We start from the raw sequence: 144,179 nt of genomic DNA on the forward strand, positions 1-144,179 counted from the left end.
TGAGACACTTTTCCAGATTTAATTGCTCTCCGGCACAGCAGTGAGGCTGCACATCCTCCTCGGGGCAGCTGGCGGCACCGTATATGGCTTGGTGTAAGGTGACATTGCCACCAAACTCCATGATTATGGTGCCTAGGCTGTTAAAGCCCGCAGGCGTGCGCGCGCTGGCAGCCACCACCCGCACGATGTTATCGTGGCGAAGCCTGGCGATGTTGAGCTCAGCCCAGAAACTGCGCTGGGACGCCAGTCGGTTCTTGGTGCACTTGTTCACTAGCTTTATGGCCACCGGAACACCGTGGTAAGTGGCCTTGTACACCGAGCCAAACCCGCCAGCTCCCAGCCTCTGCAGGAAGCACACCTGTTCCCAGTCGATGGAGCACCAGGCCAGCCGGCGTGGTAGCCGTGGTGCCCTGGGAGGAGTGCCACCCAGGGAGAGCTTCCCTGCCTTGCTTGGGAGCTCGGAAGGGCTGCTGCAGGGCCGCGAGTCCGCCGAGGGAGAAAACTCGCTGGGGAGGTAACTGCGCCGGGGAAGAGGCGAGGGCATCGCGCCTTCAAAGTGGACTCCAGAGTGGCTCAGGTAAGTGAAAAGAAAAAGGGCCGGCGAAAAGGGGAAGCATCGCTCATTACTCCTTTGCTCCACCCAGCGTTTTTCTCCTCTTCCTTCATTTCCCCCAAATGAGCCACATCTGTGCTGTTACTCAGCAAGGGTTTTTATCAGATGGGGGGAAACGATCTGAATGAAGCACAACCCTCCTGTTTAGATGAAAATATTTCCCTTTAACACTTAAAGTGACTTCTTATAAAAACAAGCTCTCCGCTGAGAAGAGTTCGCCAGATAAACAGTACTGAGCTGCCCATGGACTCACACCCCCCCTTTTCCATGATTTCCTTCATTATAATAAAACCGGCTTTTTTTCCCAAGTGTCATCCGCTGAACATGATCAGTCCTCAGACTAAAGAGACACAATAGTGCAATGAAATTATTTCACACTTTGCAGGCTATAATGATTGTCAGTGTTATTCTCCAGCTGCATTAAATCACTTCCAGCAGTTATTGGCAGAAAGAGTTGAAATACGAACAGCTGACATTTGTTTAACTGATTACGGGGATAATTAGGTGTAACTTTCATATATGGATAAAAAACTGTAACTTTAAAGTAATCGATCCAAACACAATCACTGATACAGGCCAAAACATGCACCTCCTAAGTTCATCAGGGGAAAGGAAAATTCTCTGACACTCTATTCAGCTTATATAGTAAATTACCAAGACTTCTTAGCAACATATCGACTTCCTAACAATCCTGTTCCATGGCAGTTTGGTTCACCCAGTAAGCCCACTCACAGGAGAGATTCTAGACTTCACAGCAAAGGAATTACAGAAGTTTTGAAACAGAGTTGGGGGAGAAAAAAAGAACAGATTCGGATTCAGAGCTAGATCAGAGTTTCAAATAATAACAAAGATGAGAGAATCCTAGGAGAGGAAATATCTGCATAAAAATGGCACAGAATCACCACTGCCTATATATAATGTGGAAAACCAGATGTTGAAATTAAATCAGGGTCTTGCTTTCCAGCCCTGAGTTCCTCCTTTCTAATTTTTATAACAACAAACTCCCCAACCTCCCACTAATTTTCATCCCATATCTTTGGGGAAAAGACCAATACTATTAACCTGTTGATTAAAAAGAACATAGGAAAGTGTTAGGATCTACATCTTTAAAAAATTGAATGGTAAAGTTCTGTTCTGACTTAATTGTACTTAGAGCACCTAAGTGATGTTTAACAACATTTTTATGATGATAGGTCTATGCTTCTGAGATATATTGGTTCTAAGAAGATATGTGAATAAATACAAGCCATGTACATAAACCATTTGAAGTCTGTTGAGCCCTAGGATAGGATTTCTGGTCTATACTACCCATCTGCCTTAGTATGTGATATTGTGTGTAATATTTAACCTGTTTGAGCCTCAGTTTTTTCACTTAAGAAATTAGGATGATAATTATTAAGCTTTTTAAATTTTGGAATAAAAGTTGGGGAGCCCTGTACAAATTAATAACAAGAAAAGCCTAAAAAATATACATTATAAAGCATTTTAGTAGAAAGGCAGTTGAATCAAACTCAAAATATAAAAGGATGGCAGTGAAGAGAGTAAAATAAGAAAGTAATAAAATTATATTCTACCATAAGTCTATGCTGCAAAATTTAATAGTCGTCACATAGTTAGCATTATAATTTAGATCTCTGAAACTGTTTTATGATATTAGGAATGCTGTGAATGAGTATTAGTCAAATAATAGAGTGCCATAAACTTCTTGGCAAAATGATGTGACTTGTTATCATATCATCTTTATTTTTAAGATAAGAGCATAGACAATTCATTTCCCAAAGGTTGATTTTATTACTTATATAAGATATAAGGTATTAATGAAAATGTGGTACTTTACATTCACAGGCCCCAAGTTCATTATATCCATCATCTCCAGTCTGCTCTAGAATATTTCATTGAATAACTATTTTAAAACAACCTCTGTGGCCAGATGGCCTGGGTTTCTTACTGTCCCTCCAGTTTCCTCATCTGCAAGATGAGGAAAATCTGTCTACCTCAGGACTGCTGTCAGGATTGACAGAATTCCAAATACTTAGATCAGGACCTGATAAATAATACCTAATTGCTAATTATTATTTATGAAACTCATTTTAAAAAGTGCATATGGATTCACACCAGTAAACAGATTTGTTGGTATTGGTTTAAAATGTACCCTGCCAGGGCTGAGGTAATTCATTATAAGCTAAACCAATCTAAAGTTTGACTGTTTTTTCCAACTTAAATTTTATTTGAGGTTAAAGATGTAAGAGCATATTGCCTTATTGTTATATACTAAAAATGCCAAGGATTAACACTAATCTGATCAAATGCAATAACCTTGTCATCCCAAATAAAGGCAAAGAATAACATTTGTTGATAACACGGTGCAAATGAAACAAAGGAAAGAAAGAGACTGGGTGCACCCGCTAAGGAGCAAAAGGCTCTCAAATTCTTAAAGGCTTTACATTTTCTGCTCTGATTGGCAGCATTTCTGTTAAGAGCTACTTCGGTGTCAAACAACAGAATATTTATCACAAGCTGTGACAGCGGACAGCGGAATGGAAAGCACACTGAATTCGATTTCAATCGGAGAGACTGAGGAGCACCGATTGCGATCGAGAACCTCGCCGCTCGCGCAAGGTTTCCCTTCCTAAAGAGCGTCAGCGCCGGTGGCCAGGCCGAGCGCTCCAGCTCCGGGGCAGCGCCTCCCCTCGCCGGCCCAGGACTCGGGAGGGCGCTCTACCCGCGCGGCTCGCGTGCAGGCAGCGGGAACGACGACGTCGGCGCCTCCCCTGCACGACGTACGGTCCCGAGGCCTCCCTGGCCCTGAACTCAGTGCGCAGCCCCTCAGGCACCGCAGCGCGGCTGCGTCGGCCGCGGGCCCGGCGCTTCCTGGGGTGCCGAGAAGCACGTGGACCAGGCCGTCACGCCCGAGGCGGCTCGCTGCCCAGGATCAAGTGTGCGCCCCGCTGCGGCTTTCCCTGCCCTTCTGCGTACACAGAATTTCATTTTCATTTCAATTCAGAATCAGCACGTAATCTTCTGGGAGACATTTTTAAAAGGCCGTTAAACTCAAGGTCGTACTGACAACGCACACAACCCCGCGGATGACGACCACGTCGGAACGGCCACGTCCATATCTGCGCATGCGCGCCGGGTGACCACGGCTTCCCAGCGATCTCAGGTTACAACCCAATTTCAGAACGCTAAAATGTGAAGGAATAGGCGTATTGGAGTCGTTGCAGTGTTGTATTGCTGTTTACAAGCATGAATTAAGGTCGAAAATTCACTTTTGCTTTTTTTTTTTCCAACTAAAAAACTAGTAAGTGAAGACGTGCTTTGCTAAAAATATAGTCAAACTTGAAAAACTTTTTTTTTTTACTTAAGTGGGATAATCTATTGATATTATTCTCAAGTTTGAATGTTATGCTTAGCAATATATCATGGACTTGTTTCCGTGTCAGTACAGAAGCATCGAGAGCTATTTTGGTTTTTCTAAAATAATATGGTCAGGGGCGGGTCCAGGTTTTGTGGGGCTTACAGCTTATACAAATGGACCCCTTTTAAGAAAAAGATTTAAAAATTAGATATGGAAGTGAATATTTTTAGATGAGAAATCGCAACAAATTACACATTTTGGAAAGCTGACAACACAAATCATCGCAAAATTCAGAGAAATAACATAATATTATTAATGAATAATACCAATACCCAGCACACATATATATTGCTTTCCCTTGCATTGGGGGGGGGGAGGGATATACTTTTTTTTATTACTTCTTCATAAGACAAGGATTCTGTCAAAATTTGATCTGAGGTAGAACTTCGATTAATATCAGCACAAGCAATTTTTTTACTATTACGGATTTATTTTATGGAAAATTAAATCGATCCAAAATTTGTAAGGATGTAGAGCACTTGGGAGAGGTTGCTTATATTTAATTCTATTCAATGTCAGTCAAACAGCACACCCCATAGAATAAGATGAGGTATTTAGTTCTGGTGATGAAGGCAAGTCAAAACAAACTGCCACTTCTCTAAAATATTTGGTTGGATATTTTATTTTTGCTGAAATAATGTGGGTCTGTACCTCATTTCTCTATGAAAATTTGGTGTGACCTCCAGATTTTTACTATTAGTATTTGGCTTTTCGTTAACACAAAGATTAAAGGATCTTCATTTGCACTGGGCATCATTCATTGCTTGGTTAGTACCATCCTGTGTGTTGGCCAAACTCAGATGTTGGAGAGAATTAGTTAATTTTATATTTATGTATATTTCCATTAATATACACAACTTGGGCCAGTAGTAGTATTTATCACCTCATATATTTTTTGTTTGTAAAATTGCTTTCTTAAAACAGTATAAGAATACAAATGAAAATAAAGGAACACGTAGGGGTTATTTGACTATGATACAGCCTCTCATAACTTGGGCCAGTGGTAAAAGTTCATGGGCTTTAGTTAGTATGTGCTAAGCTGTCACTAAGTTCTCCCTAATCTATCCTTAGTATTAAATACTTACATATTTAGTGAATTAAACAGTGAATGTGATGAATCTCAAGGGTTTTAAAAAAATATTATTTATTTATTTATTAGAGAGCACGAGTGGGGTGAGGGGCAGAGAGAGAAGCAGACTCCCTGCTGAGCAGGGAGCCCAATGAGGGGCTTGATCCCAGGACTCCAGGATCATGACCTGAGCCAGAGGCAGACGCTTAACCGTCTGAGCCACCCAGGTGCCCCTCAAAGTTTTTTTTTAATAGTAGTTTGAATACTGTACATGGTTATATCTTAATTTAAAATGACCAACCTAAACAAATTATTGAATTATACATTTTAAATTAGAGACACAGGCCATCACTCTAATAGGCCAAATTCTCTTATATGTTACAAGTGTATAAAATCTGAAATACACACAGGTTCCTGCTTGCCAGACAGTAATGCTGTGGATCACATGGATCATGTCCTTGGGTGGAAATCTGCACACACTACCTGCTGCTTCTGTCCATTCGCAGAGGTTGGTGGCACTTATCTGGGCCGATTACTTGGATTTTGTATTTTGACTCTATAAGATGCATAATTATATTTTTACTTCTGTAATGTTTAACTTCTAACTTCTCTACCTTTTAACTTAACAGGATTTTAAGACCTTTGCAAATGCCTTTCAAACTGGTTTTAAAAATCATTGAGTTTAATGGTATCTTGCAATTTTTCTATATTCTTAAGACCATAAAATGCTTATGGATATTTGAAATGGTATCTGATTGAAATTTGGTGATCTTGAATGTCTTTGTCCAATTTGCAGTCACAGCTTATGGGATCATTTTACTGGCACCCTCCCTTAAGCCAGATAACACTTTTTAATTATGTATTTAATATTTGCTAAATTCTATATTTTTCACTGTTAAAGTAAATGAATCAAAATAACATCATATTTGAATAAAGGATTCAAAAGTAATACAGGCTATTCAGTTCACCACCTTATTCAGCTTTATGCTAATTTTTCTCTTGTATATCATTATGGACTCATGGCTTTTCAGAGATTCAGTGTAATCTAACCACCTGCAACATTCATTGTCTTTTATTGCTCAAATTGATGCACCCCTGGGAGTTACAACACTTGTGTTCTTTTGACACAATCCCATTAATCTGCATTATTTCTTGTCTACTGGTACAACAAATTGCCCCAGGCTTATAACCTACACTACCCCAGACATGGAATCAGCCATTTCTCCAGGGTATCCTGGAAAGATGGGAATAGAAATCATAATAGTGAATTTTACACATTAGGTTCATTCTCTTAGGCCCTTCTTCCCAGCTCATTTTAGCTGACAGAATTGGGAAACGTCTACTTTTTTTTTTTAAAGCATGGGTTCATATTGATGTTTCTAATTCAGTTCTAACATTATAGTTTCTAATTAAAACATTTTGTTTTTATAATTTCCTTCCCCTTTCTCTTATACTTAAAATCTTGATTACAAACAAAATTAATATAATTATTGTCTTCTGATAAAATTATTAAATAAAGTTTAAGATTTTTTTGCAGTTATTGATATTTCTAATTAAGTTCTAACATTATAGTTCCTAATTAAAACATTTTGATTTTAGGGGCACCTAGGTGGCTCAGTTGGTTAAGTGTCTGCCTTCGGCTCAGGTCGTGATCCCAGGGTCCTGGGATCAAGCCCCACATCAGGCTCCCTGCTCAGCGGGGAGCCTGCTTCTCCCCCTCCCCCCTGCTTGTGCACTCTCTCTCTCTCTCTCCAATAAATAAATAAATAAATAAATAAATAAATAATCTTTAAAAAAATAAAACATGTTGATAATTTCCTTACCCTTTCTCTTATGCTTAAAATCCTGATTCCAAACAAAATTAATACAATTACTAATGTTGTCTTACAAAATTATCAAATAAAGTTTAAGATTTTTTTTGCAGTTATTTTTATCCTTATACTTAATGCCACTAAGGATGTGTAGCCCAATTATTTTCTGGTAGAGTCATTCATAATAATTCATTCTGAGTCTTTGTAATTACATGTATCACATACATATATCATATGTGATTAGTATGATTTAGTTTGTTTTCAGTTCTGGGAGGTTATCAGCAATTTTCTTAGAAGGTGGTGGCTTTCAGCCAAGACATTTTCTTCTTATGTGATATTCAAATCCTGGAGGATGGTAGAAACCAATTATCAGCCTACCTTAAGAGATGAGAAGTAGAGGGCGAATCAAGCAAATGAATTTCCCAAATTCTGTATGAAAGTTTCATTTAGCTACTGGCTGGTCTTTATGAAATGACCAAATGTAATAGATGCATCTGATTCATATGCACAAGTTCTGGTTGGGCAGCCTAATTCTGTCTTCTGTTTAATTTTGGCAATATTAGAACCTACATATTTTCATACATCCCATTAATATTTAATTTAGTAAATATGAGATGATATTAAAACCTTTAAAATTTATTATTCTTTTTCAGCTTCCTTATCTAATAGGTAACATTTTTCTACCAATTTAATAATACCACATTATACCCAAATTTACAATGTATCAAATCCAGGTGATTCTCTAAGTTAGTTTTATCCCAGTCCAGTACCAAAATCTTTAATTTTCCTCCAGGAAGATTTTAACAAGGTACATAGTATCTTAGAATTCTGTGTTAAGAAAGGATGCTGTGTTAGTCCTGCTCTTCTGAGGAACAGATAGCAAGACAGGATTAGCCACACAAGAGACTTCCTAAGGGAACATCTCTGAGGAAAAATGAGGAGGGAGCTGTGGGCAGCTGGAGAGCTGTCCGCCTGTGATGTGAAGGACAGAGGGAGAAAAGGAAGGTGGGGTGCAAGTTTTAGCCCATAGTGTAGTCCCTGTAGCATAGTCCTAAGAAGGTTCAATATGACAGATGAGGAGACCTCAAGTCAAAGTTGTCCATTAGAGGAAGCCCATGTCTCCTGGTAAGGGGCTGGCTTTTGTGTCCCTGGGGCACAGAGCCACTGGCTGGGCGCAGTGCTGGGAAGCCTGGCTTCATTCAGTACAGACATCATGGTGGATTTCGGAATAAGTACAGCTTACTCTGGGGCCATTGGCCAGTAATACTTTCTGCATTTAGGGATCTGAGAGACACATGTTCATGGCCACCACAGATAAAATATAAGCTTTAAAGATTTTGTCTGAGAGCCTCTCTACTTGGGTCAAAATTCTGATGTCACATTAAACATAATAATTACTATCCTAATTTTTGATTACAGTGTAGAATTCCAGTTTTAAGAAGCCTTTGCATAAGTCATATTTCTTTTTTGAGGTTAAGACCATGCTTTTAAAAAAATAGATGTATTTGCTTAAAACCCATTCTTATTTTAGCTTTATACGAATACATACATACTTATACACATTCAACCAAAGGAGTAAACACAAAGTTGTATATATAATCGAAGCAACAGAACCCTTAGAAGTTTCCAAGCAGACCGTTTGATGATTACAGCACCCCAAGTGCTTTTTGGAAGTAAGGATTTTTTAAAATTGGTACAAAGAGAATTGTTTTATGTGTGTGTCTGGATAGATAGGTTGTATATAAGACTGTAAGTAGTTCTCTTTTTTTAATTAAAAAATTGCCTTACTCGATGCCTCTTATTAGACTAAGACTTGTAAAATATAAGACTTAAATCTATGTCTATATAAAATATGTAATGTATCTTCTTAATGACTCTTGTTAGACTAAGACTTTTTTCATTTGAAATACAAACAATTCATTTCTAACCTGGCCTTCTGCAGTCTGGACTTACCTGAGGAGAGATTTATGTCATTTTCATCTGGTCTCAAGTACTCAAATGTTCTACCTTTAATGGACAAAAAAATGTTCTAATTATTTCTAAAGTATGCCTCCTTGCCAGCTTGAGGATTTCAGTGCTAATGCTTTAAGGCTTGATCTTGCATGAAATTAAAAAGCACTTTATAGTGAAGTTCCTGGCATCCCTGGCTCACATCTTTGGAAACGGAACATCAGGAAACTTGTTGGAACTCCACACAAGATGATTTTGAAAGATTCTGGAGGAGGAAGAACCCATTATTAGAAGGTTTTCAGCTGTCATTGAGATGGGAGGGTTTAAATTGACTCTGTCACTTACAACTAATCTGTACACAGAAGGAAGAAATAGAAAAGCATACACATATCAATAGTTTAACCCCCTGGTTGTCTTTGAATCTTTAAGTTTTGTTTGCTCTTTTAATCATTTTTTATGGAACTCATTTAGCAACATCAGCAACCCATTTACCTAGGCAACTTGAGAATATCTCTGAGAATTGTGTGTGTGTGTGCACGGGCACGCAAGGGTCTCCTGTGAAACAGTGAGGTGTGTGGAAAAGGGTACCCATGTCATATGGGAGCTTCAGGTGCTCCTGGGAGGGATGAATAGAATCTTTGATCCCCTGGAGCATGAACTCAGGATACCAGTGAACACTTGGTAAATATATAGCCCCTTATGCACAGAAACATTTGATTTAGGCTTTTGTACTTAATAAATTACTACTATATAATTTTTAACTATGTCCATAGACCTATTAACCGGTTGATTTGGGGCTCATAGATCCCAATTATTATTGACACACTTGAAAGATGTTTAATTTACTAATTACCAAAAAAGAACAGCTTAACAGCTTAGTCCCTTCCACAATTGAATGTAATGCCATATGACCCTCTCTCCTACAATGTTTAATCATGTAACCAGATGTTATTAATAACTTGAGTCCATATTGGTCCCTGCATGCAGCCCAACCCAAGGAGGGGGGTTGGCTACACAATAATTTGTCCCAGATGACCCCATGGAAGACATCCTGTAGCTTGTGTCATTTTTCCACCAAAAGGAATAGTGTTGAGTTAGCACATTAGCAAGAGCATTGGTCCAGGTGAAGCAGAATCATGGCTCTAACTTCGAACAACAGCACCTACAGTCAGAAAGCAGGGTCAGGAAAGCATACTAGAAGATATGAGATAACTATAAATTTTCATTTTGAATGGTTTTGGGTCAACTTATATTTCTTTACTGTTTGGTTTGTGTTTTGCATAATTAATCTATGGGCTGTCTTCCATGTTTGTATCTTCCCCCCACCCCAATCAATATATTATCAATGCAATGAGTGATTATAAATTCTTGAATCTAGTTTAGACCATAAGTCTAAATTCCATTGCACTGCATTATAGAACAAACTGGGGAGTGTATAAATCAAATTATTATCGCTTATAGGTGTTACAAGGAGACAGAAGACTACACTAGCTTGATTCATAAAAGCTTATAAAAATTAGGGGCCTTAAGATGATCTTTCAGTATAGAAACAAAATCAGGCATAGCATTGACATGGCAGGAGCAACCTCTTTCAGTTTACTTAGTTAACTATTATGTTAGTGTTCTTAGTTTCCAAAAAAAAAAAAAAATGGTGGAAACCAACTAAAGCAACTTTAAGCAAAGAGAAATTTATTGGAAAGATTTTTCAGGCTCACAGACTCAGTGGAAGCCTAAAGAACCATGCTCAGAAGTGAGCAAGAACTAAGACATTTGTTCAGAACTAGGAAGCACGGACCGCTGTAACAGGCTGGACAGAGAAGTATGACCAGGATACGACCACTGGATTGAATGTCCCCCAGCCACTTCTTTAGCCTTACGATGGAGCAGCCCACAGGTCAATCTTGTTCACTTTTCTGTCCTCCTGGTTGTACCAGCATGGGGAAAGAGAGAATATGACCCCTCTGGCTTCACTTGTGGGAAACAAGCAGACGTCTGGATATACTATTTCAAAAGACCATGAAACGTTGTGGGAGAAGCAGTTTTTCAAAAGGAAGCCAAAGTGTGTTGAGAAGGACTGGATATTTTGTAGCCCAAAGGTGACAAATACACTCTACACTCACCAGGGGACCTATCTCTGGCAAAAACTAGGGTATTAAGGGGGTTGTGGAGGTGTGACCTAGTGCCTCTAATTCCTGTATTCAGCTGTGATGATTTCTCATCCTCAAGAAACCTCATGCTATTTCAGGTTTATAGTTTGGGTTGTGGTAGAAGATTCCAAAGACTCCTGCTTCGCATGTCCTCATAACAGTCCCTTTCAAATGTGCTCTCCACACATTCAAACTTTTCAAGGATAGTTTCCTTTTTTTAGGACCATAATAAATCAATTCTTATGCTACTCTCGAGAAGGGAAAAACTAGCAGAGTATCACCAGGCCTGTCTGGCCCACTTGAAATTTTTGCACAACTAAGTCATTTTGGACTCTCACTTCTCCATAAGTTCCAGTGGTGAAAGGGGTCTTTTCGTTTATTAGGGCCTTTAGGCCTAGCTAGTCATCATATCCTCTTTCTTGTGGTCAAAATGATTGGTTCAATGAGTCTCAGTTTCAGGAATTTTCTAGAGCAATGAAGAACTAGTACCTTTAGCATAAGTGCCTACCTGAGAGAGAAGTGAATGCAGAATAAAGCAGAGCAAAGATGTGGTTAAACAGAGATGCAGATGGAGAGTAACAGTGTTTGAGCTCTTAGAACTAATTCTGCGTGAAGCAGGATACTATGGACACATCAATTACGTGATGCAGTAAATAAATTACCTTTGGGGAAATGGTGGCTACGAGGAAGTCCCCATGGTGACTGAGATAGAATTTCCCTACAGGTTGCTGAGAGGGGAGCCATGCTCACCAGTCCCCCTTTCTCACCTGTTACCCAGACACGACCCCTTCCAAATTTGCAAGCTGTGTATCTGGGTATTTACCTATTCTTTCACACACTTCTGCCGCTTTCCTATTTCAAAGTGGGCGGTTGTTCTAGTCTATTACATAGCTACCCATCCTGGGTTGGCCCTTTTTTTTTACTCTTGGAATTCTCTTTGTCTCTCTCTTGGTTTGGATCCACTTTTCCTTGCATTCCGCACCTTCCTCTTGTCTGGTTTATTTTCTTGTTTTGGTGGAACACATCTCACTTCCTGAGAAAGGGTACGTGAGAGATCCTTTTTTTTTTTTTTTTTTGGTCCCTACATATCCGATAATGTATTTTATCCTGACATTTGATTAATGATTTGGCTGGCCCAAATTGTATATTGAAGTAGATTTTCCCAGTTTTGAAAGCAGCTGATGAGATGTCCTGTGCTTTTTTTGGGGTATTTGCATGTAACTAACTTTTCATTTGTTGAAGTTTTTAGGATAGTCTCTGAATTAGATATCTCTTGTTGTGTAACACATTGCCCCAGGACTTAGAGGGGTTTATATCTCACAGTTTTTGTGTGGTCAGGATTCTAAGGCCAGTTTAGCTGGGCTCTCTAGCTTGGAGGCTCCCAGAACATTGCAATCAAGGTTTCAGCTGGGGCCGCCCTTAAGGTTTGTTACTATGTCTCCTGCTTCTACAGACTTCTTATCAGAAACTATGCAATCTAGAAGCTAATGGAACAGTTTTTAAACTGCTGAGAGAAAAAAACTAGGCATTTATTAATCTTTAGCAAAACTATCACTCAAAAATGAAGACGTAATAGACTTCTTTGGGCAAACAAAAACGGAGGGAATTTGTTGCCTATAGACCTGCACTATCACAAGTGTTAGAGGAAGTACATTAAGCAAAAGGAAGATGATGGTAGATAGAAACCTGGACATATACAAAGGAATAAAGGCCATTGGAAATGGTAAATGTGTAGCTAAATGTTCTTCTCATTTAAAAAAGTGTCTCTAAAATGATATCGAGTACTTAAAATAATATTAATAATGCATTGTTGGGTTTAAAGCATATGTCAAGTAGAAAGCATGACAACTATAGCACAAAGGGAGGAAGGGAGATGGAAACCCATTGTTGTAAGGTTTACATTATGACTGAAATGATACATTATATGAAGGTAGACCATAATGAGGATGTATATTGAAACCTTGGAGAATCCACTGAAACAATAAGACAAAGAGGCATAGCTAATAAGCCAATAGAGGAGATTTTTAAAAAGTCTTAAAACTTAACCCAAAAGAAGGCAGGAAAAATGGAACAAATTATAGATATGAAATAGAGAGCAAATAGTAAAATGGCAAAATTAAACTTAATTCTATCAATGGTTACATTAACAGCAAATGGTCCAATTAAAAGGCACAGATTGTCAGACTGGATAAAGTAGCAAGACCAAACTATATGTTATTTATAAGAAACCTATTTTAACTATCAAGATACATATAATATAAAAGTAAAAAGATGAAAAATGAAATACTGTGTAAGGACTAATGAAAAGCATACCGAATGGCTATATTAATAATAGGAAAAAGTGGATTTTAGATTAAGGAATTTTTTTAAAGATTTCATTTATTTATTTATTTATTTGAGAGAGAGAGAGAGAGAGAGAGAGGCAACGGGAGAAGCAGACTCCCCACTGAGCAGGGAACCCAACATGGGGCTTGCTCCCAGGACCCTAAGATCATGACCTGAGCCAAGGCAGCCGCTTCACCGACTGAGCCACCCAGGTGCTCCAGATTAAGGAATTATTAACAGGAATCACAAAGTACACTTCAAAATGGTAAAGGAATCAAGAGAACATAATAATCCTAAATGCGTATAATAGAGCTTCAAAATTAATAAAACAAAAAAGACAAGACTGAAAGTAGTAGACTATCCATAATTGTAGTTGAAGAGATCAACACTCTTTTCTCAATGATTGATAAAACAAATAGATAAAAAAAATTATCAGGAATACAGAAGAACTGAGCAGTGGTTTTCCAGAGAAACAACAAATAGGATGTCTGTCTGTCTGTCTATCTATCTATCTATCTATCTATCTATCTATCTATCTATCTATCATCTATCTATCTATCTATCTGTCTATCAATTTATTTTAAGGAACCCAGTCATGCAATTATAGAGGCTTTGGCACGTCCAAAATCTTCAGAGTAGGTTGGCTGGCTGAAGACGCAGGTAAGATTTGCAGTTCTAATCGAAAGGGAATGCTTGGAAGAATCCTTCCTGTGTGCAGGTCAGTCTTTGTTCTGTTAAGTACTTCAGCTGATTGGATGAAGCCCACCCACATTATGGAGAGTAATCTGCTTTATTCAAAGTCCATCAACTTAAATGTTAACTTCATTCAGAAAACACCTCACAAAAACATCTGGGCATGGTGGCCCAGCCAAGTTGACACATAAAATTAACCATCAAAATTCTCAACTAAGTTGACCCCAAAACTGCCAAAATACACATGATTTTCAAGTATGCATGGAAGAACATTCACCAAGACCAGCCATGAAATGTGTCTCAGTAAATCTAAAAGGATTAATATCAAATAGAATACATTCTCACATCACAGTGAAGTTAAATTAAAAATCAATAAAAGAAAGATTTGGAAAATCCCTAAATATTTGGAAAATAAACAGCATACTTCTAAATATCTGTGGGCCCCAAAATTAATTCCACGGAAATTATAAATTAATTTTAATTGAATGAAAATGAAAACTCAATACATCACCTTTTTTGATATGCTGCTAAGGCAGTGTTTAGAGGAAATGTTACTGTTTTAAAGTGTTTATATTAGAAAAAAGGAAGGTCTCAAATTACTGATTTACCCTTCCATCTTAAACTGGAAATAGCAAGAAATAATAAAGAGAAGATTATAAATCAGTAGAACAGAAAGCAACAGAAAAAAAATCACAATCTTAGGCTAGGCAAAGATTTTTTAGATGGGACGTGGAAATTATGAATCAATTCAAACAATACCACTAAGAAAATAAAAAGGCAAGCCATAGCGTGGAAAAAAGATTTTTTTTTCAAATAAATATATTTGATATCCTTCTGCCTCTAGGAGATGAGTGTCTTTTTTATGCCACCAAGGAAGCCCTCTGCCCTCCACACTTAATTCATGTGCCGATTCATCACTCCCAAACTTTCTTCAGCTTTTGTCACAGAGTCCACTGCATTTAGCAATTGCCACCTGATCCTACTATTTCTACAGCTACTGTTCACCCTATATTTTTGACAGGATGACTAGCAGGTACACAGGACCATCCCATCCCAGTTCATCACAGCTCAAGTTGTAACACTTGCTCTGCTACTTTGTACCAGAACCCATCTGTCTCTATCTCATACCAGGAGCCCTAACTATCAGCAAGTAGGGGTGGTTCTGTGCCAGTAGACCACTACTGACTCAACTGTCACAGGTTGTATTCTCTGGGGAAGAAAACAGTGTGACATGGAGATTATTGTGCAAGGTGTTCATTATGGAGTGTTCTGGGGACTAATGGAAGCAGGGCTGTGCAGAGATACACAGTATGGGCTCTGAGGTGGTCGCGTGGTTGCTACAGAACTGGGATGGTCATTCAGATGTGTCCCAAATGAGGGAGAAGAGGGTGGGGAATTCATACACCTACCCTGACCAGTTATTGAATGCAGACTGCCCCTGTGGAAGGGTCTGACCGTAGCCAAGGTGGTGCTCTTCCACTGAGGCCATTCTGAAAGAAGGGTGACAATGGAGGACTCTGTTGGTAGTGCTCCAATCCCTGGAAAAAGTCCTGAGTCCTGAAGAAGGTTACGGGCACTCCCTCACAGTGTCCCCCTCAACACCTTGCATAACAGATTTTCTCCTCGGAAGACACATGCTCTTTCACCCTGGTTGTCACGTCATTCCACCAAGTCTTCTGGAAGTGGAGGGATTCTTCAGCGCTTTTTGGCTTCCATGTTATCTGAATTCTGTTCATTCCCTCAAAGCATCAGGGGGTCTAGGCAATGTCTTGAAGACCATTTCAACAATGATTTCTTAGATCTCTTAGGCCTATAGATATATATATATTTCCATCCTAATTTTGACATCCTAGTTGTCCAACTTTGGAATATGAATTCCTGATTAGGATACTCCAAATTCTAGCAATCCCTATGGAGAAAATTGGTGTTCCTCCATCTCTGTCTCTACCCTGTATCTCTCTCTAGATATGGAGCAGAGCGTATGCTTTAGTAGTGAATTCCACCGCAGTAATGTGACAGCAGATCTACAGGCCTTTGGGAAATAGAGTAGGAGAGACTCCTCCATGGTGCCCTTGCCCCAGCAAGAGCTGATTACACAGAGTTCTCATGGGGCTCCATTTCTTCCTGTAAGGTTGGGGCCACAAGGAACAGGTGGGAGAATGGCACAGGTGTCCAGGGGTCAAGTTTTCTCATGGAGCTGATATAGTAGGCTTAGCTGGGTTGCTTAGGCTGGTGTCCATTCACGGTGGCTGCTGGGGCTCTTGTTGGAGGTGGCTGGGAAAACAGGAAGTTTGAAACTTCGTGGTTATAGAGGGTGTTCTTAAGAGACCGTTCATTTTATAAGAAGCATTTCAGCACCTCTCATAAAGATTGGAAGTGTTGGGTCTCAGTGGCTTAACTGCTGGATTATGTGATTAGATTGGAATTTCCCAAAGGGATAATAGGTATCAGCGTGGAGATAATGCCACAATTGCTCATCCAGCTGGGGAGGCATTTGAACAGTGCTGGCACCAACTGGAACAATTCTTAACCTTTTCATAGTGGTAGTTCAATAATGTGGCCAGCAGGCAGGTGCCAAATATCTGGCAATCCAGACTCTTCCTGTTCCGAAAGCAAATGCCTATGGGATGCTAGGGGCCGAGCAGAAGCCCAAATCCAAGAGCTTTGGTTTTAGAAAATTTCTGGTTCTGAGGAATAGCTGGAGACTGTAAATGAAACTCTTAAGCCAGGAGCATTGTCTTCTCCCTTGTGAATAGAATACACGTTTTCTCCATGTTGCTCAACAGTTGTTTTAACTGAATTTCTGTAGGTTTTATGAAAGGTCTAGGAAAGAAAGCATGTTCAGTCTAGGATTCATGAAATCTTATTAAAGGTTGATCCCATTAAAGATACGACATGTAAAATTTAGAAACCTTTATCCATCTCCTTCACCCTGTACTGTAGTGATGGGGAAGAAATCAGGAAAATGATAAATGTGTGTAGACCCTTGCACTCAGAACGGAAACCTAAAATCTATTAATCCATTGTTCCTATCTGTTAGTCCTCAGGACTGGACTTGATAAGTAGATATTAACATATACTCAGGACTAAGGAGGGCAGAGCTGGAGCTGCCTTCATGTGTCCTCTGTGGTTTTAAATTTTGAGTGAACATCTCAAGATATTTCTGGGGCACCTGCCAAATTCCCGCAGTTAATGCAAAAGGAATTGGGGCTATTCATCATTTAGAATTGTTGGTTTGGCTTGATCCCTGCAGGTGGGTGGAGTAGGTATACAGTTGTCCCTAGGTTACAGTTGTCCCTAGGTATAAAGTTGTCCCTAGACAAACACCTATTCTGTGGGACATCTATAGAATGCATGGGTATTAGTGCTACTCCACGGACTGACTTGAAAAGTGCTGCCACCACCAACTGGTTCTTTCATTCTATTCATTACAGGAAATTTATGATTCGATAACAATTATAAGAGGTTTAAGAAGGATCACTCCCCAATTTTTAACCTGCTCAGAAATTCACTCAGTCATCGCATGAAAGGTGTGCAGCAACAGACCCTCCTGGGGGCCACCTCTTCTCCATGCTATGGCCTCAGGGACATGATCAGATTTGCATTTTTACCAAGTTTCTCTTGGTAGTTATTGGAAAATGGATTGGATGCACACAAGCCTGGAGGAAGGGAGCCAACTGGGAGGATGTTCTAGGAACCCCAAACTTTGAGTTAGAGGGCCCCCCCAGCCCCTCGCCCAGGGCTACTGGGCCCATGAAGCACTCCCAGAGATTTAGGATCATTTTAGAATTTCGTTGTTTTAGGTCCAGCTGGAAAAGAGTGGGGTTGAAGGAAATATGTGGACCTTGATCACAGAGGCAGGCTTCCCAACCACTAAGGCCCATCAGTAGATGGGACACACCGAAGGCCGAGAACAAAGTGTGAACGGTGCCCTGGGAATGCCTGGGAGGCCGATCTGACTTGGGTAAGGAGGTCGGGGAGGCTCCACCAGCTAGAAGGCCAGAAGGCGGTTCACAGTTTTGGACACAATTGGACTTCCCTACCCCAGCTGACCCAGCGCTTTCCTGTCCTGTTCACATTGCAGTTACGGCCAGAGGTTTCTTTCTTTCTTTTTTTTTAAGATTTATTTATTTATTTATTTATTTATTTATTTATTTATTTATTTAAGAAAGAGAGAGCAAAGGGGAGGGGCAGAGGGAGAGGGTGAGAGAGAAGCCCAAGCAGACTCCCCACTCAGCACCGAGCCCAGCAGGGCTGGATCCCAGGACCCTGAGATCATGACCTGAGCCAAAATCAAGAGTCCAAGGCTTAACTGACTGAGCCACCCAGGATCCCCAGGGCCAGGGATTTCTTGACTAGTTTGTGCCAGATGGGGCAAGAAAAGGAAAAGTTCCTGGGAGGATAGGAGGAGAAGGGAGGATGCGGATTCAAAAGGAAGAGCGGAAACATTATGTTTATTGCAGGGTTTAGGGGTTGCAAAGGTTGTTATAAAGGGTCCCTCATAACCCTTGCTATTTTGTTGTTGGTATTGATGCAGTTGTGTACCTAGTCCACTGTGCTTTCTTTAAGGACATCACCCTGAGGGGTAAGAGTTTCCTCATCCTAATGGGAATAGAATTCTTTCACTTTTGTTATGTGAGATTTTGGCAGACTCTGGTTTGGAACCATCTCCAGGTTCACAGGGGATTTGTGTAATTGAGATCAGAAGTTCTCAAACTCTTTGGGCTCAGAATCTATCTTCTATATTCTGCCCCCACCAATAATATAAGAGGTTTTATCTATTTAATTTCCCCATAGGTAATATATCTGTAAGTATCAAATGATACACAGGGAGAAGTTGGCCTCCCTTCCTGCTTGTGTCTCCATCCATTTCTTCTTCCTCACCATTGAAACCATCGTTACTAGAGTCTATGTATCTTTTCAGAGTTGATGTATATCCAAGTCGACACTGATACAGAGCCTTATTAGTGTTATTTTTCTTCTTATTTTCTCTATTTTTACACAAAAGGCACACTATACACCTTGTTCTGAATGTTATTTTTTACTTACGTTATATCTTGGAGGAATTTCCATGTCAGTGCACAGATAGCTACTGATTGGTTTTTTATTGACATATTACCCATTATATTGATGTGTTATAATTTATTTAAACTTCTTTCTTTTTCCAGTATGTACTCCCCCGCCATTTTATTGAGATACAATTGGCATACAGCACTATATAAGTGTAAGATGTACAACTTACATATATTGTGAGGTGATTACCAAAATGTTTAGTTAACATCCGTCATCTCATATCAATACCAAAAAAAAGAAAAAGAAAAAACATTTTTTCCTTGTGATGAGAACTCTTAGGATTTATTCAAACGACTCACATACCATACAGCAGTGGTAACTATAGTCATCATGGTGTACATTACACCCCTCAGACTTATTTTTTATCTTATAACTGGAAGTTTGTAGCTTTGACCACCTTCCTCCAATTCTCCCTTCCCCATCCTCTACCTCTTGCCACTGGTAACCACAGATCTGGTCTCGTTTTCTATGAGTTTTTTTTTTTTTTCCTTTGGATTCCACAAATAAGTGAGATCATACAGTATGTGTCTTTGTCTCTCTGACCTATTTCACTTAGCATAATGCCCTCAGGGTCCATCCAATGCTGTCTAAAATGGCAGGCAGGATTACTGCCTTTTATTTATTTATTTATTTGGATTACTTCCTTTTAATGGCTTACTTATCTATACCTGTATCTATATATATGTATCACATCTTTACTCATTCATTCATTGATGGACGTTTAAGTTATTTCCAGGTCTTGGCTATTATAAATAATACTGCATTGTCTGTTCTTTCCAGTAAAATGGGGTTCCATGAAAAAAGAGGCTGGTTCAGCTTACAACTTTAACAACTGTACAAGTGCTTTTCTCCAGGACAGTTATATGTTGGTGTACAGCCTTAAGCATGCATCCTATTTAACCACACAGAGTAGTAACATAATATGTATTAAAGGATTGAGATTGCGGGGCACCCGGGTGGTTCAGTCGGTTTGAGCATTGGACTCTTGGTTTCGGCTCAGGTCATGATCTTAGGGTCGTGGGATCGAGCCCCACATTGGGCTCCCAGCTCAGTGCAGAGTCTGCCCCAGATTTTCTCTCCCTCTCCCTCTGCCCATCCCCCCTGCTCATGCTCTCTCTCTCTCTCTAAATAAGTAAATAAAATCTTAAAAAAAAAAGAATTGAGATTTTATAAACATGAAACTTTTTAGTACTGTATTGGAGATATTCATAAGTGAAACTGCCTCTTTTTTTTGTTGTTGATGTGAGTGTGAGGTAATGAAGAAACAATACCTACTAGCAGGTTTGGTGCTATTGCTTTGACTCATGCTAAGGTACCAGCACTTTTGCCCACCTTTACTTTTGCATCATAAACACAAATACCAAAGGAGGGAGACACGCAAATTCAATTCTCCTTTCATGGAATTCCTGAGGGGGACTTTCAGAGGCCACAGGGGTCCCTGCCAGCACACCTCATGAGCTGCTGGTGAAGACAGAAATGAGAAGAGCATTAAGCCTTGGGGTTATTTCAATCTTCAGAGGTTGGGCCAATGAGGAGGATCCACCAGAGGAAACTGAGGAGTGGCCAATGAGGTGAAAAGACATCCAGGAGGATTAAGGTGTCATTACCAGAATGAAGAAGCCTATAGTAGTAGGAAGAAAGCCTGGGTGAGTGTGTTTTCTATATGTTGACGCTTTGACATCTGGGGCCTTACTGATCCTTGTTGGTCTGCCCCTCCCAGGGTTACCAGTTCCTAGAGATACTACATAACCCACTCCTGAGCACACTTTTCAAATACAGACCAACCGGTCCAGAGCCCATACCCCAGCTCTCACTTTCTGGGCCACTGTCCTCTGCTCTGATCACCCAGGGCCAAGTACCAGACAACAAGGGACACCCTGTGCCCCAGAGCCCACTGGAATGATTCAAAGTAGTCAATCCTAAGCCTGCTTGCCCTGCCTTGCCTGTTCCTTCCTGTGGAAGCCACCAGAAGGCTCTTGTCCATAGTGGCTCCCTCTCCCTCTGCTGTTGGTGTGGCATTCCTCTGCCTTTAGGAACTGTGAGTGACAAACTATCTTTTCAATGGTAGTCATTTCCTGATCTGTTGGCCCTATCATACCTCAAATTTTCTATGAGTACACTATATTTTAAAACAATAGTGATGGTGAATATAGATAACTCCTGTAGGACATTTTGGTGTAAAGAATAGAAAAATGGGGGGGGGTAAGCTGAAGGGCAATATGGGATGATCAAGATATTGCACCATGTTTGCATGCCACACTGCTGATGGTAATGATCTTATACAAAGAGGAAAAGTCATGGTTTTACTTTAATGGGGGGTGGAGGGGGATGGGATCCAGTGCAGAAATGGAGTAGCTGGTCTTAGGTGTGTGGACAGGTAATTTATTTTAACAGGAGGGAAGGCAAAGGGCAGCTGGTTAGATTCAGTGGTCAAAACATGTGGAAATTCTCTTCTGTTTGTTTCTTTGTCAAATACAAAGCAAGACCACCAGGGGTGGACTGGGCTGGGGAGCAGTGTGGAAGAGATGTGAGGAGTGAGGAAATGTGACTTGGAGAAAGGCAGAGAAATTTGTTCAGGACGAGATAGTAAGACTGCCAGACAACGCCAAGCACCCACTTGAGGTTCGGGGTCACAAATTTTAGGTGAGATGAGTTAGCCTGAATGTGTGGCTTTTATAAGGAAAGGATCTGGAGTAAACAGAGTTTAAAATTTTATTTAATTTTAGACTTGTAACTTTAGAACAGTTTTACATTTACAGAAAAATTGTAAGATAGTACAGAGTTCCCATATAACCCACATTCGGTTTCCACTATTACTAACAGCTTACATTGGGATGGCACATTTAATGGCCAGTATGGATACATTATTAACAATGGTCCATACTTTATTCAGATGACATTATTATTATTATTATTATTATTTTACCTGATGTCTGTTTTCTGCTCTAGGATCCCATCTAGATTACATCACATTTAGTTGTCATGTCTACCTAGGCTCCTCTTGCCTATGGCAGTTTCTTAGACTTTCCTCGTCTTTGATGACCTTGACAGTTTTAAGGAGTATTGATCAAGTATTTTGTAGAATTTCCCCCATTTGGCATTTGTCTGATGTTTTCCCCATGATTAGACTGGGGTTATGGGTTTTTGGAAGGAAGACTACAGAAGTAAAATGCCATTTTCATCATATATCAAGGGTGTAAAATATCAACATGACTTATCTTTGTTGATGTTGACCTTGATCACATGGCTGAGGTCGGGTTTGTCATGTTTCTCTACTGTGAAGTCACTGTTTTTAACCTCCCCCCTTTCCATACTCATTGGAAAGAAGTCACTATGTGCAGCCCTTACTTAAGAGGCAGGGAGTTATGTGGTTGCATATATACATAAGTTATTTGGATTCTTCTGCACAACAGATGTGTCTGTTCTCCTCCATATTCAATCATTTATTTATATCAGTATGCAGTCATGGATATTTACTTTATACTTTGGGTTATAAGCCAATACTACTTTATCTTGTTGCTCAAATCATTCCAGCTTTGACCATCGGGAACCCTTTCAATTAATTACTGTGTCCCTTTGACATACCCCTGTCATTATGGGTTCTTTATTTCTATTTTGAGCACTTCCTTACGTTCTAACACTAAAAGATGTTCAAGGCTCATTTTACATATTTCCTGTTCCATCCTAGAAACAGCCATTTATCCAGTGCTATTGTTTCACATTTATTTTTTAATCTATTTAGCTTTAAAATATTTAAAAAAATAAATGTACAGCTCACTGAGTTATTACAAGGAACACAGCCTCCCAGTGCTGTGCTGGAGCTGGCTCACATAGTCCCCTCAGAGCTGTTTGTGCAATTTCTTCCCAGCTCCACATACAATGACATCATGTTGGTAGCTTGAAAATTGGCCATGGTGGTAGTGTTTACATGATGGAAATCAGGAAATGCTACAAGTCCAGGCTTTCTTTTCCCCCTGAAGAGCCAGTTGTTAAATACCAGTACACCACTGCTTTTAACTACCACCCAAGTCAAGAAATAAAACCACAAGCTAATAAATAAAATGTTGCCAGCCACCCCAGTAACCCTTCTGTGTATCCCATCATAACCCTCTCTATCCAAAAGTAACTACTATCCTGACTTTTATAGTAATCACTTCCTTGTGTGTGTGTTTGTGTGTTTAATGGTTTTTATCATCCATGTGTCCATTCCTAGACACTATGGTTAATATCACACATTATTTTTACCCTGCTGTGTATTTTAAGGTCTTTAATCTGCAGATTTCCTCTCTATCCCATTTTTTTCTCTTTACAAATTATCTGCTGAACCATGTGGGCCATTTTATCTGTAGACTTTCTATAGTCTGGATTTACTGATTACATACTCATGGTATAGTTCAACATATTTCTTTGTACTCCATTATTTCAAATTGACATTGATAGATTATTTCACCTTACAACAACAGCATACACATTCTCTTCAAGTGTCTGTGGAATATATCAAGAAGACCAAATCCAGAAAACAAACCCCAACAAATGTAAAAAAAAAAATTGAAACCAAACAGAATATGTTCTCTGAATCATAATATAATTAAACTAGAAAAGAATAACTAAAAGATAACAGGAAAATCTCCAAGCACTTGGCAACTAAATTACACACTTGAAAATAATCCATGTTTCAAAGGGAAAAGTCTCAAAGGAAATAAAACAACAACAACACTGAACTGATATGCATACAGCATATTCAAAATTTGTGGGACACAGCTAAAGTGTGCTAAGAAGGAAACTTGTAACACTAAATGCTCACATTATAAAATAATAAAAACCTCAGATCAATGGTCTACATCCTCCCCTGAAGAAGTTAGAAAAAGAAGAGCAAAATAAGCCCAAAATAAGCTTAAGAAGGAAATAAAAGAGATCAGAAAACAATGAAATTATAAGCAGAAAAGCAATATAGAAAATCAATAGAACAAAATCAAGCTCTCTGAGATAAAAAAAAATTGACAAACTCCAAGCAAGACTGACATATAAAAAAGAAGACACAAATTACCAATATCAAGATTGAAACGGGGAATGTTACAAACATTAAAAAGACAAAAAGAGATACTACAAACAATTCTATATATATAAATTTGGCAAAGTAAATGAATAGACCAATTCCTCAAAAAACGAATTACCATAATTCACCCAATATGAAATGCATAATTTGAATTGCTCTGTAAGTATTAAGGAAATTGAATTATTAATTTAAAAACTTTCCCAAAAGAAATCCTGAGTCACAGATGGCTTCTTTGGAGAATTCTCCCAAAGGTTTAAAGAAAAATTAGCACCAAACTCTGCATAATCCATACCAGAAAATGCAAGAGGAGGGAACACTTTCTAATTCCTTTATGAAGTCAGTATTACATTGATACCAAAACCAAAGACAGTCCAAAAAAAGCAAACTATAGATCAATATTCCTCATGGACATTGATGCAAAAATCCTTAACAAAATATTAACAAATAGAATTCAGCAACATTTAAAATAATTGTACACCATGACCAAATGATGTTTATTCAAGGAATGCAAGGCTAGTTCAATATTTGAAAATCAAACAATGTCATCCACCATATCAACAAGATGAATAAGAAGTCACATCAGCACATTAATTGATGTATAAAAAAATTTGAAATATTCAAGATTTATTCATAATAAAACTCCTTACAAATTAGGAATAGAGGGGAACTTCCTCAACTTAATAAAGTGCATTTATAAAAATCTACACTTAACAGTATACCTAATGGTGAAAGGCTGAATGTATTTCTCTTAAGATTGGGAACAAGGCAAGGATGTCTGTTCTTCCACTCTTATTCAACAAAATGCTGAAAGTTCTAGTCAGTATAATAAGGCAAGAAAAGAAAAGGTAAAGTCATAGAGATTGGAAAGGTAGAAATAAAATTGTTCTTATTTGCTGATAACATGCTTATTATCTACGCAGAAAAACCTCAAAAACTATAAAAACCTCCTAGAATTAGTAAGTGAGTTCAGCAAGTTCATAGGATACAAGATAAACATACAAAAATCGATTGTATTTCTACATACTAGCAATGAACACATGCACACCAAAATTAAAAATACAATCCCATTTACAATCACTCAAAAAAAAAAAAAAAAGGAAATATTTACATGTAAATCTAACAAAACATGTACAGGATTTGTTTGTTGGAAACTATAAAACATTGATGAAAGAAATCAAAGAAGACCTAAATAAATGGAGAGGCATACTATGTTCATGGATTGGAAGACAACATTGTAAAGATGTCAGTTCTCCCCAAACTGATATTCAGGTTTAACACAATTCTTATCAAATATCCAGCAAGATATTTTGTACATATAAAGAATGTTCTAAGATTTATGTAGAAATGCAAAGAAGCCAAAAGAACTAAAACAATTTTGATAGGGAAGAATGAAATGGTAAGAATTAGTCTACTCCATTTCAAGACTGATTATATAGCTATAGTAATTAAGACTGTGTGGTATTTGTGGAGGGATAAACACATAGATCAATTGAACAGAATAGAGAACACAAAAATAGATCCACACAAATATGCCCAATCAATTTTTGACAAAGATGCAAGATAAATTCAAAAGTGCAAAGATAACCTTTTCAGTAAATGATTGCTGGAGCAATTGGACATCCATGAGCAAAAAAAAAAAAAAACCAAAAAAACAAAACCAAACAAATGGAAAAAAAAAAACTTTTTGTAAGTCTCACAGTTTATACAAAAATTAACTCAAAATGGATCAAGGAATTAAATATAAAACATAAAACTAAAAGACTTTTAGGGAAAAGACCTATGAAAAATCTTCAAGATCTAATACCAACAATTTTTAGATTGGACACTAAAAGCATGAACTATAAAATGGGAAAACTGATGAATTAGACTTCATAAAAATTTAAAACTTGCTAAGGGGATAAAAATACAAACTACAGAGTGGGAGAAAGCATTTGCAAACCACATATCCAACAAAGGCCTAGTATCTGGAAAATATCAAGAACTCTCAAAACTCAGCAGTTAAAAAATCAAACAATCCAATTTAAAAATGGGCAAAAGACAAGAAGACTCATTTCACCTAAGAGGATATGCAGATGACAAATAACCACATGCAAAAATGTGCCATTAGGGAAACTCCCTATCTTTAGAGGCATTCATTATCTTTGCTTTGCTTTTCTCCACAGCATTTGTTATCACAATATGCATCATGTATTTATTTGGGTGTTTATTTATTGTCTGTCTTCCTCCGGTAAAATATAATCTCCATGTGGGTTGGGACTATGTTTTGTTCACTGCTTTTTCACCCTGGCCAGAGTTGTGCCTGGAAGGTGGTAAGCACTCAGTAAATATTTATAGAATGAATGAATACATACTCTTGCAAGTTTAGATAGAACTCAGCTATGAGTTTAATTCTTGGAGTGCTGGTCTTTCCAAATAATAGAGTTTTAATCACTTTTCCATTCTTGTCTATTTGATTTGATTAGCATTCGAGTTAGTCCAATTTTCTACTCCTTCTTGAGTCTTTACAATTACTATTTTGTTAGGAAACCATCCATTTCCTCTAAATTTTCAAAATAATTTCAATAGGTTTCGATGTAGTAGTCTCTTGTAATTGTTTTCTCTCTTCTTCATCTCCTTTTTTCTTTAGCCAGGAAGACCAAGGGTTTCTAGCTTATCGAATTTTATTGTTTCAAAGCACTAACTTTGCATTTATTTGTCCTAATTTTTACCTCACTGAGTTCAACTTTAATTTATTTCATCTATTTTTTCTTCTAATTTACTTTATTGTTCTTTTTTTTTTTTTTTTTAATTTATTAAGTTGACATGTTAGTTAGGATGAAGGCTCAATTGCTGGAGAGGGGATGGATCCCAAGACCTGTGTTATTTTCTTTCATGGAACAATCCCAGGCAGGTAAGTGGCCTGTTCTATAAAGTCATTCAGGAACACAAGCAAGTGGGAAAACTCTGCCATTCTCTAGGGCAGGGGTCAGCATACCACAGGAGGGACATGACTGACTGTTACCTGTTTTTGTAAGTAAAGTTTTATTGCAATGCAACCACACTGATTTGTTTACCGTTTGCCTACCTTTTACTTTTGAGCTTCAAGGGCAGAACTGACTAGTCCATAAGAGACCAGATGGCCCACAAAACCAAAAGTATTTTCTCTTTGGCCTTTTTCAGAAAAAGTTTGTTGATACTGCTCTCAGGCAATGTCCTGTGTACATAATCCACAGTTTGTCACCACCGTGTCTTCTTCCAGCTGGTGGGGAGGGGAAAGAAAATGGGGAAAAGGCATGCCCCCTGTTCCTAGAAGAGGCACATAACATTTCCACTCATATTTGAGAACTTAGTCACATGGCCAGGGAGTCATGGGAAGGTAATGTACTTGGGCTAGACATGCCATGTGCCCAGCTACTCTTTGCTGTGGGAAGAGGAGAGAATTGATTTTGAAGGACTGCTACCAGTTTCCCCCATAGTTAAACACAAAATTCCTTTATTTTCTGTCTTTCTCTTTTAATAATGAAGGAATTCCAAGTGACAAGTATTTTTCCAGTACAACTTAAACTTTGACTCAGAGGTTTTGATATGACACATTTTCCTTTTCTTGACCTTTTTTAGGTAGGTTGCAATTTCAGTTTGGATTTCTTCATTAGTCCAAGAAGCATTTGGGATAATGTTTCTTAGTTTTCAAGTAGTTATATATTTTCTAAAGTCATACTTCTATTATTTATTTCTAATTTTATTAAGAGACTGTGGTCCCAACATTTATACTTTAAAAAATGTGTTTATGTTTTCTTTTTGGCCAAATGCATAAAAGATTTTGTGATACCTGGACATACATACATGTGTGTATGTATTCCTTTTTCAAATGATAAAGTTTTATTTAATATACACGTCATTTGATTATGTTATTTGATTTTATGACTTTTCTTATTTTTGTCTTTTATAGCTAATTCTGAAAGAATTATTACTCTCATTTTAATATAATTTTTAGAATGAAGTTCTTGCATTTCTAATTGCCATTTATATATTTAGCTGCCATGTTTTTTGATGCAACAAATTTATAACGATGATATCTTGTTCTTAAAAATTATGCATTATTACTTTATGTCCTTGTTTTTCCTTTTTGAAGATTTTAGTATTAAATCTATGTGTTCTGATAACAATAATGCCACTTGTGATGACTTTTTTGCTTGTACTTAGTATCTATTTCTCATCCCATTTTTTTTTTCACCTAAGTGTTACATCTCTAATCTATAAAATGAAGATGATAAAACATGCCCTACTTTTGTGAGGATGAAGGAAGGTAATGGCTGTGGGAGTGTTTATAAACCATAAAGAACAGCACATATAAGTGGTATCATTCCTCCTGCTGTTGGACCTACTAATCCACCTAATTTTTTTGTTGCCTGACTTTGAATGTACATTACTGGGAGGATCAGATCACTTTATCATTTATCATCTATTTCTGTACCTACCTACCTATCTTTTTATCTGTCCATCCTGATTATCTTTCTAACCAATTTAATCATTAACCAGTGGGCTGTCTCTACTATTCCAGCATATATAGATAACTATACCACGCACCTGCCAATTTTCACTCCCGACACCAGAAAGAATATTTATACCATTATTATTATGGAACCCATAAATAATTAAAAATATGTTGACTTAATTTTTATTTTCCTACTATTATTATCTAAAAACAGGTACAAAGTTAAAAAAAAAAACAGCTACTGTGAAACATCAAATAAAGAATACTCAGGTAGGGGGTTGAATGTGGGAAATTACAATAAAGTTATAAGCAGTCACATGATGAAACATTTTTTGAGCACAACATCCATTGGCACCCCCCTGCAGTTGAAAATGGGTAAAATTATAGACTCAGAAAATTTGTCCTTTCTTTCTTGCTGTGTTTCTATCTTGTCAAGAGCCACTTCTTGCTACATCATCAATCTAGGTCCTTCTTAGTTTCCTTACATCCTCCTGGATATTAAACAAGGAAAATCCTGGGGTGCCTGGGTGGCACAGTCAGTTAAGCATCCGACTCTTGATTTCAGCTCAGGTCATGATCCCAGGATCGTGGGATTGAGCCCCGTGTCAAGCTCCACACTCAGCGGGGAATCTGCTTGAGTTTTTCTCTCCTCTCCCTCTGCCTCTCCCCCCGCCCTCTAAAATAAATAAGTCTTAAAAAAAAAAGGAAAATCCATTTATTTCTAATCCTACTTTATCCCTTGGTTTTAAGTGTTTTTCTTGTAAACAACATATATAAGTTTTAAAATTCCCTTGTGCTGGTGTGTGTGTCTTTTTATAGGAGAAAGTAACCCACTTACTACATTTGCATTCACAACTGATGTTCTAAATTTATGTTTATGCTTAGTATACATTTTACTATGTAAAATAAAATGGGTTTGTTCTTATCTAATTTCCTCATTTTTTACAGGTGTTATGAACTTATGATTAATTCTCTTCTTTTTCACTTATTAATTTGTTTCATTTCCATTAACTAGTTCCATTCAGCCATTCCTTTCCTAACACCCATAAGCCAACTCACATTTCACCACTGTTCCATGCAAGAAGCGTTAGCAGTTTCTCTTAGGTCTTAATAGAAAATATATTTTTTAAAAAGTCTTAAAATGTTAAACTTAAAAACTTAAAAAGTTTTAAAATGTCATAACTGGATAAAATTTAATTTTTCTAACTTATTTTAATATTTGCTATTTATGTTTCTTCTTTTTCTTTTTTCCCTTCCTTACTCTTATTGACTTGGTCAACTTTCTCCCTCATTAGTTTCAAAGTTCTACTGTCCTTTCCAGTGCTCTTAGCAGTTACCATCCTGATCTTGAAATCACAATTAAAATATTTTCCCATTATGACAAAAGAGCAAAATAACAAGAGTCAGCCTAGGACACTTTCCTAAACTCCACCCACCAGCAAAACCTGTAGATGCCTTTCCAGTGCCTTCTCTCCCTGCCTACCTTCTGGCCATGCTGAAACAGTTTAAAATACCTAGGCACAGGCTAAAATTATTCTTCCTGGGGTGCCTGGGTGGCTCAGATGGTTAAGCATCTGCCTTCGGCTCAGTTCATGATCTCAGGGTCCTGGGATCGAGCCCCACATTGGGCTCCCTGCTTGGTGGGGAGCCTGCTTCTCCTTCTCCCTCTACTGTTCCCCCTGCTTGTGCTCTCTCGCTCTCTCTGTCAAATAAATAAATAAAATCTCTAAAAATAAATAAATAAATAAATAAATAAATAAATAAATAAATAAATACAAGTATTCTTCCTTTTCAAGAATACTCACCTAACTTACATTATGAGCTCCAAATGACATTCCTGTCATCTATAATAGGATCTACTGCTCACCATGTTTTGCTCTGTTTCTCATCGCATGCTCTGGTTTGAATTTAGGGTTAGAGGACTTTCCCAAGTGTTTTCCTCAGATAGGTTACATAGGTCTTGTATTTTCTGAATCCTTGCACATTGGAACAGGGCTGGAGAATGTGTCAAGCTAGTGAGGGAAGTGCCAGAATCTTCAAAAAGTGCCTTCCTGGCTGTTCTCTCTAAGCCAGAAATTCTAGTACAAGATATTGCAGTTGAAATGGGCTCCCCAATGTCAATAGTGATAAGTGATCAAGGTCACAGGTTGTATTTCCAATAACTGATGCAGGGCAGAGATAGTAATCAGAAATATTTGTCCCACAGATACATTGGGCTGTGTTAATTATTTATGCAGTTCTTAAGTATTAACTAGATGAGCTAAGTAAGGCCTTTGTTTCATTTCTATAACAACTAGTGTCTTCACGTGATGAACAGGTGCCTGTCTTGAACCACCCCAATAGCAAACGATCCAATTCCCAGACTCAGCTCTCCCTGAAGGAACAGGAGTTCCTTCCAACCAAACACTTCACTATGGGTGTCGTGCTTTGATGCACTCCATCTGCCGCAAACATATAACGATGATAGATAATACCATAGGAAAAAAGACACGGTCTGGCTTAAAGACAAAACAAAGGTCTCTAGAAACCATACACAGTACAGAAATGCAAAGCGGTGAGTGGCGCCGAAAACACATGTTGTCTGGGTCTTGGATCCAGAGGTTGGCAGTGGCTGTGAGCCATCTGGATCCTAGGTAAATTGGGGACAAATCTGAAAATTTTATACTTATATGGGGGGATAAAAGCCAGGATCCTGCTTGAAGTCAGGAGCTAGAGGGGAGATAGCTCCCCCTCCATAAAGGCTGCTACCATGTAGGGCTATGGGTTTATGGAAGTGAGGAGCCTAGAGGGATGGGAGAACACAACCATCTTTGAGACCAGGACTGAATCATGTTCAAGGGATGAACCTGTGATGTTGCCAATTAAGCATCATGTGACAGCAGCCCAACAAGACATTATAAGAACTATTGTGAACCAGGGGTCAGTGGGAAGGGAACTTAGATGGAGACAACTGTACACTGGCAGACAGTGAGGGGTTAAAAACAGGGGAAAGTAGAGAAAAACAAACAAACCTCAAATATCTCACTCAAGGGGCGCCTGGGTGGCTCAGTCGTTAAGCGTCTGCCTTCGGCTCAGGTCATGATTTCAGGGCCCTGGGATCGAGCCCCACATCAGGCTACCTGCTTGGCAGGAAGCCTGCTTCTCCTTCTCCCACTCCCCCTGCTTGTGTTTCCTCTCTCGCTGTGTCACTCTCTGTCAAATAAATAAATAAAATCTTTAAAAAATATATCTCACTCAAAATGAGACTGTTAGTCAAATCACAAAACCTATGAAGAAATCTAATATGGAGAAAGAAAGAAAATTCTTTTTATGGAACAATCTAGCAAAAACTTTAAATGTATTGGAAGGTCAGTAGTCAAGAGTTCTGGTTATTACTTGCATCCCTAAATGTAGTGGCTGAGAACAACAGCAGCAACGATGTGTCTGTTTTCTTCATGAGTCTGCAACTGGGCAGGGCTCAGAGGAGCCAGCTTGTGGTTGGAAAACTGAGAATGGCACCACCTGGAGGTCCACTCACTTTCATGTCAGGTATCTGGGCTGGGAGCAAGCAGCTGGGACTGAAACACCTGGTGCTCCTTGTGCTCCTCTATCTCCATGCGGTTTTTCTGCACGGCAGCTTCTAGGCAGCTGGACTTCTAAAAGCCAGCTCAAGTGTGTGTCCTAAGGTGTGTGTGTCCTAAGAGGGGGACTGAGCCAAAGGAAGGCTGTATCATTTTTATAACCTAACCTTATAGATTTCACAGCAGCATTTATGCTGCGTACTTTTTCTTAGAAGAGAATCACTAAGGTCATTAGGGGTTCAAGCAAAGGGGAATTAGATCTCATCTTTTGATAGAAGGAATGTCAAAGATTTTGTGGGCATGTTTTAAATCTGCCACAGTCGACTCTCTGGCCTCAAATTATGTACTTTTTTCCACATGCAAATTATATATCATCTTCCCAATATCCCTAAAAGTTTCATCTGTTATAGAACAGACTCAGGTTTGAGGTCCAGAGTCTTGTTTTCTAAATCTGGCTCGGATGTGGTGGAGGCTCCTTGGGGATGGTAGCTCCAATGCAGCTCCTGACACAGCACCTCAAGTACAGCTTCTCTCAATCTGAGACCTGGGAACCAAACACTCCACATACAATGGTGGGACAGGTATAGAATAACTGTCGTATGAGAGACTAATTCTCATTCATAAAAAGGAACAGTAAGAAGCACACAGGAATCACTGGTCTGTATAGTTCTGAAGCCCAGCTAGGTACATGTTGCCTTGACTGGGCTCAGCCCACCATGTGGGATGACTCACCACAGCTCCGGGTCCTGGTTCTGTCTTCTGAGTTAGCCCTCCTTTTCCATAAAAGGCAGCCATGTTGGCAGCCAAGGAATTTTGGCATCCTGCTTCTTGCCCAAAGAGTCTTGAGAGTAAAAAGCCTTCTTCATTTTGTACTGCCTCTGTTCCTTTCAGTCCATGTTGATACAGTTCCTTTAAAAACTTTGTGGGGTTTTTTATGAATCAACTTATAGAAATCCACACCCAGAAATCTCGTTGACTGGGCTTCAAATGAAGCTGCTGAGAGACAACAGACTCAGGATTCTTAGAAGTCCTACCATTTAATGGAGAGGATCTGTGAGACACACACTTAAGATTCTTCTTCTTTTTGCACTGCCCTCTACCCTTTCATTCCATGCTGATACAATTCCTCTAAAAACATTATGGGTTTCCTGTGAATCAATTTACAAAATCCAGTCCATTAAAAAAATTACATCCATAAGTGTCATTGAGTGGGCTTCCACTTGGGCTGCTGAGGGACAACACACTGAAGATTCTTAGAAACCGTACTGTTTAATGCAGAGGTTCTTTGGGGCACACCCTCAAGATCCTTAGAAGGCATTTTGTCTGGTTAAGTGGTTTTTGGAGGCACTGCTGTAGATCTTTCTGAGATATTAAAAAGGGACTTAGAGTCCTACTTTGGATTTGTTCTTTCTCTGCAGCCTTTTCTCAAATTGAATATCCTAGGAATCATGGAAATAAGAACAGTTTTCTTTTGAAGCCAGCAAGTCCTGGATCTGTGTAGGTCTTTCTTGAACTTATCTCTCCCCTCTCTCATTTTGTGGTAATTTGTTACAGCAGCAATAGAAAACTTATCCAGCTATCAGGTCTCTTTAGTTTTTCTTAATCTGAAAAAGTTTCTCAGTCTTTCTTGGCTTTGACACTTTTGGAGAATATTTTGTCGAACATCCCTCAATTTAGGTTTGTCTGATATTTCCCCATGACTAAATTCAGGTTATAAAATTGTGGCAGGAATATCAGTGAAGGAAAATGCTATTGTGTTCTTCTCAGTGTAGTCTATTGATTTGTCCCATTACTGATGAGCTTAACTTTGATCAATTACAGACTATTACTGATGAGGTTAATTCTGATCAGTTGTTGAAATTGGTGTCCACTTGGTTTCTCTATTGCAAAGTTATTCTTTTTTGTAATTAATAAATATTTTGTGGGAAGATATTTTAATCCTATATAAATATGCTGCTTCTCATCAATACTTAGCTCACTAGTTTATATCCATTGATGTTTCTCTTGTGAAATACTTATCACTATGGTAGTTTCCAGTTCCTAGTTTTTGAATTTCATCATTCTTTTTCTCCAGTTATTAGCTGGACTCCCACTTCTCTACTTATTTATATTTATTCATTTAATTTTTATCATCGTGACCTTTTATGTTCTCTTATTCCATGGGTTCCAATCTGTTACTGTATTTGTTTGTTTATTTTTGCTCCAATTTTCCCAAATTAAGCCAGTGGGTGCCACTTCAAGGTGGCTCCTGTGTCATTTTTCACACTTTCCATATCATCCTTTATATCTTTCCTTACTTTCTGGTACAAGATGTTCCAGGACTGTCTTGTACTTTCCTTGCTTCAAGTCCTAGAAGCAGGTCAAAGAGCTCTGACCTGGTTAGTGGAGAATGGTACTTACAAACCAAGATCTGGTTCTTAGTGTGCTCACCGCTGCTAGGTATTACTGCTTCTAAGACCTCTCAGAGGCAGAGTTAGGAAAGCATGAGTGTGTGTGTGTGTGTGTGTGTGTGTATTTACATATACATACATCTGTCTTTATATTACTCGTGTATACACACACTGCTTTTTTATGTCTTTTGTGAACAAGATATACCCCTGAGAATATTAATTAAGGGATTAAAAATTATTTTATGTTCCTCATTGCCTTTGTTTCACCTGAGTTTCTTTTCTTTCTTTCTTTTTCTTTTTTTTTGGGGGGGGGTCTCTGTGTCTTCCATGTGGAGAGTTGCCTGAAATGTCCAATGGTCACTGACAGTCATGCCATATTTAAGAGTGATGCACAAGGGATTTCTTGTTTTCTATAATGATTAAATACTTCATTCACACCAACCTTTCCATGAAAACAACTATACATATTGGAGAAAAGTATAAAAATATCTTCTTAGAAACAACATAAATGGGAATACACTTTGAAACAACTGTTTTGAAGAAGAATTTGCAAAATCAACAAAACTACATATGCATCTACATTTGACCCATCAATCCAACTTCTAGAATTTACCCTGACATACCTCGACAATATGAAAATGTATATGAACAAAGTCATTAATTGCATGATTATTTGTAATTGTAAAATATGGGAAACAATCTAAGTGCCCACATATAGGAGAGAGGTTAAATAAGCTATGCTACGTCCACACAAAGTAATACTATGTAGTAAAATAAATAATAAGGGTGATTTTTATCAACTGACATGGAGTGATATCCTGGATATATTGTTCATTGAAAAAGCAAAATGTAGATCAGTACATATCTATAATATACCTTTTATGTGACGAAAGGGAGATAAGAAAATATACATGTGTCTGCTTATTCATGAAAAAAAAAGAAAGAAAATAATCTTAGGAAGAATAGACCAGAAACTAATGAGACTGTTTTCCAAGGCTAATGGGTGGAAATTGGGTGGAAAGCATGAGGGCACTGGAATAGAAGTGATGACAAAGGGGCATTTCTTTGATTTGCTTTTTAATATGTTCTGAATTTTAGAACTATGTTAATGTTTCACATACTTAAAGAAAATATTAAAAAGGGTGGGAAATAACAAAAAAACAGAACACAGAAACAAATGAACTTAAATATATTCTAAATGGATAACATGACCACACTGAAAGAGCATGAGGGATAACTTTGAACACAGATTTTGAATATATGCCCACAGGCTAAAGACCACAAGAACTGTAAACAAATACTGTGCTCTAGTTAGTAAGTGTGGGTGAGCAATTATGAAACTACTTTATATGTATTCCATAACTGGATAAGTAAATATATTGTGGATAATGAGAGCCAGGTTTCTCACTGTTGGAGAAAGCAGTTAATATATGAAAAATGCTAGACTGAATTCTGAGTTGTTGGATTGAAATTTTTGGATGCATAACTATAAACTGATGGAAAATATCTATCATCTATCTTCTATCTATCTCTACACACACACAGACACACACACACACTTTTTCTCACATATCCAGAGGAAAGAAAACTTCAGGCCAACATCTCTCATGAACACAGACACAGAAATCCCTAACAAAATATTAGCAAATCAAATCCAGCAATATATAAAAAAGGATACTACCTCACAATCAAGTATGGTTCATCCTAGGAATGCAAGGCTGGTTTAACATTCAAAATCAATCACTGTAACTCCCCATATCACTATACTAAATAAGTAAAAACATCATCCTATCAGTAAATGCAAAACAGGCATTCAACACAGTATCTATTTGTGATTTTTTAAAAAAGCATACAAATTAGGAATAGATGAAGCTTCCTTAACCTAATAAAAAGTTTTCAACTTTTATATTACTACTAACCAACATTATATTTAATGGTGAGAGGCTGAATGCTTTCTCCCTAAGATCTAGAACAAGGCAAAGATGTTCTCAATTACTGCTTCTATTCAATATCACACTGGAAGTCCTAGTTTGTACAAGAAAAAGAAAAGACATAGAGACTGGAAAGCAAGAAATAAAACTGTCTTTATTCACAGATGATTGTCTGTATAGAAAATCCCCCCAAATCTACACACACACACACACACACACACACACACACACACACACACACACAAAATCCCCTAGAAGTAATAAATGAGTTTAGCAAGGTCACAGGAAACAAAACTAATATTTTGTTTTATACACCACCAAAGAACAACTGGATTTTGACATTTTAAAAAATACCATTTATAATAATAGAAAAGAAAGTAGTGACAAAAAATGTGCAGGATTTGGATGCAGAAAACTACAAAGCAGCAATAAAGAAAACCAAAGATGATCCGGATGATTAGATCTATACCCTGGCTCCTACATTATAAGACTCAATATTTGAAAGATGTCCATTCTTCCTAATTTGATCTATATATTCAATATAATCTTAATCAAAATCCAAGCAAGGTCTTTAGTAGATATTAACAAACTGATTCTAAAATCTATTCAATCTACACAATGTATGCAAAAACAAAAGGAATAGCCAAGACAGTTCTGAAAAAGAAAAATATACTTGGAAGACTCACATTTCCTGATTTTGAGACTTTTACAGGAATTATAACAGTGTGATGCTGGTGAAAAGAGAGGGGCACAGGTCAACAGAACAGAACGGAGAAGCCAGAAATAAACAAGTGGTGCTGGAATAATTGGATGTCTATATGCCAAAGAAAAGAAAAGAAAAGGATCTCAATACATACCTCACATCTTGTACAAAAACTAAATAGAAATGGACCATAGACCTACATGTAAAACATAACACTATACAACTTTTAAAAGAAATCTAGGAGAAAATCTGCATGACCTGAGGTTTGGTGGTGAGTTTTGAGATACTACAACCCACAAAGGAACAAATACATAAATTGGATTTTACAAAAGTTGAAAACTTTCCCTCTTTCAAAGACACACTTGAAGCGATTAAAAGAGAATGAGAGGAAATCTATGCAAAATACCTAACTGATAAAGGATTTCTATCCCAAATATATAAAGAACTCTTAAGATTCAACAATAAGAAAATAATCACTCTAATAAAAAACAAAAAGTCCGATTTAAAAAATGGGCAAAGGATCTGAGCAGATATTTTACTGAAAATGATACATAGTTGCCAATAACCATATGGAAAGGTTCTCAACATCATTATCATTGGGAAATGCAAATCAAAACAACAATGAGATTCCAGTTAAAATCCAAACATCCTATAATACCAAAACACTGGGATGATGTGGGGCAACAGGACCTCTCATTCATGGAAATGAAAAATATGGTACAGACATTTTGGAAGATGGTATAAAACTTTTTATTATGTTAATCATATACTTATCATATGATCTAGTAATCATACAGAATATTTGCTATCCAGGCAGATTACATTGAAAAAAAGAATAACCCTTCATGTTGTAGGCAAAGCCCATACACCGTAAACCAAGGAAACACACATAAAATTGAGGAACCTAGTCTAAGGTTTAACAGAGTTCATAGCTTTTTCACATGCAGGTATTATAAACCAAGGCAAGTAAAATTCATTTTCCAAGTTTATTACATTCCCAAGGGCAACTCAAACTCTGCAGTCTTACTGACTTGAAAAATCAGACACAGAGTTTGAAGGGAAAACAGCAGCTGAAAAAGTGAAGGGGGCGAATCCCAGAAAGAGTGTCATCAAGCAAGAGCCAAATTCTGTCTATAAACTGGCCCAAATTTCTAATCCCTGAAATAGCCATCTATTTACTGGGCAGACTCCAAGCAACCCCACTTAAGCTAAAAGACCCTCTATATCAGTTGCAGCCCACCCTAAAGGAGACAAATCTCAAAGAAACAAACCCAATACTCTTTAGGGAAACATACCAAAATCACGAGATTACTAGAAATACAAAGAAAAAGAAACACGTGAGCCATACACAAGAAAAAAAGTGATTGCTCGAGGCTCACCCTAAGAAGGAGCTGTGGCTAGAATTAGCAGGAAAGGAATTGAAATCTGTGCTCAAAGGAATAAGAGTAAATATATTCCCTAAACAAACAAATAAATCTCCACAGAGAAAGAGAAACTAGAGAAAAGAACCAAATGAAAATTATAGAACTTAAAAATACACTATTGGAATGAGCCATTTCATCAGATGGTCATATAGAGTTATAGAAAATAATAAATGCTAAACTTTGTTGCAAAATACCAGGGCAATATGCTGGGGGTTGTGCAGGTAGGGAGGTAAAAGGATCCTTCCTTGAGGAATAGGGTACAGGAGGTGAGTAGGGAAGAATTAGGGAAGAATTGTGGGTGTGTCTCAGGGAAGGAAAATAGTTGGTATTTTTGTCTACAGATAAAAGGAGAGTTGTGTGTGACTAATAAAGCAGGGAAAACAGGACACTAATGATTAATGGGATGAAAACATACCAAGGAAGATCAAAATTAACAAGAGGAAGAAGTGAAATTCATTCAAAATCTATCAAACTCACAAAAATAAGGTAAAAGAAAGACACATAGTCCCTAAATATAAATAATGATAATAACATATAATATTATAATATTGTCGTACATAACAATGCACAACAATGTATACAATAATATTATATAATATTAAATATACTAAGTATAGAATAAGATAGAAGGAATAAAATAAAACAGTCTAAAATATGAATGAACTGGATTAACCCATTAAAGGACAAAGACTGTTAGATTAGGTAAAAAATTAAGAGCCAACTGTAAGCTGTCGCACACACACACAAAATTAAAGCAAGCAAAAAAAGGTTGACATCACAAATGAACTGTGATTGTTTTTGATGTGTCAACTTGGCGGGGTAGAGGATGGAAGGGAGGATGGAAGACTTAAGGGACTTTCAATGGAGATAAAAAGCATCATAAGAGAACCACAGCATGCAAGCCCAAACCTGAAGGAAATGAATGATTTCCTGGCAATTCCAACTACCAGAACTCATCCAAGAATGACTGGAGCATTTGAAGCAAGCAGTTGCCCCAATGAAAGTGAGAAGGTCAGTAGAAACTGATCAAGCAATGCCTAGAGTTCCCCAAAACTATCAGCAAATATCTTAAATTCCGAACACTAAAGCCTTGCAGTGAACAGTAGGAGAAAGCAATGCCTGTTATTATTATTATTGAATATTTTCTCGGAGATTTTAGTAAATACGATAAAACAAGAACATGAAATGACTGGCATGGACATAGAAAGTACATAAAAGTATCTTTTCTGCTGATGGTATGAATGTACACTTTAGTAAGTCCAAGAGAACAGTGGAGAAAAAAAAAAAAAACCCAGCCAATTAGAATACTTGTGCAAATTTGGTTAAGTAGAGACAAAATAAATATTAAAATAAACCAACCACTTTCTAATATTCTAGTTGTTAAAATCTAGATGCGAAAGGGGAAGACAAATTTTAAATTACACAGGAAAAATTTTTACAAGAAGGACTGAAGGCCAATATTAAAAGACATTAAACAAAATCCTAAAAAAATGGAGAGGTCCCCCATGTTCTTGGATGTCTAATCTCCAATTAGAATCAACAGGTTTTTTTTCATAATTGAATAAAATATTCTTAGACTTCTTATACTGAACAGATGCCTATAAGGATAGCTAAGAGAACCAGGAGGGGCGCCTGGGTGGCTCAGTCAGTTAAGCATCTGTCTTCAGCTCAGTTCATGATCCTGGGGTCCTGGGATGGAGTCCCACATTGGGCTCCCTGCTCAGTGGGGAGTCTGCTTCTCCCTCTCCATCTGCCCCTCCCCCCAGCTTGTTCTCTTTCTCTCTCTGTTAAATAAACAAAATCTTAAAAAAAAGAAAAAGAACAGTAGTGGGGAGATTTGCCATAGTAGTTATCAGAACCTCTGCGCAAGTCACCTTAAGCAAATAGTCTTGGTGTACTAATGGACAGACAGGTCAGTGGAACGGAGAATCTAGATTTAGGCCTCAATTTATACAAGAAGTCAATATATGACAAGTGTGGAAGTTCAGATGAGGACAGGCCAGTCAATAATGATACCAGCACAGCCATCTACTCTTCTGGAAGATATTAAAACTTTACCAGCATCTTACACATGATATAAAAACAAACAGATTGAAATGTAAATATAAAAATCAAAACAATAAAAAATATTATAAGAAAATCTGGGAAGTAAGGGTGATACAGATACTCTTCAACCCAGTTATTCTATTCCCGAGAATCTATCCTGTATACTAAAGCTTGAAAATCTAGAGCCACAGAAGAAAATGTAATCATGTCTGACTATATAAAAATTTAAAACTTTAAAAATGGTATCTATGATATCTTTTGGTACCAAAGGCATGAAAAAACAATATTGTTGGAAAAAGCTTATAATGCAGATGGCAAATGATAATTTCTCTATTATACCAAGCAAACTTACTGGTTGGCCAACAACAAACATCTTGTGAAAATAAGCAAAGGATATATAGATAGCAAGCATAGAGGAGAAAATCCAAATGGCCACCAAATGAATGAAAAGACATTCAAATTTACTAGTAAGTCAGGGAAATGCAAATTAAAGAAACAACTGAAATATCTCTTTACTCCCATCAGACAGGCGAAACTAAAAGGAAACCTAATGCCTATTACTTACTGGTTGGGGAGGTGGGAGATAGTGTTTTTGCATATTGCTGTAGGAACGTGAAGTGTTACAGCAACTGAACAATATAACGTTTTTGGAAAGCAATCTGGCAACGTCCCTTAAAATTAAGATTTCAAATACTCTTCAACCCCTTCTGAGAGTTTGTCCCATAGATCAATTAATAAGGACTTACGATCATGGATGCTTACTAAAGCATGGTTCATAGTGGTCAAGACCGGGAAACAAAAAGATTGCCCATCATTCACATTTTTATAAAATGCCTAAGCAAATTTATTTAAATATATTTGTAAGCAATGCTTAATGTTAAAGTATCAGATACAATTAATAAGTTGTGATGAGTTGCATTAGTAATGTTTGTTTGGAAAATTTTGCTAATTATACTTACAAATTTTATAGCTAGCTGACAACTTGCACCAATAGTAATATGCATTCCTTTTATGCCCCCAAAATCCTTGGGATATTTCAAGATCCTAATAATGAAGAAAGTGACATTATGGTAGTAACATCCATCTGGAAAAATAAGCACATATAAATAGCAACTTAGAGAAGAATAAATACATATAAAAATGCTCACCTTCATCCAACAGTTAGAAAAATAGTAAACACGTGTAAATTGGTGTTACTGTTTTGGAGAGCAATCTGGCAATATTTATCAGAATTTAAGAAGTTTGGGAGAACTCAAAATTCTGCCATGCCTGTTGATATATCTTACTATGGGGGGAGGTGTATCGTTTGTTTTTAGTGACTCAATATGTGATCAATTTTGAAGTTTCATGAAAGTTTCAAAAATACATATTTGACATTCACGGGTTCCTAATTCCCTGACATGTATGCTGCTTCCTTCCTTGAGGGTGCCTCTGCCACTGTCCCTGCATGCACGCTGCCTCGGTTGCTCCTGACAATGACACCCTGGGCTTGCTGGCCATGCGTGGCCCCATTAGTGGTCACTCTCCAAGCTGCACTTGCACCAAACAGTTCAGGAGTTTGGAAGCTGGAACCCCATCAAGATCACGTGCTCCAGATTGGATGGACACCAGGGAGGGAGGGGTATGGAGAAGTGGTGTTTTCGTTCGTCATGAGTGTGATCTCTTCTTCACAACCACAGCGTCTCCTTTTCAACCATTCAAAGTGGGTCTGCGTGCTCTGAAGTGGCATTGGTGGGGTGTCAGGGGACACTGAGGTGTGGCTTGGTTGACACAACTGTCCACTTCTGAGACCCAGGACCACATACTGGATGCAAACGAGGAGGTGCAGTTTCTTAGCAGGATCCGGAGTGTATTGGGGGAGCATTGTGACCAGGAGCAGGGAACCCCAACTTTCACTCCTTGGGAACTCACTCTAATGAATGTGGGCTCCATGGGAATAGAACTTGGTCTTCTCCAACACTGTAGTCCCAGCACTTTGAGTAATGCCTGGTGCACAGTCGGTGCTTAATCAACATTTGTAGAATGAATGGATTCCATTCGTCAGGAATCAAACTTGGACAGGGGGTGCTGGTCATACTTAGAGCAAATCTAGTCCCCCCAAATCTGAATCACTGTATTGAGTTCCAACCCTGAGACTTATTTAATTTTGATGCCTGAAGGGTAGCCATCATTGTCTCCCTCCTTCTTCCTAACGGTGAGAATTTTGGGGTCTCTTTAGGTTTCTTCAAAGAGTTGAGTTTCTCCAGTTTTGTTTTAGTGCTAAATTGCTCCCAAACTGGATTGCTTCAAATCTCACTCCATAGTACCTTGTTATATGGTTTCATGTAGAAGTCTCCAAAGTTTTCTTTTCATGTGTGATCAGACCTTGATATGTAAGCCCTAGCCACTTGTGTGATTACCACACACCCACTTGAGGACATCTGCATTACAGTAGGATTTATCTCTTTCAAAAATGCTTACTCACTAGCAAATGATCATACTTTAGATTTAACCAAATTATTAGCATTATTGTTCACCACTTATGTATCTTCTGCTTTCTTGAGATGTCTATATTGATTCCATTATTGCTTCTCTGGGTTATTTGTAGCTTTTTTTTTTTTTTAATAAAAAGGGAATAATTTACTTTCTAAATGCCTACATATCAGAAGTCATATTTTGCTTGAACGTCTGTTTGACAACTCGTTTGGCTCCACTGGCTTCTATCATTCAGTATTTCAGGCAAGTCTGATGTCAGTTCTGATTTTCTTTCGAGTTGTTGGTATCTGAGACCTATATTTTTTGTTTTTGTTTTTCATTTATTCTCATAATTCCCCATATTTTCTTAAGATTGTGGCTAGATCAAAGCCTCCTAGCGTTTCTAAAATATTGTTCCATATATTTCGCTGCTACTTTGGTGTGAAAATGTTCAGTCCACTTTCCTTGACTTGGGGGAACAGACCTTTTTTTTTAATCCTCTCCAGTACATGTTGATCTCACGTGTTGGATCTTCCTTCAGCTCAGTGAGGGTGGACGGGGGGGCGGGGCTATTCTCATCGTATTTTGGGCGTACTGTCTCCCCAACGCTCAGTCTCCACTTTTCTCTCTCCTTCTGGATGCCTGTGTATTGGCTCTCCTGAAACTATAGTGGTTAAGGGCGCAGGCCCTGGGGTCAATTAACCTGGTTTAAACCCCACCACTTCCAAGTCACCAGCTCTCTGAGCCTTGGTTTCTTCATGTAAAAGGAAGATAGTAAGAAGTACTGACAAGGGACGCAAAGACACGTGATTTTCGTTATCTTCCCAGAATTTGAAATTTGCAGGCAAAGCATGAGCCCTTTAAGAGATTTCTGCTTGTGGCCTTGCACGTGACGTGGTAAGTGGTGCATCTCCCAACCAAGGCTGGCTCGGCTGGGGAAATTCAGCCACCTGAAAGCAGAAGGAGCTCCGGGCTGTGTGAGCAGACCCCAGGGCCCTGCCTGCTCTACCTGCGTGGCCCCAGGACTAGTCTGTAAAGGCGAGGGGAGAACTTCCCAGGTCTGCTCTAGTTTTGTTGGGAGTTTGGTTTTGATTTTTTTTTTTTTTAAGGACAAACTGATTTTCACTGTGTAGAATAAATAAACAAAGAGGTTCCCCTTCAGTGGCTTCTTAGTCAGTGGTCTAATTGTGAAGGAGCAAAAGCAAATTAAAGTTTAAATAAAGATCGAGGGAGATTTCAAAGAGAATTTCTGTTACGAGAACTTATCATAGTACTTGATGAAATAGGATCTTAAGAACCCTACCTACTGATGCCTGTTACCTAGTCACACTCACCTTCCAGAAGTTTTAAACAGAGCTAAAGACTCCACGGTTAGAGCTTTTGAAGTCCAAATTGTTAAGAATTCGAGTTCTCACAGGTTCTTAGTTTTGGTCCATTGTAGTGAAAGCATTTAGAGTGGTTTACTTCTGAAGAAATCATACGTTATTGCGGAATTTGCTCGTTTTGGTGCAGAAGGGCAGAATAAAATGGAAGTTTTAAGTGTAATCACACATTCTTTAGTGTATCGAATAAACTTTTCTATAGAACAGAGGTAATCCAAGTGATAAAATTATTACTTAAAAAATTTTCTAGGGTCATATTTTGAAAGAGTTTTTTTTTTTTTTTTTTTGATACACAGCGAGAGAGGGAACACAAGCAGGGGAGTGGGAAAGGGAGAAGCAGGCTCCCTGCTTCCCTGCTCAGCAGGGAGCCCTATGTGGGGCTTGATCCCAGGACCTTGGGATCATGACCTGAGCCGAAGGCAGATGCTTAATGGCTGAGCCACCCAGGCGCCCCGAAAGAGTATTTCCTTTAAAGAAACGTGTCCTAATGACCAAGATGGTTGATTACCCTGCAGCCAACAAATATGTGTTATTTGCCAGGTGCACGGGACTGTGTGAACAGGGTTTTGCCCTCAAGTACTTAGAACTGAGTTAAAAAATATACACATCGTTGAGAAGATCTCATATACTGTAATAAATGTTCAGAGGGAAAATAAGTTACCTTTCAGTGGGTGAGACCAGAGAAGGTATGGAATGGAAGAGCCATCATTTAAAAAGGGGGTGGAAGATCGTGAGAATTTGGCATGTGGATTCAATAAGCAGGAGCAGAGAAAGGAAACATTCCAGGGACAAGTGTAGGCAAAGGGATGGCTAAGCACAGGCAACAGTGAGTTAACTTCACATGAAAATCAGAGAAAGAGGAAGAGGAGGCAATGGGCAGACCGCTAAGAATGGATGAGAATTTTCAGGGTCCTTCAAATCACCGATTGGTACTAAACTGATGCTCTCTTAGTCAAGGTACATTTTAGAAGTAAATATGAAAATATCAGATGAAAGAATTTACAACAGAAAATACAACAGTAGGTAGCACTTTACTCCTGCAAAAGGTAATTGAATTTGGAATATGGGATGAAGTGAACTCATCTGCCTGAGGTCTTTAAACAGTATGGTCTTTGACACCTTTAAAAGGGTGTGTATCTGTGACAGCCACTGAGCACCACTAATTCTGGGGTGGGAAAAGCTGACATACCTTGAAATCTTAAATAGGGCATGGCTTAGGCTATTAACCTACTTTCACAATGAACGTTCCCAGGGCATAAAAATCCGGTTACATTTCTTCTTAGAAATGTCATCAGGGGTGTGTGAATGCTAATAACAGATCACTTATATATTTTTAGAAGCAGGGCAGTTTACCAACATCATTCCAATAAGACTACCGAACACACTGACAACACTTTGAAAGGGCTCCCCCACCCCTGCCCGTAAAAAGATTAAAATTCTTTAATTACAAATAGAATAAACCAAAAGTTAAATCTTTGCAACAATTCTAATATCATAAAACAGAAAATCCCATAGCTTATGTGAGGATCCATTATACTTCTGACTCTCATCCCCTCAGAACCCCAAGTCTTATTATAAGTGGTATTATTATAAATGGACTGCCTGTTTTCAAAAAAGATTTAATTCACATTTCCACGTGTGCATGTATAATAAATATTGGTCTACATTTCAAGTATGCTTCTACTGAGTAAAGCAAGATTAGCCTGTTCTCATTTTTAAAAAACTTGTTCATTAGGAGAAAACCCTTTTAATCTGCAATAATGGGAGCCAAAATCACTACAGAAAAGGAGATTCCGAGGACTCCTTTATGGACACAATCTCCATTAAGCACTGTGCTCTTTTGTGTGTGTGTGTGTGTTTCTTTTCTAAAGCAGTCAGAACCTAGGAATTTACGTTCTCTGGCATAACAGTGTATCAGAGAGGAAAATATTTCTATTTCTTTCAAGGTAAAACCAGCACAATTAAAGAATGACAGTTGAAACTAGTTGTATTAAACAGGGTTCTCCAGAGAAACTAAACCGATCAGATGTGTGTACAAACATATAAGTGTGTATATATATAAATTGGCTCATGTAATCATGGAGGTTGACCAAGTCCAAAATCTGCAGAGCAGGCCAGCAGGCTGGAGATCCAGAGAAGAGTTGATGTTGCAGCCTGAGTCCAAAGATAGTCTGGGGGCAGAATTCCCTCTGGCTGGGGAACCTCAGGCTTTTCTTCTTAAGGCCTTCAACTGATTGGATGAGGCCCACCCACAGTATGGAGGGCAGTGTTTTAAAGATTTATTTATTTATTTGAGAGCGAGAGAGTGGGGGTAGGGGCAGAGGGCGAGAATCTTCAAGCAGACTCCCCGCTGAACCTGGGGAGGGAAACAGGCTCGATCTCATGGCCCATGAGATCATGACCTGAGCCAAAACCAAGAGTCGGACACTTAACCAACCAAGCCACCCAGGCGCCCCATAAGGTCAACTGATTATAAATGTTAATCACATCTTAAAAAATACCTCCGCAGCAACATCTTGTCTGGGTACCCCGGCCCGGCCAGGCTGACGCATAAAATTAACCATCACACTAGCCAAAAGTCAAACATCTTCGGAGTAGAAAAATTTATTATTGACCTCTGTGTTGAATAGAATGCGGTGAAGTCAAGACATTCTGGGTTTTGTTGTTTTGTTTTAGTTTTAGGCTGAAAGTGCCAGTATTTGACCATTTTTGATCTCCAAAAAACGGGTAACTGGGTATGGTTCAATACAATATTTAGGCTTTCCAGCAGTTGCAATGACGTTGTCATCATCACGCGGATGCCTAATCAGAAAACAACCTTCTCTTTATATAAAGCTGATTTCTTTGCAATACCCCTAGGACTTAGCACAAAGTGATGCCCTTTGCTGAAGAAATGTCTGATTAAGGAAAAGTGACAGCAAAACTCAAGCTATCTATAATCAGACTTGAAATTCCGTCTCCCCTCAATGGTAAACCACTGGTTTGAACTTTTTCATTTAACAGTGACACAAAAGAAAAATGCACAAACTGCATTTCGAATTACTTTTCCATGAGGGAGATTATACCTTAAGTGAATGCATCCCAAACACACTTTTTCGAAGTATTGTAATTAAGAAAAGCATCATGTTTTGATAAACAGTCCTTGAAATACTTCATATGCATGAATTTAAATAAAGATGTATTTAGTGTTAACGTTAAGAATTAACAAAGGCATGCTTTTCGATTTTCTGGAAGTAAGCAGGTGAAAAGAGGGACTGCCGACACTGCAAATCGCTGTTCAGTTTCTTTCTCTCTCTGAAAGTGGGAGAGCCTTAAAACAGGAAAGCCAAAGGTAAAGAGGGAATTTTCCTATCGCCCTGCAAAAGAGGTGCTGTGAGATACATAAAACATGTTTTCTACAACTGATTCCTGCTCAGATTATTAATTGAATCCTCAGATAATGTTGCTCTCCGCATTGCTGTTTCACTGATGGGAGTTTTAGACGAAGTGGTGTGTGTGTTTTGGTCCAGATAGCTGTCAAGGAAGGGTTTTCAGCAAAATTTTAGACGAAGAGCCTAAAGGAAACTTCTGAAAGGATAATTGATAGCACCGGCAGACAGCAAGTGTTAAAGAAATGCTTAATGCCAATCTTATCTCACACGAACAAGAGACGTTATTGTTTATACATTCTAATCGCCTTTTTGGAATTTTTTTTTTGGATGCTCACCTGGATTAGTTTTGATGCAGGATTGTTCGGCTTTTTTTTTTTTTTTTTTTAAATTTATTTACAGTTTCTATCCTTCCTTTAAAGGTACAAAAGTTTTAAAACAAAACAAAAGAAACCCCGGAACTTTACATTTTGTTTCAACAACAAAGTATTGTCCTTGAGTCCGCTATTAGAATCGTGTATTTACCCGATGAGAAGATATTTAAAATTCAAAGTGAAAAGAAAAAGTTATACCAAATAGAAATGTATCATCTATTAAAATTTCAGGAAGATCTACATTATCTAAAGCCATTCTATAATTTTATTCATATATTTTGTGGAGTTCACATATCTTTTCTTACAGCAAACATAACACTGTAGGCCACAAGAAGCTGCAGTACTATTGTTTCATTAGCAGCAAATTAATATTTTATATCTGGGTAACTGGACAATAAATAGCCTGCTTCTTTGGATGTGGATGTTTAAAATGTAGTATCACTGCAGCTTCATAATGTGATTGCTATTTTACAGAGCTTATACACACACAAAAAATATGATCTTTGTCTATATTTTATACAAATACAACAGTAGTTTGTGAATACATTTTAAGTACATGATATACATGATAAGCCACTTGATTTCCCAATATCACAGAATAGCGATTTTAAATGCAATAAAAATATACAAAATTCAGCCTGGAATGCAGATTTTTCTTTTCTATTTTGACTCAAAACTTTATCATTAGAACATTTTTAGAGTACTAGTCCAAACACTTTTTCGTCAGCTAAGAATACAATTTCAGCAGTCCAGCTTATGTTCAGGCATGATGCAATCCATTTCCTAATGGATTCCCAGTTTTTGTTAAATTCAAAGGGCTGTTAGTAACATACAGCATGTTCTTCACTCCACACCATATTATAAAGCCCACTTTTCATTCTGAGTTATAGTCACCTTGTGGACAAAAGCTGGGTTTGTTCTGATAACATTTGCACGTCCAAGATTTCCTTTTGCAAGTGCACGTGAATACATTGTGGTGGGTGGTGTAAAAGTCTGTTAATGACAGATTAAGTCACAGTATAAAAATATATTGAACACCTTTACGCCTAATGGAGTCCTTTTTATCCTATGGCTAAAAAAATATGACTGAACGAGACAGAGACGTTTGTAGCACCATGAAGAGTTGTATCCCAAGTTACATTAGCAGCATGATCCAACATAATATTGAAGGAGTGTTTCTGAGAAGATAAACATTCATTCTGGTTCATCTGTACCACTGAAGCTTATACAAGGAAGTGTTTTATACATTAGCAATAGTTCTGTCATTTCTAGAGCTAGATAAACTTCGCAAAAGACACTGCCTTTCCATCCTCAAAGGGTGGATAACGGAGAAGGGCCTAAGGGTGATGATCTAAGTGTGCCTTTACCAACGTGGGCAGTTTGTTTTATGTGATCCAAAAGGCGCTCCGTATGGGTTTCTAGCACAAAACTACAAAAGGCGACTTATGTGGATCTATGGAATCATGACAGACTATCTTTGTTGTAGACACGGCTGCTGACACAGTGTGAGAAAAAGAAGACCAAGTCAACTTAGGCACTATTTGTCAGAGATAACAGTCCACTATTGCTAATGAAGAATACTCGACATTTAAAAGACCTCCTCCAATGTCACATGGATCTCAGTAGGCTAGAAGCAACTTGGGCGAACTGGTATTTTTTAATTTACATACTGGGAAGACAGTGTGTTTTGAAACACGTAAACCTTGTAAAAAAATAAACCATTGTAAAACCTTATGAAAAGACACACACTGATTCTGTGCAATATAGCAAATTGATAAGAAAACACTGTTAAAATGTACCTGTTTAAAATACCATCTACCATTTTTGAACACAAAGCATTATATATCAAAGGCCTACATATATATCATCTAATGGCACTTGAAACAAATTATAATAAGTCTTAAAATAAAAGGCATAACCTATAAGAAAGTTTCTGTAAAGGTTTAGATTCGTTTTGAAAGTGCTATATCTTGTAATATGTGTAGTATAGAGGTTGACCAAGCTCTATTTTTTAAAAAAATATTGGCCTATATATGTGTATTGCTTACTAGATGAATGATCCTGAAATATGTACTCTTTAACATTCATTATTAGCTTAATAAAGCAATCAGCTCTGGCTCATGTTTCAGTCAGTATATGGTTTTTAAAAACCGCTACTGTCCAAATTAACACAATATATCACTATATTCCACAAATGACTAAGAATAATAAAGCACAAGCAACAAATAGGCAAAAATACATAGCTTGGAAGAAACACTAAGTGAAATTAAAAAGTTGCACAAAGAGTGGTGTGTGATCAGCCAGGACAACTGAAGTTTCTGAAAACTGCACTTGGTAATAGGATTTTAAAATGTGAATTTTAACAGTGACCAATAACTATAAAGATGGTATTTGCATACATCAGTGGATAATATTGCTTACAGTGCTGAGACCCTTCCACACTCATGCTTTTGTGTCTGGTGATTGAATTTGTACACACGTGTGGAAGTTCAAACTGAATGAGGTTCAATATCTTGTCTGAGGTCCAAATTCTAAACTGAAATATTTTTACTTAATGATAATCCCTTTTTTTAAAAAAACCAAGCAAAGGCACTACTAGAAATTTCAAGGATGATGATTCTGGCCACGGGGAGAATGAAAACAGCAGTGGCAATAATTATTTTTAATCACACCCAGTTGATGTAAAAACAAATGTCAATTTTTTTCTAGAAAAAAAGAGCCAGTTCTGCGTTACATCCTTGTTAGACCATTGTGCAATTAAGATAAATGAATCTGCCTCATGTTTAACAGAAATTCTCTCAAAAAGGGTTTGGTGACCAGTAGAGTCAATCTGAAAAACACACGAGCTGAATTCCCTCTTCCTTGGAAGTATTATTTCAAGTCTATGAGGCGGCAACAGGCCGAGAGGTGTTCACATGAAAATTAAGACTCTACAGTTTTAACCCTGGTGCCCTGAAAGATGTGCCTCCATGTATCTGAATTCCATGCAGGGCGAGAATCGGGCTAAAAAATATACATACATATATGGCGCCATTCCCCATTTCCAAAATGCTCTATTGAGTAAATCCTGGTACTCCCTTTTTAATTGTTTATTAGCAGTGAGATACAGCCTGTTAAGGCCGACGTCTCAGGTCATTGACTTGACTTCTCCTTAAGCAAATTTTAGACAAAGTAAAGTAGTGCTTCTACACTTGTATTTGTGACGGCTGCGTAAAAATAGGTTTTCTATTTATTTGTGCTCTGTCACCAATTTCTTTTTCCTTTTTTTTAATGGCGATTAAAGCAATATTGAACACTAATCATTCAACTAATGATTTAAGTAAGCAATCTGTTTCATAGAAACTAAAGGAAGCAGTAATAAAGCAGAGCTAAAAGCCTACTTTCAGAGCAAATATTCTCCTAATCAAAAGCTTAGGAGCAGTTTGAAAAATTTTAAATGTATTTCCTTATTAAAACATATATAATTTTAATGCCTTTGGAACACACTTTTTTTTATAAAATGTAATTTTTTATAATAAAATTTAAATACATAAGTATAAAAACTACTGCTCCTAGAATTTAAAAAAAAATAGGAGCATGATAAAATATCAGGAGCCAAAGCTCCCTTAAGAGAGCAACTCTGATTCTATGAAGTGCGATATATGTGTGTATGTGTGTGTGTGTATGTATGTGTGTGTGTGTGTATATAATATATATAGTGAAACCCCCATTTACATTATTACAATTTACATTTCTCCACAAATTATACTACTCCCAAATATTTTAAATAATGTATTATATTCAGTAATCTGCACTCATTTTTAAGAAATTCTTGGTAAACATCGCAATCTGCAGTGATAATTGGCCCTATAAATGAAAAAAGAAACTTCTGTATAGGGCTAATGAGTGCTCAGAAAATATTTTTCTTTTTCTTTTTTTTCTTTTTTTAAAGAGATATATACTCTTCTATAAACCTTCCCCTTCATACCCACCCCAAAACACAGGGTCCCAAAATAAGGTGTTAACAAGTGCTTAATAGATATGTTTCGGAGGCTGATGTCCCAACCAATATTTAGAAAAGTATAAACTGACCTTCAAAAAGGTTATGGTGGTTGTCTAATCTGAGGAAAGCCCACAGTAACTATTTTATTCAGTGAACACAATATTCTTGATTGTTACTTTCACATTAACTAAGACAGTGCTTGTTTTGCTTTAGATTCCCGCCCCCCCCCCTACAAATTCAACTGATTTGCAACTCTCCCCCGATTTCCCAGAGACGTGTAAAAGTGGGGTTTTACTGTATATATTTTTAGTCGCTTAAAACCTTGTGGTCATTCCTCAAATAGTTTTCTAATGCATTTAATTTTAAAGTCTCCATCCGAAGATAGCAAGGAAAGATAAATCAACACGGAGTAAGAAAGATACCATGGGGGTAGGGCTGTTGTTTTGTTTTCTGCTTGGGGCTCTTATGGGAGAGACAACTGTATTAAGTTCACAAGAAGTGATGTGAGTGATATGCTTTTCCTTTACTCCTGAAGAGTCTAGTTTCCAACCCTGGCAACAACGGCCAGGATCCCTAGACCAGTTCCCAAGCGGAACCAAGTGCTTCACACATCTATCTTTCTTCTTAGGAGACTATCCCGCCACAGAAGAAGAGACAGTCCACTCTGGGATGAACACCCCTACATCTGTGGTTCCACAGTGGCTCTTGATTCTGGACTAACTGTGGACTGACAATTAAAATAGAATTGCTGGCTGCACTTGACCCACCCTTTGGCCGTGAAAGATGAAAGAGATCTAGCCATACGTCGACTCTGAAGACTCCAATGCCGTAACACGATGAGTACTATTAAATTGGAAAGAGAGCAACTTTGCAACGTGGCAAAATATCCTGCGTACGAGTTTTAGGCCAACTACTGAGCAACATGGAATGCCGTGTCACCTCACCAGGAGTCTCTTTTTGCTATAAATACCGGTGCTTTGTGTTTAGGTTTTGTTTTCCTTATATGTGCATAATATAGACGGCAAATATTTGAGCCAGACAATAGCAAAATCTTCAAAATATACTGACCTGAAATTACGGTATATCTAAGAAACATCTATTATCTCCCCAAACTGGATTCTGAATTCATCTGAAAACATTTGCTTATGAATCCATTTAGAGACTAGTAAAAATTTAAAAACTCAGGTTATTCATATACATTTTAGAAAATGTACATTCTATTGCAAAAATCTTTAATGAGCCAAATGTCAAAAGGTAGAGCCACTGTTATTGGACAGAACTGAAAATTTTAAGATCTCAAAGCGATTTAAACGTGGGACTCGTAAGACTTTACTGCTAATAATGGCTTTCCTAGAGGAAAAATCATCTTAATATACGACAATTGGCAGTGAGTGTGGACAAAATACCCAGGTAAACATAACTGAACGCAAATGGTTCCAAAGCTCATGTATAAAGCCTGTTTCTATTTCATACTGGCTTAATGAAAATTGGTACTGTACAAAAGCAGAAGTTTTTATGCTGTTTTAAAGTAGGCACTAAAATAAAAATGGTCATCTAAGGCAGGGCTACACATAGGTTTCTGTAATCAGTCCACGTCTTGGACTCCTACTGAAAAGCTTGATGGAAACGTGGCAGTGTGGTGCTCGTGCTGAAGCTACTGGTGAACGCTGCTGACAGGGAGTGCAGGGAGCCGAGCCCTAGAGTGTTTGCAGGATCCTGAAGATCCTGTGTCTGGGGGGGCAGCTGAGACACAGAAGAATGCGCTTCTTCTTGGGAATAGCTCATTCCAAGGCTCCCCACTGAGATAGGATTATAGGGAGGGCCATTGAGGGGTATGAAATTAAACAACTGGGAAAAATCCAAGGCGGGCGTGTTTAGGGGGTCACTGATAGAAATAGAGCTTTTTGACAGGGAGAGGTCCCCTGCACCATCATCGAGGGACCCGACCTGAGGATCCAACCCTAGTTTAGATGATGATGCTTGGGAATCCTGGGATGAGGAGGGCACGCCACCTTGCAGCTCCATCAGATAACTCTCAATCTCCCCCTTTAGTGGCTGTTCTTTTTCAGGAATAGAAATGGCATATGAGGTAGAACTGAATGGGTATTTGAAAGAAAGGTGGTGAGAAGGATGGACAGCGTCCATATCTATCGGGCACGTCATTCCCAAAGGTAAAGTCGTGATCATTTGGTGGGCAGGTCCCGAGCTCTGCATGGACTGAAACGGAGTGTTATAGAGGTTTAACTGCAGAGTGTTTGTGAATGGCTTTGACAACAGTTCGCTGGAAGGTAAGGACATCACCGGCAGGAGCTCATCTTTTATAGGCACAGAAACGTTGCAGGTGAATGGATCCAGAAAGTCCACCGGTTCTGTTTTGACCTTCAGAAGTTCTTGATTGTGACTCTTCTTCATGTGTCGAGTCAGGTGATCCTTCCGCCCGAATCTCTGTGCACAGTACTGACAGAGGAAGTCCTTCCTTCCCGTGTGCACCACCATGTGTCTCCGGACGTCCTTCCGGGTGTAGAAGCGGCGATCGCAGTGCTCGCACTGGTGCTTTTTCTCTTTCACCCCGCCGGACGACTTGCCGGCGTGCGATTTAAGGTGCTCCAGCAGCACTCCCGTGCTCTCGAAAGTCTGCAGGCAGACCTTGCAGGTGAGGTCGCCGCTCGTCGCGGCATGCAAGGCCAGGTGACGCTTGAACCCGAGCTTGGTGTTGTAGTTCTTGCCACACTCTTCACACTTAAACGTCTCTTTGTTGGGGTCGTGCGTATGGAGGTGATTCTTCAGGTGATCTTTCCGGTGAAACATTTTCTCACAATAATTACACTTGTGGGTTTTCTCAGGAGAATGAGTAGCCATGTGCCTTGAAACACAGACATATTCTGTCAGTACCACGACACAAATGGCAGGGAGTCACTTTTCAAATGGAAGCTAAGCTGCTATGCTAACACAGAGGCTCCCTGCTAACGGACACGCTTTAACTGAACATGCGCTACGAGGACAGTCAATACCCCTCAGCGCTGCAGAGCTCGAGCCGCTGAAGTGGCCACTTCAGGATTCGCTGGTTCGTAGCTATTACTACAGCAGCCAATGAGCGAGACTCAACATACTCACGTAAACGTCCACACCCTCTCCTTGTACTCTCTTTGCACAAATGGAAATTCTACTCTCAGTAAGCATTTCATTAAAAAAAAAAAAAATCCAAAGACACTAAGACATCAAAGTATGTGACTTAGAATACTAAAGCTAGCCAACGTCTAATCTACGTTAACATTTCCTCTCTGCAAAGCAGCTCAAGAACGTGTATACAATCATATATACGTTTACAATGGCTTGACATGGGCCAACATAATAGAAAATATAATCTGAAAGACAAATAGAGTTTAATACCTTTGTAATTTGTACTTAGAAACAAAGGCCTTGGTGCAGTCTTGTTGTATGCACTTGTAGGGCCTCTCTCCTGTGTGAGAGTAGGAGTGAACCTTTAATTTCTCAACACTGTTAAAGGCCTTGTCACACAGTTGGCAAGGAAAGTTTTTTCTTGGTTTGGTTTCACCACGCTTACGTTTCCCTGAAGGGACTTTCTGGGTATCTCTTACTTCTGACAAATCACCAGGAATGACAGTGGCCATCGCAGCCTAAAGCAGGCCTTCTTGTTGGACACTTGGGAACTGCCCAACTCCACTAAATGATTTAGCTTTAGGTGGCTTCTCAAGTTTCATGTGGTCGTAAAAGAAAGCAAAAAGGGACTGGAAAAAAAAATAAGAAACAACTAGTTTGTAACTAAATTTAATTTTTTAAATTTTTATTTGCTATGTGATGCTTTTGAATTCAAAAAGAAACCATAAAATGGATTCAGCTGGTCTAATGTAATATCTGTAGGTTTCTTTACATTTGCCAAAATACACATTAACGCATTGCTCAGAATGAACAGTTCACACCCCCCCCCCCCCGAAATTCCACCTGACAAATGTTGTACTTAGGGAAAGCAGTAGTGATTTCAGGAACTCTCACGAAGCATCAAAACATGACACTCAAAGTAGCATTATGAAGCTTCAATTTTGACAAGGGATTAGACAACAGAAATCTGATTAAGAACAGAAAAATATTTCTGCAAATATCTTAAGGTCGAAAAAGCCTCTTAATTTGTGCAAGTCAACTCTAGTCAGACTCTGTGTTATAGAGAAATACAGATAAGAGACTGGAAACTCTTTTAGGCACCCTGTGAACCGTTTGGTCCATGTAAAAAGTGCTTAATGCAGACACGGGAGGCCTGAAAGAGTTGAAGGCACCACCCAGAGTGGAAATTTGCTCTCAATACCAGTGTCATCACACACGGAGGGATTTCCGAGTCAAGAGTGGAAATGACTTCTCTTCGTAACAAATACGCATTCTGGGAATGGTAACACCTTGTGAAGTTATTTGAGGTGAGGATCAGGGCTCCTTATCATTTGTGGGGGGGAAAAGATTTGGTCGAGGTAATTTCCCTCACCTTTTTGCACATCACAGAAAATGATTCTGTTCATTGGGCACACTGAGGTTAGTGGATGAGCCAGAGTCCTCAGGCCTCCCCAAGAGCTGAGGGATCAGTCTTTGGCACACCTGTAACCCGTGGGCAGTACACCAGTGCGACTTTTGGCTTGGAGCACAATACCTGTGCGAGGACACATCATTATGGAGGCATTTCAGGTAAAAGGTGTATCAGACTTTCAATTCACTATGGGTGCTGTGAGGAAGAATGACACGTACAGATCGTACAGCAAAGATTATGTCTGCTTAAACAAAAATGTTTAAACTGATTGGAACCTTTGGAAATTCATGGACAAGAGATAGTGAATATTATCAACTGTATTTCTCAGAGTAAGAAACCAACTCCCCAAAGATCCACCTGATATAAAATAGTTCAAGGGGACTCGAGTTTCATGAGCGCCAGTCTGGAAATGTACTCTTAAGAGACACAGAAATGTCTCTTAAAAAAGATCTGCTTTTTGAAGTGAAAACTGCGCGTGGCTAAATGATGATTAATCAACTACGACTCAGTTGTATTTTTCATCCTATTATGTATTTAGAAACAAATGAAAACCAGTTTCTTTATAGCCCTTGTTTTGGCATCGGACTGACCCTAGTTTGCCTTTACAAGCTAGGTATGTCTACTGAGTCCTGCAGATTCCAGTTATACTTTTGCAGGGGCCCTAAATTTAACCTAATTTCTGTAAGACTACATGTATATTACAGTAGATCCCGCTGTGCTTTCATGTAGAGGCTGTCACTAAACAGGCAAAATAGGGCAGTTATCCACTCACTTGATTAAAAGGTAAGGCCTGTGGGCAAATTAACCAGTGTCTGCTTTGTGTACCCTTTCTTCCTCAGTAAGGAGACACCTTGACAAGGCCCCTTCCCTTCAAGCTGTGCAAATTGTCTAAATCTCCTCTGCAGTTTAAAAGTGACGTTAACACAGTTAACACAACTGACATTACTAATATGCTAACATAATACGCTCCCCAGGTTTTAGATTTCCTGAACTTCAGGGACTTGTTCTTTCCCTGCTACATTCCCATTCAAGAGCCAACTTCTCTAGCTCTCCCAGAATTATCTACGCAGCTATTCTGCTGTGACCGGCAATGACACTGTAAATTGGTAGAAAGCACTCTGCCAAGGCAGGAAAAAAACAGTAATTCTGACTCTTTGATTTCCTAACATGATGCTTTTATGCACCTATTTAGAGCACTGTGGGAAATAAGCTGATAAATTTGTCAACTGTAAAATCAACACAGAATGCCAAGTATCTAAGTCCCTGTATATAACTAGTATCTGAAAATATTTCAAAGACTGGTCATATTTGTTATTGTTGTGTTAAGAGTTCCAAGCATAAGGAGCAGAGAATTCCAGTTGAGAAAAAAATGATAACTTCTAAGTCAATGAAAAAAAGGTATTGAAAGTACACCATGAAACAATATACAAACATTTGATTATATTAAATTTGGTGATACTCAATAGGGAGTAACAAGTGAATTCTGTTATCTTTGCATGTACATACTGAGCAATGAAGAACTGTAGATTTCAAATATTACACTTTTCTAAGACCAGCTGAAATTTTTTCATGGCTAATAATATCTTTTCATCTCAACATATTACAAAACTCAAATTAGTTATAGGTGCATTTAAAACTACAGGATAATATAAGGTTGTGAGCTCAACATTGAATAAAAGTCCACATTCATAATATGCATATCAAATACTTTAAGGATACATGCATAGAACTGTAGTGATTCTTGTTCATTGCATACCTGATGACAGATGGAAAAAGCCTCAGACCTTGATCTTAGCCAGTCCCATTGACTCTTCGTGGAAGAGAGCGGAATCCAGTCCTTCCCATTTTGGCCGATCTGTGAAACAAAAAATAAGAATGGACTACACTCTAAATGGAATCAGTATGTAAATGATGGAAAATAAAGGATAAAAGAATTGCAATTTCATGGCACATGCTTACATTCCATACTCTGCTGACGAGTCATGCATTAATTTTCACCAGTTGCAAATTTTTATTAGTTCTAAGCACACTTACATGACCAAATAAATGCAGAAACAAAAAGTAAAGTAGTATTACCTATATAAATGGCATTTTGTGATGCTGAATGACTCCCCACTTCTTTCCCAAATTCAGTTTTTAATTTTTTTAAATCTAACTTGCCTACTGAGAGAAATGGATATTAGGGTTACTCTCTGTAAACCAAACTGATCAAAATTTCATTAAGCTTAATAATTTCATGGAAGAGACAAACTCCGTGCATCTGGAACCTCACCAAAGAAGAGCAGACTCCTGAAGAAAGCACCTCATCTGCCCACAGGGCACACACTTGTGCAAGGTGGGCCTATCTGAGCTGCACTTTTGTTACCTGCAACACCTGCTGACTGCTAAAATGTAGCAATAACTCTGCACTCTTTAGATTTCAAAAGCGTGCAAGGGAAGTTAAATATGGGTTTGCTGCAGAGGTATCAGAAACAAGGCATCATTGGGTTTTAAAAGATCATTGTCGAAAAATCTTAAAATATCTGTAAAAAATGCCTATTGGCATGATCTTCAGTAAACTAAGAACATGCATAGAGAAAAAAATCTGTTAATAATTCTTGATTGTACAAGTAAATGTGAAAAGAATGGTCAAAAGGCAGAAAAAACAACCAGGATTATCTACTGTAGAGACTACAGGGCATAAAGAGATTAATAAGCTCTGAATATTTTAAAGATGAACGTTCAGAAATCATGATTTTAAGAACATGAGGGGGATAATATAAATCAAATGGGTTAAAATACAATAATAAAAGGATTCACCAATGACAAGCTAAATGGAAACAATTTTACGTAACGTTCTAAACACAAATCTAATTAATTTCTCCTGATATCAAATTTTCACACAGAATTTGGTGCATAAATAAAATATTTGCTAGAGAACATTCAAGCATCATTACAAAAATAATAAAGGTATATTTGAAAGCAGCATGATTCTCATAGTTTAAAAAAACAAGAAAAATAAAAATTCAGACTAATAAAAGATATTTAAAAAGTTAAAGCAAAAGCTCCATTCTTTTGTAAAGCACAGGACATGCATAAACGGAAGAACTGAATTCCGCACATCAAAATTGCAAAATAATAAAATTAACTTTGTAAATACTTACTTGCCCAGGGCACATACTGAGGTTTTGGTAGGGTAGTTACAAACATGAAAGCCTGTTTTGTGTATTGTGTTATTTTAATAATATAAATACCTTGCAAGTGTAGAGTGTTTTCATCTCTATGACCTCTCTGGAAAATTCAATGGACCCGAGAGGTGGATGCATTTATTATCACTGCCATTTTAAGGTGAGAAGCTCATAGAAGCTGAATATCCTGACAGCATGTATGTGGTCAAGAAGGGGCATAAGCCTTAAAATTCCTTTTTCACTCTTATATGGCTGCATTCTAGGAGAAGGGTAGGTTGGCAAACCAATACGCAAGTGGATAAATCCCATTATTACATTTAAAAGACAAGAACAGGGAATAGTGCCTATTTTCTCTATTAGAGCTGCCAATATGACCCCCAAAAGGAAACAAATATAAGACTTTGCTTCTTTTAATAAAGTATTTCAATATAGTTTAAAATTTCTATCTTGATTTAAAATATTACTATAGTCTACAAATTACCCATTACATATTTTAGCCTGAAATAAAATAATAAAGCCATCATTTTCATTCATCTTATCACAAAACATAATTCCAAAGTCACAGTTAATTTCCCTAACTTCAATCTAACTATTTTGAGTTCTTATGAGTGACCCACTAATTTCAAAGGGCTGCTAATTATTTCCCCAAACAAAGGAAACCGGGAGCCAGTTAGAGTTCATTATTATTTGGCTTGATAAAATAAACACTGAAAAATATACCGTTTGCATTTATGTAATCCTAACTAAAATGTCAACTAAAATTATCTGTGTTCTTTTTTATAGCGATAAGAAAGACTTTTAAAAAGTATTGTAACTACTATTCTGAAAAGTCTACAACAAAATGTGTACTCCTATCTTTCTTTTTTATGTATCAAAGAGCGGTTATTATGCTTTTCAAAGGATTAAAATTCTTCTTTGCCTGGATCTAAGAATTGTGAAGCAATATACCCATATACCCATTTCAACTCGCCCTGAGAAAGTCACACTTCAGGATGCCCTTCCAGTTTTTGCTGGTACAAGAACACACATTTATTTTCTAGGGCAACTTTGCATACATAAAAACAGTAAGTAAAGGGAACATTGTGTGTGCGTGCACACACACATGTTCATTGTCCTATGTTTTACATTCTAAAACAGTGACTCACACAGAAACATAACCAGCAAAAATGAATCATACATCAGAGGGTCTACTAAAACAAATTCCTATGAGGATGCAGGCGTAAGAACAGCCCTGTATTGGAAACTGCTTCTATACTTGCAATTCCACAACTCTGTCATTTGTCTAACAGCTGTGAATTCTTACACTTACCTGCATCATTAATTCTTTCATAATTAAGTTAAAAATCAAATACACACTTTGATGATTAAGGGCAAAGGCCATCGATAATCAAAGCTTTATTTATGCTCCCATATGCTAATCATAAAACACCAGGAGTAAACAATGCAGAAAATGTCAACATTTGCTTAAAACATGTTTTTCACATCAACAGGTAGCTTGCAAAAGGAAACTTAACAACAGTTAATATTTTAATTCACATGTACGAAACACAACAGAGCTTGGGATAATGTGAAAGAAATGAACAAGATAACGTAACTGTGGACCAGTCCTGAAGTGAGGGCAACGGCATAGTTAGCACATTTTTTTGATCGTGAACGTTATGTGGAAATTTTTACAGCATTCAATTTCTGTAGGTCTGTAAAGTCCCTTATTAATGGATAATAAAAGGAGAAGTACATCTTGCAAGACTATTACAAATAGACTGTAGGCAGCATTGAGGCAGAAGCTGTGTCAGTTTTATTTATTCACTGCTGTTTCCCATAAAAGTGTTGTTTTTTTTTTTTTGAATGAATGAAAATAATTAAAGCAGGGCAAGTGCTTTCCAGCATCAAAACGAACTACATGTTTGCTCAATCACCGTAACAGACCCAGGACACAGGACAGAATATACGTGTCTATGTTCAAGTAAAAAATAACACGGTATGGATACAATCTGGTCCAACAAACTAAGCCACGAGAAAGGTATTTTTGAAACTTACCGGCTATTTGTAAAGTCTTAGATTAAAACAACAGCAATTGCCGTAAAATCTAAAATATTTGTTTTGTTTCAGAAAACAAGCCTTCTCGGATTGATCCATTGCTAAGGAATCAGTTCACGTAGGTAATATCAATCCAGTCCCCATTCCTAATAAAAACTGCTAAAGTGAAACCACGCCTGGTACCTGCACCCAGGCCTGGCACAGAGCAGGAAGGATGGCTGGATAGGTAGATGGTGAGATGGGGCTGCTGATGCCTCAAGAGGACAGAAAGAAGCAGGAGACAGGGCAAAGAGCTGGGATTGTGCCTGATCCACCCAAGCTGTCAGTAGGTACCTGATTAACACATTTCATGCCCCAAATACTGAAAACTACAGTGCTTGTTTTCCTATAGAAGTCACAGTTAACTAAAACTAGTAAAAATAAGGCTGCCTGTTTTGAATGACTATACTTGATGTTTTCAACTTCTGAGCAGGTCATTAAAATGTAATTCTAGCACAACCCTTTTGAAACTTAGCATAAAATTTAGCCTTACTCATATGTAGAAAGCCTTATGTTTAATATACAAATAATAAAAGCCAACAGACAAGTGAAGAGAAAAAGGAGACCTATTTGTTTTTAAGAACCAATAGGAAAAAGTCAACGGATTCCAAAGTGGAACCAACAAATCCCAACATCAGTTCTCTGTACAATTAGGATGTTCCTTCTGGGCCACCTTGAACCTGGGTATGGCTGTTTTATTACATTTTCTAGGAGTATCCAGAGAGAAGGAAGAGACCATCAGATTTTGTCTTCCAATTCTGAAATATTTTCATTGGTTATTTATTGTATAGAACATAAATGTCAAGTTAAAAATTTTTTTCTTCTCTTTTAAAAGCTCTCTTTTAATGATCCATAACTTAGAAGTCAGCATTTCCTTTTAACAACTACATGGAGGATTCTTCCCCCTAAGGCTGTGTAATCTCATCAAAATAAAAAGCTAAAAAAATACACATGGGTGGTATACCAGGTAATTCCCTTTTGGTCACATAGGGCAATTTTAGTCAGTAAATTTGCAAAGAGGATGTGTGAGGGGAACTGTGCACAAAGGGAAGCAATGGTGCTTGGGAGAGAGCAAAGAATCAATGATATGTGATACCAAGTAAGAATGCTTCATCAGAACTTTAACTGTTTTTAGAGGTTTTCCTGGCTTTGTTTTTTGGTATGAAACATTTCCCAAATATTGGTGCTCTGGCTAGGTATAAAGTAGGTGACTCACAGGTCAGCCCAATCTGAAAATTGCCTATTTCCCAAATTGTGAGGGGCTGTTTTTATGACCACTGACTTCGTATATTCCCGGGGTGACAACAAAAATGCCTGACATCAACTCTAAAAATATTCACACGGACGGACCCCAAACATCTGGAGAACATGCCTCCACTCATTTAGGGTTAACTGCCTGATACTCCTAATTTAGACAAACACAGCATCATCTAGGTTCCATGTTTGAACTCTCCAAGCACTCCTACTGCATCTGCCTTCAAATGCAAATCGGAAGGCAGAAACAGTAAATTTTCAAACAAAAGTGATGAGGACAGGAAGTTTTATGTAGTTACAAAAGCTCATGCAGAGAATTAGTTTTAAGCCATCTCAAAGTAAAGCGCACTTGAAATATAGGCTAGTGTATACGGGTGTACGAGGAGTTATCAATGTTAAATGTGTGTGTGCATGTGTGTGTGCAAAATCTTGAGCAGCATTAAACTGTATCATGAAAAAGAGCCCAATCCAGGGAAGGCTCTATTTGTGCCATTACTCTGTCCTTAAGTTATGCCCGTGTGACTGTCCAGGTCACAACCACCTCTGGAAACAACCACCTCTATATATTCCTATACAGTTGAGTAAACAGGATCAGTTCCAAGCAAAAATGTCAAGTCGGGGCGGCCACTCCGTCCTCCACCTCCAGAGGACATGTACACCGCCCAGGCCGTCACAATCAGAAGAGATTTGATAATTACATTCCTTGGCTGATTTTACTTGAACGAGAAAGAACTTCACAACCTTACCCCTAAGGGCACCTTTGACCTCTAATATAGACTGTGAAGCTCTCCTTGAAATGGCCTGTCTCCCCCACCCCCGGGAATTCTAAATTCATCTGCAGGGAGACTATTATTCATCCTTTCACCCCCCAGCACCTGGTCAGTGTCCTGGCATGTAGTAGACACTTGATAAATATTTGTTGAACATAACTATAGTCCTGATAAGGGATTTCGGGAATCAGAACAGCAGATAAACATGTTTTGGTGTTTCTGCAATTTCAAATCAGTGTAAAGCAAGCTCAGAAGACAAACCCTGTAGGAGGAGGCTGTTAGTTTGCTTTGGCGGAGAAGGAGAAACTTAGGGGGGCATCACAACCACCTGGGGGTCCCTCCTGTCTCTGTCAGGGGTGCTGAAAGCTAGGAACATGCGGGCATATACTACTCAGAGGCCCGCAGGTGACCTGACAGGCAAGGAGACACAGCCAGGGTGCACTCCATCGGCCTGGATTTTCAGAACACGTCTGCTTTCAAATGTTCTATTGCACAGCTCCTTAAGCACATGCAGTCTGCATCCATTATGACTTATCGTTTGGAAATAGCCAATGAAACTTTATAGAAAAGAGAAAGGAACAAAGTAACTAGGAATTTTAGCCAGATTAGTTTATGTACCTTTTGTCTGATTGTAAAGCTCTGTTCATGTATACTGTGGGACCCTGCCTGGCTTTCAGCCTGTGTCCTCCTTTCCCCAGGGCTGGGCCCCTGCCTGCCCTCAGTAGAGTTTATGACCTTGAGCCTATCCTCTGGCAGTTGGCACAGCCATCTTTGTTCATACCGTTCTTCCTACCCTAGGGCTGAAGGTCCTGGCCTCTAAACCTCGATCCTGTGTGTGAGGTCCTGCTGACAGACTTACCTGGTCCCACATCCAGGGTGCCTGGACTTCCAAGTATTGCTACACCTCGATTCTGTGGCACTGAGCTGTACCTACAGGCTGGGAAGTCCAGATGCCGGGGTGTCCCCCCTTTCCAACAAGGCTAGCAAATTGCTCTTGTCCCACGGAGTTCCTTATTCTAGCATCTGCCCTATCCCAGCAAGCAGAGTGAGCAGCCCTCCCCATCTGCCCGTAGTTCATCGGATCCCTCCCAGTCGACAGGAAGAAGACATAGCGGTAACATGGGATAGTCTATCACTCTGAGCAAGATTCGGAGAAAGAAGAGCTTAAGAGTTCATCGGCAGGCTATTTGGGGAACATGAACAAATAAGCTTTTACAGCAGCTATGCATTTTGTGCGCAAAGTAAGGAAGACTGCTCACTGCCAGTATTTCAATCCTTCCATTAGACTATAACTATTAATAAAGTCCTGCTGAACACAATCCATATTGATAGACCTTGAAATAGTAAGTGGCATGCTTATTATGTGGCATGCTTTTCAAAGCTTTTAATATGATATCTTAAATTATTCAGAAACTGAAATAATGGATCACTTTGAAAACCATGCCATATAATGATAAAAGCCACCTACCTGCGGCCCTGCTCCAAACTTTACAAGGTAACCTTATTAATAGACCATCACAGAATGAAGCATTCTGGGTGCCAAATACGGCCAATGCAGCACCAAGAGGCAACCTAAAAAGAAAAGAAGAGTTAGTTTGAAATTCCAAAAGTGCGACCCAATCTGGTTAACGGCACATGAGCCAAATTGGTTTTTATTCGTTATATTTTTTATACTTTATGGAAACTCTATCTCAATTCCCATTAGAAACAAACGTGAAACACATACAATATTTACAGTAAACTGAAAAGTGAAAAGTGAATAAATCAATATCCCTAGATATATAGATTTCCCCCCTAAATCACAAGTTATCTAGATTGTTCATATTTTCATTCAAATATTACTCCCAGTTTACTGTCATTCCTCAAAATTGCTGCTTATTTCCCTCATTTATATTTGAAACAAATCCACTATTTTATCTATAACAGTTTTTGGAAAAACCTTTTAGGTGTAGATCTTGTTCTAAACAGCAGCTTGGAGAAACCCTGCCCGATGAGCGTTTCCCTGCGGCCATGTGTTCGCAGGCAAGGGTGCAAACCAGAAATGCCCCAGAGTAGAGGCAGAGTAAGGAGACAGACAACTGCTCAGTCCTGTGTGTGTCTTTATGAGGAGACTATTATTCATTTTAAAGCGAATTCACAGGTGGCAAGTCCATCTTCAGCACACACAAAGAAACACCAACATGTACTCCAAAGTACTCAAGGTTTTGGATTATCCACAGCTTCGTTCTGTTAGTATAAGTAAGGAAGACCTACCACATAAGCATTAATCAAGAGAGAAAAGGGACTGCCGGGAGTTCTCTGCAGAAGTCATCTGCTTCATTTCCTCAGACCCCCCAGAGTCAACGCTCAATTGTATGTGGCTCCTGCTCTATTAAGATAAGTAGCTGACACTGATATAATAAATATTACCAACACCTATTACGTATGGCACCAATCTGAAATTACTGGGGATGCAAACAGGCATGACCCCTGTCCTCTAGGATGTCCAAGAGAGCTGCGACCACGGGATAGACACCTTATGTCAAGTGAAGTGATATGCCTGTTAATTAAAATAAAAGTTGGCCTCATAAGGCAGTATTACTAGAAGGACAAATCAACAGTAAAGAACACTATTATATGGTATAAACAAGTAACTCAGAAGGTCAGAAAAGGAAAAGCATACAGTGGAGTTTTGGTGATTTTTACCTTGAAGAAAGTACAATAAAGAAAGGGGGGGCATAGGGGTGTGGGGGGGCACGCCAGTTAGCCAGGAGAACTCAGAGATGAGCACCACAGATGATTACAGATTCTAAGATGATGCTCTGACTGGGGTGCAGTGTGGTTTATAGACATTGTAAAGATTGAAATGAGAAAAGTGCACTGAATCCCAAGTGGCTGGGACGTTATACACTCACGTACTAATGATAAGAAGTGGGGCAATTTTGAAGCACTGAGAACAAGCACTTAGGGCGGTGGGAGGGGGGCCGAGGGAGGGAAGAAGGTATAGGGCGTGCTTGTTCGAATGAGATACAGAAGTTGGGTGCTGGAGTAGTCTAAAGCAGAGAGCTGAAAAAACAGCAAAAACAGGCATTTCCTAGAGGAAAGCTGACAGGTCCTTAAGTGCCTGACCACAGTGACAAAGGACATGCGAAGAAGGTAGACAGGGCTGTGTGGCTCACTCTTATATAGACAAATGCAAACCAAGTTACTGGTTAACTCATGCTGGTGTCTAGTGACAGCCACTCTAATTTAAAGAGGAGAAGGGCAGAGACAGAGCTTCAAAGAGAAGGAAGAAAAAGATGGCGAGCCCCACAAAAAGACAAAGCTACTATGAGTTCTAGAACCACCCTGAAATTCTTGCCTAGAGCTCACCACTTAGGCATGAAGACACCACACTTCAGCAAGAAAGACTGTGGGGTGGGGTGGGAGGGAGGGCAAGAATGGGGAAGGAGGAGGAGGGAGAAACACTCCCATGTGAATTGCCAGTTGAGCAAGAAGGAAGTGACTTCCAACAAAAGGATGCTTCCTTCCAAAGAGCTTTGCACTGGAAGAGAAGAAAAAGTCTGGTAGCTGAGGGGCAACTCAGGATGTCAGGTGGGGAAGACCTGGGGCAGCTTCTGTGCTGAGTGAGGGTAAAGAGGCAGGGAAGAAATATGGAGCATTCTGGGAGACCGGGCACAATGGGAGCCTGAGAAAAGGAAGAACTTTCCATCTTAGATGAGAAGAGGGGCTTCTTTATTGACCTGGGAGAAATGTATATTCAACCCCATAAATGTTTTGGTAAAAGAAGCAAGAGATGCAAGGAGTTTGCTTAACTTTACCAGTGCCAAGTAGAACGGTCATATGAGGAGAATGAGGGGGAGCAAGGCACTTGGCCAGAGTGAAGGTTAGAAAGACGCTGTGGAGAACAAGAGAGGGTGTCCCAGAGCATCCCTGATGCTTTTAAAAGAACAAAATTTGCCATAAGAATTAAAGTTTGTTAGTAGTTGCTGGTGGGAGTGTAAACCATTAAAACTTTCTGGACTACACTGTGGAAATATGTAATCAAAGCCCTTTAAATGTTCATGTATGTTGACTTGATAAATTTCTAAATGTAAGCAAAAAAAAAGAAAGGTGAGAAACAAAGATTTAAGTATAAGCATGTTCAAAGTATATTTTAGGAATAAAAATTGATAATGTCTAATAAAAGGGGTAAAGTATATATCTATGACAGAATAACCATGTAGCCATTAAAAACCATGCATTTAAAGAATATTAAATCACACAGGAAAACACTGATACAATGCTAAAATTTTAAAAAGCCAGACAGAATATACTATGATTCCAATTTTGTAAAGTACACACTTAGAACTACTCCTACAATACCTTAAATGTATCTAGGTAAGTTATTTTTTAAAGATTAGCAAGATGTAGGCTTTATATTCTTCTGTATTTTACAAATGTCCTACTTTTATTTATTTTTTAAGATTTTTTTAAATTAATTAATTAATTTATTTGACAGAGAGAGAGAGACAGGAGAGAGGGAACACAAGCAGGGGGAGTGGGAGAGGAAGAAGCAGGCTTCCCGCTGAGCAGAGAAGCCGATGTGGGGCTCGATCCCAGGACCCCGGGATCATGACCTGAGCCGAAGGCAGACGCTTAACAACTGAGCCACCCAGGCGCCCCTGTCCTACTTTTATATTAAAAAAATATTTTACCAAAAAGAATGGTTTTTCAAATGATGGTGCTGTAAAAGTTTGTTGTCCATTAACAACAACAAAAATAACTTGAATCCATACCTCACACAATATATATACTTAACTCCAAATGGATCAGAGACACAAATGTAAAACCTAAAACTATAAAAATTCTAGAAGAAAACAGACAAAAATCTTGTGACATTCAGTTAGTCAAAAATTCCCTGGCTACAACATTGAAAGCACAACCCATAAAATAACAAAGTTAAACTGGATTTCATCAAAACTGAAAACTGCTCTTCAAAGAACCATGTTTAAAAAAACAAAAAGACAAGCCACTAGAAGGAAATCTTTGCAAAGCATAAATTTGATAAAGAACTTGTATCCAGAATATATTAAGACTTCCAAAACTTAACAATAAGAAAACCACCCAATTGAAAAATGGGAAAGTATCTGAATAGACATTTTGCGAATGAAGATGGCAAATAAGCACATTAAAAGATGCTCAACATCATAGGTCATTACAGAAATGCAAATGAATACCACAGTGAGATACCACCATCTACCTACTAGAATGACTAAAATGAAAAACACTGACCATCTGACTGGATCAAGTACTAGTGAGTCTGTAAAGCAAATGGAACTCCTACCACTGATCACTTTTTAAAAGTCTGGCAGTTTCTTAAAACGTTAAACATGTGTCTACCATATGACAGCCATTTCACACCTATGTGTTTACTCAGGAGATACGAACACACGTATCAAAGGCCTGTACATGAATATTTATGCCAGCTTCATTTGTAATAGTAAAAAAACTAGACACAACCCAAATGCCCGTCAATATGTGAATGGGTAAACAAGTTGTAGTAGATTCATGTAACAGACTACTAATTAGCAGTAAAAAGAACTATGCACACACACAGCACCATGGAGGGACCTCGAAATAATTACGCTGAATAAAAGAAGTCAGACAGAAAAAGAGTAAATATTAAATGATTCCATTTATATAGAATTCTAGGAAATGCAAACTAATCTATAGTGACAGGAAGCAGCTCAGTGGTTATCTGGGGAAGGGAGGCGGGGGGATTGGGAAGGAAAGCTCACCAAAGGACATGAGTAAACTTCTGAGAATGATGGTTATGTTCACTATGTTGGTTGTGGTGAAGGTTTTAGGGATGTGGACATATGTCACAACTTGGCAAATTACACCCTTTAATTGTGTGCAGTTTATTAAGTATCAATTGTACCTCAATAAAGCTAGGGGGAAAAGCCCAAGTTTTCATATTGAGAAAAACAAAATTAATGAGGATGACAAACAAATCTTCAAATGAATTTACTGAAGTGTGCCAAAAAAGCAAAAAACAAAAAACACCAAAACCAAAAACCCAAACCACTTTCTGTGAACTGATAAACTAAAATCCTTTATAAGGGCAATGACTCAAAATGACTAAAATCTTTCCTTCCCATTCACAGGGGGGAAAAAAAAGAAAAAGAGGAATACTGGCTTAAATGTAAGAGTCACATTCAGTCCTTACTAGAAAGGCTATGTCTAGGCAGTTTTTAGAGTCACATTCTCAGCTGCTGCCCGTGGAGGAAGCCAGTGCAGTTCACCTGTTGCTTTACAGACTGGCACATCATACTAGATGATTTAAGGGCTCCAGGAATACACTCGAGCTGGAACTGAGACCTGCAAATAATAAATAGTTCTGGGATAAGTTCCATTTATCAAATACCAAAGGAAGTACCCACTGAAGCGATTCAATGCAGCCTCTGTACAGACTTTTTAAATATGTTAATTAGTGGTAGCCTTAAAAAGAAAGAAATGCCATGCTAATTGGTAGGCCTGCCTTTGATTAATTAAAAAAAAAAAAAACAAAAAAAAAAAAAACGAAGTTACACTCCAGCCAAGATAACAAAAGAACAAGTACTAGCCAACCATGGGCAGGTATTCAGGTAGAAGGAGTCAGAAACCGTGGAGTGGGTCTGGGTAACTTGAGGCAATTTGTTATTTTTGGAGTGAGAGCGAGAGACAGACTGCAGCTAAGAGGCTGGCGATGGGTAGAGGAGCCTTGTATGAGTGATGTTACCAAGGGCTGAAAAATTTTAAATTATACTGATAATTTACAAATTACCCTAAATGTAGGTACCTGTACAATTTGCTCCCCCCACTCCCATCCCCAGCCACGTTTTGAGGTAAATCAGAAAACCACCAATCTTTGTGTGCTTTTTTTGCTTTCTGAAACAGAATTAAGTGGGGATTCTCCTATCAGTTTTTATTTAGGGTAACGTTTTTTTCAACGAAATGTGACCTTCCAGAATTATAAATTCACTTAGGCCTTTGCGGGGTTTGCTGACAGGTAATTAACAAAAGGGGGTTTAAATCTGTCACTGTGAGGCCTCAGGGTCCTCTTTCTTGAAGCTCAACCAGGACCTGGCGCAGCCCCTTCTCCACTGCAGGACACACCCCTGCTCTCTCCCCTCACCCCACTCTGAGAGGGACATGTATTACAGAAAGGTTGCCCGCCCATAATCCTAACGGGGACAGTTCTGGCAACTGTCTTTACACTGCTCCTTTGCGACTTGGACTTGGAGAGTGCCTCACCACACAAACGCTCACACCAAATCACAGAGCCTAGAGCACTACAGAGAACAGTGCGTGGAGGCAACGGACTTGCTTTTTGGGAATCAGAACAGTGTTTGAATCCCGCCCAAGCCTTACTGTAAGCGCAACTTTGGGCAATTTCATCTCTGTTCAGCATTTTCCTCTGCAAGATGGGAATAGATACCTTGTGGTGAAAAGTAAACAGGGTTGTGTATGTCCAGTCTCTGGCATAGTTCTGGGGGTTCAAATTGCAAAGCTATTATACTCAGTGTGTTACTCAGAAATAAGTGCCACCCCCAAATGGCCTGGTGTGCACTTAAAAATAAGGGGTTTGGATTTTTTTTTTCCTGGCACAGTCTCCTATAGAATCACAGCCAACAGAATCTTTGAAGGACAAACAATGGCAATACTCCACGTAAAGAAGACGGCGCGCATGTGTGATGCAAGATGAATATTAAGGGTGACGCTTGGTAAGTAGTATACTTTTGATCTTCTCATCTCTGTGACATAGGTGGTGTGTGTACCTTAAATTTTATGGCGGTCAAAGTCGCAGATAACCCCAAATCACAGCTAAAACAAAACCCATCCACGTGCAGCCAACAGTCATTTTGCGTGTTGAACTGAATGGTAATTTGGTAATATGTGATTACGACCATCCAGGGATGGACTGACCCCTGCCTGCAGCTTAACTGTGGGAAAAGATTATACTGCATCTCCAAAAATAGTAAGATTACTAAAAATCAGAGAAAACAGCTATATGTTAGGGGAAAAACATACTCCATCGAAGTACACAAAAAATAAACCAAAATTCCACACTGACTTCTACATCATGGGAATGTCTCTTCCACATAACATCTCAGATTAATCCCCTACCCTCATCCTCCTGAAACTGAAGCAAGGGGTGGCAAAGAAGAGTGTGAAAATGAATCCCGTCTTGCAGAGCCAGACTGGCGGAGGGATTGGGTATGGAGGGAAGGCGCACAGAGGTGATGGAGATCCAATACTGGGGAAAAACCAGTGCTCAACTACGACACACCACAAAGAAGGCTGCTGTAGCAGCTCTTCTCACAGTTTTAAAACAAGCAGTGTGTGATTTCCGAGATTTCCAAATGATCATACTTGTATTACTTTTACACTCTTGCTTTCCCCTTGCAGAAGGAATGTTTCTAAACACTAGATGCAATTTGAACTAAATAAATTTGCACTGGGTCCTCCCTGGCAAACCTTTACCTTTGGCAACAACACAGTTTAAGTCAAATTTGTCTATAGGTACCTGCCACAATACGGGACTTGCTTGTCTTCCTTTGTTTTGAAGAATCTGACTGGCGTTGATCTTGAGGTAATGAATGATACAGAGACCTGAGTATGTATTTTTCCACGTATTTACCTATGCAATATGCATGTTTTGACCTTTCTGAGCCTCAGTATCTCTAATTGCAAAGAGAACAGTCAATTCTTGATTAACTGGGATACCTTAATCAAGATAGAAGGCCACAGAAAATCATGGCTAAAACAAAACTGGTCATAACAATACACTGACTGGTGGTCCTTTTGCATTTTAAACTGAAACTCATTTGGATAGCACAAAGCTACAGATCAATCTGTGCTGGGCAAAAGGGGGAAAAGTGACTAGAAGTAACAAAAACAAACAAAAACAGCAAGGAAACTCTTAGGTCTGTCTCCAATATTGTCCACTGAATCTCACGAAGACTAGAGAATCAGCTCCATCACAGCAGAGATCTTGCTTTTTACTGTCCATTTCTGTGTTCCTAATATCTAGAACAGCGGATGCACATAGAGGCACTCAAATATTTGTTGAAGGAATAGGAGGAGGAAGAGAAAAGAGGGAGGGAGGGAAGGTTTCCATTCTATTGGCTGAAGGATCTGGGGAAGAAAAGAGTTGCCCAACCTACTTGATTACCTTTGTGAATGATTAGGAATTGACTACTTTAAATTTGAAAATTCTCTTGGATTTCCCTTGAGTATCCAGCAATCAAGAACACCTTGTTCTCTTTCCTCTCTTGGCCCACCCTCAACAGATACCAGGACACTGCAGTTACTGTGCCATCTTGTGGTCATGTCTAGCAAGTTCGTCTTCCTCAATATACCATTACGGTCTCCCTACCTGCACAGAGGCTCTTGGAATGGGCTCTAAGAATAAAGTTTTAGATAAATAGCTCTCCATTTTTTAATTCCACTATCATGGAAAACAAAAAGATGAATCAGTCACTGGTCCTACCACCAAGAAGCGTGTGATCTAGAAGGGGAGATATCTCAAAAGAATATTTATAATTACTGGTAACACAAAATAGAAGTTAGAAAATGCCCTAAAGTAAGTGTAGATTAAGAATAATGGGAATTCCTAGAGATAAAAGATTCATTCAAGCTTTGGAAGTGAAAGTTTGGGAAGGAAGAGACAAGTGAATGGCGAGTGGAGAGAGAGAAGTCACGGACCTGTGGCGGGGGGGGCTAGGGAGTGGCGTGCAGCCCCCGAGGGAGGAGGGACGGGGGCAGCTTGCACAGCGTGTGGACTATGGCAGGATGGATGGTGGCTAACGCTGAGTAGCAGGCTGAGAGGGACCAGGAGGCTGAAGGAAGCTGAGCACCAAGGGAAAAGGCACTTCTGTGACGAGGTCAGACTCATTTGTGCCCGTGAAAGCAATCTTGTCTGGGGGTTCTGGGGGCCAAGTGGACCAGCTGCGATTCTGTGGGTAAAAAATGATTTAATTTTTTGCAGCCTGGGTTTCCTCGGCTGAAAAGGGAAATCATTAAACCCTAGAGGTTGCTACAAGGGATAGATTAGGCATCTGCTATCACATGCAAAGCACATGCCGTAGCCAGTGGCACTCAAGAGTTTTACTAAATGTTGAGGAACGCCAATAACACGAAGACCCCCAATAGCAGCGTCCTTAACAGACAAGGGAGAACCGGCACAGGCTTTGAAGAGCAGGGCAAGGATGAGAGCGGACAGTGGCCTGTGACAGAGACACAGGAGCCAGACCGCTCACGACACACAGGTGTTTGGCGGAAGGAGTGTGGAGAGGGGCAAACGGAGGAACTCTGCTACCTGCAGAATGGACAGAGCAGACGGGCCAGTGTAAGGGGAGAAGGAAGGCCACGGAATGGGGGAAAAAACCAGGCCGCTGTACAGTCAGAAAAGCAAAAGGAAGAGAGAATTTCATGGAAACGGTGGTCACAATAAGAACTAAGTTCTACTCCCTTTTGCTTTGGAGACATGTACGCTTTTGGTAATCCTGGAAAGAACTGTGTCAGGGGATGGAGGCACGAGCATGGAATGCTGAGGCTGAGGAAGGAGTGCCATGTGAGAAACCTGAGGCTCGAAGCTCTTTCGAGAAATGGTATCAGCTGAAGGGGAAGGTATAGAAAAGAGAGAGCTTTCTGTCCCCGTGTTTGTTTTTAAGATGGCAGAGGTGTGGCATGTTTACATGCTGATAGGTTCAGGCACAGAAAGGACAATGAATTAGTAGGGACGGGACCCAGAGCACAAGAGTAGGTACAGGAGGACAGGCTATGTGCAGATGCTGACCAAAGACCCTCAACACACAGGTGGAGGACAGAGAAGACAGAAATTAACATGGCCTCACACAGGAGGGGACACCTGAGCACAATTTTCAAGGATGAACTGGCACTGGCCAAGTGGGCAAAAGGAGGTAAGAAAATTCCAGCAGAGGAAATGGTGTGAGCGAGGGCAGGCATATGAACCCCAGACTGATGAGCCTGAGGAACTTCAGGTTGGTGCTGTGGGGGTATAAATGGGAAGGGAACCAGAGGGTAACCTGGGACCAAATCACGACAGGACTTGGACTCTAGCTGTCATTTCAGGACCACTTTACACATGCTGTTTCTAAAGCATCTGGTGATGTGGCTGTCCCAGTCACCTGGAAGCCCAAGGAAAGAAAAAGCAAGGATTCTTCCAGCGTTGGGAGTAGTAAGATGGGAAAGAGGGCAGTCAATGCAGTGGAATATTCTAGAGCACTAGTGAGAGCAAGCTGGGGTGGCAGAGAGCACACGAAGACACGCCAAGGGAAAAGGAGAGGCTGAGAGTGTCAATAGTGAGAGACCAGCATGTCCAGCAGAGCAAGGCAGTAAGTGGAGTGGAAGGACACAAGCTGTGGTTGGCAAGGCTCACTCTGGGGTTCAGATGCACAGAGGTGAGCAGGCTGAAGTGACGATGACACTCTGGAAAGCAGAATGCAAACGTGAGGTACTTTTAGTTTGCATGACAGTGTCAGAGAATCTTGATTGTGACATTTGAACCTTCCTAATTTTTAGATTTCTCAACTGACATCCCCCCAGGTAATACTTAAAGGTACCAAAAGAGGTGCCAATTTGAATCCTTATTTTTTTTTCAAAAAGGAATTAGATAATGTGAATAATTACTTCCTTAATTTATTTGCTTTGAAAATTCTGATTAGTTCAGAATGTGGCAGGTGAGTGTTTTCCCCCCACCGTAACATGAACTTGTAGTTTGATTCTACAGCAATCTTCCACTTGTCCTGCAACATCAATGATCTGACACCGGGAGAAAAAACAGAAAGGAGGAACAAGGATCTGAAGAGCCAAAGCAGAGGTTACAAATCCACACACTTCATGCACTTTATGACAGAGGCAGCGTCGTGCGCCCTCCCTCACCTAGTGCCAATCTCTCAGGCAAAACGAGGCTAAGAGTTCTGGTGCAGGGAAGATGAGCAGCCTCAGGTGTCAAGGGCAAATGTAATGATGGCAGCGGAAGGGTACAGCTCAGGAGGGAAAACATATGAAAGAGAAGTATGTACAAGAGAAAGCAAAAAGCATAGACAGTAGCAAGGGTTTTTAAATGGTCATGCCCCGCGTCGGGGAGGGTTAAGGAAATGGGCACGCCCACATACTCCTAGTGACTCAAGTCCTCCCAGGGGTCAAAGTGGCCACACAACTGCCAAGCCAGGGAAAGCATTTATCATTCTCTCCACCCATTTCACACCTAAGAATTTATCTGCAGCAAATAACCCAAGATGCACATAAAGATTTATGCACCAGGCCATTCATCACTGCTTATGTAAAGACTGGAAAAAGCTACACAGGCATTAACGGGAGAAGGCTAAATACATCACGGTGCTCATTCACAAGTAGTCTAGCTTTTGAGGAATAGGTAGAAGTAACATAAAAGTACATGGCAAACAACATTTACACAATGTTAGGTTTTCAAAAAGTAGGACACAAAACAAAGATCTCAATTTGGTTTACAAAGATATTACCTAGGTAGTTTATTTTTTTTTAATTTAATTTTTAAATTTAATTAATATATAGTGTATTATTAGTTTCAGAGATAGAGGTCAGTGATTCATCAGCTGCATATAACACCCAGTGCTCATTACATCAAGTGCCCTCCTTAATGCCTATCACCCAGTCACCCCATCCCCCCACCCATCCCTCCTCCAGCAACCCTCATTTTGTTCCCTTTAGTTAAGAGTGTCTTATGATTTGTCTCCCTCTCTGATTTTGTCTTATTTTATTTTTCCCTCCCTTCCCCTATGATCCTCTGTTTCTTAAATTCCACGTATGAGTGAAATCTGACTGACTTATTTCACTTAGCATAATACCCTCTACTTCCATCCACATCGTTGCAAATGTTAAGATTTCATTTTCTGATGGCTGAGTAATATTCCATTGGGTGTTACCCAGGCCGTTTAAAGGAAAAAAATGCCTGTTTGTATTTAACATACTTTTGATGATGTGAACTTTAATTATTATACCAGAAACACAGTATCATATATCTATATTTACTATATGCGTATCGATGTTATTCTTCTTGCTTATGGTACTTAACTCAATATTTACTTCTTCCACAAATTCAGTCTTTCCAACTTTTCCTTCTAGGAGACTCCAACATGTTTGGAAGTAAGAGCGGAACCTGAATCTTTCATCAAATGAGGGGCCACAGAAGCCTGTCAAACAATTGTACAGGGATGCAACCTGTAGCAAGAAACAGACTTGTGGGAAACTCTACAGAACAAACTAAACCAAACCAAAAAGACCCCACTTCTTAAGCAAATAAATTTTAAGGGGGAACGAAGGGAAGGGGTTACCAGTAGGTCAGAAAAGATTTAAAAGATATTATCAGCTACCTGTAGATACGGGCCATATGGGTCCTGCAAACTGTTAAAAACACTGAGACAACTGTAGATATTTGAACATTAACTATTTGGTGATATTAAGACATTACTGTTCTTTTGAGGTGTGATGATCATATTGTGATTATATGTCTAGAAAGGGTCTGTATGTTTTAGAAATACACACTAAAAATATGTAATGATATGAAATAATTTCGCATCAAAGTAGTCCGCAGAAGAGATGCAACATGGGTAGGGGGACAGCCAAAATATGACTGGCTACTGAGGTGGTAACTACTGAAACTGGCTATGGGTATATGAAGATCCTTCTAGTATTCTCTGTGCTTTTGTGTATCTCTGAAATATTCTACAATAAAAAGTTCTTTAAAAATCTCTCAAGGCAGCACTACACATAACCCCTATATGCGGTATATTACAAACCATGGGTGCTCAGTAAAAACTGGTGGACGGTGACAAAGTCAGAAATTATTTGCATGTAGTTTATGACACAACTTCTGTGAACTAAGGAATGCACATGATCATTTCTAAAGCCCTGACCATGCTACAAAGGCCACAGGCCAATCAACCGATGGATGCTACTCTGCTGAAGCCAAGCAGGTACTTGTACTTGTATGTAAAAGTAACACCATAACAAATATCTTTAGTCGTCACGGCCTTTCAGTTATATCAATTACTTTTTTAGAAGTAAGTATTCTGGGAGAGGGTTTTTAACATTTAGGCTTCCAAGTACTCACTTAGCATACAATGACTGGGTAATTTTAAACTCTAATAAGGGTGGAGAATAGATTGGTCTAGCAGGACCAGAGAACTGTGTCAGGCTGGGGGGTGGATGAATATGGCGGCTTGTGGAGGCCATGGCACACCACAGGAGAAGGGCCCCGTGTCATGGAGCAGACAGACCAGGCACCAGGGGAAAGCCTCTGTTGGGCAGGTGTGTGTGTGCGTGCATGCGTGCACATGCATGCACGCATGCACACGGAAGCCAGGCTGGCAAGGTCTGGGAAAGGAGGCGAAGATGTGACAGTCTGAGGAAGAAAGAGGAAGTCCGGACAGTGCGGTAGAGTCAAGTGAGGGGTTCAAGCTGCTTTGGTCTGGACAGCCTTGAACATGTCTACTGGCTGAAGAAAAATAGTCAATGCAGTGTACATGTTTCCATATTCCATGGGACAGGAAAAGAGATGGTGGGAGAGCAGAGCTTCCCAGCAGCCAAGAAAACAAAGGGATACAGTGCAAATAAGGTTTGTGGTCAGGGGACAGACGGTAGATAGGGCATATGTGATAGACCCAATTTCCTCAGTGAACTTGGGGCATTACCTAATGTCTATTATAGATTCTATTAGAATCTCACTATTAACTATTAATAGATTAGTATTAATCATCAGAACATAAAATATTAGATATTTTTTATTATATACTAGGATAAAGGAAAAAATTAATAGATTGATATTAGTCTATTAATAGATTATTAGAGATCCTAGTTCTATGAGAACTATTATCATTGTCATCATTATTAGCTTGAATTTCACAGAACAGAGTGGACAAGGTTGCTTAGACAACAAAAGCCATTTGAGCACTTACATGAACCAGGTATTATGCTGAGAATTTTGTTTGTGCATCATCTCATTTAATACTTACTTAACTTCTCTGAGCCTCATTATCTTCCTCTGTGTATGAGGGATAAGCACAGTACCTACCTTACGGAGTTGTTACGAGCATTAAAAAAGTGCCTATGTGTAAGCGTGCTGGGCAGCAAGCACAGAGTAAGCACTTCCTAGTGTCAGGGGATAGTGTTGCTCCAAGTGAGCTACCTTCCCAATTCACGAGGTCTGAAGCAGGGCCGCCTGGCTACCACTGCATTCCCCACGTAGCTAACCAGCCTGCCGGGGGACACCTGCCACGAGGCTAGAGCACAGGGGTGAGCATGCACAGGGAGAGAAGGGACGGGGTCGGGGGGCTGGCAGTGGTGCAGCCATGATGAGACCCAGCTTCAGAGTCTAGGGATGGGTGAAGGGGGTGACAACCACGAGGAGGCCCAGAGCCATTGCCAGCAGCCGGGGAAAGGATGTATAGGCTCCCCTGCCTGCAGCCCTCTCAGCCCAGCTCCAAGGAAGCAAGAGGTCCTGAAGTTTGGAGTGCCTGGCTTCCTGTGGGCGGACGAGGGACAGTGCAAGCAGGTCGGGGGCGGGGAGGCAACCCCCAAGAGCTCTGGGTTAGATGAGAACACAGGACTCCACTTCCAAATGTTACCACAGCTCAAGCCTCACAAAACTTGCCAAGTACTTGCTGTATGAAGCTATTTGGAGAAGGAAGACCTAGCTTCATGAGCAGGGGAGGAGGGTATCCCAGACTGGAAGTCAAAGCAAGCTGTGTGCTAGGGACTAGAACACAAGCACTAACACAGGACTCTGGGGCACAGAAGAACCACTGAGTCAGGCCTGAAAGGACGCTGTCTAATGAGAGTGGGAAAAGAGAATCCCAAGCTGAAGGACTTGAAGGAGCCAGGGGTATGGTGGGTTCCAGGTAGTGCTTCAGGTAACAACCTATGGTACGGGCTGAACTAAATGATCCTGAAGTGTACTGAAGATGGCTGGCCTCAAAAAGGAGTCCTACGATGGCTGTGATTAACAGCTATGTTACACTCAGAAAAAAACAAAACATGTCTATGCGAATGTCCAGTACCTTTTTAGTATTTTAATTGGGGTGAAAGGAATAAGGTGTGACCTTTCTGGAGATGTGTGACCTGAAGGGGACAGACTGGAGTTTAGGGTACCCTCGGCAGTCAAGTGATTATGCCCATTTGCAGATTTGCCCTCTGGGAAAGCCCAGTGCAGATGTCAGAACATACTACTCTGCAGAACTGAGAGCACAGTGAGTACTTCCCAACCCTGAGTCTCTGGGGTGGTCATGCAAACACCAAGAGTGTGGGTAGGCTGTGTGTCTCTCTTGTCTTCTCAGGCAGGATGGGGGTCTCCCCTATCGTGTCTCCTCTCACTGCCCTGTGTACTATCCCGTCTGTGTGGACCCCCCTCCCTCCTTCTGCATGTCGGCCTCTCTGCCCTCCTCGTATGCGTATATGTGGCTTCCTCTATGGGTGTCTGTGTGTGTGAGCACACACGCATGTGTGTGCACAAGTGTGCCGACTCTATTCTGAATTTCTCCATTGTTCTGCTTTCCCAGCTTGGGGTATATAGATCTCGCTCCTCTCCCCTGGTATGTGTGCCTACTCCTCTCCCCCACCTCGGGTATGTGTGTTTGTGCATCCCTAGGGGTGTGTGTGCGTGTGCGTGTCCTTCTCTGCCCTCTGGGAATCTGTTTCTCTCTCCTACTGAAGGTATGTGTATGTGGTGTCTCCTCTGACTCTGGGGGGTGTCGCTCCTACTCTTTGGAGGCCTGTTGTGTGTCTAGCTCCTTCTGGGCATGAGGGTGCCTCCCCCTCCCCATCCCCATCCCAGCATGAGTGTGCCTAGTGGGAGTGTGCCTCTCACAACCTCCTGAGTATGTGTGTGTGCAAGTGTCTCCCTTCACATCCTGGTATGAGTGTAACTCTCTCTCCCACCTTCCGGAGGTATGTGTGTGTCTTTCCTGCTCCCGCAAGGTGAGTGTCTCTACCACATGCTCCTATGTCTACTGTCCCCCACCTTTCTAGGTGTGTGTGTCTCCCCCCTGCCCCATCCTGGAATCTGTCTCTCTCTCTCTCCCCACCCCTTCCACCTTCTTTCACCTTCTGGATGTGTGCCACTCTCCCCTCATCCAGTTATCGGTGTCCCCCAGGCAGGGGTGAGACAGACACAGAGCTTCTGTCTCTCTCCCCTCTCTGGGTATGAGCTGAATGTGCTGCTCTCTCTCTCTCTCTCTCTTCCTCCCCTGAAGTGCGAACAATAATTCACACATATATACATAGACATAGCATCCCTGGGTGTACAGGTCTCCTCTCCCCACTGTGTGTTCAGCCTGTATGTCTATGAGCCTCTCTCTCTCTGGGCCTCTGGGGGTGTGTGTGTGTGTGTCCGTGTGTCCTCTCCCACCATAAGCATGTCTGTCTGTCCGTCTTTCCTTGGGGTGTGTGTACTTGGCTCCATAGCCCCATTGCAAGGCTTGCTGAGGGCAAGGAAGGGGCTTCTACCTGTCGTGGGGAGGGCTCAGGTTGAGAAGGAAGGGGTCTATGGAGTGGGGTGGGGGGCAGTAGAGATGAAACAAGCCACCTCCTTACCTCCCAAACTTGCTGTCCTGCACTTCACAGTTAACAAGAGACTGGCTCCCACTCTTGAGGGTGACACCCAGGTCTCTTCTTGCTGACCTTTCTATGGGCCCAGTGCTGTCGCCATTCTTCTCCTCGATGCTGTCCTGGGACACCCTCTGGGAGGACTCTCATCACACAGCACCTAGCCACTGCTCCAAGTTTCCTCCAGCTTCCCTCCACCACAGCCAACCCTTGAGTCTGGCCCTGAGGGCAGAGCGCACCTCCCCAGATACTTACTGTGTGCCTGGTTCCAGAGAGAGAAAGAGGGAGGAGGTCGGGCTCAGTCTAGTGAGGAAGCTGGACATGCGCAGGATGGGAGGAGTGCCTGAGAGCAGGGAATGGAATCGGCTGTGCAAGCACAGAGGTGTCACCCCAACCGTGAGACAGGCAGGCTGGGGACATGCTCTGGGACACACCCAGCAACCAAGCTCCAGAGGAGCAGGGAAGGGAAGAGGTGAGGAAGGTGTGAGCTAGGAGGTCACTAGTCCCCAGGAGCTGCATTCTTAAGGACACCGGGGAGGGGATGACCACCGCACCCCAGGCCCTTTGGCTACAAGGAAGGGGCAGTCATGAATGAGGATGAGGCCCGAGGTGGGAGCCAGCTGGCAAAGGGCAACCCATGCGGTGGCTCAGGAGTTCTAAGCACAGTGTGGGCCAGCTGTCCCCAAAGAGGGCACGAGACGGTCCTGCAGAGTGGCTCTCTGGCCTCCTCCCCCACCTTGCCGCCTCTGCCCGGCTGGGCTCCCCCTCCATCAGGGTCTTCTCTGGAAGTGCCCCTCCCAGGTTGTTCCTGGTTTCCTCCTTCTCATCAGTTAGGCCTCGTCACAAAGGTTCCTTTATCAACATGTCCTCTCTGAGCACTGTCTCTAAGGGTCCCTTCTCCCCCAGGCCCCCAACTCTTCATCCTTGTATTCCTTATTTCCTTCATACCACCTGCCACGGGCTGAGAGAATCCTGTCTACCGTCGCCTTCGTTCACTCTGGCTTAGTGTCTGGTCCATGGGAGGCCCTCTGTCAAGTCTTCTCGTGGAGTAAGAGATGTGAGGAAGAGTGTCCTACCACAGACGTGGAGACGTTTGTGTAAAGAGAAACACAGGCGCAGAGGCCCCGGAGGTGGGCAGAGACTGAGGCTTTCTTAGCCCAAGGCTGCCAGGCACAGGTACGGTAGGAGTGGATGCCGGTGCTCAGGAAGGCGTACGCCGAGGGGAGAGGAGGACCCAGGAACCCTAGGAAATGGCCAACTGGGAGAAGAATGGGCCCCATTGAGGGAAGGTGCACAGGAGCTGTTAGAGCAGGAGCAGCAGGGCCAGAAGAGCGGGACAGGAGGGAGCTCTCAGAAGCCCATCAAGCCCTGCAGAAAAGCCCAGTGGGAATAAAATGCAAAGACGCTACTACTGATGGGCTATTGCTGGATGGCACCGATGGGAAGAAAGAGAAGATATGCAGTGGGGGGATGAAGGCAAAGGTCTTCTACAGTATTTTGTTTCTGACAGGGGAATACTGAAGCATCTTTGCAGGTGGACAGGAAGAGATGGGAAATAACCAGGATGGGAGGGGTTAGCAGTAACCCAGTTGGCTCCAGCCAACTGATCCACACCTCCCAAGGCCATGAGGCCCAGCCTCCCCTAGACAGACTCCCTAAGCTCCTCTGAAGCCTTGTCCGACCCACAGGAGGTGGCCCACTATTCTAGAAGAGCAAGAGGTAAAGAGGAGCCAGGCGGGGGGCTGTGGTGGTGGCTCCCATCTTCTTCTGGGAACTGGGCAGGCCACTGGGTGCGAGGGTGGGGGAATGAGGAGGTGAGGGCTGAGAATCAGTGAGGAGAGGACTGAGCAAAGGAACAAAGAAGAGATCCACAGCTAAAAGACTGGCTCTGTATCACTAAAGACCCAACTGTGAATCTGGGGGGGTGGGGGGGTGTCTCATTTGCAACAGCATAAAAATCCTTCAGTGTGGCATTCAAGATCTGATACATCCTGGTCCCAGTCTCCCTTTCCAGCCTCACCTACCATCATTCTGTTCACCCCTGACACCCTAGACTCCAGTTCCAGGTGAGGGCCCAGCATGTGCCACATGCCCAGAACAGTCACCCCTCCCACCTGCTGCTCTAGGACCACCTCCTCTGCGGAGGGAATAACCTACTGCTATCAAACTACTTCCTCTGTATGTCCCCTCTGTTTCATGTCTCTAAAATGGACGTACTAGACCCACATCAGAAGTTCCAACTGAATATAGACAAGGTGGCTTTGTGCCCAGGGACCTGAAGGAATGGAAGGGCCGTTAATAAAACTACTAAAGTCTGAACTGCTGGTTTTAGGGACGTTGAGAGTTTGAGATGCCAGCCTTCCATCCAGGCAACCATGTCAAAAGAGGCCCTTGAAAATGTACGTCTAGAACTCGCCGGTGAGGAAGGGACTAGCAGTGATAAGGAACAGAGTCACGTGCACGGCAGTGGACCACTGCTTCAGATCTGGATTATAGTAACATTTCGGTAACTCTTGTCTCACACCCATGGGCTCAATTTACTCTGGATTCTGAGTCGACTTCACTTTCGTAACTCATCCTTCCCTGCTCAAAAAGCTACAGTGCCTTCCACAGCACAGTGTGCAAACTCCTTGGGCTGGCAATCAAGGCTGCTCAGAGTCAGGCCTCAGCATACCTTTCTAGTTTCACCTTGTGCTCCCCCCAACAAACCCTCCTTTCCTGTCAGACTGGTATTCCTGGTGGCCCAGGACAATAAGCACATTTCTGCCTCCTCACCTCTGCTGAAACCATTCATTTCACCTAAGGCCCTCCCTTCTTTCTGCCCATTCTTAACTCACACCTGTTCAAAGCCCACCTCAAGTTCACCTCTCCCGCCCTGGAATACCTGTCATTTTTACTGTCAGTACCATTCGTTTCGCATTTTAAGATATGCTGCTTTGTGTTCTCTTTCATACATCAACCTAACATCCACAAGGCATAAAAGAAAGACAAGGAAAAGGTAGAAGGCAAATACAAGTACCCTACAAGGGGCGGGAAGTACTCTTCTTACTTCCGGCTCGCATTTGGAGAATAAAGAAACTTCAAAAAGAAGATGGTCTGTAATGGGACTTATTGGACAGGTTAAGATGCGGACAGGTATGAGAGAAAAGCTTTGCAGGGACTGGCCAAAGTAAAACACATGCACAGTCAAATGTGGGGTATGTCTCTAAATCCCCTAAATCTGTGGAGGTTAAGTACACAAATAACAAAATAGGGATCTGGAACTTAACTTGGAATTTTGGAGAACTTGGGATGATACCATATACTGCATTAAATTCTTTCAGTTCTCCTGAGTGCTAAGATCATCAGTGACATTTCTATCTCGGAAGCCTAATATATGAAATTAACTAAACACTATTTGCAATAGTCACAATAAAGAATTACATTGTTTATTGAATGAAAACCATCCAAAAATTCAAAAAGAGACACTTATTCTGAGAGGGGATGGTTTTGCTGTAAATGTGTTTTGAAGCAAAAACTGACAAAACTACACTTAGTGAGATCATTAAATCCTATAAAACAAAGTTTAGGTTTATACTTTTAAAAATCTCCTTAAATTTAGCAAACTTATACTTTCCCCTCAATTCCTAATCCATGGCTTACATATAAGTAGACAGGGATGCCTGGGTGGCTCAGTTGGATGAGCTCTCTGCCTTCAGCTCAGGTCATGATCCCGGAGTCCTGGGACTGAGTCGCCCATCGCATCGGGCTCCCTGCTCAGCAGGAAGTCCGCTTCTCCCTCCCTCTGCCTCTGCCTGCTGATCCCCCTGCTGGTGCTCTCTCTCTCTCTGACAGATAAATAAAATCTTAAAAAAAAGATAAATAGACACGTAGCACGTCCTAACTTGAGTCAGTAACTTTATGACTGAAAATTTTATTTTTACAAATTGTTTTTCTTTTTAAATAAATACATAAATTCTAATCTGGATGTAATTTAGGCTTACGCTAGCAAATTAACGTATCAATAACTAGCTTACACGGCCCGCCCATTCTAAAGACTTACTTATTTTCCAAAGTCACAGAATTCCAGTTTCTGAAATCATGACTGCTCCTTGAATACACATGCCTGCACTTCCTATCTCACAAGACTGTGGTAAGAATGAAATGAGAGAATATAGGTAAGAGCAAGGACTGCTATCCAACCAAAGTCCTTTATAACGGACGCATGGCATTAATACACAAAATATTTTGGGTGATATAATTTAAAAGTCATGTTGGCTAAATGATTCGGGGAATAATTTAACCAATCCATTTAAGTTTCTTTTTCTTTTAAACAGAAACAGTCTCTTTTTTGTGCTCATTTTGGTTTTGCTTTTACTGGGAAGAACTTTTCACTAAAACTTGGCTAAAATAAAAAAAAATCTAATAGCTCTCATCTTGGATAAAAACCTCTGCTTTCTTATTTGATCAGTTTCAAGCTCTCTGAAAAATACTAGTACAATTCCACCTTATGCTAGTGAAGGAATTGATGAAATAGATAAAGGTGTTTACCTTTAAAAATGCCCAAATTTCATTTTTTGGCAGCTGGATACCATCTTTCAGAACTGTAACTTCAGAAGTCTAGCTTTAGTACAGCCCTTAAACACAGAAACAGGGCATACGAAAAGATCTTTAAAATGTATGGTAATGTGTGTGCTTCTTTTTCAGAAGTGGTTTTGGACGGCACAACTTGACACAAAGCACGGAAAGGAGTGCGTGCGGTACCGAGGCTCTGCCATACACAGGGTGGCAGCACTGAGAACGAAACCCAGACTGCCGGCAGAACGCCTGAATGGCCAAGGCAGCCTCACAAGTGTGCCTGGAATCTGATTAGGAAAACACTTCTTAGACACACGGGGATTTTGGTTTTAATTAAGAAATTCCTTTTAATTCTGGCAGAGGTATCCTGCATTTTAGAAAAGCTCTTATGAGTCAGCCTCTGAATGTGATCAATTGCATTTTTCTCAAAACAAACCGCTTTCTCTTCCTCTTCCTGCACTGATAAAAGGTAAACTGAGTAGGATTAAACTTAAGCACCACATCATACTCAGTGTTTAAGTAGAGCAACTGTATCTCAAGTGTGAGTGTATATACAAACACACACACATACACACACACATATTTTGTTGTTATTGTTTTGTGGGTTTTTTTCCCCCAATTTATTTAAACCAAAAACAAAAACAGTTCACCTATTTCTCCCACCCTCACCCCATCCTCTGCCTCTGGCAACTACCAATCTGTTCTCTGTATGTATGAGCTTGGTTTTATTTTTAATATATTTAAATTAATTTAACATATAAGAAAGATCATACCGTATTTGTCTTTCTGTCTTATTTCACTTAGCATAATACCATCAAAGTCCATCCACATTGTCAACAAATGGTGAAATTTCATTTTTTATGGCTGAATAATATTCCATTATATATAATATATATTACATATAACACAAAATTTTATAATACTTTATAATACATATTTTATATAATATTATATATAAATGCCACATTTTATCCATGCATCCATCCATGGGCGCTTAAGTTGTTCCCATATCCTGGTTATTGTAAATAATGCTGCGATGAATATGGGAGTGCACATATCCTTTCAAAGTTAGTGTTTTCATTTCCTTTGGATAAATACCCAGAAGTGAAACAGCTGGATCATATGGTAGTTCTACTTTTAAATTTTTGAGGAACCTCCACACTATTTTCCACAGTGACTGTACCAATTTACATTTGCACCAACAGTGCACAGGGTTCTCTTTTCTCCACACCCTTGCCAATACTTGTTATTTCTAGGCTTTTTGAAATAGCCACCCTAACAGGTGTGAGGTGATTATCTCATGGTAGTTTTGATTTGCATTTCTCTGTTGATGAATGATGGTGAGCATCTTTTCATGTGTCTGTTCGCGATCTGTATGGAAAAATGTCTATTCAGATCCTCTACCCATTTTTTACTTGAATTGTTTGTTTTTTTGCAATTGAGTTGTAGGAGTTTATATATTTTGGACATTAGTCCCTTACCAGATAAATGATTTGCAAATATTTCCTCCCATTCAGTAGGTCGTTTTTTCATTTTGTTGATGGTTTTCTTGCTATGCACAAGCTCTTTAGTTTGATGTAGTCCCACTTATTTTTTTGTGGCTTTTGGTGTCAGATTTTAAAAATCATCACCAAATACCTTTGTCAAGGAACTTACTGCCTATGTTTTCTTCTAGGAGTTTTGTGGTTTCAGGTCTTATATTCAATTCTTTAAACCATTTTTAGTTAATCTTTGTGTGGTAGAAGGTAGTGGTCCAGTTTCACTCTTTTGCACGTGGCTGCCCAATTTTCCTAGTACCATTTATTGAAGAGAGTGTGTTTTCCTCACTGTACATTCTTGACTCCTCTGTCATAAATTAATTGGCTATATATGTGTGGGTTTATTTCTGGGCTCTCTATTCTGTTCCACTGATCTATGTGTCTGTTTTTATGCCAACATCATACTGTTTTGATTACTATAGCTTTGTAAGATAGCTTGAAATCAGGGAATGTGATGCCTCCAGCTTTGCTCTTCTCAACACTGTTTCAGGTATCTGGTGTCTTCTGTGGTTCCACCCAAATTTTGGGATTGTTTGTTCCATTTCTGTGAGAAATGCCATTGGAATTTTGATAGGGACTGCACTGAATATTTAGATTGCTTTGGGCAGTACGGACATTTGAATGATATTAATTTTTCTAATCCATGAGCATTGGAATATCTTTCTATTTATTTGTATCTTCTTCAATTTCTTTCATGTTTTCTAGTTTTCAAAATATAGGTCTTTCACCTCCTTGGTTAAATTTATTCCTAGGTATTCTTTTTGATACAACTGTAAATGGCAATTTTTTTTTCTCTTTTTGATAGTTCATTATTAGCATATAGAAATGCAACAGATTTCTGTATATTGATTGATTATTAGCATATAGAAATGCAACAGATTTCTGTATCATGTAACTTCATGAATTTGGTTATTAAATTTAACAGTTTTTTTATGGAGTCTTTAGGATTTCCATATTTATAATATCACATCATCTGCACATAGTGGACAGTTTCACTTCTTCCTTTCCAATTTAGATGCCTTTTATTTCTTTTTCTTGCCTAATTTCTCTGGCTAAAACTTCCAATACTATGTTGCATAAAAGCAGCAAGAACAGGCATCCTTGTCTTGTTCCTGATCCTAGAGGAAAAGTTTTCAGCTTTTCACCATTGAGTATGATGTTAGCTGTGGGCTTGTCCTATATGGCTTTTATTATGCTGAAGCATGGTACCTCTATACCCACTTCACTGAGAGTTTTTATCATAAATGGATATTGAATTTTTTCAAATGCTTTTTCTGCATCTACTGAGATGATCATATGACTTCTATCCTTAATATTGTTAATGTGGTTATTATTTTGACTGATTTGTGGATACTGAGCCATTCTTACATCCCTGGAATAAATCCCACTTGATCATGGTATGTGATTCTTTTAATGTATTATTGAATTCAGTTTGCTAACATTTTGCTGGGATTTTTATGTTATGTTCATCAAGGATATTAACCTGTAATTTTCTTTTCTGTGGCATCCTATTTGGTTTTGGTATCAGGGCTGGCTTCATAAAGTGAGTTCGAAGAATTCCCTCCTCTTCTATTTTTTGGAAGAGTTCGAGAAAGATTAGTATTAATTCTTCTTCGAATGTTTAGTAGAATTCACCAGTGGAGCCATCTGGTCCTAGACTTTCATTTGCTGGAAAATTTTTGATTAGTGACTCAATCCCCTTACAAGTAATCGGTCTGTTAGTAATGGGTCTGTTCAGATTTTCTATTTCATCATGAATCAGTTTTGGTAGATTGTATGTTTCTAGGGATTTATCTGTTTTTTTTTTTTTTTTTCTCAGTTATCCAATTTGTTGGTGTATAATTGTTCATAGTAGTCTCTCATGATCCTTTGTACTTCTGTGGTATCACTTTTAACATCTCCTTTTTTCACTTCCGATTCTATCTGAGTCCTCTCTTTTTTACCTGGTGAGTCTAGCTAATGGTTTGTCAATTTTATCTTTTCAAAGAATCAGCTCTTAGTTTCCTTGATCTTTCCTATTGTCTTTTTTAGTCTCTTTAAACTCTATTTCACTTATTTCTGCTTTAATATATGTTATTTCCTTCCTTCTACTAACTCTGGGCTTCATTTGTTCTTTTTCTAGCTCCTTGAGGTGTAAAGTTAGGTTGTTCACTTGAACAAGAAGATATAGCATTTGTAAATATTTATGCACCCAAAATAGGAGCACCTAAATATATAAAACAAATATTAACAGACATAAAGGAAGAAATAAACAGCAATACAACAACAAGGGACTTTAATATCTCACTAACATCAATGGAGAGATGATCCAGACAGAAAACCAGTAAGTTAACATTGGCCTTAAATGATACATTAGACCAGACTTAACAGACATTTACAGAACATTCCACCAAAAGCAACAGAATACACGTTCTTCTCACGTGCACATGGAACATTTTCCAAGATAGATCATACGCTAGACCACAAAAAAAAGTCTTAAGAGGATTAAAATCATATCAGGCATCTTTTCCAACCACACTGGCATGAAATTAAAAATTAATTACATGAGGACAACTGGAAAATTCACAAACATGTGGAGATTAAGCAACATGCTACTGAATAACCAACTGGTCAAAGAAGAAATCAAAAGAGAAATAAAAGAGACAAATGAAAATGGAACTGGAACCTACCAAAGTTTATGGGATGCAGCAAAAGCAGTTCTAAGAGGGAAGTTCATAGCGATAGATGCCTACCTCAAGAAACAAGAGAAGCCTAGTGCATATTTAAAAAGATTACCCGAGCTATGATTAAAAGTGCTTCAAGGTAGAAACTTCTTTTAAGAAGAATATGATCTTGGGAACAAAACTGCTATTATTAAACACAAGCAGCTAAAGTTTTAAAGTAATTTTCTTAATTGTAACGTCCAAAAAAGAGAGACTTTTAAGGAAAACATCTGTAATGCTACTTAAAATGAACTAAAATACCCCTAAGAGTCTTAAATGCTTAATGATTAAAAATTTCAAATGCAGTGGATATGCAAGTGACGTAGATAAAAACAGTTCTAACCCATTTGTCACCACTCTTCCTTCAAAAATAACTATAATAATTGAATATTATAATTCTCTAAGTAATTTTGTGCCTGTATTTGAAAAACATATTCTCATTGATTGTGTCAAAAGATACTCTGTTTATGAACTTCTACAAACTGTCAGATAATTATATGTATTCACTTTGTTTACTAACTTCTAGGCATATAAAAATAAATTTAGGTACAGAAACAGCTTTCAATTAAAATTCCCTAATTTCAGTAGCACATCAAGTTATCCAAATATTTAAAACCTTCATTCTATGTCTAATTAAATGTTACATGATCCTTTCATTTTGATTTACGATTATATATTTTACATGTATTACCTTTTAAAATGTACTGTATGCTAAATTATTTCTAAGGAATATTTGCCTTATACTTTTTCCTTGAAAAGAAACTAAAGCAAATTACCTTAAAAGCTAAGCCTCATACATATACTTTACACAGGGCATAGTTAAATCAGTTATTTGTTTATATGACAGGAGCTCTGAGGATGCTCAAATTTTATGAAGCATTAAAAGAAAAGCATAAAATATCACCAACTGCTGTTAGAAGAGTGCCCTGTATTTGTAGGCATTTTCCTTCTTTGAAACATTTTACACTCTTCCAAATAAGAACTACTAGAGCTGCTTCCACCACTCTTGGTATAATTTACCTATTTTCTTATATGTCTAATTCTATTTTAGAGCTGAAACTCTAAGCATCTGAATAGTGATTTGCAAATAAAATACTACTAATATTAGAAAAGTAACATAACCAAGGTTGAAATTTTATCCAAGTAAATGACCTCAGACAATAACAAATTAGAAAAACACATGAAAAACATTTTCTCAGACTTACTTAGAAAATAAGTTTAGAAATACAAGGAAAGCAAATACATGTTTGAGATGTAGTTTCTAATCAGATATACTGGTCATATTAATATTTAAGGTTATAATAGATCTTATTCAGCTATATAAAGACACAACTCTCTCATAAACTGCAAATTTAGAACAAATTCAATTTTAAAGTAAGGTAGCTAATTTCTCTTCTTTGGAACAGAATAGTTATAGAAATTATATTTAGGAAATACAAAAAGCTTAAGAAAGGTAATATATTCTTAAATAAAACCCTATTTTCATTTCATTTGCTAAAGTTGATTAAAATAAACAACAACCCTCTTATTCTAACTTTTTTAGGGTATGATGAAAAGTGATGTGGGCGCTACATAATTCCAGCTTTAAGACAATACAAGAAAATAAAATCAAATTACTTAGAAAATGTAGCAGACTAAAGTTCAGCTGGTGTTATTTTTAACCTGAACGTTTGAACTACCTTAATCTTTTAGGTTCAGTTTCTTAAAATTCTCCTGATGGAGAACGATTCAATCAACTTTTTACTAATACACCTTCAAGTGAACAAAACTGATTAAAACATTTTCTCAGCTTGCCTTTCAGCCAAAGGAGCTAAATCCCTCATTCTCTGATTGATTTCTAGTTTAACAGTCTCCAAAAATGTATCTCAAAATTAAAGGTTCTAATGTCTAACTATGATTAAAATGACAGAAATTTTTTAAAAAACTGATGGCTGCCTTTTAGCTGTAGCATTTAATCTGAGAATTAATATTCCCATATTCAGAAACCAAAAGATAGGCTATCATAAGTAATCAATATGCACATGTGCAATTTCAATATTGGTTTGAGACAATAATTCAAATATTTGATAACTGTAAGTCTAAAATGAGCCTCTCATTCTCAAAAAAGGTAGAGTTCAAGACTCTGCAAGGGCAGATCATTATTCACAATCCGTAGAGGATTCAGGTGCCCTTTAGGAAAAGATGCCTACTCTACCCTCAAAAAATTTTCTCATACTAAAGGAAACTTCTACACCGGAACATAACACTATAAGAAGTCTAGATCTTCCTTCAGAAAATCAATTGCTCATTAATAAATAGGAAAGAAAATTTTCCTTTAACTGTCAGCATACACCTAAAAACAATCCAGAAATTAAGAACTTTGTTGACTGTTCTTATCTTTACCTTGTAAAAGCTTTTTAAATGTTATTAAGTATGTAGGAAATGATATAAATTACCATTAAAAAGCCCACAAGTACCTTGTTCTTAGACTAAGTTTTTAAAATCTATTTCATTAATCTAACAGAAAGCTTTAAACTTTCTGATGAAGAATGGAAAAAATAATTTTCAATATTTTCTAAGATTTTTCAGAACACTTCACTTAGGTACACATTTAAAATAATCTTTAAAATCTTTTTAAAATAGGAAAAAATCATTTTTCCTTACTTAAAAATAAAGAATTGAAAATAACCACTACAAATTATTCTTAGAATTTAGTTTAATTCAAATCTAAGAAGATCTGGAAGAAAGGCTTTGGGAGAATCTATTTTTAAAAGGTTATTATAAAGTCAGCAATTTGTATTGGAAATACTCTCTTATAGATTCCCCCAATTCTCTCTCCCCTTTTGGGGGGGGTAGATTTATTATTTTTGCTTTGTAGGTAGTTATTCTTTACTCACAAAGACATTTTTAAATTTACCGTGATTTTTATTTTATTCTGAAATTCTCATCTCCCTACTTCTTTCCTATCAATTTTGGACAGTTTAGTCCATTCTTATATTCCCTTTACACACTTTCATTATTTAAACTCTTATTTTTAAAAGGCATCAAAAAAACTTTCTAACACCTTCATAGTTCTAGGTTTTCTGTTTTTAGATTAGGAAAAAAATTTCACTTTAAAAAAAAAATGCAAGGAAATATTTCAAGAAAATTGCTTATCCTATTAACCTAGGACCTAATTGCCTAAATTCACTCACTTTACATATGCACACACATTTCTTAGGTAGTCATCTCAAATTCCCAACACACACTGTGGTTAGTTTTAATACCATGATCCTGCAGTAACTCTGTTTACAAGACATCCAGGGACTTTTAAACACTAACAATCTTAATGCAGTATCACACCACTTCATTTTTTTAAAATGAGAATTTATTTGTTTTATAAAAATGGATTTCTGTTTTCTGATAAGCATTAATAAAAAAAAAAAAAAAGCAAAAGCCTTAACACCCTAAGGACAACAAACAACAATACATACAGAAAACAAAAATACCAAACATACAGAAAACAAAAATACCAAACCACCCTTGATAGTTCCCCAGCATCCTATACTTGTCAATACCACTCTGGAAAGAGGAGGCAGGGACAGGTGTACAAACTGAGTAGAATGCAAACCACCGGACAGCAGGCCAAGCGATTTAAAAGTAAAGATCAACTTCTGCCTCTGTTATAATTTCTAGAAGGCTTTCATACATGTATATTTCTTATAACATCAAATGTTAATAACTATACACTAATACTTTTATAAAATATTATGACCTAAACATTTTCATTTAATTTCTCTTAATTAAGCTTGAAAATTAAATTTGCTAATGAAATATAAAAGTTGTCCTGTTATAAATGAAAAGCAGTAACAGAGTGGATGTCAGGTTCAGGCATTTCAAAAAAAATTGGGCGCTGGAATAAATGCAAAAAGTAAAAATTAGCTACCTCCAAAGTGATCTTATCATAAAATGGAAAAGAATTCCCACACATGAATCCTAAAATCACAGTTAACTTTACAGTTTATCAATCTGATGTACCCTGCCCTCACATTTAACTTATTTGTAAATACTTTCACAAGGCTACCTAAACACTTACTAATTAGTTAAATATGCTGACTACATTAATTCCTGTTAAAATTAAAGAAATTAAAGGTCCACTTTTGTTTTTTCACAGTAGCTGATATATATTCAAAGTATTTGATGTTTCAGGAAAGGTGTTTATCTGGTTCTTAAAACATTTAAAACATGGCTCAAGGGACAATTTATAGCCCTTTTACCTTTAACATATTCACTATCTTGGATTTTGTTGAACACCTTCAGTTGTTTTTTCCTTCTTCTGAAACTCTTCCCTTACTCAAATAACTAAAGAATCTAAGATGTTATCAACACAAAGAGAAAAAATTTATATTTATTCCCTACACATTTGGAAACACATCAAAAAGAACGAGTATTCCAGGCAGTGTAAGTAAACTCATTCAGCAAAACTTCTTTTTTTCTTGGGTTTGTGTGTGTGTGTATATAAATGTGTGTGTAACAGGTAATTTTTTGTATATCTTAATTTTCCAAAGAACAGAATTCTAAATAAAAAATATTAAAACATTCCTAGAATGAACCAATATTTTGATTACACAGCTCAAGGGGCAAATGATTATTGAAACAAAACTTAAAAGATGGCTATAGATACATCTTTCAGTTATTTGGCTTTTCAAATATCAAAGACAGGAGCATTACATTTCATTTAGCAAACAACAATTTAATCCTTAGAAAGGAAAATTTCCAGAATACCAACCAAAATGTGTATAACAACAATCAGGATTATGTTAAAAATGAAGGGAAAAAAACCCCACCTTTGTAGGATATTAAAATACAAAGAGTACCCTTAAAAATTTTAAACTATATTGATAAAAGTAAATTCACTAATTTATTTAGCTGTAAGATGTCTGTTTATTAAAATATTTTGGTTATAATAAACATACAGATATGGAATTTTTTCAGTACTAGCCCATATCTATAAATTATCTTCCACAACAGCTAAACTCCTTATAGAACTTCGAACAGCAGAATTAGGCATATAAATTTCAAGTAAGAATCTCAATGTAGGAGGTTTCTTAACTCTAACTGAAATAAAGATTTTGAGTATACAATATCCTTGGATTATTTATCTATAAATTATCTTCCACAACAGCTAAACTCCTTATAGAATTTCGAATAGCAGAATTAGGCATATAAATTTCAAGTAAGAATCTCAAAGTAGGAGGTTTCTCTAACTCTAACTGAAATAAAGATTTTGAGTACACAATATCCTTGGATTATTTCTGTAAATTGGTATAATTTAGTAGTAGCTTCAGAAAAAGTATGTTCAACAGATATTATATCTGAGACACTTAAAAAGCTCAATACAACCAATTCAAGTTAGATATTATGCTGTGCCCTATCTAAATAAGACTCTAAGGAATTAAAGATTTTATACTTTGTGCACTCTCAGTGCAATTTCTTATTCAGATAAGCAGCTAGTTGTGTAAAACCCAAATACATAGAAACTTTTATACCACCCTTTGTGAGAGAGGAAAAAAATCACAACACCAGCACTTTTATTTAGGTTGACAATAAACTAATCATAACTTGAAGTGTCCAAACAAACTGAGTAACTCAATGGTCTACTGTAACTGGAAGAAATATTTTTCCTTCACTTTTACAGAAACTGAATTTATTTGATATTAGTATGTAGTCTGTCAAAGTGGCAATTATTCAAGATCTAAAAGTCTCATTTATTTTAAACACAGAGCCTAATTCTGACTACTTATAGGTAATGTAACTTTCTTCAGCCAAAATACAATAAAAATGTAAAAGAAATTTCAAAGGTTGTATAAATATTAATGGCATTCTGACACCCCTGGACAGATGATTATTTGGGGGAAGGGAAGTTTCTCTTTCCCATTGATAGTTTAATCACTTCCCAATCAGTTTTGATTTAACAGTGGTTCATGGGAATAATTTTTAATGAGTTCTTAGAAAGGTGTAATTGCTTCCAAAATCAGAAACCACAAGATGATGTACTCAAACACTACACCGATGTAATGCTGTTAGGGAGGTATTTACAGAAAGGTGCAGATAGGAGCTCAGTTGTGAACACATGTTAACATACAATGGGCTTCAAAACAATAATCTGTTTGTACAGTATGGAAAGTAAAAATATTCTGTATAAGATGTGTAAAAATCCAGCTCTAATTTTAATCTATTTCTGTAACTCATAAAAAACAAAGGAAAATAGGCATTTATTGCAAAACTCCATATACCTGTGGAAAATGGAGCACAAGTAAATTCTATTTGAGATGAACCTTAATCTCAAATAGAATTCAGCTAACAACTGACATATTTTAAATTTTGAAAATATTGTGAAAATGTCAACCATCAGAGTCAACAGTAGTATATGATCAGTAAACATTTCCTGTTAAATAACACAAATAAATTCAACTTAAAAGATGCAAACTGATAGGTCTCAGGATTTTAAAACCTTTTAATTTCAAAGTAGCAGAGTTACAGCACATGTATAGGATGGGGTTTAAAAATGGGTATACGTAAACTTTTCCATGGTGTTGGTGTATGTGCTTTTTTTTCCCCTTAAAGAAATGCTTACTGCTTACAGTGTAAAAGAATCTCCACCACTCTGTCTGCAGTTTTCAACCAGAAGTCCTCAATGTACCTTCAGCCAAATTGAATATTAGGTATTTTACAGCTTTTACAAAATGGCTGTAAAATCACATTATGGGCATACACAGCTCTTTGATCTTGCTGCACAGAATTCATAACTGTTCAATAATGCTATACCATTACACCACACACCTTAAACTATTTCCATTTTTCCACAAATCCTTCCAAAATCAGCTTCCAAAGCAAAGAAATGTAACATGAAAAGTTCCTGGGAGGCTTGTTACACAAAAGAACAGCTTGGATACAAACTAATCTACACAATATCCATCTTCTGTTGAGCCTGTTTATCCCTCCTTTCCCTCTATCCCTCCTAAAGGTGGGTGCACTTGAGTAATGGAAAGAGAAGGCTCTTCCACCACCACACCCTCCCAGCACCTCTGCCTTTGGTCCTCAGACAGTGATTCTGTGCAGGTGATGAAAATCATAAGAAAAGAGAAGCTGTCCCTTTAAAATGCCCTGCTCTGTCCCACATCCCACGTGGAACCAACATCAGCAGCACTTTCCCATTAACTTCAATGTGATGCAAGAGGCACCATCCTTTTATATACGTAAAACCAGAAAACTTCAGCTTAATATTCTTTACTGAGGACGAACAGGTGAAGCAAACGGGTCAGGAAGGGAGAAACCAAGCAACTCCCACCCCTCCCCAAAAGGTGCTCCAGTCCTGCACTCCAGTCTCTCTGTGCAACATCACCTCTCTACCCCTCCTCTGTAGAGCCCAGTTTAAAGAAAGGAGGGAGCCACTAACAAAACCTGAAACATAAATGCGACGAAAATGCAATCTAAAGCCGGAAAGGTTTATTCTTCCAATCACACATATTAACTCTATTAAGAAAATGGCATCACTTTTTTTTCCACCAAAAAAAAAAAAACCCACCCCGCAAAGATCATTAAAAGAGTTATAAAATAGCAAATATAGTGTTTATCTTATCTCAGATCAGTCCACATTACCAATAAGTTTAGCAGTTTCTGCACTACCACCTCCCCCCTCCCTCCCCCTCCTTCTCTTGCATCGGATTTTCACGTTTTCTCATTGTCGGTTGAGTTATAAAAGGCTTTTGCCCTTCGAAAGTTTTAAAAAATAAATAAATATTAACTCCTTGGTCCCTGCAAAGTCAAAATGGACTTCAGGGGAAAGGCGGTTCATACTTTTACCTTTAGCGAGAAAAGGGGGAGCATCCCGGATTTTTAGGGATTTTTTGCGATTTTTAAAAAATTTTTATTTGGTTATATGCCTGAGTTCTCCCTCCATTTTGGTTGTTTATGATACTGACAACAAGCTGTCCCTGCTCTGTGCAGATCTCCTGCTTTCATTTAGCACCCCCTCCCCCTACCCCCCCTCGCAGCCACACATCCAGGGCTCACACCTCCCCGCAGACCCCGCACCCCGACCCCGACTCGCCCACCTGAGGAAAGGGCAAAAACAAATTCATTCTCCAAAAAAGAAAAACCTCTTTTGAAAAAGGGGCAAAGTTACCCCAAGTCACTCAAAGTGCCCCCCAAATATTGCCGACTGCGGGTTTCCGCCAGGCCCTTTGGGAAGCGACCTTCCCCCGGGATGTTTTGGTGGAAAATGCGGAGAGTTTACTCTCAAAACTGAATTTATATTAATTTTTCCCTTATTTTTCGGGTCTCTAATGTCTTCCGCTCTCGCTGCTGCCGCTGCCGCTGTCACAATATTCACAGCACCAGAGAGGAGGAGGAGGAGGAGGAGGAAAACTTTTCAAACTTTCCAGACCCTGAATAAAGGGTTTTTTTTTTTTCCCACCGACCTCACCTTTGGGTCTCCAGCCGCATCGCCCCCTGCCCTGTCAGAAGCGACTTCGGGAATCCTCACACCCCCGCTTAATTATTTTATTTTATTTTTTATTATTATTTTTCTCTCTGGGGTCCTGAGCTGGGGCTGAGAGTAGCACAAACTTTTCCTCCTGCTGCCGCCGCTGCTGCTCCTCTGCCCCCTCGGCTAGTCCCATAATTTAAATAACCCTGATATTTCTCCCGCTAAACGCCTCTCCGCCGCCCCGGACCCCGGGAGAACTCACCGCGGGGCTTTAACATCCTCCCTCCGGCCCGTCCGCCGCCTTTACACCGCCCGCGGAATTTCTAATAATTTTTTTCTCATATTTCGGGCTGGACGCGGCGGGCCTGGAAATTGTTTCCTTACGCCTCTTTCCAGCAGCCATTGTAGTGTATGCGCTGCCCCTGCAGCCCAACTTGCAGCTGCCGCTGCCGCCGCCGCCGCCGCCGCCGACGTCGCGCCCACCGCCGCCTCCCCCGGCCTGCTCGGCCGCCGCCCCCGCCTCCCGCCGGCCCGCCCCTGGTCCCCGCCCGCCGATGTGCCCGCCCCCCGCGCGCGCTCCGCCCCGGGGCCGGCCACTAGGCGCCGCCGCCGCCAGGGACGGGCCCGCCGATTGGGCTGCGGCGCCGCCCGTCAAACCAAAGTGTTAAGAGGCGGGCCGCGGCGCGGGGGGCGCGCGGGGCGGGGGAAAGGGGCGGGGCCGCACGCTCGGCCCCGCCCACTCCTCCCGCCTCGGCCCTCCTCCCGCCAGCTGGGGGCGGGGCGAGACCCGCCCGCCCCCGCCCGGCAGGGCCCGGCACGGCTGTCAGTCTAGCGGCGGCGCGCGTTGATTGGGCTGGCGGCCGCCGGGGAGCGGGGGCAGCACGTTGGGATGCGCGCTACTTAAGGTCCAGCTGCGTGAGCCATTGACGTGTTTGGAGCTGGAGACGGCCTGGGCGCTGGTGAAGCGGTCGCCCGAGGTGAGTGGTCCCCCGCCCCTCCTTCCGCGGCGGCTCCGGGGATGCGAGAAGAGAGGGGTGCACGTGGGCCACCGCGGGCCGGAATCCTCTCTCCTCTGTCGTGAAGCCGCTGCTACCAGGCCCTGCCTCAGCGCAGGCCCTTTCCTGTCGCTCCTCCTTTCCACGACCCGGTTTTATTCGGGCAGGAGACGAGGAAGGTGACCTTCGCCCTCCCTGGGCACCCCTAGCTCTTCCTTCACCCTGCTTCTCAGCCTTTGGGGCGTAATTGCCAACCCCCACCCCCAATTTCTTGCGTTTTCCTCTCCCCCTGCCCCACTCGGCTCCATCGGAGGTCAGAGCAAGGTGTGTTCACCTGTGCCTGTCGTCCACCATTAGACGGACAGCATCGCGGAAAGGCCCCAAGGCCGCGGACTCACATGTCCAGTTTCTCCATTCGACTGCCCCGCCCCGCTGTACCATGCCGACTTCCTGACCCTGCCTTTCTGCACCCAGCAGTGGGTTAAGGGCTTTAGGTTCTCGCATAACGTGTTTCAGCTTCCTGCTAGTTGCATTTGCGTTTTATCAGAGCCACAGACCCTGCCTTCGCTCTGACCAGCATGTGGGCATGGACGTGTTCAGTAACGTTCTCTTCTTCTTCCCTTTCAAAGCTAGTTGGAGAGTGGGGGTGTGAACTGGATGGGAAGGAAATCAAGACATACTTTTTAAAGCAGTTTGCCTTTTGGAGAAGATTTTAGAGTTATTCCTCAACTGTGCCGTGCTTTTGAGGCCCCTCTCTCAAATCTTTGGTTTTCTTTCTGGCTGTCCTTTGCAAGTAGAGCTCTGTAATATTTGTTTAGTGCTTCAGAAAGTAAGCAGATAAGTCCTCTCTAGCAGAACACTCGATCTTCCCTTTAGCCCCTCTCCTCACTGTAAATTGACATTTCCTCTTCATTTCCAGTTGATACGTGAGGATTCATGCAAAGAAGGTGTCATTTAGAAATCCAAACTTGCATTGACTTGTATGTAGAATCCGGAAGGGAAAGGAAATGAAATCTGAATAAATTCATGGTCCAAACCTGATTTGCATATATGTGATGTTACCTAGATGTTATTTTTAAAGAATTCTTGACTGATGATAATAAAATGCAGTGAAAATACACTTTCATGTAAGGCACACAACCAGAGTTTTGTCTATGTCTGATCATTGTTGAGATTATATGTATAAGGAATATGAACAGCTAAGCAGAGTTCTATGTTCTTACATCATAGAATGAATGTCAAAAAGAAGGGTGTGAGTTTACTTAGTACCATCATCTCTTAGTAAGAAGTCAAGCCTGCAAAAGAATTCTGTTCAGGAGAGGAAGAAGCTTCTAGATATAATTGAATAGCAACTTTAATTTCTTTTTTACCTAGATGCTTCTGTTAGCTAGGTATATTCATGTAGTGTTCAATGGTAATCAGATTAGAGGATTCCTAAAAGTTAAAGGATCCTGGAATGACTAAACTTTTCTCCCATCCTTCTTTGCAAAGATTGATCTCTTTTAGCCTGGACATCCTGGTCTCTGAACTGGGTGACTCTTGATTGCAAATACCACCACTTTTTAGGAGCTTTTGGGGTTTGATTGATTTTCCTGAATGTACCTTACTTCTCTTAACATGACTGATATTGTTTGACAGTGTCACTTAGGGAAAGAAAAGTAGAAACCACTTCATATAAAAATTCTGACCTTTCTTGGGTTATACTGACTGATGCAGTCTTCTATTGGGTGGTGTTGGTGTAGGTCATACTGCATTATTGCTTGTTTCTCCTTCCATCTTTAGGTGGAAGATGGTTAAGCTAGAACAGGATTCGAGAGTACAAGTTAGCTCAGCCCCTTAAACTTAGTGCAGAGCATTTAAAAATGTTTGTGGGTGGCTCATCAATAGCATACCAATATACTGAAACGAAAAAATCACTTTGAAATAATTAACAGTTCGTTGATTATTGTTTTTCTTAATTTTCTCTTTTCCTTTCTGTGACATGTCTTCGAAGATAATAGGCATGCCAATTTCAGTTGAACTGCATTATTATAGAGAGCGGTTGTCCTGGAATATAGTTGACATATATGAGTAGTGTGTGAATCACACTACTTGACTTGGAATCACTAGGTGGCTCTTAGGGAACTGTGATCATCTTTAATTGGTAAAGACTTCTGCAGAGCTCCATGTGTAAGGCTTGAGTTGGAAGATTAATGGACCACAGTAGCATTCTGTGACTTCCTTTAACCAAGGGAAGTATCAGTTAAATAAAGATGCCACTGGACGTAAAGTTTCAGTTTTTCTTTTTTAGCTTTTCAAAATGCCAACTAAGCAATAACTTTGTTTTTTAGTATATTGACCACCCTGGTGCTGGCTACAGAGTACACAGTTAAGTTTAGTAAACAAATGTTTTTGCTAATGTTGGGTTGTACTAATTATTCCACACTTATTTTGTATGATGATCAAATGTATAATAACGAAGTAATCTTTAGAATGCATGCTGTATTTGGGGCGCCTGGCTGGCTCAGTCAGTTAAGCGTCTGACTTTTGATTTCTGCTCAGGTCATGATCTCAGGGTCCTGGGATCGAGCCTCATAGCAGGCTCCCCACTCAGCAGGGAGTCTGCTTGTCTCCCTCTGCCTCTACACTCCCCCTCTCCCTTGCTTGCACGTACTCGCTCTCAAATAAATACATAAATATATTTTTTAAAAAAGAATGCATGCTGTATTCTTAGGGTTTTTTTTTTTTTTTTTTTTTTTTTAGTATATTTAATAGCTTAACCTTTAGAAATAAAGATAAACTAAAACTGAACTATAACTGAACTATCTTCCTGGACATTATAATCAAATTTCAGTGGATGAATTTAAATATGGCCCTCATGCTGAGGCACCATGGCAATGCAAAGGAAAAACCCAACCAAATATTTATTCTCGTAAAACAGAGGACACATGAAGTTCCTTACTGGGATAATCATTATGACAAAATTAATTTTTTTTTTTTTAAGATTTTTTGTTTTATTTATTTGACAGAGAGAGACACAGCGAGAGAGGAAACACAAGCTGGGGGAGTGGGAGAGGGAGAAGCAGGCTCCCGTGGAGCAGGAAGCCCGACGTGGGGCTCGATCCCAGGACCCTGAGACCATGACCTGAGCCGAAGGCAGACACTTAACCGGCTGAGCCACCCAGGCGCCCCGACAAAATTAATTTTTTAAGTACTCATGGGTCTAATGAGATGTATTGATTTATTTTCTGTCATTCACTGTGTAACTCTTTTCTCCAACATCTGCCTGCAGTAAGAAAACTGTTAGGATGCCCATGGTAGCACGAAGGCTGAGAGATCCTGACATAAACCCTTGCTTGTTGGTAAGGTGGTTTGCTTTTAATTTTCATGAGTATTAACTTGGTAAAACAGGCTTGTTCCATTTTTGTGGGCATCTGTTTTCTGTAGTTCTTGAATAAAGTTATTTCTATACAAAAAATATTCCTGGCCAGTGTATCTTTATTTCACTAAACAATTTTAGGTATTCATAATTTAGCTAACAAAGATCCATCCCTTTGAAGTTTCCATTTGTATAATTTGCAAGCATTTACAAACCACTGTAACACCAGACGGGTATGTAACACCAAGGAAAATCTGTAGTCCAAAAGTGGCAAGTAGCAAAGCATGTTTTTCAACTGCCACTGAAATTTGTGTCTTAATAGCAATAATTTCATCCTGTCCTTGAGACAGCCTGCTGTGAATAAGGGGCTATAATAGAATTTGCCTATTTAAAGCCTAAAGCTTTCCACAAAGGTGTCATGTACACAAAATGTTTTGTTGTAATAATAAGTTCTTATTGGCATTTATTTGGAATGACTAGCCATACTGACTTGTGGCCTTGTCACCCTGGAATAATGCAGTCATCAGACTGGTGCCATTCCCTGAACCTATATGCATTTTTCAAATATACACATTCGTTAAATATTTGCATAGAAATTTAGCTTTGCTACATATATTAGCTCTGTGTTGAGCAGCTTTATTAAGTCTCTTTAGATAGACCGTGTTTCTTAGATCTGTGAAGCAAATTACCTACCCCTTTAGTTAACTCCTTCCTTTAGATGACCTCTCAGAATCCTACTTTTCACTTTGAAGTTTGTTATCCAATCTACTTCCAGTTTAGACAGCTTAATTTTAATTCCCAAATGGCTCCTACCTTCCTTTGAACTCACAGCCCTGTGTTGCTCACTTGGGTTTTGAAGTGATATTAATGATATCTATTAAAACTGCATACATAATAGTATATGTACTTGCATAGTGGAGGGAATGATAGCCAAAAATACATTGAGATGAGTGGTGTTAATTTAAGTTGCCTTGATGTAGACCAGTTATTAGCGACTTACTTAGCATCTTGCAACCAGCGTAACATCAGTCAGGTCCAAGTGAGAACTTGGAAAGGCAGGACAGCTGCACTCTGCGTCAGGAGATGGTTTTAATTCTCGCTGTGCAGGAGTGATTTTCAGCACCTTGCACCTTGCCTCAGCTTCTTTGTTAAACGGTTACCAGGATAAATTATCTCAGTCCGTGCTTGGGCTCAAGTTCCCGTGACCAGATATTCAGAAAACTGACCCAGACTATGAAAAGGAAGATGTCTGCCCTGAGCAGAATGAGTGGTGGGATGGTTGGAAAGATAATTCAGTTTCTGTTCATTATATGCTCATTAAAATGAACAGAAAGGAACGAGTTCATATTACCTGCTTTGGGGGGAAGCGGCTTCAGAAGTTTAGGATCCCATTCCACCCTCTTAAATGATGCCTTTCTTACATATTTAAGGAATCTGATGCTTCTACCAGGTGTATGGATGAAAATAACTACGACAGGGAACGGTGTTCCACTTACTTCTTGAAGTACAAAAACTGCCGGAAATTCTGGGTAAGCCTAGCTTGGTTAGCTTTGTGTTAAAACTCCACTCTTTGGCTTGAAACTGAAGCCCAAAATTAGTGAGTACCCACAATCCCTTCTTAGTGATGACTGGGGACACTTTTTGACTCTTCTCTGCGTGCCTTGAAGGATCCTTGAGGGCTCTTACTGGCTGCCTCCTCCTCCGGGCTGGAAGAATGCAGGTCTCATATAGGTGGATCTTCCTATGGATATTTAAGAGCAGCCCTAGAACAATGACCTTGTTATAATTTTAGTTCACCTGGATATGAACAGAATGGAGAGCTTGCTCTGTCATAACACATTTTAGGCTTCCATTTCTGCCTTCTCCTTTCCCACTGCCACCCATCGTTGTTAAAATGGTCCCATTTTTCTTGAGACATTGGTATATGATTTTGTGTTTCTGAGCACTGCATCCAGCCACTTCCTTTCCCTCTTCTAAATTAACTGTTGCTTTCATGTGGCAGTTATTTAGTCCATCCTCTTGATGGACTGGACTCTTGTGCTCTTGTCCTTAAACAGTATATATTCCCATCCCAATTACCGTCAACATAGTCCTAGGGGAATGATCACTTCTATTTAATTGTTAATTTGAAAAATATTGTCTGAAGTCCTAGAATTAGTTTTTGGTTCCTCTTTACACATGGTTTTTAGAATTTCCTTTTTGAGGAAGTAGTGGCCAATAACTGGCAAATGATTAGCATTTAATACATGACTGATTCGGGTTTCTTCTTCTTTTTATACCTACGTGCAGAATTCTATCGTGGTCCAGAGAAGACAGAATGGAGTGAAGCCCTCTATGCCTACAGCAGCAGAAAGAGACGAGATCCTGGGGGCAATGGGAAAAATGCCTTACTGACTGTTTGCATTAAAGTTGTTTATTTAATTTAGAAGCAGTTAACGAAGATTACTGTAATCTTGTAGTCCCTTAACCCCTTTCAGGCCTTACCCAGACCGATCTTGAATTCCACAAAGGGAGATAAAGTTAAGTTAGCCTTGCGTCCTGTGTGTTTGCTCTCAGTGCCAGGGTGGTAGTCTGCCAGTGCTGGCCGTGCCATGCTGCTGTGCTCACACGACTTCCCAAAGGTAAGGGGGCATTAGGAAAGGTGATAGGAGGAATGGGACTTTTCACCTGGCGGTGGAAGGAAGGGGGTATTTCCAAGGATGGGAGATGATGCGAGCAACAGTATGATGGGAAGAAACCTCAAGCTAACTTTGGAGAAGTGGTCTGTAGAGTGTTCCACCTGGAGTTTAAGGTGGTTGGTGGAGTGGCAGAACAGAGACTGGGAAGGTAAGTTCCGGGTGAATGTATGGTGGGCCTCGAGTCTCAGGCTCAGTCTAAAGTAAGACCTCCATCCTCACTTCATTCCTTTTATCTTTGCTTAAATAAGGGTAGTACGTTGACTGGGCAGGGAAGCAGGGGTGCAGGAGGGTCGTCTTAAATAAATGGCCTGCAGAAGAACTGTTCTTTTTCTTTCTTTCTTTCTTTCTTTAGGGAAAGGCTTTAGTTAAAGGATTCTGTGACTAAAATCCATATATAAAGGCATAGTATTCTTGAAGCACAGTAATGGGAAAAAAGGGTGATTCTCTTAAAAGGGGGCATTTCTATTCACAGGAAGAGATGGGCAAGGAAGGGTATGGAGGTTCACAGGTGAACGCACTGGGATGGGACTAGAGCTCCACTTTATTTTATGCTATAAACACAAGAATATTCAGTATGCTGATTGGGGTGGGTTGTGTGGCAGCTCTCATACCCACCACCTTTTAAAAATCCAGTTTATTTCATTTACAGAACAGTTTTAGAACCTACTATTTAATAAAATTTATACTAAAAAATCAATGAAAACAAATAGCTTTTGTCCCTTTTCTATCTGGTGCTGGATCAAGAGTATTATTTTAAAGGCTGCTGACAACAAACTATCCATCTCATTGGTCTTAGTCCAAAACCCAGGTCAGATGTTTTTAAGCCATATGACCCTGATTGTTAAATGTGATTCTATTGGAATAAAAGATGGATTGTTTGAGAAATTCCTTGATTTGTATTGATTGCTCTAAAAATGATGGATTAAAATAGGACCTGACAAGAAACTAATACTTACTTGTGTGACAAGCATTTCAGTATTTTAAGCATGCTGTTGAAGGGTTTGGAATTTCACTATCACCTCCTTAAATGTACCTACCAATATCAACATTTTTTCCGGGAGCTATTTGTCTTGGCCTAGCTCTTTTTTAAAAAAAATAACTTTATTGAGATACAATTCAGATACCATATAAATCATCCATTTAAAGTGTACAATACAATGGTTTTTAGTATATTGACAAACTTGTGCAGCCATCACCACAATTGATTTTAGAACTCTTCACTCCAGAAACCATAAGCACACATTCATTTCCTTTTAACACCTCCCTTTCTCCTCAACCTCTCCAACATTTAGGCAACTATTTTCTGACTCTAGAATGGCCTATTCCAGTCATTTATATGGATGGAATCATACAATATGTGGTCTTTTGTGACTGGCTTCTTTCGCTTGGCCTAATGTTTTCAAGATTCATTCACGTTACGTGTATCAGTCCTTCATTCCTTTTGCTGCTGAATGACATTCCATTACATGGATCTACCACATTTTATGTATCCATTCATCAGTTGATGGGCATTTGGGTTTCCACTTAGGGGCTATTACCGGTCATGCTGTTTCTTGAACATTTGTGTACAAGTTTTTGTGTGGTCATTCATTTCTTTTTGAATATATCCCTAGGAGTTGAATTGCTAGATCATATGGTAACTATGTTCAACCTTTGGGAGAACTGACAAACTACTTTCCAAAGTAGCAGCACTACTTTACCATGTATGAGAGTTACAATTTCTCCACATTCTCAACACTTATTATCTGCCTTTGATTACAGTCATCCTAGTGAGTATGAGCTGGTATCTCAATGTGGTTTGATTTGCATTTCCATGAAGGCTAGTGATGTTGAGCATCTTTTTATGTGCTTATTGGCCAGTCATCTCTTCCTTGGAGAAATGTTCATTTAGATCCTTTGCCTGTTTTTAAGTTGGGTAGTGTATCTTTATTATTGAATTGTGAGAGTTCTTTATATATATTAAATATAAATAAGTAAATAAATTTTTTTTTAAATTTTTTTTATTGTTATGTTAATCCCCATACATTACATCATTAGTTTTAGATATAGTGTTCCATGATTCATTGTTTGTGCATAACACCCAGTGCTCCATGCAGAACGTGCCCTCCTCAATACCCATCACCAGGCTAACCCATCCTCCCAACCCCCTCCCCTCTAGAACCCTCAGTTTGTTTTTCAGAGTCCATCGTCTCTCATGGTTCTTCTCCCCCTCCGATTTCCCCCCCTTCATTCTTCCCCTCCTGCTACATTCTTCTTCTTCTTTTTTTCTTTCTTAACATATATTGCATTATTTGTTTAAATAAGTAAATAAATTTATCAGATAGAGGTTTATGAATGTTTTCTTCCCTTCTGTGGGTTGTATTTTCACTTAATGGTGTCCTTTGAAACACAAATTTTTTAATTTTGATGAAGTCCAATTTTTTCTTTTGTTGCTTTCAGTGACATATCTAAGAAAGCATTGCCTAATTCAAGGTCAAAAAGACTTACATCTATGTTTCTTCTAAGAGTTTTGTAGTTTTAGCTCTTATATTTAGGTCTTTGATCCATTTTGAGTTCATTTTTGTATGTGGTATGAGGTAGGAATCCAACTTCATTTTTTTTTTTTTTTGCATGTAGCTGTGCAGGTCCCAGCACCTTTGGTTGAAAAGGCTATGCTTTTCTCCTGTTGAATAGTTTGAACTGTCTTGGCATTCCTACTGCAAATTGATTGTATCTGCGGGGTGGCTTTTAAAATTGAACCCATTGAAAAACATGCGCAAACCACAAGAAAGGGTACGCAATGTTCAAAGGTCCAAATAATGCAAAAGGGTCTACAGTGTAAATAAATACGCCCAGAAGCAGCCCATGTCAAAAAGTTTTCAAGGTTTTTGTGCATATAAAGGATATCTGTATATTTGTTTTCCACAAAAGGAACAGCATAGTGTATAAGCTGGAGGTACTTTGCTTTTTTCACTTAGTGATATAATTGGGAATAATTCTCCACCAGTGATTATAGATTTTCTCCATTTCTTTCAACGGCTGCAGTTTTCCCTTGTATAGTTATACTGTCATTGAACCAGACTTCCACTGACGGGTTCGCTGTTAGAGACAAGGTTGCAACAAGCGTTATTGTGTATGGCTCTTTGCCTGTTCTGTTTTCATCTCTATAATACATTGCTAAGAATAGAATTTCTAAGTTAAAGGCTCCTCCACTTTAAATATTGTAAGTATTAGGGACATACCAGTTTCTACTTTAATGAACAAAGCCTGTGAGTGTTTCTTTCCTCACAGCCTCAGTCCCACTGGTACTTAAATTTTTTTTTTAATATTATGTATGTATGTATGTATGTATGTATTTGAGAGAGAGAGGCAGGGAGGGGCAGAGGGAGAGGGGGAGAGACTTAAGCAGACTCCACGCTGGCGGAGTGCAGAGCGCAGCACGGGGCTGGATCTCAAGACCCTCAGCCCAAACCAAGAGTCTGACAGTTAACGGACTGTGCCACCCATGTGCCCCCCAACTGGGTACTTTAAAACCCTTTCATCCTTACAATTATTGAATGAAAAATGGAATGGGTGTACTTATTTCCTTTGCCCATTCTTTTTTTTTAGATTGTTGATGTGAATGATTTGGGGAACTCCTGATATTGTAAGGAAACTACCTCTTTGTCATTTGTATTCTGTATGTTTGTCTCTTAAAATTTCTGTGCAGTGATTTACATTTTAATGTAATTAAATGGACCGATCTTTTTGTTTATGGTTTCTGGTGCTCAATAAATACTAAATGAATCCAAGTACAAGTACTGCTATTACAGTTCAATTCTGCTCAACAAATATTTGCCAAGTGCCTATAATGTGCAAAGTGCTAGGCTAAACGCGGTGGAGGAGCATGCATGAATAAATTACCATCTGGTCCTCAAAGAACTTCACTATGCTGTGTGGGAGAAGGAAGTGAGCACCACAGTAGGAGCAAGAGCAAACTTCTAAGAGGGTAAATACCTTAATAAACATGAAGGGACACATGCATGTGGGGTATCAGGGATTAGTCTTTACTGACAGAGACCAGAGTATATGAAGGAAGAAATGTAGACAGAGTAGGTTCACATTATGAGGGGACTTTAAACCTAATTCTGTATCTAAAGGAAAGCTACGAAGTGTTTTGTGATGGAGAGGGTCAAATTCAGTTTGTGTTTAGAAGAATAATTCAGGAGGTGCTGAGACAGGGTTTTACAATGATCCTAGATCACTGCAACTGTCTCAACTGTTTTCCTCCATAAATTCTTGCCTGACCCCAATTCCTTCACTATGCTGCAGCCTGGAGAGTCTTTCCAAAATGCAAATACAGTAATTCCCGCTTAAAATTCCAAGACCTATTCATTGCCTCAGGACACATGTCCAAATTCCTTCCCTTGGTTCACAAGGTCCTCTAAGATCTGGGGACATCTGTGAAGGGCGCAGGCTTGAGGAAGTGGGGAATGGGTCTGCTTTTGGACACACAAGACCAAGCCTGTGTCTTCAAGGACCTTCCATCTCAGTGAGGGAGGCCGACGTGGAAATGTGCGACTGTATCCTGTCCCTGCGGGGTGTCTTGCTGCCACCTTCTCCATTGCCCGAACAGACCCAATTTTCGCAACTTGAAAAGTGCTGCAGTTAAGTCCTGCTTTCAGGTTCAGCTTACATGGATTGTCTCTACTACCCCTTGCTAGCACCACCAGTCTGAATTAATGTCACCTCTTCTTCATTGCCATCCCATCTCTATGGTGACACTCGCTGAGTATTCCCTGGGTAGCTGCGGACGTCACCAGGCGTGGTAACATTGGGCAAATAGAGTCACCTAGACGTTCTTTTAATTTCTCACTTTCTGTTTTTATTTTGCAGAATAAGGAAACGAGAAATGTGGCCTGTCAAAGGCTTTATTCTGAAAAGGAGCTACATACAAGGAGGTGGGTTTGGTTTGCTTTTCTGTTGCGAACACAGGAACGGTTTTCCTTGACAGGTTTAAGAAGCGGTTTCTGTTGTGGGTGGTCGAGCGTGCAGTGGTCAGCGTGAGCTCCGCCTCCCGCCCCTTCAGCCTCGGCGAGCCCGCCGAGGTCTCTCAGGGTGCTGGGCTCTGCCCCTGCCAACCGGCTGGAGCTCTCGCACACTGAAACGTGACGTCTGCTTCACAGCACCTGCTTTCTTCCCAGAAAGCCTGTACATCTACATTTAAAAAGCTGTTCGTCTACAAAAACCATCACCGGTCTACCCAGCAACGTCACCCAGGTGCAGGGGCTCGATTTGTCGGTTTCTTCTAGCACTACGTTTAGCGTCCACAAATAAATCGGCTTGGGACCACCTCCGATTCCTCCACCGACACTGATAGCCCTCCAGAGAAACGAAAAGAGAGCAAAGGTCACTTCACAGCGTCGTACTCCAGTATTGGCAGGAGGAGGGAAAAGAAGGCAGCTTGCAGGGACCTTTGATGTGGGGCGGGGGGGGGGGGGGGGTGACCTGCCAGGCCTGCTGAGGGGCTGAGAGAAAATATGGGAGTGACTTCATGGGCGCAGGGCGCTGGCTCTGGATGGCAATGAGCACTGAAGAATAAAAAATAAAAGATTAGTGATGATGAAAATAAAGCTTCCAATGTCAGGACCTACACCAAAAAGTCCCGCTTTGTACACAGAAGTAAAACACGACATGATTGGAAACAGCATTATGCCGGGAGTCGAAATATCTGGGTTTGAGTTCTGGCTCTGGCACTTACTGTCTGTACAGTAAATTGCTTCAGCTTTTAGAGCCTTTCCTATTGTGAATATATATATATATATATATTTAAGATTTCATTTATTTGTCAGAGAAAAAGAGTACAAGCAGGGGGAGCAGCAGGCTACCCCCCGAGCAAGGAGCCCAACCCGGGACTCGATCCCAGGACCGGGGGATCAGGAGCTGAGCTGAAGGCAGATGCTTAACCTACTGAGCCACCCAGTCACCCCATGAATAGGTATTTTTAAAATGCCCTATCTTACAGGTCATCGTGAAACTCAAAGAAGATTTCACACGTGTTGTGCAAGTAGATATTAATATTTGAAATGCATTTATAAGAAATAGCTACACTGGGGGCATCTGGGTGGCTCAGTTGATTAAGCGACTGCCTTCAGCTCAGGTCATGATCCCCGGCTCCTGGGATCGAGCCCTGCATCGGGCTCCCTGCTCCGCCGGAAACCTGCTTCTCCCTCTCCCACTCCCCCTGCTTGTGTTCCCTCTCACGCTGTCTCTCTCTCTCTCTCTGTCAATTAAATAAATAAATAAAATCTTTAAAAAAAAAAGAAAAAGAAAAAGCTACACTGAATTTATTTGTAATAAGTGAAAGCCTGGCTAATTCTTGGTGTACTTCGGCAAACCTATATAATCTCAATTACTATAACCTTCTCAACTTGATCCCCTCTCTCAAAATCCCCCCCTAGAATAACTCCCCAAACTCCCATCTGTGCTAGAAGCGATGATGAAAAGCCAAATTGATTGTTGTTTTGTTTCACTCCTTCACTTTTATAGTTTCACAATATAATTTGGCCCAGAATGTTCTCTCCTTATAATTTTTTTTTTCTCACTCACGCCCATGCACTACCCTAGATGCTTCATATACACCTGAAGTCTCCAATAAGCAAGAACAAGAAAATTCATTTGGGAAGAGGGAGATTGTAAAAAGAACTGGAAACATTTACCAAGTCACTCAGAAGAAAATATTATCCATCAGCATTCAGGGCATGACATGCATGAATAAAACTGACTACCAGCTAGATTGTCCCTCTACCCATGAACAAGAGCCCTCTCCTTTCCCTTCCCTTCGAAAACTGTCCTCCATTCCCTTTAGGGACCACCTCTTGCTCTTCTGACACCCTGAAATCTTCGTGTGTGTCAGCCGTACCCCGCACTCCTATTCCCCAGGCCACTCTCCAATCTCACACGCAGCTTCCCCTCTTTGCACCTTCCCTGTGTCTTGGCACTCTGCGCAACTCCAACTCTGTCCCCGATTATATGTTGGTGCCTATCATTTTGTCCCTGCATTGTACACATAGGTTGTATCAGTCATGTCTTGCACTGAATTGCAAAAGCAGAGACCATTATGGTCCTTCACACTTGCACAGCACCCGGCAGTTTACAAGGTATTGCCAGAAACACGATCAGATCTAAAACCCACCCCAACCCTGTGAAATCAGCGTTCTCCTTGGCTTGCAGATGGGAGACTGAGACCCTCATAGCTTAAGGAATCTGCGACTGAGCGCAGTTATCACGTCGCCTGCCCCCCACGCACACTCCCGTTTTCCCTGTGGTGGACTCTGCTTCCTCAGTGCCTTTCAGTTTCTTTGCGGCCCCTGACTGAGGCTATTATTCAGATTACTATTCATTTTGCCATTTAGCACTTATTGAGTCCTCACACAAATAAAAGGCTTCTGTAGGGGATGTAAAAGTGAATGAGAAAATTTATACTCTAGGAGGAAATTTACAAATTAATCAGCATCATTGACTGTATAGAGGATTCTCTACCAAACCTTTCATTGACTCTAAAGAGTTCTTTCAAAATGTTTGATTCTGTGTGCCCTGTCAACCCTGTCTCTGTTTCTGCTCTTGAAGTGATAGTGAGATGTGACATTAGTGAGAGAGGACAGTGCTCTTTGTCGTGAAATAGCAAGGGAGAGGAACACAAAACGTCCGGGTGATTTGCAGAGTGGATTTTTTTTTCCAGGATAAAAAGGCTGATTTTGTCATTTTGTTGTACTGAAGAATTTCCTGACACATACATAGCCTCCTTAAAGACTCGGAGAATTGTGGATTGGGGTGGGGGTGTTTTCAATTTATAGTTCATATATTTGGCAACTGGAGTGTCATCTTGTCTCTCTGTTTCTCTCATTTCAGATGTATATGTCATCTTGTAGAACAGCATTCCAAACCCTTGACAGCTTCTGTATATAATTCCCACTTTTGAAGAATGTCTTGCACAACCTCAATAGACTACATTTCTTTACCTCTTGGGAAAACAAAACCGAACAATGATGAAACGACAACAAAACCCGGACTGGTTAATTTCTTCTGCAGTCCTGTCAACCACAGGGTCCATGGTTCACAGCCTTTTGATCCCTAATATCTAGCACAAGAGTGTTTGGAGTAGTGTTAGGGTCACTTACCTCTATCTCTTTTAAAAAATCCCTTATTCATAATTTTGGTATGGGGGAGTGGAGAGAAGATGTGAAAAGCTGCGGAAATGAGGGACAGTATAGGACGTGTGCGGCTGGTGGTTGAAGGTGTATGCTTTGCTTTGTACTGGCTAGATTTATACCCCCACTTCTTTCTAACTATCCTAAGCTATCCTAAGCCGTGGGCCTTGGACAAACTGCTCACCGTAAAAGTATCTAATCCTGCAATGTAAAATACCAACCTCAGAAGGTGGTTGAATTGAATAAGATGATATCTGTAAAAAGCTTTAGCACAGTGAGTGAAACATAGGAAACCCCAATAAAGTTTATTTTTTATTCTCCATTCCTACCTTTTCAAAAGAAGGAAAAGTAAGAAAAAAAATCCATTCAAATAATGGGGTTTAAATTTTGAAAATCAGGGATCTTATACTTTGTCTTTTATTTGCTGGAATAGTAGATCAACACTATCTACTTCCATGTTGTTGAACTCCTCATATTCTCAAGTAGAACTCTTGAGTAAGAGTTTTTTAGTGCTGAGTGATTGCCAAACTAATTATAGTAATTTTACTATCTGGGTATCTCTAAGGGAAAAGGTCAGATGCATAAGATTGTATGGTTTGGCAACTCAATAATCTTCAAGAAGACAATAGCATATTTACAAAGATAGAGCATTATGTTAATCTGAATAGAGAACTTTCTCCTGAAATGCTTATGGCTCTGAGGTTCTGAATATATCCCTAAACAAGAAAACAAATGATGGGATGGGTTTGCTTAGAAGGGGTGAATAACCACAAGTGAATGAATTATATTTTGAAACATAAGACACTTGGAAGAATATGGGTCAGAATGGGTCAAAGAAATGGGTGTGTTTTGATTAGATTAAAGTTCTGGGCCACAGGGATTTTAGAAGAAAGACATGAACAGAGTTTAGAATTTTGCCAGAGTTCAGCACCCAGAGATGAGGAAAGTAAGCAAGGAAAAGACTGAGCAGTCAGTAAGGAAGTCTTTATGACCTGAGTGTTAGAGAAGTACCTATCTTTTGGCATTTGTTCATTTGTACAGCAAATATTTATTGAATTCGTACTATAGGTACTACACTGTCCTTAAAGAGATTTAAAGCAAATGAGATTTATTACTGCACAGAATAGGCAAAGATCCCTGCTCTCCTGGGACTGATCTGATTAGAGAGAGAGAAAGAGAACTAGCAATAAACACAATAAATGAACCAGATAGCATATTAGTAAGTTCTAAGTGCTGTGAACCAAAGGACCCTGAAAGCAAAAGAAGAGGGAGGAGCAATGGGATGTCGGCGGGCAGGGGATGTATTGGGTATGGCAAGGACCCTGGGCAACAGAGCTCAGTCCTCCCTGGTGGTACTTCAGGCCACCACCCAAATGGGTGACTTTGCTTTTCTAATGAACATCTCCTGGGTTTTAGGATGTGGAAGTAAAAGAGGTCATACGAATGTCCCGGTGAGAGCAGGAATAGGCATATAAAGAACTTGAAAATCATATTGATTGAGGAAATGAAAACGCACCAGTGAAAAGTGTCAACACTTTCCAGGATCCAGGCAGCAAAGGACAACAGTGGGGGCAGGACCATGGGTAAGTGCAATGAACTTTAAAACTATGAAAAACAAGGGGTGACTAGGTGCTGTTGTCATACATAAAAATTCATATCAAATTGATGTCCCATTATAAGCTCTTTGGATACTCATATTGATTAATGTATAATTTTGTTCTCGTTTAGAGTCAAATTCTGGAAAATGGATTTTTGTTTCACAACATCAAAAAGAAAAAACATGGAGTTCAAAAAATAAAATAAGCAAAGACCGTGCATGAAGTTTTTGAATTCAAAAACACTTTCAATTTTGAATCTATAGAATACTAAACACCTCTGAAGAAAATCTCTTCCCACAGGGCATCCTAAGATCCTAGGTGAAAAATTCAAGTAGTTGTCCATGGCCATCTTGTCAAGTACCTAGATGATTGACTCCGTTTCTCACTTTTCTTCAGGACATTGCACTGTGTACTCACAGTCAAGCTTGGAACTGTGATCAGTAGGCAGGTATAAAATAATGAAGATACTAATTTGAGATTGGAGATTGAGACCTCCTCAGGTAGGAGAAAGAAACAGTTTTCCCTCTTTTTGGAAACATGCTGTCCATGCCTGCCAAAGGCCCTGCTAGGCTTAACACATTGTGTGTTGGACCTGTGTCTCTGACAGAGGAGAGCAAACCTAATAAATCCACATCTCAATATGTGGAGGGTCCCTGTAAGCCCCCGGGAGAATTTGATAACTTCTGATCTACTGCTATACATTCAGGCCATACTGGGGCACTTCTCTTCAATTCCCACCCCTGGACCAGAGAACCAGTTCAGGAGAAGTGGAAGAGCAAGGGCCCTTGTAGCAAATTCTGAGACCTTCTCAGGGTCACCTGCAGTATGAACGTCTTTGAATTGGAGGACATGATAGGAGCAAGAGTTCTTGGAACTACTTATCTACTTAAACAGGGCTTCTCTCCTCTGATGCTTTAAGCTGGTGCTTGAAATCTCACAAAATAATAAAATAATATATCCCTTATTAGAATATGCTGGAGGCAGAGTTGTTTCCCTGAATGAACTGAACGAATGAGACAAAATTACCTGTATCCTTCAGAACACCTGCGATATCCCACCCACACAAGAAGTTACTCAAGTCAAAATATTTCACAATATTCCAGCCAAATTAAAACAATGGAGACAATTATCATATGCTCTCACTGATACGTGGAATTTGAGAAATAAGGCAGAGAATCATAGGGAAGAGAGGAAAAAATGAAACAAGACGAAACCAGAGAGGGAGACAAACCATAAGAGACCCTTAATCTCAGGAGACGAACTCCTGAGATGCTGGATGCTGGAGTGGAGGGGGGTGGGAGGGATGGGGTGGCTGGGTGATTGACATTGGGGAAGGTACTGTGTTGTGGTGAGCGCTGGGTGTTGTGTAAGACTGATGAATCACACTCCTGCACCCCTGAAACAAATAATACATTATATGTTAATATTTAAATAAATAATAAATAAAAAGATTCCTATGTCACAAATGAGGAAACTGAGGCACAGAGAGGCTAAGTAATGGGTCTAAGACTCAAAGCAGGCAGACTTCTAGCCCCAACTCCACCCCCCCAAAAAAATAAAAATAAAAAAAAAAATAAAACAATGGAGACAACTGGAACATGTAATAGGAACTATGTGTACCAAAAGAAAAGAAGAGTCTGGATGCCTCCATTCTTAACGCCGGCAGGCAAACCCAGAACACAGAGGTGAAAAATAGGCATCTGATGTTTTCAGCAATTTTTTTTTTCAAGTTTGGGGGATTCTTTGGTAGCAGATTTTCTGGACATCAGAAAGGGGAGAACAGGAGGCATCAGGGACAAGTGTGAGACAGAAGTAAGCAGACAGAGCCAGGGGCACGGGAAGCATATTTAATTTTAATTTGAACCTAAACATTTTTACAGAGATGTCAGGGTTTGTTGGCTTAGCTTTGTAACTCTGCTATGAGTTGCAATTGTTCCATAATGTAGCAATGAGGAAACGTTTCATGGAATTGTGTTTTTCGCCTTCGGTTTTCCCTGCTTCCGTGCAAAATGTCCAGAAAAAGTTTACTCTGTGGTTTATGCTAAACAAATTCAATTCAGCCCCCAGGTATGATTGCTCCATCAGCCAACTGAAGTACTTATTTTTAACAGTGTATTTTTGACTTTAAACACTTAAATCCATTGTGGTTTATCATGTCAATATATGTTTTGGCGCGAGCGCAGCTCGGAGAAGGCCTGGTAAAACTCCTTAAAGGCGTCTTTGAAAAGCTCTTGGGGCAGGAGCAGGCCTCCTTGTTCCCAGAGAAGATAGATCTGCATCTGAATACCTGAGAGCATATTCCGCAACTGCCTGTCCTTCCTCTTCCAGAGCCAAATCCAGGCCCAACGATGGGGTAAATGTACTAACCAAATAAGTTGTTTTTCAGTGAGTATAAACAAAACCCAAGAATTCGTGTTTGTGTGGGTGAGTGAGCTCACATTTTGAAATAAGAACAAATTAAATTTGTACCAGGACTTCAATTACAATTCAATCCGAGTTTTCCCTCATCTGATCTCCAATAACAACCTCAGAAGACAGGCAGGGCAGCTCCTAAGGTTCCTATTTTCATAGATGAGGAAATAGATAAAAAATAAATATTCAGCAATAGTCCAGGGCCACAGTATTCTGTCTAAGATGGTAGATGGAGGGGCAGTTAATATACGATGTATCTGGTTTTGTTTCAACTTCAAATCCAGTGCACATCTATTATATAATAGTGCTGCTTGAGAATCAATTGACTGCAGGTAAATACTTAAAATACTCATAATATTAGACCAGTGAAAATTGTTATATTAGAACTATTGGCAGGAGTTTTTATTGTTTTTATCAGTGTCCCGACTATTAAAGTGGCACAAGAAAGATTTTTAATAAAGTCAGAACACAGGGATCGGCTCAGGAGGGAAAAATGTTTCCTTGTCTAGAATACTACTAGATAACATGTTCTTTCAGTTCCTCTAGAATGTTCTTTCAAAGGTCCTTGCGCCATTCAGAGAAGATGGGTATTTGTGATGAGTGCTAGTCAAAGATGGAAACATTCATTCTGCCAAAAACATTTTTTGGGGAGATATTCCACTGTTAATAACTACAAGTTGTCTCCATAGTAAAGCAATATTACCACTGCTGTTGCTCATGCTACATTTCCATTAGTAATCACAATAACTAATATTTTTAAATGCTTACTATGCACCAAGCACTGTGCCATGCACTTTCTGTGGATACATTGCTTTTCTTTCTCACTTATTCTTCATGACAACCTTCAACCTTACATTATAGAAGAAACACCTATGACTTGGGGTTAAAATGACTTGCACATAGTCACCTAATTAGTATGGGATGGAGGCAGGATTTTAATGTATGCAATGTAATTTCAGAGCCCACAAGCCCAAATCCTATGCGACATTGCTTTCTCAGCAACGCTAATAACAATAACAATAATAATAATAATAATAACTGAAATGTGTTATCAAATTTGTCATCAAACTTGTTTTTACCAATGATCTAAATGAGATTTGAAGAGGTGAAATGATTTGCCCACGTTCCCATGGCTAGAAAATTAAGGAATACGTATTTAGATTCAGATAATCTGATTTCTAACAAAGAGATATTGAATCTCCTGATTCTACTACTCCCCCTTCCTGTGAACCATCTCACAAGTTAAATTGTGCGTTTAGATTCTCTAGAACAAGGGCCTCAGACCTTCTGTCCTTCTAAATCCAAATTCCTAGGTTAGGAATTCTCAAACTTTTGAATTGACGAAGGATCACTTTCATTCTTCTGGAATGCTATTGGTTACAAAAGAGCTCAAGAGACCTGGAAGGTATAGAGTTACAATAAAAAAAAAAAAAAAACAAAACCTTCTAGATGATTGGGGAGGTTTTTATTAAGTGTCAAGACCCAAGACCCCGAGATTCAAGGAATTACATTCTTGTTTGTCTTGAAGATGCTTCCTACCTGATTAAAAAAAATGTTATATTTGTTTTCATGAGAGAATATTGTGAAGGGGATACATGATAGCAGGTTCTGCTGGAACCCACAGCAGGGAGGTAGGGGGTGTGCATGTTGGACCCCATCCTGGAGGGGTAAAATGACTCCAACACCATAAAGATGGCCTTGTATATGATGTACCTAGGCTGACATGCAGTCCCAGAGGCTTAGACCAGGGCTGAAATGTGTGAATCGATGCCAGAAGTCAAACATGGCGTTGCCCTTAGTAAGAGCATGGAGACCAGCCTAATACTGACCGATTAGAAGTGTTTCATGGATGAGGACATATGGCAATGAGACACCCACTCAGACATTCTGGGAGTGAGCCACCATTCTGTGTGATCTTTTATTTTTTATTTATTTTATTTATTTTATTTTTTTTAAAGATTTTATTTATTTATTTGACAGAGAGAGACACGGCGAGAGAGGGAACACAAGCTGGGGGAGTGGGAGAGGGAGAAGCAGGCTTTCTGCCAAGCAGGGAGCCTGACACGGGGCTTGATCCCAGGACCCTGGGATCATGACCTGAGCCCAAGGCAGACACTTAACGACTGAGCCACCCAGGCACCCCTCTGTGTGACCTTTGACAAGTCATTCAACCAGTCTCGTCTTTACTTTCCTCATCTACTTCATAAAAAGTTAGACTTGTTGTTCATCAACCCTTCCCTCCTCACTGAAATGCTCTGATCTCTAGTCTAGACTCGTAGACCCTGCTTTGAGAACCATTGATCTAGTAACCTAAAAAAACTGACCATACTTCTCAAGCTGTTGAAAGTATAAAGAAAGAAAAGCTTACTCACTGCTAGAATTTGGTTTCAGAGATATTTGATCACAGCATTTGGAGATGTGTCATTCATCCATCCCTGGTCAGAGTGATGGTCAACCATTTTTACTAAGTCATTTATTATCTCATCCTATAATTACTAGTCTTCAATCACCTAATTGTACTCTACCAGCTTGTGTGAGGGGAGTCTTACTCTTCTGTCTTCTGCATCGAAGCCCTAAAATAAACCTATAATGCTCGTGATCATCTTTCATTCTGTTGCATTTCAAAATTTTTCTGCTCCTGATTTTCTGATTATTTCTGTTTTTCCTGGCTATAGAATCATAGAATTATAGTCTTTCAGAACTAAAAGCAATTTTAGGAATTATTTAATCCTCTGTTTTACTTAATTGAAATTTGAGAACAGGAAAGATTATACAATTTGCCAAAGGTCTGCAGCCGGTTAGTGGCAGAGTTATACTCAGTATCGGGTGCCTACCCCTTGACCTGCAGGTTTCAGGGAGACCCGGGAGGCTCTGGCTCCACCAGAGGGCAGAGCCCAATCTGACCTGATTTGAGAGATTAGGATACAGCTGCCTGGCTTCAGAAATCCCCAGCCAGAGAGAGCCACAGCGTAAGGTAGAATTTGGGCAGCCCACTCAAGAGAGGGGAGGAGAAAATTAGAGTTGAGGGCATTTGGCAGAAGGTGAACCCTAGGGATGAGCGAGAGTAGAAGGGAATTTGCTGATCATAAACAAAGTTGGATGTCTTCAAATGCCAACATACTTATCCAGACACTTCATTATGTATTTTGCCAAAATCTCTACTTCGGTGAGTTTTATTTGTTTTTGGCGAATGTGTCCAACTTCCCCGAAAGTGCTGAACACAAAAGGACACACTCTGGTTGGCTGCTCTGGTGAGAATGGATGGACAGGGGACAGGTAGAGGCAGGGAGCCCAATCTCTAGTTAAGAGATGGTGGAGGCTTAGGTGGAGGCTTGGAGCAACCACAGAAAGGGTACAAAAGTGCATGGCAGCAAAAACAGGGGAGGAACCTTGGAGACGGGAGAGCACCTGCAGGATAGGGGCGTGGGTTGTGGGCGATCTTATTTTCTTTTAAAATTTTCCCCTTTTCCCCCCCTTGGTACATGTTATTTTATTAAGAAAAGAATAAAGTCAAAATTGCTTTACTGGATCTGAGTCTGGAATGATTTTCTGGCTACTTTTTTTTAGTGGATTACCTTTTATTTGAAACGATTTCAAATTTATAAAAAAGTTGCAGAAATAGTAAAGGACTTTGATATACTCTTCACTCAGATCCACCAATTGTTAACATTTGCTATGTTTGTACCTCCCCTCTCTTATGTGTATTTTATACACATAAAAATTATATATTCTTTCTGAGTCATTTGAGAGTTCATAGCTTTTTATTCCTAAAAGCTTTAAGTGTATATTTCCTAAGAACAGGACATCCACTTACACAACCATGTGCGATTCTCAAAATCAGGAAACTTTACATCCATACATGATTAATACCCAATCTATAGATCTTGTGTGAATTTCACACGATGGTCCCAGAAGTGTCCTAGACTGCGATTTTTTTCTTCTTGGTCCGAGATCCAATCCAGAATCACATGTTGTATTTCGTTTTCATGTCTCTTTGGTTTTCTTTGACCTGGATCAGTTTTTCCTCCTTCTTTTGCCTTCCATGAGTAACATTTTTAAAGGTACAGCCCGATTATTTGTAGAATGTTTCTCAATTGGGGTTTACCCATGATTTCCTCATAACTGGATTCAGGTCATGCTTTTTGCAAGCAGTCCCACCTGAGAACAACTGCAGTCTTCTCAGCACATCATTTTAAGAGACGCATTTTGTGGCTTGTTATTATTGCTGAAAAAGTTAATTACTGGTGATATTAACTTTAGGGTAAGAACCCGTATTCAAATAGTGATTTTTTTTTTTTTTTTTTTAGTCTTCAGCTCACTGTAGTGTCGTTATTGAAAAACAGTTTTGGAAATATTTTTTAAATTGACATGGGTTCCCATTTAATATATATTCAAGTTGGGCATACCTACAGAAATGGGATGTGAATATACTGAAGTACCAGGCTGAGTCCTATCACGGTGAAAATTCAGATGAGGGGAATGTTTCAAGTGTAAGGGAATATTGACCTAAGCAGGAATAATATTTTCAGCTTCTGCATGTGTATAGTTTCTAAGGAATGATTTGGATACATATATTTTTCACATCTGTTGACTAAATCTAAGCACCAAATGTAAATTATAGCATTCGGGGGATATTATATATACCTGTGAACTTCTCCTTGAATGACTTCCTTGGTCCCATTTAAAAATGAACAGATTTAGAATGATGGCCCTACAATATTTTGATCTATGGTGGATAGATCACATTGTTATTCCTAATTGTGGCTATAAAGGAAAAGGACCTATTTCTCTGGATCTACAATGAAAATTCATAAAGATTTTGGGTTTGGGGATGAAATATGCTTTAATTATAGGAATCCATTTAGAAGCTACTCAGTATCAGAAAACTGGTCTTAAGAGATGTTGGTGGAATAATGCTTGACTTTTCTACCAAAAAGCAATTGGGTTTCTGTGGCATCTTTGTTTTTGAACTGCTCTTGTCAGAATGTGGGTTGCCTGTCACTGGTGGTGCTGTTAAGCACAGCAAAGGGTGGTTTGTTGTAATAAAAGTTTTAGCCATAACTGAAGTACTATGGGTTTAGAAAGAACAGCTAAAATGCTTACTGCAGAGCGGACCCTACAATTCTTTACTTTGGGTGTAGACTGATTCTTGTTTGAGTAAATCAGATTTACTCAGTCGTTCCATCTTCCCAAGAACAGCAAGAAGAAAAGGTAGAGGGAGGGAATGTGGATGGAAATAGGATTCCAGGAACACTAGCACTCAGGGCTTGGTGCATTCAAGAGTCTGGCTGGGATAATTCCGATTTGCACTGCTGTGAACCCAATTCTTTGGAACGTCATACACAGCTCAGCAGGATGAAACTGCAATGCTGCCCGAGGGTGAAAATGGTAGTAGCTCTATGCTGCCATCTGGTGGTGGATTGTTGCACTGCCTCCCCCCGTGAGTCATATACTCCACTGCCCCTGAGCCCTTGGCTGGCCCACCGACTGAAGTGTAAAAATCGGGAAGTTTGGCCTCTTTGTCCATTATGTGCCACAGGAACTTCTATATTCTTCTGGTGTTCTTTTCTCCTTTGTGGAATATATCTCTTCTCCCCTTAGATACCTTGGTGCTCTTTTTACTCTCTCTCCTTTTCCCATTGAGTTCAAGAACAAGAACAACTAATATTTATGGAGTCCTTCCTAGCTACCAGGCTCACTAAGTACTTTGTAAATATTATTTTATTTAATCGTGGAAAAAGAACACATGAGGTACAGAGAATTATCATCCCATTTTACAGAAGAGAAAACATAACAATGGTTGAGCTCATGTTGGATCCATTGGCCTGTCTAGAGCCTGAACCCTTCATCTGTGCATAGCCTTCACACCTGTGTGTGAAATTTGCTTGGTCTTCTTTCTAATTGTGGAATGAAAGATTTATCTCTTATGAAAATATGTCAAGCATTAGTGAGCTGGTTGCAAAAATATTTGGGGGAGGTAGGGAGCCGTTAACTAGTGCCCCTTAAATTTGGAGCCATGTTTCTGAGGTGACTGATCCAGTCTGCAGAAAGTGGAGTGACTAAATAATTGTGAAAGTCAAATGAGATAATGCATATGAGTTGAATTTGAATCTTCTGTACCAAAATTTATTATTATATTATAATGTTAGATTCCTAGTTAGTGTCACATGTGACCAAAGCAATGTATTTAGTAAAGGTGTAAATATTTATTTTGTGATGCATTTGAGTTGAGTAAAACTTCTTTAATTTAGAGAATAAAAACTCTATCTGATTGATTTGAAGGCAGATTATTTTTTTAATATGCAATAAATAGTACATATTTTGTATTTTTTTAGTATAGACTTTAACCAAACATTAGTCAACCAACCAACCATTCATCTACCCTCTAAGTACAGATTCTTATTAAATTTGAGAACATGACGTTGTACTAGTCCCCATGTTTCCAAGAATTTCTGTCTGGTCTGGTTTTAAAAAGGCGAAATATCTGTAATTAAAATACAGACTTTAATATTTTACGTTATATTAAATATTCAACATTTTATCATTAAAATGTAGACCTTAAACTTATGCAAATGGTATGTATTTCATAAATACTCCCTTCCATAGCCCCACCTAAGCCCTGAGCACTGCTGTTCCTGAACATATTTCCATCCACTTTTGATTTGTGAGGATCACAGAGGGGGATCCTGAGCTGTACACAACCTATAGATTCAGCCTTGTTTGGAGATATCCGGAAGCCCTTCCAGAGATTAACTAACACGAGATGCTAGGGAGGACATCAGAAAGAGTTTTCTTCAAGAGACCTGGTACACGTTCAAGATTCTTTCAAGCTTTAGAATGAGAAAGGAGGAGAGATGATGGCAAAGTCAAGGCCAATGGCAAACACAAGGCCACAGCCTCTACATCTCTATAAGTTGCTGAACCCAGCCAACAGGACTTTTTTTTTTTTTTTAAGATTTATTTATTTATTTATTTATTTATTTATTTGAGAGAGAGAGAGAGAGAAACAGCATGAGAGGGGAGAGGGTCAGAGGGAGAAGCAGGCTCCCCGCTGAGCCGGGAGCCCGATGTGGGACTCGATCCCAGGACTCCGGGACCATGACCTGAGCCGAAGGCAGTCGCTTAACCAACTGAGCCACCCAGGCGCCCCCCAGCCAACAGGACTTTGTGGGGCTCATGTCGATGTGGGGGCCCCAACAGGAGTGGGAGGCATTGTCTTTGCTTGGACCAAGAACGGTGAGAAGTGTTGGAGAATGGAACAAAGCAAAGGAACTGAGCCAGATACTGTAGTTTGGCTACTCCCAAAGCCATTCCCAGTGTCCTTTCCCTTCAACTACTATACGAGTTGGAAAGCTTACACACTCATCTTTCCAGATTCCCTTGCAGGAAGAGATTCCCATGTGAGCTCGTTCTGAGTCATGAGGTGTTAGTGGAAGCCATTAGGTTGGGTTACCAGGAAAGTCTTTGAAAAAGACAATTTGGGCTGGAAAGCTCCAGCAGCCTTTTGCCGTTCTTCCTCCTTTCTCTTTCCTGGTTGGAACCAGCTCTGGATGCTTAAGGCTAGATTTTTTTTTTTGAATGTAAACACCTATTTGTGTGTGTATGTGTGTGTGTGTGTGTGTGACACCTCTATATGGAAGGAATCTCCTATTTGCCGCTGAATGCATTCCTAACTGATCGAGGCTCCAGGAAGCACCAAGGTGGTGTTTGTTAGTCGCTACCTGGGCCAGCCTGCTAGGGGGAGTGGGAGCCAGAGATGTGGGGGGACAATGGCAGGAATGGAGGTGGGGGAGCTGGTGAATGCCAAGTGAACATAAACCTTGGTAGGTATGTGTTCCTGAGTTTCTGCAAGCAGGGTGGGAGCTGGACCAGAGAACTCCACTTTGGATTTCTTCGTGGTAATTTCTTTGTCCTCATCAGCTGGTGTAGCCTGAAGAAACAGGTTGCAAATGTATTGGTGTTCATATTCTTGGATTTCAATATATCAATTTGCTGATTTTTTTTACAAGCATCTCCAATGTGCTTCACAGTTCACTGGCTCAAGGTTTCACAAACTTTTCTGTTAAGGTGCACATAATAAATGTTTTAAACTCTGTAGGCCATTCAGTCTCTGTGACACCTACTCAATGCTCCCATCGGTGCATGAAAGTGGCCACTGACAATATATAAATAGAGGAGTACAGCTATGTTCCAATAAAATACAAAAAATACAAAAATAGGTGGTGGGCTGAATTTACAAAAATTGGCTGGATTTGACCTGAGAGCTCTAGTTTGCTCACCCTTTGCTCTAGATCTCAGAGCGGCAGAAAAGATCAGGGTTTTCTCTTCAGTTCAGTTTACATGTCGCTTTAAATTATTTTTGCACCATTAACTTATACTGCAACATTCGTTTGTTTCAATAAGATTTTTCTCAGGATTTCCCCTGTAAAAATTGGATGGTGTCGAGCAGATTTTCTGGGCCAGTTGCCTTTCTGAGGCATAAGTGTCCCATGGCATTGTTTCTGAAAGTGTGTTCTGCAGGACATCAGTTCCATCAGATATCCAAATAATAATAATAATAATAATTATTATTATTATTATAAGGCTAGATTTAAATACATTTGGAAAGCACTGAATTTAAAACTTAAACTAATTTCTCTCTCTCATATGCTACAATATCTACTCAGCCCCCTAAGCTAGAAATCTGCAGATTATTTTGCTATTTATTACTTTCCTGTATCAAATCTTTCTCCAAGTCCTATTAATTTTACTTCCTAAATATTTTTTCATTTTGTCTCTCTCTCTCTCTCTCTCTCTCTCTCTTTATTCCTATTCCCCCAGATATTTTATTTCAGGTTGTGGCTGCTCTTCATATTCAGTCCCTCCCAGTCCCAAACCCCACCTGCCAAGTCCTGTGTCAGAATGCAAATCCGACTGACAGTGTCAAGGTCCTGCTTAAAACCCATTAATGACTCCTCACAATGACTGGCTAGGACACTTTCTACCTCCTTTCACTGGGTGTTAGATGTGCTACAAGAAAAATTCTGCACGAAGCCTTAGATAAATCAATTTAAACAGAGTTCTTTACCTCTCAGAGCTCTTACTATAAAATGAATATTTTGACTCTTCAAGAAAGGATACAGGTTGCAGCAGTTCCCAAATCCAACTGAACACGCAGCCTGCTTTTTTCCTGAGGACCCTGAGAATGATGAATTTTCCCTTCAAGCCTTTGAGAAACACTTCCTCACAGATATTACAAAGAATTCAAAGTAATGGGGGTTCACTCAACTCTATATCCCCAGTCTAAGAATTAGTTTCTCTTCGATGCTGCCCAACAACTATTTTTTTCCTTGGAGAGACTGTCTCCTCTCCCCTTACGATGCAGGCTCAGCATGTGGGGTAATTTAGGTCGAGGGTCAAAGAGACCGACCTTGGAATTTCAGCTACTCCCTGGATGTATGAGTTATGGTAAGTATCTTCCGTTTCTCTGAGTTTCTTTTTCTTCCTCATTAAACTCGAAATCAACCCTACCTCCCTGAACATTTTGATTAAATGATACACCATCTATAAGGTAAAAAGCTCAGGGACTGGACTGCTGGTCAATAAATGTGGTTGCTACTTGTGCTTGAACTGTCAGGGGGTCAGAGCAGGAACGCAGCAGAATTGACTGGTTCAGCCTCCCATCTGAATAATAACTAGGTCTCCCGGGAACAAGGAAGGATCCTGAGAAAATCTTTTGCTACTAACAGAGTATTAGCCATACTCTGCCCCTAGGAACCAAAAAACTGGTTTCACGTGGCCCTTCCTTTGAGTGTGATCCATGTGATTCGCTTAGCTGTACTCTGTGCTCTCTACAATGTCACAGATGCCCTCTTGCACAGGCTCTGACGATACATTTAGTTGAGCATCATTTGCCTTTTGTATTAAATAATGTGAACATACCTGGTCCTTGTCTTGTGTCAAAAATGCTTCCCCATGGGGCACCTGGATGGCTCAGTCGATTAAGCGGCTGCCTTCGGCTCAGGTCATGATCCCAGAGTCCTGGGATCGAGCCCCGCATCGGGCTCCCTGCTCGGCGGGAAGCCTGCTTCTCCCTCTCCCACTCCCTCTGCTTGTGCTCCCCTCTCTCGCTGTGTCTCTGTCAAATAAATAAATAAAATCTTAAAAAAAAATGCTTCACCTCCCCCGAATTTATTCACAGAAGAAGTGGCAGTGTTTTTTGTTTGTTAATGAATAATAACAGCCTGGACGTTGGAGATATGCTAGCCACTAATTTTTATTCTTTAAAATCTTAATTAAAGATATTTAGGAAAAACATAAGTTTTAAGGAAAGTATGAACAAAGTGTGATGTATTTTTTAAAGATTTTATTTCTTTATTTGAGAGAGAGAGAGCAGGAGCGGGGGAGAGGGGCAGGGGGAGAGGGAGAAGCAGGCTCCCTACTGAGTCACCCAGGCGCCCAAAGTGTGATGTATTTAAAAATGGGTATGGAGGGGCGCCTGGGTGGCTCAGTAGGTTAAGAGTCTGCCTTCTGCTCAAGTCATGATCCCGGGGTCCTGGGATGGAGCACCACATTGGGCTCCCTGCTTAGCAGGGAGTCTGCTTCTTCCTCTGCCCCTGCCCCTCTCCCCCCGCTCCTGCTCTCTCTCTCTCAAATAAAGAAATAACAAATCTTTTAAAAAAAAGAGCATGAAATATTTATTGAGGAGATATGAATTTTCCTAAATATGAATCTGTTTAAAATGACCTAGAAAAGTACTTGATGAAATATGTGATGGAAAGAGCAAGAAATTACGTAGGAACAATTAAAAATGAGAAATCTCTGAAGCTTTCACTTCTGTGTTATGCTCCATTTTCTCAGTAGATGGCACCCTTCTCCCTTCAAAGCTTTTATTTACACTAAGGTGTAAAGGGCTGACAATCCATTACAGCAATAACTAACTCGTCTTTGGGTCTTTCCTAATTACATTCATACAGCCATATGGCACCGGCAGTACCTTGCACATAGAAAGGATTGCATAGTTAAGCCAATATTTTAAATACAGTAAAGAAATTTATTCCCACACTTTAATATATTTGCAAAATTCAATTCTTCCACTCATCTCCTGGTAATTCACAACTACACTCTCAAATATTGTCTTCTTTCCAATATTCTAACTTCACGCTAGGATGCTACTCCAGGCAGGTGACCCAACCACGATTTTATCAAGAAGAGTAAGCCATTCTTTTTTCATGCACTCATTTATTCGGTCAACAACTATTTATTCAGTACCTACTACATGCCAGACACCGCTAAGCTCAAAGGAGGTAAAGATATATGAATTAGGGTCTTTGCCTTTAAAGAGCCCAAAGTTACTTGGAGGAGCTAGAGAGAAACAATTATGTTGTGTGCACAATGATACTTATTACAATGTTAGAGAAATGGACTTGGTGTTACAGATTCCCAGAGAAAGTGGACCAAACCCACTCTGCAGGAGGGAGTGTGGGAGAGCTCCCTGGGCTTATTAACATTAGCTCAGCCAAGTCCTAAGGGGCATTAGCTCAGCAAAGACCAGGGCAGAGCTACATTCTAGGTAGGGAGTATTACGGAATGGAAGTGAGGCGCGACATACGTATGTAGTTACTTCTCAGAGCAGCTCAACCTTAAATGCTGCCGGTAGGTCATCACCCTGGCTGCATAGTAGATACACTTGGGGCTTTCAAAATACCAGTTTCGGGGCCCCTGGGCGGCTCAGTCAGTTAAGCGTCTGCCTTCGGCTCAGGTCATGATCCCAGGGCCCTGGGATCGAGTCCCTCATTGGGCTCCCTGCTCAGCGGGGAGCCTGCTTCTCCCTCTGCCCGCCGCTCCCCCTGCTCGTGCTCTCTCTCTCTCTGACAAATAAATAAATAAATAAAATCTTTAAAAAAAAATAACAGTTTCTGGTCTTTATTCCCACATAGTCTACTTTACTTCGTCTGGAGATGCCTGGGTACTGCTGCTAAAAAAAAAAAAAATGTCCTAGATGATTTTAACAAGCCTTGGGCTGGGAAACACAGTTTTTGTTGGGGAGTGAGGAGTGAGTGAGTAACAAGAATTGAGCTTGGGGTGGTAGAGAGAAGTTTGCACATTTTACACTTGGGAAACTTGATAAATATGTAGATCCTGGGCCCCCTTCCAGGAAATACAACAGTTTCCAAATGGATCTGATAAAACCGGTCAGAAAGTCACATTTGAGAACCCCCAGAACACGCCAGGGAAACTTTGAGAGTCACGCTAAGGGGCTTGTCCTGTTGTCCATGTGGTACCCACTGATGAAGTTTTATTTTGTTCTGTTCTGTTAATTGGTTTGTTGCAAGGGACCGAGATGGTTTTGGAATTGCTTTTGAGAGGAGTCAGTCCAGCAGTCCTGTGGGAAGGATGGTATGATCCGGACAGGGAGATAATCAGGAACACTCTTGTAAAACATCAGGTGAGTGGACGTGAGCCAGACCGAGGGTGGTGGCAGTTAAGGATAAGGGTGTGGGCAGTGTGGGTGACAGTGGGAAAGCCAGGGATACTTAGGATGCCAAACTGTCATGACAAGGAGATTAGTAGGGGCTAAAGAAAAGGACAGGACTAGATTAAGATCTTTAGGAGCCCTAAGTATTTATTTATTTATTTATTTATTTATTTTTTTTAAAGATTTTATTTATTTATTTGAGAGAGAGAGAATGAGAGAGAGAGCACATGAGAGGGAGGAGGGTCAGAGGGAGAAGCAGACTCCCTGCCGAGCAGGGAGCCCGATGCGGGACTCGATCCCGGGACTCCAGGATCATGACCTGAGCCGAAGGCAGTCGCTTAACCAGCTGAGCCACCCAGGCGCCCGAGCCCTAAGTATTAAAAACGATTACATTGCCTCATTGTACATATTGTCAAAAAAAATTCATAATGAACCATATCATGAGCACAAGGAAATTCAGCAAAGTTCTGCTTTTAGATTTTTCCTATAGTATGGTTTTTTGTTTGGTTTTGTGCAATTTCCTACATTGAATTCTGGCTAATTTTTTTTTCTGGTGTCCTCAGTTGTTGACACCTTGAACACTTAGTAGATCTGACTACTGGGAGGTTCAGTAAGTGCCACTGGGGCGAGAGGAGAGGGGGGCGGGCAACAGGGACAGGAAAGGGGCAGGGAGAGGGAGAGAGCTCACACGTACGTCCAAATGGCCAGAGTAGTAGGGCTGCCAATGCCACAGTGTGTACAGCTCTGTCGCAGAACCTTCCTTTATTCTGCGCCACTGAAAACTCCCAGCCTTCCACAGCACTCAATAAACGGGTTGGTTGCTAAAAACTTGCAAGGCAGTGAGGAAGCTTTATAGGGAGGGGGAAAGAGCTAAGTGAGGGTGTGGGCAAGTAAAGCCTTGCCTGGATCCACCTTGGTGGAGGGGGCACTCTGGAGCTTAAACTGTAACACTGCATTGTCTCCCCGGTATTCTGAATCAAACACACACAGGCCCTCAGGTAGTGAGGAGTCTGGGGACAAGGTCACAGGTTCAAGCTGTTAGTAATGACTTGCAGCAGCTGGGATGGCGTATGGGGGGTAAGGGAGATCTGAGCGGTCACCTACAGCATCTGTGACATTCTCATTACAATTTGAAAGACACAGGAAAGAGAAGTAAAAAGCAACAACAACAAAAATCACCCTCGGTCACATTACCCATGGAGGCAACACCTAAGATATTTTTGGTACATGTCCATCCATAAGGTCTTCTCCAAATGATTTTAAATTTTATTTTATATCATTTGGATTATACACAATTTGTTATCCTATTTTTTATAGCCTTGTATCAGTTGTTAGGAGCACTTCTCCCTTATCATCGTAAGTGTTTTAGAAACATAATTTTTAATGCAATACATTTAGACATTTCACATCACAATGAAAAGTTAAATTTTAGAGCAAGTAGCAAGCTCTGATTTCATAGGGTATTTTCAAAATTCAGGGTCTGGCTAGGGCTTGTTATAGGTTGCTAACTATTACTGGTCAGGTGTGAGCAGAGAACATGGATGCTGCATGAATGGCAGGACATGGTGGGTCTGTGCACAGAAAACCTTGTATTCTCAGGTGATGAGTCTGTAATGATTGCAAAGGAACCATATTCACAGATCTATTATACCAGGATCCCAAAATTCAAATGTTTACCTAGGATGGCAGATAACACAAAGAGATAAGCAGGCCAAGACAAAAGGTACATGCTCAAGGCGGGGAATATTGCCAAAGCGCATTGCCACACAACACCTTCTGGTTAATTTAGCTAAAATCCAGAATTGGGTGTGTGTGCGTGTAAAATCTGAGTTTTTTTTTTTTTTTTTTTAAGATTTTATTCATTTATTTTTCAGAGAAAGAGAGCACACAAGCGGGAGCGGCAGGCAGAGGGAGAAGCAGTTTCCCGGGCGGGGCAGGGAGCCCCATGTGGGGCTCGATCCAAGGACCCCGGGATCATAACCTGAGCTGAAGGCAGACACTTAACCGACTGAGCCACCCAGGCATCCCTTTTTTTTTCTTTTTTTCTTTGTTTTTTTTTTTTTTTAAGAATCTGAGTTTTAAAGATGGGCCCATTGTCTTCAGACAGAATTTAGGGCAAAATCAGCAATGAGTGATGGCTTTCCTTTGTAATGTTTGCACTAAGTTTTGTGCTGCTTGGGAGTAGGCAGAGACAGAATGCAGTTCTCATACTCAGAGGCCAGCCTCAGGTGACACATTACATCTGACACATCGAGGAATAAAATTGTACAATAACAACTTCTAGCTGCCTGATCTCTTAATCTCACTCCTCCTTTCTGAGTTTCAAATCATTCTCACTCCAGTTTCTACCCTCCCCCCAGCTTCAAACAAGCCTCTTGGCTTGGCCATGTGACTTGCCTTGGGACCCTTAACAAGAAACACCTCTATTAAAGGCAGTCTCTTTGGCCAATCCCAAACTCTATTGATTTTTTCTTAAAAAAAAAAAAAAATTGTAGATGTTAAATACAAAAGCCTCAACTTCTAATAAAGGTAATATGGGTATAGAAGAAAGAGCTGGGTTCAGTCTCATTTATACTATAGAAGAAGGAAAAACAATTATAGAAAATGAAGAGATTTAGAATTAATATAAGTATTATCAATGATATATGCTTTATGAGCATGGAAAACTTGAATGAAATGGCTGCATTCTTGGAAAGAAATACAAGGACAAAATTGATGCAAGAGGAAATAGGGAACTTGGATCGACCAATAAGAACTAAACATATGGAAATGACGCCCAAGACCCTCCCTCTCAAAACCCTCCAGCCCATGCAGTTTTATGAGTACAGTTCATAGAATTTTCGAGGAAGAGCTAATTCTGGTTTTATGCAAGTTATATTAGAAAATTGAAAAAACACACTTATTTATGATCTTAGTAAAAAGAAACTTTTGGAAAATTAGGAATGCAAGGAAACTTTCTTCACTTGATAAATTTTATACACCAAAAGATTTCACATTTACTGAACTGTAAGTATTTAAGTATATGAACTTTATACTTATCAAAGAAGCTTTATATACATTCGTTTTAAAAGGAATATAAATTTTTTTTTTGCTATAAAGAATTTTTTTATATTTATCTACTTGGACTCAATAGCCTGTTAGTCTTAATTAGATTTTTAGTCTTAATTAGAATGGCTTTCCTTACTCTAAATCTCTGTTTGAATTTTCTCATGTTTTTCTTCTAGTACTTTTATGTGTTTAATTAAATTTTCTCATCTTTTTCTTAATGAATTGAATTTTCTCACATTTTTTTCTAGTACATTTAAATCTTTTATTTATTTGCAATTTATTCTACTATAGTGTAAGATATCCTATTTGTTTTCCTGTTGTTCCAATGCCATTCATTAAGAGGCCCATCTTTCCACTACTCTGCTGGAGAGCCCTTTCTTATTCTGGACCACTTAAAACTCCTAGGCTTCACACCACTTAATAAATGGGTTGGTTGCTCAATATAAAAATAAAACCCAGCTAGATTTTTAAATGAGCTTTTATACACTGGCCCTAAAACTTTTAGGGAGGAATTAAGGTCTAAGTTCGATAAGAATCTGTCAACCTTAAAAAGAATGCATGAAGGACTTTTCTACCAGACATGAGGATAACTACAGACTTACCAATTTTGCTGATTTCTTTTACTTTCTTCTCTGGTTGCAAGCATCTTATGATTCCATTTTATCTTCTTTAAGCTTTAGGTTTAAATTGTTCTCTTTTTTGGTTTCTTAAGGTAGAAGCTCAGGTTGTTGACTTGAGAGCTTTCTTCTTTTTCTAATGGATACACGTAATGATGTAAATTTCCCTTTAAGCACTACTTTTGCTGCATTCCATACATTTTGGTTAGTTGTATTTTCATTTTCAACTAGTTAAAAATATTTTTAAGTGTCTCTTGAGACTTTTTTGACTCATGGCTTATTTAGAAGTATGTTGTTTAATTTTCAAATATTTGGGGACCTGCAGATATTTTTCTGTTACTAAGTTCTAGTTTAATTCCATTTTGGTCAGAGTATATACTTTATATGTTTTCATTCTTGTAAATTCATTATGATGTGTGTGATGGCCCAGTATGTGGTCTATCTTGGTGGATGTTCCAAGATAGAGATGAGCTTGAGAAGAAAATATATTCTGCTGCTGTTGGATGGTGTATTTTATAAATGCCAATTACATCAATTGATAGTGCTATCCAGATGATCTGTATCCTTACTGATTTTCTATTTGCTTTATCTATGCACTTATTGATGAAAGGCTATTGAAGCCCTAACTATAATAGTGGATTTGTCTATTTCTCTTTTCCGTTCTATCAGTTTTTACCTTATGTATTTTGATTCTCTGTTGTTAGATGCATACATATTTAAGACTGTTACATCTTCAAAGAGAATTGACCCCTTTATCATTAAGTAGTGCTTCTTTTTATCTCTGATAAACCTCCTTGTTCTGAAGTCTGCTTTGTCCGAAATTAATATAGCTACTCCAGCTTTCTTTTGATTAGTGTTAGTATGGTATATCTTTCTCTATCCCTTTACTTTTATCCTGAGTCTTTATAGTTGAAGTGTATTTCTTGTAATATACAGTTGAATCCTGTGTTGTTGTTTTGTTTAATCCACCTTGACAATCTCTGTATTTTAATTGGTGAATTTAACCACTCACATTTAAAGTGATTATTTATGTAGATGAATAAAGCATTTTCTACTTGTTGCATTTGTTTTTCATTTCTTCCATCTTTTTCTGCCTTCTCTAGTTTAACTGAACATTTTATATAATTCTATTTTATCACCTCTTAGTGTGTCAATTATACTTCTTAAAAAATTTTAATGGTTACTCTAGAGTTCACAATACATAGTTTCGATTAATCTGAGTCCACTCTTCAATAACACTACACGGTTTTAAGTGTCATGCAACCCCTCAACCCCTGCAACCCAACCCTCTTCCTTTCTCACCTCTTCTTTGATATGCAGACTTGCCTTGGTTTGCCATAGCTTGCATGTCCTGGATTGCAGTTCCTTTGCTATTCCCAAATAAATCCATTTGGCTGGTAAAATAATGGGCTCTTCTACTTTTAAGGTTGACATTACTTGGTGTCAGAGAAATAGGATCCAGAAAGACCTCAACAGCTCCAAGGCAGGTGATCAAACACTTGCCAGTACCCACTGAGGCCATTGAGCTCACCGCTTTGTCCCTGACCCTGGAGTTTGAGGGTATGTTTTTTCCTGCATTCAAGCTCTGTGTTTTGAGCTCTCTAGGCTGTATTTAGGGATCTGTTCAAAGGCTTTGTCCTTTTTGTTTTCATGAAGGCTTTGTACTTTCTGGTGAGTACTTGTTTGTTTTCGTGCACCTCTGGTTTTGAGTAATGGGATTCCAATCCTCTAAATACTTTGTGGAGAGCGCCCCCACCTCCACTTCAGGGGTCCCAGTTGGTTTTATGTTTAAAAACTATGGTCCTTTCTCATGCACATTTTTAACCAAATGGTCCAACTTAACTAGAGATAACTTAAATTTTCAATGGCCATTATGGGGGACTTTCTATCTTTTTTTTTCTTTTTTAAGATTTTATTTATTTGAGAGAGAGAGCGTGAGAGGGAAAGCAAAGTGAGAGCATGAGGGAGGAGGAGAGGGAGAAGCAGGCTCCCTGCTGAGCAGGGATCCCTAAGCAGGATTCGATTCCAGGACCCTGGGATCATGACCTGAGTCAATGGCAGATGCTTAACCAGCTAAGCCACCCAGGCACCCTGGGAACTTTCTATCTTGCTAAACTTGTTTTTCTCAAAACTAAATTAGAAAGCTGCATCTCCAAAATTGAAAGACAAAGAGAATGGGATAGCTATTTTAATTGGTATGCAGAAACCTCCAAAAGATTTCAAAATTTCAGAATAGTTTCATTGAAAGATTCATGGCAAAAGGCCCATGAAAAAGTAAAGAGATAAAAGGTATCTCACACTAAAGATTATAAGACTGACTTATAAGACTGATGTAATTCCTCTTTACTTTCTTGATTTGAGTACTCAGTCTAGTACTGAGTATTGTCTAGAATTGCCTTTCCATTTTGAAGAGACTATTAAATGGTTACCTTTTGAAATAAGACCACCTAATGCAATGGGTGATCCTCTTCAGGTATTTTTCAATCCTTGGTCAAAGGCCAAACTAAGAGCCATAGTTAAAGAATTTCTTAAACCAGGGAAGATCCTTGAAAGTTTTTGTAAACCAATTACCTACTGAGCCTAGTCCTGGGAGGAAAATAAAATTTAATGTTTTTCCTTCCTTTCCAAATCCAGAACAATTCATTATTGATACTCTCTCTCCCAGGGATAACTATGGCCTTCTTGCTTGCCTCATTTTACAAACTTGGTTTGGCTTTCTGCCTGCCTGGGACATGCAGGTTGTCAGTCCTTTTGGCAACCTTTGGGAGTGACTCTCGATCTTGTGAAGATAATATCTTTTATAACCTCCTTGAGGATATTTCTTTTTCTTTTTCTTTTTTTAAAGATTTTATTTATTTATTTGACACAGAGAGAGAGAGAACAAGCAGGTGGAGGGGCAGAGGGAGAGGGAGAAGCAGGCTCCATGCTGAGCAGGGAGCCTGATGCGGGGCTCGATCCCAGGACCCTGGGATTATGACCTGAGCTGAAGGCAGACGCTTGACGACTGAGCCACCCAGGCGCCCCCCTTGAGGATATTTCTTGGGTCCATAGAATTGTTTAATGCTGCCAGAAATATGTACTGTTTGCCCCAGGTACAGCCTGGCAAGACATTTGGATGGATTTAATAACTTTGTGATCAGAAATTTGGTCAGATTGGAAGCTGGTATTTAGAGCCTGATAGAATTTTGTTTTTAGGTCTTCTTCTCTAAGCTAAATGTACTCAGAGGGAAAGAAAAGCATACTAACAGGCGAATGGTGGATGGGTATGTCAGTCCTTTGACATCATTTAGATGGCAACTGAATTCTTCCATGAATTAAAAACAGTTGTACTTGTACAAATTTATTCTTTGCAAGACCAGAGTTGTGGCTCCAGAAACAATATGAAGTCCATCAGTCCTATTTACCAATCCCTAAACCTCTACCATTCATCCCAAAAGGCTTGTACATATTGTTCTGAGGGAACCAAAATCTTGTATTTTTTTTCCTCATGTGCCTTTGAGGTGTCAAGATTCTACCCAGGGTCTTCTCCAGAACTCTTATCTGGACCATCTCTTTCATATGCAAACTTCAAGGAGTCAATTTTTGTCAGAAGGAGAAGGAAAGGAGGAAAGGTTATTTGAATAGAGCCAATTTCTTTTATAACTATTGAGCTTTGTATTATTATAACTAATTTGTGGCAGTAATTTTAACATGGGAACTTTAAGGTCTCTGTTTGCAGCTGTCTGTATGTTCATGTATGTCTCTATATATGGGGATGTGTAGATGTGTGGTATTTTTTACCTCTTGATGGTATTGCTAAAATTAATTCTTAAAAGAGATCTATGTACTTGGCATAAAGAACACTAAGCACTTAAATAAATTAAATTCTTAGAAATATAATAGAAAGTTAATCCAAATGAACTTCAGGTTCACGTGATTTAGGAAAAAAAATTCAGTATTAAAGCTACTTTAAGTTTGTTGGTTTAATGAAAACAGCCATGTTTTTAGAGTTTTCAGTAGTAAATATAATACTTTTATATTATCTCAGGCTTACTAAAGATTAAATGAGTTCATGTTATCTCAGAAATCTGTCAGCAAGTGAGATAATTTAATTTGATCGTTAGCTGTTTAATCTCATGAAATTTTCATGACTAATCTAAACATAATTAAGAATACTTATTATTAAATAGATGCAAGATAAAAGTTTATGAATGAACTTTTCAGCAATACTTATGTCTACTTAAATAGTTTATCCAAATCTTCTTGGTAACTTAAAACCCTAGATTTTTGCTAAGTTAAATTAGATGATGGATAGTCATTAAATATCTAGATCATTTCCAAATAAAATAAAATACTGAAACATTAATTATGAACAGAGTTTTATCTACTTTTGACTTCTTATGACAGAAAAACTAAAAGATATTTGGATGTGTTAGTGCTGCATTATAAAATTGAAAATGGCATATACTTTAAGAAATTATAAAATATGTTAATAAATTTGCCAATCTAAAGAAGGCTGATGTAACAGGAAGTTTACCATTGCTTACTTCTTAGTTTTCACTGGAAATTAAGGTTTCAAAGGGTTAAGAATTCTAATAAATCATGCGCACTTGGTGACCTTTCCAAGTCATTGGCAGTGCAGGTTGGGGGAGCCTGAGTTGGAGGTTCTGGGTTGAGATGCTTCAAAGCCTTGTTAAAAAAAGTTTGGATCCCCATGAAGCCCTACTATACTCAAATTTACCAGATTGGGGTAGGAAGGGGTTGATGGGCATCATAATTTATAAAATCAGAAGTGCTGATAAAAGAAGTGAAGCTTTGAAAGTCCTGCACCTGCTCATGGTCATCATTAACCAGCTTTACTTGAAGTACACATCAGATGGACCATCAGTCTGGCTGTAAGTCTCAGCAAGCTCTGTTGATGGCAACACGGAGCATCGCTATACACTTGTAGACATGTTGTTTCCTTTCTGGCATGAATAAATGCACCTGTGAGGTGCAAAAAAATTCTAATAAGTGTAATTAAGGCTACTGGAAATAATAGGGGAAGCATCTTGTGCAAGGAAAGCAGGATGTGTGTTTTCAGTAAGAGAAGGTATGAAGAATAGAGATGCATTCTTGTTGAGGGAAAAGAAAGTAATTTTGTCCTAAAGTGAGACTGTTTAGAGAGGAAAAACATAGGACAAAATCTGAATGTAAAAAAACAAAACAAAGCAAAACAAAAAAATGAGAAAACTTATAGAAGGTTTGTGGAGAGGAATCTTGGGAAAGAAATTTCATGTGTGGTCAAGCTAAATGAACTTCAAGGTTTAAGAAAAAAACAACCTTTGGTATTGAGAGTGTACTTATGTAAAACCAAACCTTAATTTTCTTTCATCTACTGAAAGGACAAGTTTTCTTGAATTGTTGGCCACCTTTTTAAAAAAAAATTTATTTATTTGAGAGAGACAGAGAAAGAGAGAGAGAATGAGTGGGGAGAGGGGGAGAGGGAGAGGGAGAAGCAGACTCCCACTGAGCAGGGAGCCCAATGTGGGACTCAATTCCAGGACCCTGGGATCATGACCTGAGCTGAAAGGCAGATGCTTAACTGACTGAACCACCCAGGTGCCCCTGTTGGTCACATTTTAATAAGAAATTGTAAACAGGGTTTTTTTTTACCTTTTAAGTGATCTTTTTATCAAAATAGTTTTCTGTATTTGTTGTCCGAATCAGGTCTTCAATTGCCTTAAATCTAGTAGAACTCACAATATTGAAAGAGCTAAGTTTTGCTCAGAACTATGTAATCTTCTGTATTTGCCCATGAAGTCTTTAGTTGTCCCTATGGTTAAATGGATAACTAAGTATGTTTCACAGTGATCTATGATGCTATTTGACCAAGTGTTTTGAAATTTTTTAATATTTTTGACGAACTGCCCCCAAATCAAATTCTAAATACAGTCTTTTCTAGTCAAACTGACATTTGGATTTTCCAGAGAGTCCCTGGAGCATCTCAAAAGATTTGTTCTCTCTTCTTATAAAAAGGGAGATGTTAAACTAATTAGGCTAATGTGCTATGTTAAATTATATGGGAAGCACTGTCAAATAGGAAGTAATACCAAGCCTTCCTTATGTTTTATTTGTGTAGGTATATGTTATAAGCATTCCAGAAATTGTGTGAAATTCTTGGAAGTCCTAGTATAATGTTATCAGTCATAATTCTAATTCTTATCTTCAAATGTTGGATGTTACAGAAATAAGCAAATTTTCTTGTCAATTCCATTATATTGAACTCTCATCAGATGTTCAAAAACACATCTTTAAGTCTTTTCACAGGTAGTTATTGCTTTACTCTAAAGCTTTTATATGTGTTCCTGCAAAAGTATCTGATCTTCAAAGAGATCGGAGAGGACTTTTTTGACAAATACAGGTTTCTGATAACTTTAAGATCATAAAACTGGACTGGGTAAGAATTTCCAGAACTAGTGGACAAACTAGATTCAAGCAGAACAAGTACTAATTATAGGGGACTAAATGAACTAAGGAGGGGGATTATAATTACTATGACTCTGAAATATTGTTGCTTCCTTGATGCTTTGGTTTTTTCAGATTAAGGAATCCTTTTTCTTAAGTTATCTATGACTTACAGCAATTTGATAAAGTATATCTTTGTAAAGGAAGATGAGAACATTTATTTTTTTCTCCCTACCTGGTCCTTCCAGAATTTGGAAACTCTTGAGTATTCTTTTCATGACATTATAGTTATTTGCGTAAGTTCAATAAAAATCTGTTCTCCTTTAACAGGACACAATCGGAGACACTGGCTATATGCCAAGGCTTTGACTGGAATGGTGTTGCAGGTAAATCTGCTGGCCAGTCCTTGGTGTGACTTCCTGGCCTCAGAGCCTAGGATAGTTCAGTCTGAGACTCCTTATGAAAAGTTCCAGCAAAGCAGTCTTAAAAAGAACTTACGTGGTTAGTCATTATTTTCGCTACATGTATGTGAATAACCAGGACAAATTTAATGCAAACAAATGAGTTTTACTGTGATTATCTTTGGTAAAATATGGGGATACTTATAAGGAGAAAAATTGTGCTTGCACCTTTGTCTATATTAGATTCTAGTCCTATTAATTGTCTTTGAGGTTTTGTTATACACCTGTAAACTGGACTGGATCCTGAATTCTTCTAGTTTCCTCAACTATCTGGCTATGACTCTCCAAACTAACGTTTCCAGGTTTGTCCCACTCTTCTGATTTGGAATCACTAAGAACAAAGACTGCTCCTAAATCTTGGAGGGCACTATACCAGGTCTTTTTCATTACTGAGATGGCAGCCAAACTTCAGGGACTTGAGCCTTGACTACACATCTCATACCCAAAGAAGGCCTGTTAGATGGATAACAAGCATGTTATCTACTTTTTCCATCAGAGCCCTTAATATAGGAAATAGTTATTTTAAATTCTCTGCCTGATAATTTGAACATCTCTGTGATATCTGAGTGTGGGTCTAATGGTACTTTGTCTCCTCAGACTGTGTTTTCTCTTGATTTTTGGTTCGCTCTGTAAGTTTTTGTTGAACGCTGAGCATATTTTATTGGGTCATAGAAACTGGGGTAAATAGGCTTTTGGTGTGAGGGTTGATGTTAATCTGGTTAGGAGCTGGGCTGTGTTCAATGTTCTCTGTGGCCATAAGTGCCAAAGACTTCAAATCCCTCTGGGGTCCTTGTTTCTGTCTCCCTTGTAATCTTTGGGTTTCCCTAAGTACTTCTTTTCAGAGAGAGCGCCTGTGTCTTGCAGGACTGTAATCTACTGTTATGCTGAGTCTCTGTTGGTGTGTAGTATGGAGTGGGGAGAAGGACAGCATTCTATAAACTTCTGATTAGAACTTAGCCTTCTAGTGGACTTGTTTCTCAATGCTGTAACCTTCACAAATGTTCGTCCAGAGGTAATAATTCCACTTCTCACAGTGAAATACTAAAATACCTTTCACATACAGGTTAGAAAGTTCAATATAAAAGTAAGATAAAGAGATTTCAAGTAGTACCACACACATTGCCACAAACTGGAAGTTCAAGGTCAGAATTTAGTTAGGGGACATAGTAGAGACAGGTGTTTATTGAGTGTATAACAAACCCTACATTAGGCATTTTATAATTGCCACCTCAATCCCTACAACAGTCATATGAGGAATTACAGCCATTGGCAGAATTGGAAAAGGGTTTCAGAAAGTTCAAATCACTTGACCTAAGCTGCATAGCTAAACTGATTTGAATCTCCAGCTGTGACTTGGGAGAGCCTGTGACGAAGATGACGAATGCCCATTTTCCCACTCTTACGGTTATTAGATGGAGTCATGGCTGCTGTAGGAAAAACTAGTCCCCAGTCTCACTTGCATCTGACCCATAATGTTTGAAGAGAGTGTTGTGTGGCTGGTTCTAGAAATATTCTTAAAAGGCAAATTGGTGCCTTTGTTTCTTTTGTCTTTGTCCCTTTCTACTTCTGCTGCCTGAGAAGTGGCCATGATGGTGGCCATCTTGCTGATAATAATGGATGGAGCCCAGGAGGAGGAGCAATGGATGTGGTTAGAAGTCCCGGGGGTGGGGGGTGATCTACACATTGAGGATTCCAAGGACAGAAACTTGAAGAACATTAATAATTTGAGGAGTGGGCAGCGGAAGAGGCCAGTAGGCAGACAATACCAAGAACAAGGACAGAGAGGTTAGTAATAACAGTCCTAAGAAATAAAATAAGATGCAGAGTGAAATCCCCAGGGATCTTTTCAGAGAAATTGCTGTGACCTGTTGGAGGTGGAAGCTGGGTAGCTTAGGAACCAATATGAGGAGAGGAGATGGACAAATTCCTCTAGGCTGTATTTTAGATGATGTTACTGATGAAGAGAGATTTACTGCCACAGTGGGATGGAGGTTTTTGTAAAGTTAGTTTATTTTTGCTAGTTTTCAGTTTTGCACAGTGTTTAGTGTACTTATAGGATGCAGGGAGCAACTCGGAGGTGGAGAGGTTGAGGTGTGGGAGAGGGTGCCTCTAAGAAAGCCCTGGAAGGCCCTGGGAGGAGGGCACAGGCCACAGGGTCAGCCAGAGCAGGGAGGTGAAGGCAGAAAGAAAAGCCTCTGAAGATAATTGGTTTGGGTTGCTGAGGGAATTTGTCCTTATCAGCTTCAATTTTCTTCGTGAGGTAAGAGAGGTTACCCTTGGGAAAGAGGGGATGATGGGATGGGTTGTGGTGAACTTGAGAAGAAAGAAGCACAGAAAGGCCACTAGGGGGAAGAGAAGGAGCCAAGGGGTACAGGTCTGCCTGGCTTCAAGTGGAGGCCCTGTGGGCTATCAAGGCTAGCCTCTGGAAACACCAAGAATGAAGACAATATGAGGCCAACCAGTGAAGCTCAAGCCTTGAAGCCTGAACTTAGGACACTAAGCTGAGGGGTCTTACCTCTACCATCACTGCTTTAGTTAGTGCTGGCCCATAGGAAGGGGGCCCAGGTGCGAGCGCACTCACAGTTACCATCCTACAAGCAGCCTCCCCAAGGGCTGACGACCAATGACAAGTGTGCTTGTTACTGGCTTGGTCTCCAAGTTGATAGCAAACTTATGAGAAAAAAAAAAAAAAAGGAAAGAAAAAGAAAAAGTAATCCAGGCCATGAATGGGAATCTCAGTGGCTCAGCCGTGGCCTGCAAACTGACAGCAAAGGGAATTTGTTCAGCAGCTTGGGAGGGAAGTGAGCTGGGGATGTTTGAATAAATCCCAAACAGGCCACTACCCCAGAAATGAAGGTGCCAACACTGCCATATGAGCTCTTCACAGAACAGTTCTGCATGGGACATCTTACCTCACATCAGCTCTTGTTTGCTGGCCCAAATTGTTGGTCGTGTTTCTCTCAAGTGCTGACTTTTGGAGGTTGGAATTAGGGTTTTTTGGTTTTTTTTTGTTTTTTTTTTTTTCCCCAAGCACCTAACTCACTCTACCTCTAACATTCTACAT

The 144,179-nt window shown here is 39.6% G+C and overlaps 3 protein-coding genes and 1 pseudogene across 7 annotated transcripts in view; 2 read left to right on the plus strand and 2 right to left on the minus strand.

Annotated features, from left to right (window-relative positions):
- Window positions 1–544, minus strand: part of MOS (MOS proto-oncogene, serine/threonine kinase) — a 1,047-nt gene extending 503 nt beyond the window's left edge. The window contains exon 1 of the mRNA XM_032422013.1: window positions 1–544. This exon is cut by the window's left edge and continues 503 nt beyond it. Within this exon, the coding sequence (XP_032277904.1) occupies window positions 1–544 (544 nt within the window).
- A 51,372-nt stretch (window positions 545–51,916) lies between these two features.
- Window positions 51,917–99,265, minus strand: PLAG1 (PLAG1 zinc finger). 5 transcript variants are annotated; one of them, XM_032421808.1, is made up of 5 exons: window positions 99,160–99,265; window positions 65,510–65,613; window positions 58,531–58,629; window positions 55,634–55,992; window positions 51,917–55,106 (listed from the first exon to the last, which is right to left on the minus strand). In XM_032421808.1, exons 4-5 carry the CDS (start codon window positions 55,873–55,875, stop codon window positions 53,849–53,851), a joined length of 1,500 nt encoding a protein of 499 aa, XP_032277699.1. In that variant the 5' UTR covers window positions 55,876–55,992; window positions 58,531–58,629; window positions 65,510–65,613; window positions 99,160–99,265; the 3' UTR covers window positions 51,917–53,848. The 5 variants fall into 5 exon arrangements, with proteins under 5 accessions (XP_032277699.1, XP_032277700.1, XP_032277702.1 ...); XM_032421809.1 differs by lacking the exon at window positions 65,510–65,613; XM_032421811.1 differs by lacking the exons at window positions 55,634–55,992; window positions 99,160–99,265 and having other exon boundaries at window positions 65,510–65,771.
- Window positions 99,266–99,767: 502 nt separating this feature from the next.
- Window positions 99,768–106,816, plus strand: CHCHD7 (coiled-coil-helix-coiled-coil-helix domain containing 7). The gene is made up of 4 exons (XM_032421966.1): window positions 99,768–99,874; window positions 103,164–103,233; window positions 104,681–104,779; window positions 105,540–106,816. Exons 2-4 carry the CDS (start codon window positions 103,180–103,182, stop codon window positions 105,642–105,644), a joined length of 258 nt encoding a protein of 85 aa, XP_032277857.1. The 5' UTR covers window positions 99,768–99,874; window positions 103,164–103,179; the 3' UTR covers window positions 105,645–106,816.
- Window positions 106,817–137,480: 30,664 nt separating this feature from the next.
- LOC116643230 lies at window positions 137,481–139,057 on the plus strand (annotated as a pseudogene).
- The last annotated feature ends 5,122 nt before the right edge of the window (window positions 139,058–144,179 follow it).

Source organism: Phoca vitulina, unplaced genomic scaffold (genome assembly GCF_004348235.1).
Source record: "Phoca vitulina isolate PV1807 unplaced genomic scaffold, GSC_HSeal_1.0 scaffold25, whole genome shotgun sequence".
NCBI lineage: Eukaryota > Metazoa > Chordata > Mammalia > Carnivora > Phocidae > Phoca > Phoca vitulina.

Bases quoted from the DNA above. Each gene is read 5' to 3' on its own strand.
- PLAG1 (XM_032421809.1), bottom strand. From the start codon at position 55,875: ATGGCCACTGTCATTCCTGGTGATTTGTCAGAAGTAAGAGATACCCAG. The intron at 55,107-55,633 runs GTATTAAACTCT...CTGTGTTTCAAG, and splicing joins TCTAAGTACAAATTACAAAG to GCACATGGCTACTCATTCTC.
- CHCHD7 (XM_032421966.1), top strand. From the start codon at position 103,180: ATGCCCATGGTAGCACGAAGGCTGAGAGATCCTGACATAAACCCTTGC. The intron at 103,234-104,680 runs GTAAGGTGGTTT...TACATATTTAAG, and splicing joins ACATAAACCCTTGCTTGTTG to GAATCTGATGCTTCTACCAG. The intron at 104,780-105,539 runs GTAAGCCTAGCT...ACCTACGTGCAG, and splicing joins AAAACTGCCGGAAATTCTGG to AATTCTATCGTGGTCCAGAG.